The sequence below is a fragment of the Lissotriton vulgaris genome, chromosome 12, assembly GCF_964263255.1.
Source record: "Lissotriton vulgaris chromosome 12, aLisVul1.2, whole genome shotgun sequence".
NCBI lineage: Eukaryota > Metazoa > Chordata > Amphibia > Caudata > Salamandridae > Lissotriton > Lissotriton vulgaris.
In genome coordinates this window covers 411,499,858-411,644,036 of record NC_141700.1, presented here as the reverse complement: position 1 = coordinate 411,644,036, position 144,179 = coordinate 411,499,858, and the positions used below count along the sequence as shown (strand labels likewise).

At 45.8% G+C, this 144,179-nt stretch overlaps 1 protein-coding gene across 4 annotated transcripts; it reads left to right on the top strand.

Moving 5' to 3' along the window:
- Window positions 1-46,978: 46,978 nt before the first annotated feature.
- On the top strand, window positions 46,979-133,037 carry AKTIP (AKT interacting protein). 4 transcript variants are annotated; one of them, XM_086945180.1, is made up of 10 exons: window positions 46,979-47,130; window positions 70,594-70,707; window positions 81,716-81,924; window positions 95,881-95,945; window positions 96,030-96,130; window positions 97,840-97,928; window positions 102,352-102,450; window positions 119,106-119,213; window positions 130,730-130,790; window positions 132,134-133,037. In XM_086945180.1, the coding sequence occupies exons 2-10, from the start codon at window positions 70,666-70,668 to the stop codon at window positions 132,242-132,244; spliced, it is 885 nt and encodes a 294-aa protein (XP_086801306.1). In that variant the 5' UTR covers window positions 46,979-47,130; window positions 70,594-70,665; the 3' UTR covers window positions 132,245-133,037. The 4 variants fall into 4 exon arrangements, with proteins under 4 accessions (XP_086801306.1, XP_086801309.1, XP_086801308.1 ...); XM_086945182.1 differs by lacking the exon at window positions 46,979-47,130 and adding an exon at window positions 47,477-47,639; XM_086945181.1 differs by lacking the exon at window positions 46,979-47,130 and adding an exon at window positions 47,889-48,083.
- The last annotated feature ends 11,142 nt before the right edge of the window (window positions 133,038-144,179 follow it).

The following is a 144,179-nucleotide window of genomic DNA, read 5'->3' as shown; positions in this document are numbered from 1 at the left end:
CCTTGGTGGGCCAACCGAATCACCTCCTTCTGCAGACTCATAGGGATCACGAGTGTCGTGCCTCGCAGTACCACACCATGGGGCCCTTCGCTGAGCTCGCTCTGAGCTCTCCAGACTTGCTGTCTAAAAACCTGCTCCGCTGCGGTGAGAGAGCTAACTCCATCGAGGAAGTGTTTCCAGCTCCGATTGATCAGCGTGTTCTTCACCTTGCTGAGGCATTCGTCCAACTCCGTGGCTTTTCCTACATCCTACAGCATGAGGGCAATGTGACAGGCCTCTTGCGAGATCATACGCACAAACTCCTCGATCTCCTCAATCTCGTCTTGCACTGGAGCTGGCGGGGTAACCGTCGGGTGCCGCGACAGGAAGTCGGACGGATTGTCAGCTCCCGATCGGAGGTGAACCTCGAACCGATACGTTTGCAGTTGTATGGCCCACCTCTCTATCCGGGGAGGTGCGAGTCTTGCGGTCCCAGCGAACAATGGTACGAGTGGTTTGTGGTCCTTAAAGGTACAAATGGAAGTGCTGGCAGGCCCACTTTATTGCCAAGGCTTCGCGCTCGATCTGGGCGAAACACATTTCCGTGGAGGTCAGCGCTCGGCTAGCGTATGCAGTGGGCACCCACTCCCTGGATTCCGTTTCCTGCATGAGGACAGCTCCGAGGCCGACAGGGCTGGCATCAACGACCACCTCCGTGTGCCTGTTTGGGCGAAAGTAAGCCATGACCCTGTCATCGATGAGGGTACACTTGAAAGCCTGGAACACTGCGTCCTCTCTTGCTGACCATGACCATGCTTGACCTGCTTTGGTGAGGATCCGAAGGGGCTCGAATAGAGACGCTGGATTGGGAATGAACCGACCACAATAAGTGGCCATCCCCAAGAAGCTCCGGACCTCCGTCGCTGATGTTGGCCTTGGCGCTGAACGGATGGCATCAGCTTTCCATGGGTTGACCCGAAGTCCGTCCCTTGAGAAAATGTAGCCAAAGAAGTCTGAGGACTCTTGATAAAAGGAGCACTTGGCGCAGTGGAGGGTGAGCCCATGATCCGCCAGGCGCTGCAGAGTGGCCCTGAGGTGGACGTGGTGATCTTCGAGGGTCTTAGAGAAGACCAGAATGTCATCGCTCAAGTTGATGACGCCCGACAGCCCGGAGAGAGTCTCCCTTATGGCGTTCTGAAAAACTTCTGCCTCCGAAGAGACTCCGAAGCTGAGCCTCTTGTAATGGGGCAAACCCACGTGCATCGAAAATGAGGTGATATTGCGGCTGTCGGGATGTAACTCCAGTTGGTGGTATCCTGCGTGTAGATCTAACTTGATGAACCACCAGGCCTCGTTTAAGTCGGCGACTATGTCGTCCATCGTTGGCGTCAAATGGCGTTCTCACTTTATGGCCTTGTTAGGTAGGCACATGTAGACGCACAGTCGAATGGCACCTGGCTGTTTCGGTTTTGGGGTGACTACAAGGGGCGACACCCACGGTGTCGGGCCGGAGACCTTCTTGATGACTCTCAAGTCTTCCAGCTTTCGGTGCTCCTCCTCTACCTGTGGCCGTAGGTGGAATGGCACTCTCCTGTGTCTCAGTGCCGTCGACCTGACCGTGTGATCTACGTGCAGTTTGAAAGTTTTTCCTTTGAGGCGGCCCAGACCTTGGAAGAGCATGGGGAAGTCCTTCAGCATTTCCTCCGCGTGTAGTTCATGGACCTGGTTCGCGAAGAACACCAGCTGTAGGTCTTCTGCTGTGCGACAGCTGAGGAGGGTCCCCCTTTTGCCTTCCGTGACGTGGAATTGTGCCTTCATAGCCTGACCATTGCTAGCCACCTCAACTTCCATGACCCTGCGTAAGGGAAGCGGTTCGTCACTGTCGTAAGTGTAGATCTTTGCCCTGGACGGCACAAGTGGAGGGCGAGGCGATAATTTGTCATACTGAACACTGTCCATTACATTAACTAAGGCACCAGTGTCTATCAGGGCGTGAACTGGGGAACCTGCAACGGTGATATCACAAATGGGTAGCGTCGTCTCCTGGAGCCTTCTCTTCCAACAAACGATACGAAGAACACGTCATCGTCGTCATTGTCGAGATTGAACGCCGACCGGGCCGTATCACTGCAGGGCCCCGGGTCTTCAAGCGTCAGTTGACGCACACCCTGCGCAGGTCCGCGTGAGCCAGGATTGTTGCGTCGTCCGCCACTGCTATGGCACACTTTCGCGAAGTGGTTCATACTGCCGCATTGTGAGCACGTCTTCCCCTTGGCGGAGCATCTTCTTCCTGCAGGGGGATCCATGTCGCAGTTGCCGCACGTGGGGGCCTGTGGGGACCTGGCACCTCCTCTTGACTGCTGCGTTCGTCTGCGTATTACGTCGATCTTCTCTTCTTTGATCGCAGGTGCACGCGCCGCCACCGGGCGATTTAGGGCCGCCTCCATCTCATCTGCCCTTGTGTTGGACAGTTCATGAGACCTTGCGAGCACCAATATGTCATCAAGGGATATGAGAGGCTGTCGGAGTATGAGGCGCCTGAGCTGAACAGACCTGCAGCCTTGAATGAGTTGCGCACGAATCTCCAGTCTCTGGTCGGGTAGTTCACATGAGGCGGCGAGCTTCCTGTGGCGGACCTAGTAGGCGTCGACGGTCTCCGTATCCCCTTGCCGCGCCTGGCGCATTCGAAACCACTCGTAGTCCGGGTTGATCTGCGGATCAAAATGGTGATTCAGGGCAGCCACTGCTCCGGCGTAATCGTTATCGTCGGCCCCTGTCCGGTAGCGTCTCAAATAGGTCATAGAGCTCCGCTCCGCCATAGCACATGAGGAGCAACCTCTTCGCTTTCCCATCCGTCTCCCTGATGCCGATGAAATAGTGGTCGAGGCGACCAATCCAGGAGCGCCATCTCGCTGCAGCGGTGGATGGGTCCGAGAGTTCACTGAACGGCGGCAGTGGGGCGGCGATCCCGTGGCCAGGAGGGGCAGGCACGAGGGGTACGGCCTGGACCGGAGCAGGAGCCTGAGTGGCGCCCCCGGGAGCAGCAGGGTCAGTCATGTTCCACGGTTACGCAGGTCCACGGCAGGTGTGAGGGCGTCTTGTGTGCAGGAGCGTGCGGCCTTGTCCCCCAGGTAAGTTTGGACGAGTGGGCCCACGACAGCGGGGATCGCCTGAGGTGCGTGGGCTGACAGGCAAACTGTCTTCACACGTGGATTGGTGGGCGCAGGGCCCTGGGCCCGCCGGCAGGATGGTGCACCAGCTTTACTGCCCAGTGACTGCGCCAAGGTTCAGGCTTGACCCACAGCGTGGTGCGCAGCAGTGAGGAGCGGAATGGGCTCTCTTTTCCTCTTTTATTTTTCAGGGGAGCAGGCTCCTTCCAGCAGGAGCTGCAGGTGGGGCAGGCAGCCCAGGCCTTCACTATGGCCGAGATGTGGAGGGAGGGGCCCCAGGGGCAAGGCCTGGTGTTGCGCGGGTATGAGCACCGCACGGGTGGAGGCACGCAGCACGTAGGCCTTCAGCTCGCGTGGGCTGAGCCAGTCCCCCCGTGTGAGCGCGCAGCAGCCGGGTTGGGCGCCTCCTTCAGTGTGCCGGCCGCAAGCGGGGAGCAAGTAGCGGCCCAGCAGCGTGTGAGGACCGCGGCCATCGGCAGGAGCAGTGAGGGGCGGAAAGGAGCAGTGTACGCCCCCCACCTGCCGCCGCATGCAAAGCCTCACTTGAGCGCCGGTCCTGGCGCAGTGACAGACAGGTCCCAGCCGCATGCGGGGTGAGCAACCTCGGGGTGTCGGCGTCTTTCGGCAGCAGCACCAGACGGGTGCAGGTGGCAGGCGGGGTAGGCACCCGCGATCGTGGTCGGACAGCCACGGCTCGTGGCGGACACGAGGCTAAGAAGCCAAAGTGTGTCCGCGTGGCGTGGGACAGACCCGCCTCGTCGCTAGTGTCGTGACGAGAGTCATGCAGGGGCAGGGATGGCGTATGCCGCTAATTCGGGCCTACACTTATTATAATAATTGACACACATGCACTGGCTACTGTTCTGAGCCGAAGACCTTGAGCGGTCTTGTGCCCTTTTATTTATACCCCTGGACGACCCCGCCTTCGGGGTGTGTGTGCGTGCGTGTATGGACGGGCCGGGTGGCTCCGTCATTACACTCGGCTCAGACGCAATTTTTGTGTGTGTTCCCTTAAAAGTCCTTCTCCTTGGTTAATATTTCCTCTTGTGCAACCTTTTCTTGGACTGTACTGGTTGCTTAACCGATTCATTATGATCATCTGGGTTTGATACGCCATCAGCTGTGGAGCTTTCGTGCTCTCAGGGCCCTTTACTTCAATTGTGCAGAAGTTGAGGTAGTTAGGAGCTGAAATCTGAGCATCGACATTCTCCATTGTATCAGATCTCGTGATACTGTTAGAAACAGATTTATTTTTCTGCCTATTCTGGCCAGAGAACAGCCAATTTATCGAGTGTACAGAAAAGCTGGCTAATTCCTTGCCTTTTTCCTGAGTTTACCCTTCTTTCTGTTAAGATCTGTTCCTTTGATATTGTTTGCTCTACTCCCAGTAGCTGCTGGTATTGCAGAGCTCATTAAGAAAAACAAGGGAACCCGAAAATGGCTAGGGACCATGGGTAACAATTCTATTAGGAGGAACAAGGGTCCTTAGCAAACAGAGAATTCAGAAAACACAATACAATATAGACCACAATGGGTTTACTATATGGAACCAATGTACAGCCGGACATGGAGTTTTATTTAACAAATGTTAGGAATAGTGTGAGAAGTTGGCCTGATATGTGGTGTTTCCAATTCTGGAACCACCTTGTATCAGTCCAAACAATCCCTTATGGTGTCTGGTTGTAAGTCAACCTTATTAGACAAGCTATCCTAGGGGTAGCATGGACTAAGCAGCCTTAAAGGCTTAACTTAAGAGGTCGTGTTAAGCGAGCTGTTTTACCACATACAATCCTGTAAAACCAAATGAAAGGACACCACACAAGTATATATTATAAAAATATATGTGTTTATTTCAAAATTAATCCCCAGTACTCTTTATGAGCAAAGGGGCACAAGCGTTTAATCAAAAGCACAGTATAACATATAAAGTTGCACAATTATGGATGAGGGCGGGTGGCCACTCAAACCATATACTAATAAAATGGTATAAGAGATACCAATCGAACAGTGGTTAGGCCTAGGGCCTAGAGAATCGCTGGGAGCAGTCAGGACTAGCAATGCTGAAGTCGGGAGAAGCCCGCAGAATTCGGGTGCAGCACGTAAAGTGCAATGCAAAGTCAATGGTGCGTAAAAGTTACACAAAGTTAGTTTAAAGATACTTCCGCTGAACCTAGAGGAACAAAACTTAAGACACAGACCCTAGAGGTGTGTACCAACGTGGGCACACCGGCGTTGCAATGTTACCTCACCCACAGGAAGTGGGTGCACAGGGTCGAAGTGGCGTCGGGTTTTGACACGCAGGCTCTTGGTGCTTGGAGCTGAAGATGCTGCAGGCGATGGGAAGCAGAAGTGTCCGGTGTGATCCAAGGGTGGATCGAAGTCGAGATGAATCTGAAAGCAGAGGGGACAGAGTCTGGGTCATTCAGCAGTGACCAGGGTGGAACCAGGACGGAACCAGGCAATGTCGGGCGCAATCAGATGGTTGTCGAGAGGCTTCTCTCCGCTGTCACGTGGGCTCTGGGGCATCTGCGACGTCCAGGAGCAGGTCACGATCTGTCCCACGCAGGCTCTCGCCGCCAGCACCGTTGGCTTCAAGATTGCAGCAAACAGCACTTGGCAAAAGCAATCCACGCGGAACCGGGAGATTGCTTCTCACTCAGACCAGGAGGGTCAGAGCGGGGGCTCCTTTTCACAGGAGCTGGTGCAGATCTGGAGCAACCAGAAAAGCAAGTCGGTTTAAGGTTTTCGTCGGCACAGGGGCCACAAGCCAGCTGGCAAGTGACCGGGCCACCGCGTCGAGCCAACACGAGCAGAAGGGCCCCACGGAGCACTCGTCGAGTGTGGAGGGGGTAGCTTTGGTGCTAGTGTAGCTCAGGGTTGGGGCTTCTCAAACCCCGGTGTACAGCTTCGAGGGTCACTCGTGGGCCGCACGGTCAGCGTCTCGTGGCCTTTTCGAGATGGCGTGCCCCACGCTTCCGGTCGCCTCCACGGGTCTCAGCTCTGCAGGGACTGTGGATCGGCTGGAGGAAGCAGGCAAGCTTGATCTCGTCAATCTCTGTCGCTCGAGTTCCGGCGGGAACTGCAACAAAGCAAGGGTCGAGGTGCTGGATGGTACCTGTTTGCACAGGGTGGTCACTCCTTGACCACAAGGGAGATTCTTCAGTCTTCTACGTTGAGTAGGATGTCGAAGGGTCCAGAGTTTCATTTCTTATGTTTCTTCAGGATAATCTGAGTTGCATTGGTACTGCTCCCACTCTTATTCGAATCTGGTGGGCTGGACATCCTGCTAGGTCCCCTCCTATGGGTGGGACCCAGGAAGGGGGTGGATACACCCCTTTCCTTTGATCCAGGCCGCGCTGGGACTGGGGCTGGTGTGCCCCAGAACCGGTTTGGCCGGATTATGCAAGGGGCAGCCTTGTGCTCCCCAGGCAGTGTCTGGTTTCTTTGAAACCTCCCTGCTACAATCCACTATCTCCTGTCTGGGGTGGTTTGACACCGCCCTGCGACAGGAAACCCTTTGTCCAGGCCACCATCTGCCGAGTTTCGGTCAGCAGCAGGAGGCCAAACCTGTGTCTGTGGCAGAGGCATCCATTTTGTGAATCTGAGGCTCATTTAAAATCAACTGCGTTTCAGTAAAGTAACATGTCTTCTCCCTCTAGAAGGGTGGAATGCTACCCCCGACGCCAGAACTGGCGAGGGGGTAGTATTCCAATTCGTATGACACCTTACACGACATGTTTTGATAAAGCCAAACCAAAGTTGCTATATAACCGCGAGGATTATAAGGCACTTAATAGTATATGGTATGGCATTATCCCGGATCAGCTTAGGGAGTTGTTCCTGACAGATGCAGACAGGCTCAACTCATGCCAGAGCTCCATCTCACATAAAACCACACACTCTGCCCCCAGGATTGATAAGGCCTTCCATAGGAGTGACTCACAGGTTTATATGTGTCCAGATATAGGTTTAGATATAGGTATACTATATCTAAGCAAGGGGTGATAACACCCACTTGCCCCAGCTGAGTGATCAGCCAGTTGTGTCAATTTAAGAACCAGCCAGGGGTGGCAAAAGCTATGCTTCATCCCCTGGTAGGCCTTGGTGGCACCTATGCCTGGTACAGGGGCTGACAAGGAGTCCATTTCCAATTGTGCTATGTACCTATAGCACATGTATTACAAATTTAGAGAGAGAACAGCAGGATGGGGGTCTGATTAGCAGGCCCACAGCCTCAGTAAGTCGAAAACCAGTGAAGCAAAAAGCAAAAATTGGGGTGACCATAGGATAGCAGACCCTACTCTCCTACACAACCCCCCCCCCCCCGAAACACAGGGACATTAAACTTAACCTTGACCAGATAAGTCTTCATGTTCTAAGTGGAAGTACCTGGAGAGACCATCTGCATTACCATGGTCAGTCCCTGGGCGGTGCTCCACTGTAAAGTCCATCCCCTGTAGGGAAATGGACCACCTGAGCAGTTTGGGATTTTCACCCTTCATCTGATTTAGCCACAAGAGGGGCTTATGGTCTGTCTGATTTAGGAAGTGAGTACCAAACAAGTATGGCCTCAACTTCTTCAGGGCCCAAACCACAGCAAAGGCCTCCCTCTCAATAGCTGACCAACGTTTCTCCCTGGGGGTCAGCCTTCTGCTAATAAAAGCAATGGGCTGGTCTTGACCATCTTGATTAAGTTGTGAAAGCACAGCTCCCACCCCCAACTCAGAAGCATCTGTCTGTACAATGAACTGTTTGGAGTAGTCAGGACTCTTCAGGATAGGTGCAGAGCACATGGCCTTCTTCAGGTCATCAAATGCCTTTTGACAGCTAACTGTCCACTGAACCTTTTTGGGCATCTTCTTGGATGTCAAGTCATTCAATGGTGTCACAATGGACCCATAGTTCTTTACAAATTTTCTGTAATACCCAGTCAGGCCCAAGAAGGCTCTGACTTGTGTCTGGGTAGTTGGAGACGCCCAGTCCTGTATGGTCTGTATCTTGCTCTCCAATGGTTGAACCTGACCCTCGCCTACTAGGTGGCCCAGGTACACAGCCTTGCTCTGCCCTATTTGGCACTTGGTAGCCTTGATAGTCAGGCCTGCCTTTTGCAGGGCCTCCAGAACCTTCTTCAGGTGGATCAGGTGAACCTCTCAGGTGGAGCTAAAGACAGCAATATCATCTAGATATGCTGCGCAAAAGTCATCCAACCCAGCACGGACTTGATTCACCAACCTTTGGAAGGTGGCAGGTGCATTTTTCAAACCAAAGGGCATTACCACAAACTGATAATGTCCACTAGGGGTAGAAAATGCTGTTTTGGCTTTTGACTCTTCAGCTAGTCTGATCTGCCAGTAGCCAGCTGTCAAATCAAATGTGCTCAGAAACTTGGCAGAAGCCAATTTATCAATGAGCTCATCTGCTCTTGGAATGGGATGTGCATCTGTCCTAGTGACAGCATTGAGACCTCTGTAGTCCACACAAAACCTCATTTCTCTCTTTCCATCTTTGATATGAAGTTTTGGCACAAGGACCACTGGGCTAGCCCATGGGCTCTCTGATGGCTCAATCACTCCAAGCTCCAACATCTTTTGCACCTCAGCCTTTATACAATCCCTGACATGGTCAGGTTGCCTATAGATCTTATTCTTCACAGGCAGACTGTCACCAGTGTCCACCTCATGGGTGCACCAGTTAGTCTGGCTGGGTGTGAGTGAAAACATATGCCTGTGGGCCTGCAACACCTGTCTGCAGTCCACCTGTTGCTGCTCAGTGAGGCTGCCTGTCAAGGCTACACCATCATCAGGGTTCTGGGAAAGCAGGTCTGGGTGAGGGTCACTCTCTTCCTCCTGATCCCCATCTGTGGCCATGAGGAGACTCTTGTCCTCCCTGTCAACAAATGCTTTCAAACGGTTTACATGGAACACCCTGTGGGGGCTCCTACGGGTGCCAAAGTCAACCACATAGGTGACTTCTCCCTTTTTCTCAATGATAGGGTAGGGTCCAGTCCATTTGTCCTGGAGTGCTGCTGGGCCCACTGGGTCCAACACCCACACCCTCTGCCCTGGCTGGAACTCAACCAGAACAGCCTTTTGGTCATGCCAAGCTTTCTGTAATGCTTGACTGGCCTCAAGGTTTTTGGATGCTCTCTCCATGTATTCAGCCATCCTGGAGCGGAGACCAAGTACATAGTCCACAATATCTAGCTTAGGCTTTTTGAGAGGTAACTCCCATCCTTCCTTCACCAAACACAGTGGACCACTCACTGGGTGGCCAAACAAAAGTTCAAAAGGGCTGTAGCCAACCCCCTTCTGTGGGACCTCTCTGTAAGCAAAGAGCAAGCAGGGTAAAAGGATGCCCCATTTCCGCCTAAGCTTCTCTGGTAGACCTTTTATCATTCCCTTTAGGGTCTTGTTGAACCTTTCAAAAAGCCCATTCCACTGTGGATGGTAGGGCGTGGTAAACTTGTAGTTTACTCCACACTCTTTCCACATTGCTTTTAAGTATCCAGACATAAAGTTGGTACCTCTGTCTGAAAGAACCTCCTTTGGAAAGCCCACTCTTGAGAAAACTGCAATGAGGACTTTTGCCACCAAAGGTGCTGTGGTGGTCCTCAGGGGAATTGCCTCTGGGTACCTGGTGGCATGATCCACTACCACCAGTATAAATCTGTGCCCAGATGCTGTTTGAGGATCCATGGGACCCACAATATCTATTCCAACTCTTTCAAAGGGTACCCCCACCACAGATAGTGGTATCAGGGGGGCCTTTGATGTGCCACCTGACTTACCACTGGCTTGGCAAGTGACACAGGAGCGACAAAACTCCTTGACATTTTCTGACATGTGAGGCCAGTGAAAGTGAGGAACAAGCCTGTCCCAAGTCTTATTCTGGCCTAAGTGTCCTGCAAGGGGAATATCATGGGCCAAGGTGAGAAGGAAACCCCTAAACTTCAAAGGTATAACCAACCTCCTGGTGGCACCAGGCTTGGGGTCTCTAGCCTCTGAATAAAGGAGTCCATCATCCCAATAAACCTTATGGGCACCTTGAGCATTCCCTGCAGCCTCAGCAGCAGCTTGCTGTCTGAGGGGTTCAAGTGAAGGGCAATCTAATTGGGCCTGCCCCAGGTCTGCCCTTGAGGGTCCCCCTGTCCCCAGAAACTCAACCTGGTCAGGTTCAAGCTCCTCAGAGACAGTCTCCTCTTGGACTGCAGAATCAGTTTCCTGTGAAACCTGATCCTCAACCTGGGGCAAGTGGGAAGGCACAGGCTTAACCCTCTTGCTCCTTCTCTTGGGTTGTGGTTGGTCTAATGTTTCAAGATCCACCACTGGTTCAGGAAGGCACTTCTTAGCCTGAGACCTTGTCACTGCAAGGACATGAGCTGAAATCTCTAGCATTTCTGCATGAGTCCTGTACTCCACTTCTGACCAAACTGAGCTTTCAAGATCATTGCCTAACACACAGTCTACTGGGAGGTCTGCACTCACAACAACTTTCTTTATGCCATTTACCCCTCCCCAGGAGAAGTTCACAACAGCTACACTATGTGAAGTAGTGGAGTTGCTTGCATTGGTCACTAGGTAACTTTCACCTAGTTTAATCTAACCAGGGTCCACAAAGTCAGGTGTCACCATAGTGACACTGGCACAAGTGTCCCTGTAGGCCTGAGCCAGTTTCTCATTGATTAAGGGAGTCTGCCTATATTTGCCCAGGTTACTGGGGCTTACTGCAGTGGTCAAGGATAAGTCCACATCATATAGGAGAACTGCCTGTGTGGGGATTCTGACTAGGCCAGATTCCACCTCAGTACCCAAGGTTAACCCTACTAACCCCTTAGGTTGTGCACTACCACTGCTGACTGTACTAGGGGGTGCAGTTGCTTTAGGAGCTGCAGTGGCAGGAACTGGATTTTTCTTAGTGCATTCACTGCCCCAGTGTGAAACTGATTTGCAGGTATTACACCAAGGTTTCTTTGGGCCATCATTCTTCTTTTTCTTTTTGTCATTTTGGGAACCACCTCCTTATTACTAGTTTGGGGGCCTGAAGACTTCTGGTCCTTTTCTTTATCTTTCTGATTAACACCCTTCTGGTCTGTTTTCTTCTGGTCACCATGGTTCTGGGGTTTCTGCTTAATCCTTGTTCTGACCCATTTGTCCGCCTTCTTTCCCAATTTTTGGGGAAAGGTCAGATCAGAGTCAATAAGGTATTGATGCAACAGCTGGTTCTGACAGTTATTAAGGATCTGCTCTCTCATTATAAGATTGTACAATCCTGTATAGTCTGAGACTTTACTTCTCTGCAGCCAACCCTCCAAAGCCTTAGTGGCACAATCAACAAAATCAGTCCAGTCCTGAATCTGTGCTTTTTGGGTGTCTCTGAACAACAACCTGTATTGCTCAGTGGTTAGGCCAAACCCTTCAATAAGAGCACTCTTTGGGACAGAGTAGTTTTTGGCATCCTCAGGTCTAACTGTGAGGAGCCTATCCCTCCCTTTCTCAGAAAAGGAGTACCATAAAATTGCTGCCCACTGATCCTCAGGAAACTGCTGTACCATGCAGGCTCTCTCAAGAGCAGTCATCCATTTGTGGATGTCATCCCCTTCCTTGTAGGGGGGCACAATTTTTGTCAGGTTTCTATTATCATAGCTCCTGTCTTTATCTTTAGGAATTTTGCTGCCACCAGTGGCATCTAAGCCACACAATTTTCTTTCTCTTGCTAAAGCAAGTTTAGCTTGAGCCAAGGCTATCTCTTCCCTCTCTATTTGAAGTTGGACAGCCCTCATCCTGGCCCTATGCTCTTTCCTCTGGGGGGAAGTCATTCCCCTTTGAGATTCTCTTGAGACACTAGAAACATGAGAGTCCCCTGATGGAGATCTCACCCTCCTGTTGGCTGGGATTTATATGTACCTAAGGTACTTGATGTGATCTTTCAATTTGATAAAAAGATTGCAATGGTAAAACAAACAGCAAGCTCAAATCCGCACCGCTGCCACCAATGTGAGAAGTTGGCCTGATATGTGGTGTTTCCAATTCTGGAACCACCTTGTATCAGTCCAAACAATCCCTTATGGTGTCTGGTTGTAAGTCAACCTTATTAGACAAGCTATCCTAGGGGTAGCATGGACCAAGCAGCCTTAAAGACTTAACTTAAGAGGTTGTGTTAAGCGAGCTGTTTTACCACATACAATCCTGTAATACCAAATGAAAGGACACCACAAAAGTATATATTATAAAAATATATGTGTTTATTTCTAAATTAATCCCCAGTACTCTTTATGAGCAAAGGGGTACAAGCGTTAAATCAAAAGCACAGTATAACATATAAAGTTGCACAATTATGGATGAGGGCGGGTGGCCACTCAAACCATATACTAAAAAAATGGTATAAGAGATACCAATCGAACAGTGGTTAGGCCTAGGGCCTAGAGAATCGCTGGGAGCAGTCAGGACTAGCAATGCTGAAGTCGGGAGAAGCCCGCAGAATTCGGGTGCAGCACGTAAAGTGCGGCTTGCACCAATGCAAAGTCAATGGTGCGTAAAAGTTACACAAAGTTAGTTTAAAGATACTTCCGCTGAACCTAGAGGAACAAAACTTAAGACACAGACCCTAGAGGTGTGTACCAACGTGGGCACACCGGCGTTGGAATGTTACCTCACCCACAGGAAGTGGGTGCACAGGGTCGAAGTGGCGTTGGGTTTTGACACGCAGGCTCTTGGTGCTTGGAGCTGAAGATGCTGCAGGCGATGGGAAGCAGAAGTGTCCGGTGTGATCCAAGGGTGGATCGAAGTCGAGATGAATCTGAAAGCAGAGGGGACAGAGTCTGGGTCACTCAGCAGTGACCAGGGTGGAACCAGGACGGAACCAGGCAATGTCGGGCGCAATCAGATGGTTGTTGAGAGGCTTCTCTCCGCTGTCACATGGGCTCTGGGGCATCTGCGACGTTCAGGAGCAGGTCACGATCTGTCCCACGCAGGCTCTCGCCGTCAGCACCGTTGGCTTCAAGATTGCAGCAAACAGCACTTGGCAAAAGCAATCCACGCGGAACCGGGAGATTGCTTCTCACTCAGACCAGGAGGGTCAGAGCGGGGGTTCCTTTTCACAGGAGCTGGTGCAGATCTGGAGCAACCAGAAAAGCAAGTCGGTTTAAGGTTTTCGTCGGCACAGGGGCCACAAGCCAGCTGGCAAGTGACCGGGCCACCGCGTCGAGCCAACACGAGCAGAAGGGCCCCACGCAGCACTCGTCGAGTGTGGAGGGGGTAGCTTTGGTGCAAGTGTAGCTCAGGGTTGGGGCTTCTCAAACCCCGGTGTACAGCTTCGAGGGTCACTCGTGGGCTGCACGGTCAGCATCTCGTGGCCTTTTCAAGATGGCGTGCCCCACGCTTCCGGTCGCCTCCACGGGTCTCAGCTCTGCAGGGACTGTGGATCGGGCTGGAGGAAGGCAGGCAAGCTTGATCTCGTCGATCTCTGTTGCTCAAGTTCCGGCGGGAACTGCAACAAAGCAAGGGTCGAGGTGCTGGATGGTACCTGTTTGCACAGGGTGGTCACTCCTTGACCACAAGGGAGATTCTTCAGTCTTCTACGTTGAGTAGGATGTCGAAGGGTCCAGAGTTTCGTTTCTTATGTTTCTTCAGGATAATCTGAGTTGCATTGGTACTGCTCCCACTCTTATTCGAATCTGGTGGGCTGGACATCCTGCTAGGTCTCCTCCTATGGGTGGGACCCAGGAATGGGGGTGGATACACCCCTTTCCTTTGATCCAGGCCGCGCTGGGACTGGGGCTGGTGTGCCCCAGAACCGGTTTGGCCGGATTATGCAAGGGGCAGCCTTGTGCTCCCCAAGCAGTGTCTGGTTTCTTTGAAACCTCCCTGCTACAATCCACTATCTCCTGTCTGGGGTGGTTTGACACCGCCCTGCGACAGGAAACCCTTTGTCCAGGCCACCATCTGCCGAGTTTCGGTCAGCAGCAGGAGGCCAGACCCGTGTCTGTGGCAGAGGCATCCATTTTGTGGATCTGAGGCTCATTTAAAATCAACCGCGTTTCAGTAAAGTAACATGTCTTCTCCCTCTAGAAGCGTGGAATGCTACCCCCGTCGCCAGAACTGGCGAGAGGGTAGTATTCCAATTCGTATGACACCTTACACAACATGTTTTTATAAAGCCAAACCAAAGTTGCTATATAACCGCGAGGATTATAAGGCACTTAATAGTATATGGTATGGCATTATCCCGGATCAGCTTAGGGAGTTGTTCCCGACAGCTGCAGACGGGCTCAGCTCATGCCAGAGCTCCATCTCACATAAAACCACGCACTCTGCCTCCAGGATTGATAAGGCCTTCCATAGGAGTGACTCACAGGTTTATATGTGTCCAGATATAGGTTTAGATATAGGTATACTATATCTAAGCAAGGGGTGATTACACCCACTTGCCCCAGCTGAGTGATCAGCCAGTTGTGTCAATTTAAGAACTAGCCAGGGGTGGCAAAAGCTATGCTTCAGCCCCTGGTAGGCCTTGGTGGCACCTATCCCCTGAGCACCTATAGTGCATGGTACAGGGGCTGACAAGGAGTCCATTTCCAATTGTGGTATGTACCTATAGCACATGTATTACAAATTTAGAGAGAGAACAGCAGGCTGGGGGTCTGATTAGCAGGCCCACAGCCTCAGTAAGTCGAAAACCAGTGAAGCAAAACGCAAAGACTCTGAGCTTTGGTAACTCATATTAATTGTACACTACAGCGATTTTAACCAAAAATAGGTACCACAATAATTAGACACAATGGAAATTTGTGGTGCTATTTACAGGTGTCGACGTTTCGATCCCATGCTCATTAATAATCGGGATCATCATCAGGACTAAATCAAAACATTTGCCTGGTATAAACAATGTGAGCCAGCGGTGGTTTGCTGGCAGTTGTCATAATCAAAAGGGTGTGGGCGGGATGGCCAATATTGTTGCGCTGAAAATGATAACTTCCACTTACTTGGCAACATGTGCCGTAAAGATTCAATGGATGCGAAGGGTGTGTGACCCGTGCTTTTCTAAAAGTATGGAGAGTCCATGGGTCGGGCCATCTTTTCGCCTAAAGAGGCAGGCTAAATATCAAGGCTGGAACCAGCAACGATCTGCTGTCCTCGTCAGTAGCGCGATGGCATACGATGGCATACGTATTCTCAGACGTGAGTCCCATGCACTCGACACCACTGGATTCAAGCAAGCCGGGCTGAAGACGGCTGGAATGCCAGAAACCGGTCCTAGGAAGCTTGTTTCCGGTCAATGGAAGGCATGGCTTGGCAGTTCGGGCTGGACTGTTCCATGAGGCACAGGGTCAGACTGATTTGCATATGGCCATGTCTGAACTGGGGTGGTGTGGAGTGCAAAACAAACGATGGATTTAGGCCCAGATCTCTGTACTGGGGTGTATGACATTGTTCTGCATTCTGTCCATCAACTGTGGTTTTTGCTTTGGTGGGCTGCAGCACTGGATTGTGCCACCCATGCAAACAGCCCGTAAAGTGTAACTCTGGCCGGCCATTGCAGAGCCTGTGCGCAGCCTGGGGCTGCCATGTCGACTTGGCAAGTGCACACATTTGCAAGTCCCTAAACCTTCCCTTTTGTACATGTGAATCACCCCTAAGGTAGGCCCAAAGTACCCCCATGGGCAGGGTGCATTGTATGTGAAAGGTAGGATATGCCCTGGTATGTGTGGCATGTCCTGATAATGAATTAAAGCCTAATTCGTTTTTCACTATTGCAAGGCTACCTGTTCCCCATATGCCAGAGTGGGCAGTGTGATTACCACATCCTATAATCCTAAATGACCCAGGGAACATGGTAGAAATTCGAGTTTAGTATGAACTCAGAATGATAAAATACATCTTTTAGTGAAGTTGATTTTAACATTTTGTGTTTGAAAATACCACTTTTAGAAAGTAGGTATTTTCTGACCTAACCATCCAGCCTGCCTCTGCTTGTGTATTAACTGTCTGGTTTGTGAGTGACAGGGGCTGGAGGAGACTGCATGAAACAGGGTGAGTCAGCACAGGGCTGAATAGACCTATCTGCACATCGATGGGTGGTGTGAGTAGCACCTGGCTCTGAATGGGACTATGAATGGGACTATGCCTGCCTTCCACAATGCTTGCTCCACCTCCTGTGGTGCGTCTGAGTACCGTGGCCCACACTGACAAAGGAAGAAGGGCACACTGGGAGGATGCACCCAAAACTGGTTTGAACTAGGTCCAGGCCCCTCTGCCTTCAGTGGAAAAGGGAATTACTGGTATAAATATGGGGGCCCAGATCCCAAGACTTTAGAACTTGCTGGAATCAAGGAACCTGCCAAGAAGAAGCGCTTGAAGAGCTGCCAGGAGGAGTTCTGCCCCTTTGCTTGTGTTGTTGCTTTGTTGGGTTGGCCTGCAGCTGCTGCTTCTGCCTTGGGCAGTGAAAGGACTGGACTGAACTTTCTCTACGTGTGCTGAGTATCCCCAAGGGCCTGAAACCAAGCTGACCTCCTGTTAAGAAGTCTCAGGGACTGCAAAGACTTCACCAACCTCTGGGTACCGCTCCTGGAACCGCTGTTTCAGTTGCCACAGAGAAGAGGGAACCGCGACTGACACTTTCACCGACTCCGTTGCTGGCCTTGTGCCCTGAAGGCACTGCAGGCCGCACCGTCTCACCCTGGCCAGCAAGCCTTGGTCTCACCAACGCAGTCTGCATGATCATCACCGAGCCGCTGCCTGCACAGCATCGAGAGGACACCGCAGCCCGCACCGCCTCGCTTCACTTCGCTGGCCTGGTCTCACCGACACGATCGCCCCTGGCTCCACACCTGTGACCGCCTCATCACGCACAACTGTCCGGCTCCGCCAGCGCCAATTACCGCCAACTGGCTCTGTCACCTGCACCGCAACCTGCCAGCACCGCATCCAGCACCATCTCGCCCTGCACCGCAAGCCTTGGTCTCACCGTTGCCGTCTGGACAATCGTCACGAGCCGCTGCTCGCACTGCATCGAGAGGACACCACACCTTGCACCGCTTCCACTTTGCATCACAACCGCGACGGATTTCGAGACCGGCTTGCACCCCGTGTGAGCCGCACTAAGAAAGGTACTGTTAACGAGTCTGTTCACGCTGTTACTGGCCCGTACCAACGCGGTCAGCTGGAACTGTTTTCGGCATCATGGTAGGCTCAGACCGAGATACCGACTTTTACGAACTGTGTTTTCAACGTATTTTTACAATTTAAAGACATCTTGCGAATTAACTATTTCTAAAGTACCGTATTGTGGATTTTTATCGTATTTGGTCTTTTTTAAGAACATAAAAATATTGGATATTTTTCTAAACTGGTGTGGTATCCTTTTGTAGTGCTGTTGGTTATGTGCAAGCGCTTTACACACTGCCTCTAAGATAAGCCTGACTGCTCATGCCAAGCTACCAAGGGGGTGAGCAGGGGTTATTTTAGGAGTGTAACTCCCTTATCCTGACTATGAAGAAGGGTCCCTATTTGGACAAAGGTGCAATCCTTGCCAACCAGAGACCCCTATTTCTAACATTGATCTACTAAAATAGCCTCCATTTTGTGAACTTTGCCTTCCAGTACCTCAGTTCCCATGATGTATTTATCAATAAAGTTAACTTCGCCATTGGCTTGAATCTCCTCCATGTTATCAGCCAAGATTCCAGGCAAGCTTTCTCCTAAGATGTCACTGCCCCAGACTGCATTGACAACAAGACTGGGTGCTACTTTCTTGCAGAGAAACCAAAAGTAGCCTGTTATTAGCATAGGGGCAGTATTAGACACATTAGAGGGTACCAGGGGTTCGGTTGTAGGCTGTGGGATAGCCATAGGTGAAGCTGCTGTGGCTCTCTGCGAGATCTTTTTCCCCTTTGTTAGGGTCATAACTAGTTTGTTGTATATTCGCTGTCAGTGTCGCTGCACCACCTGCTTTCAGTTTCTACGCCTGCTCTTTATTGTCATTGCACCCGCCAGTATAAAGCTCAAGGATACCTTGCTGCACCCTTTGCCTGTCGTGCTGTTCCTGTGTTTAGCGCTGGAGGACTGTGATAGCGCTCTGAGTTCCTGCTAAAGCGCATCAGAAAGCGCTACTTTTCGCCGGACCCGCTCCGCGGGTCCCGCTTCATCTGGAGCAGCTCTTTGCTGGAATCGCCATCTGAAGTAAGGGCTTGAGGCACTCAGGGCTGCGAGCGCGCAGACTGCTGGACTCCAACTCCCAAGAGTCCCAGCAGCTGCCTCACCGAACACACCTGGTGACGCTCTCCCTCAAGGCCACGCCCCCTTCTTCCCTGCAAAAGGAGCCGGATCCTCAAACACCAGCGGATACCTTGCTGCACCCTTTGCCTGTCGTGCTGTTCCTGTGTTTAGCGCTGGAGGACTGTGATAGCGCTCTGAGCTCCTGCTAAAGCGCATCAGAAAGCGCTACTTTTCGCCGGACCCGCTCCGCGGGTCCCGCTTCATCTTGAGCAGCTCTTTGCTGGAATCGCCATCTGAAGTAAGGGCTTGAGGCACTCAGGGCTGCGAGCGCGCAGACTGCTGGACTCCAACTCCCAAGAGTCCCAGCAGCTGCCTCACCGAACACACCTGGTGACGCTCTCCCTCAAGGCCACGCCCCCTTCTTCCCTGCAAAAGGAGCCGGATCCTCAAACACCAGCGGATACCTTGCTGCACCCTTTGCCTGTCGTGCTGTTCCTGTGTTTAGCGCTGGAGGACTGTGATAGCGCTCTGAGTTCCTGCTAAAGCGCATCAGAAAGCGCTACTTTTCGCCGGACCCGCTCCGCGGGTCCCGCTTCATCTGGAGCAGCTCTTTGCTGGAATCGCCATCTGAAGTAAGGGCTTGAGGCACTCAGGGCTGCGAGCGCGCAGACTGCTGGACTCCAACTCCCAAGAGTCCCAGCAGCTGCCTCACCGAACACACCTGGTGACGCTCTCCCTCAAGGCCACGCCCCCTCCTAAGGTCAGTCTATAAATAGAATCTTTGATTCCCACTGCGCGGGAGCGCGCGGGTAGCGCCCGGGAGAAGCCCGGGACAAGGGCGGGCCCTCTGTGGCCCTCAGTGGCCGAGGTAGGCTGGGCCCGGTTATTTTCACCGTTTACTTCACGCCCTAAATGTGATTGATACTTTTTCCACCAGAAATACGCCGGACCATATGCGGAAGACGTCATTGCAAGTCTTCCTCCATTGACTTTATTATCGGGCGGCCTTTGCTGCATCTCCAGGACATTTATTATTATTGTGGTACATTGTTACATTTTATTCATTCATCCGGAGGTAATTTATTGTTGCTACTGAAATCTCCTGGCCACACTGTTGTTAATATGTCTAAGATACTTCGTTCTGGTAGGGCAGTGGGTGGTATGCCTAGTGCGAATAAGGAAACTAGTCGCACAAGAAATAAATCAGTAAATAATCCCCCCCTTAAGGGTCAATGCCATCTGTATGAACTTTGGGCTCTGCCCTCCCCTAAGAACGCTAATTTACCTCCTAAAAAAGATTCCGGCGCCCCATCTCAGGAGGTTCCGATGCAACCTAGTGCATGCCTGGAGACCTCTTCGTCGCAGCTTGCACTACAAATTCCTGTGCCCGTGGTGCCTTCTTCCCCTGTTCTCCTTGAAGGGAATGGGGAAAGTAAAGTCAATTTATCAGTACATGAGAGGGAATCTATGAATCTTCCTCCTATGTCTCAAACCACGTCGAAGGATAAGCTGGATGGTGAGCTATCAGTATTACTTATTGATCATGAACTTTGTGGCCGGTATGTAGATATAGAGAATAGGGGGTCCCTGGTCCCTAATAAATCCTCTGGGGGGGCTACCCCATCTGGTCTAATGCTGTATAGTAGTACCCCCTCACTGAATGCTCAGGATATGTCGGACTTGTTAGTCACTTCCGGGACCCCTGGCCTTAATCTTTCTGGCATCTGCCGTCCATTGGAAGCTTGTGAAAAACCCATCTCTGATTCCATGGTTGCGTTGGAACAATTACTAGCCTCTATTCTAACTCTTTTGGGGAAATTTGTTGGCAACTCGGATTGTATTTTGGAATCCGTTACCCAAATATTGAAGACTCTGCTACAAAAGTCATCGGTTTCTGGGAATGTTCCCCCCATGACCGAACAGGGTCGGACTGGGGGGGAAGGAAACGTGGCTTTAGTAGAGCTTGACACGAAAGCTGGGACATCGGTTTTGATGCCACATACGGCGGCTTCATCCTTAACGGCAGTGCCTAACTGTATAAATGACTCAATTTTAGTAATAACGGAGGAAAACAAATCCATTTCTGAACCTAAAGTGGCTCAAGACCTTTTTCCCATCTTCATGTCGGAAAATAAAATAAACTCTCCCGAGGTTAAAAACGAGGCTAAGGCAAAAAATGTGAAATCCAGAAGCAACAAGGGGAATAAAAGGAAACCAACTCGTAAATATAGGAAGAAAAGGCAGCGCCGGATAATTTTTCAAAACCCGGTCTCTGCACTGGAGAATGAAGTGATTGATTTGGAGCTATCTTCTACTTCTGGAAAGGCAGAGATTGATACTGAACAAAATATACCCATTAGTACCTTTTTCAAGGTAGAAAGTGATGTGTGTCCCCCAATGCCCCTGGAAACTACCTCTCAAAGGGGGGGCCTCCTTACCAGTCAGTCTCAACCACCAATGACTGAAGGAGCTATACAAAAGCCACCTGGGGCCCTTAACCCTTTGGCCTCTCCGTTCTGTGTAGTTTCGGGGGATGGAGATTGCCATTTCCCGGATCGCTCTTTAACAACTCTAAACATCCCACTTGAAACTCTTGTGTTAGACTTTCTACCCTTATTCGACGTTGACCTGCCTTTAAACAGAGCTTGGCTTCTTAAGCGCTTTAGTGAAATTAATAGTTTACATCATATCCAAACTAGGGATATTGAATTAGTCTCCCTGTTTGGTGAAGCCAATGTAAGAAGTATAAGGGTGAAATTTTATTCTCCTATTATTGTAAATTTGATACTTCAGCAAGCTGAAAACTTCCAACGTATAGGCATTGATATCCTCCCGATCTTTAACCCTGGAAATAAAATCTTGGAGTTTGGGGAGGTACCCAGAAGGGAGGGACACAATGTGGTAGCCTCCCCTCTTAGGGACCTAAAGATTTGGGTAGCAAAGGGAAAACGATTGGTATCACAAGTGAAGCCTCTTCCGCTGACTCTGAACCCCACAATGGAAGATGATAATAACCAGTGGAACTGGCTCCAAAGTGCCTTATCTACTAAATTTAAAGATGATCCAAGATTGTTTCAGCACCTTTAACACCCCACTAAATATTATCTCCTGGAATACCGCAGGGATTCACAGTAGCCCTGAGAAGTTTGAGTTGCTTTTCTCTCTAGGAGCAAATGTGATTTGCCTGCAGGAGACGTGGTGTATTGATATGCTGAAGGTTTCCAAGGATTACTATGTTCTGGAAGTTCCCGCCGTTCCCTCTAAGAAAGGCCATGCCAGGGGCGGGATTGCTTGCCTATTATCTAATAAAATACAGTGGAAATTTAGTCATTACATGGATCCTAGCAAATTGTTCCATGCTATAACCATTGACAATTTGTTTTATAATGGGATAAAATCCCCTGTGGTAATTTTGAATGTCTATATTCCTCCGGAAGAGTGTTTTAATGCGCTTTTAAAGCAGGTATTTTGTTATATTGACCTAATTAAAAATGTCCCATCCCCCCCGTTCATTCTGTTGGTAGGAGACCTGAATTGTAAAATATCTAATTTTAGCCTGAATTTATTTAGGAATAAACCTAAAGAAGAGGCGTATTTTGTTCCACAGGCACTCTTCCCTGATAAACTAGTGACAAATAAAAGAGGGAAGATCCTACTAAATGAATTAGAGGCCGTCGATGGACTGATATTAAATGGGAGATTTCCATCTGATGTGCCTGCAAAATTCACTCACAAGTCTCCGTTTGGGACCTCTATATTGGACTATGTTATCTCAGACTACGGTTTGTTTCCCCTTGTTCACGATATTAAGATAATATCTACTCCGTTGAGCGACCATAGTATATTGCTTGTTACTCTCTCCTTACAGCCTTTGACAATGGCACCTTGGTCTTTTAAGGGTAGTGACGTCGCTTTTCATGCCACCTCGGGGAGGTGCTATTGGAATCCCAAGGCCATTAATGGGGTACAGGATTTTTTAGACGAGACCCTATTAGTTTTAAATATGTGGCATGGGAATGAAATAGCATACTTTGAAAAATTTGTTGGTAATATCACTTCTTATGCCAAAAAAATTTTCCGACCAAGAAATAGGGCAGCAGTCCCGAGTATACTGCATTGCCTGAATAAGGAAATAAACAAACTGGTTCGCAAACAATATCTTGATAGGGTTATCGATCGGGGTAAAGAAATATCAAGGTTAAAAAGAAAGAGAAGCAGAGTCCAATTAAAATTAAAAAAAGAAAGGGAGGATAATGCATGGATTGATTTGAGGGAATCGGTGGTCCATGGCAGGATTAGAGATTTTTGGACAATAATTGGTAAAGGGTGTGGGTCTAGACTTGGCCCCTCGCCTATCCCTATAGCGGAAGAGGACTGGATATCTTATATTCAGGAACTCTATGCTGGGAATGGGTTTTCAAGTAATAATATTAACACCAGTGGTCGTTTAGGCAAAGATAATGACAATAGTGCTACTCCCTTGGGGCTCATTAACTACCCCGATGAGAAGGAAATCGAGATGGCGATAAGAAACATGCGGGCCTCTGGGGCAATGGGGCCCGATGAACTCCCCATGACGGTTCTGAATTCTGATCCTGTAAGGTGGAGTAAAATCCTGTTTCCCCTGTTTAAAGCATGCTTTATGACAAAAACAGTCCCTGATTCATGGAGGGGTAGTATCTTGGTCCCTATTTTTAAGAAGGGAGTTAGGGATAGCCCCAGTAATTATCGGCTTATTGCTCTCCTCGACTCCATCGGAAAAGTGTTCGCTAAATGTTTACTAAAAGCCCTCTCCGATTGGGTCGAGGAGAATAATATTCTGCCGCTAGAACAGACTGGATTCCGTAGGGACCACGGTACGTTAGACAACCTTACTGCCCTGCATGTGGTCACGGATAAGTATGTTCAGGTGAGAGGTGGGGTGGTGTATGCTGCCTTTATCGATTTCTCCACAGCGTTCGATAAAGTGGATCGTGGAACGCTGTGGAGAAAATTGTCAGCGCTTGGTCTGCCATCCCACCTATTGGAGCTGGTGCAGGCTCTACATACAGAGACCTGGTGCAGGGTGTTGATGGGAGGCGAAAGGGGTCTTTCAGATATAATTCCATCACTGAATGGCCTTAAGCAAGGTTGTTTGTTGGCCCCCCTTTTGTTTTCTCTGTATACGGTAGACCTACCTGCAGCCCTTTCCTCTAGTATAGGCATTGCCCCGGTGCTCGGGGGGTCCCCTATATTTTGCCTGATGTACGCCGACGATGTCCTCATTTTAGATTTATCCCCCAAAGGACTGGCAGATCGGCTAAATGCGCTCCATATGTTTGCGGTGGCGCATCAGATGAAGATCAACATCACTAAAAGTAAAGTTATGTGTATAGCTGGTAAGAAGAGGTGCCGCTCCGTTGATTTTGGTTGGTTTTTAGGAGGCCAAAAACTTGAGGTGGTAAAGTCCTATACTTTTTTGGGGAAAATTATCATGGCTAACTTGAGTGAGAAACTCCACATAGAACATTGCACACGCAAAGCTATTGCCCATGGCAAAGGTCTAAGCTCTCTTTACCATGCAACGGGGAAACGGCACTTTCCGATTTTATTGGAAGTGTACAGATCAAAAATCCCCGCTACAATACTGTATGGTATTGAACTTATCGATATGAAAAAGTGGGACTTTTGCCATAAGATAGAGGGTAAACTTCTAAGATCTCTCTCCTCCCTAAACAACGCGTGTCCCTTAGCGGCCTGCAGGCTGGATTTTGGACTCAGGAGTACCTGGGTACAGGGACTATCTGCCCTTGTTAGATGGGTGGCCTGCCTTGCAAGAGCTAAGGTAGGGACAATGAGAGCTATCCTCAAAAGTGAACTACTGGGTAATTTCAATGAGTTTTCTCAACTTGTGCGTAATTTTCGAAAAGCTGTAATCCTCCTCAAATTAGATGAATCTGCTTTGTTTTTGTATTCTTCTTTACAGTTAAAATTAGTCTTAAAAGCAGCTTCATGGGACTTGTGTTTCCAGACGGATAAAAAAGTAATTTGTGGAAAAAGAAAGGTAGAACATCTCCTTGATTCCTATCTGTGGAAACTCCCTCAGCCCTATGTAAGATGGAACCTACCACATGGTATCCGTAGATTTTGGTTTCTTTTACGCTATGATTTATTACCGTTAAACCGACTGTTATCTAAATGGAATGGCTCCTCTCCTCTGTGTAATTTTTGTAAAGTAAATATCCAGGACTGTATGCATGTGTTGCTGGTCTGCCCGGCGCTTCGAAAATTACGATGTAGATGGATAAAAGTAATCTGTTTGAATCTTGGCATTGTCACTTTGAACGATTTCCTGCTTGCACTTTATTCCCCCCCGAATGAAATGTTCTGTTCTTATATTTTTAACTTCTTTAAAGGGTTTTTAGCTATTTATTAATATGTCTATGGAGATGTACCTTGACTGTCCGATTTGTGTAGTTTTTTGATTCATATGTCAGTTCCGTATTTATCTGTGGATATTTTTTGTACTCTTCTTTGAGCAATGTAATGGTCGCGCTGAAACTGTTGTGTGTTATATCTTGTATATTTTATGTGGCCCTCTTTGAGAGCCAAAATCATAATAAATAAAATTGAAATTGAATTGAATATAAAGCTCAAGTTCTTGACGAGTTTCAAGCACAATGAATATGCAGAGAATGCGAAAGAATGCACAAGAAGAATAAGCGCCAAGGATTGGTGCCAAATGTTTGCTATGCCCCCCTATGGAAAAGAAAGTCCTGAGTCCCACCATAAGGAACCTAGGGGCACGCTGGGGTGCTTAATACACTGGTTATGGGAGTATTGTTCACTGCCGGTGCATGTTCACTGTATATCCAGAAATGCGTCCAGATTACTTTGACAGAGTTGGTAAATTGGTAGAGTTAATAGAAGAGTTAGAGATAGGGTTGATGGACGATGCGCAGTCTGAGGTGACCATTGTAGGGGGACCCCCAGAACACCAGTGGTAAATAATCTCAACAAAACTGGGGTCCAGTAGCTCCGGGATGCCATTGGGCCCCCTAAAAATGTCACCAGAGTGGCAAATGGCATGACTGGGGCAAAAGCAGGAGCCACTGTCAAGTCCGGGGCCATACCAGAATGTAAATTCATATCAAGTATGAAGACGCAAGAGAACATGTAAAAAGTCCCCCTGCAGCTATTTTCTATGCATAGTGATAACTTTCTTGAAGAGGCATTGTGCTGGCAGGGACAGAAAAAGTTCCCTAGCGCTAGACATAAAAGCAGATAGCCTGTTATAGAGAAGTGCCCCTAAAATAAACTCTTTTATCCAGCAGCACTAACACATTTCGTACAGACTACAAGTTTACTAGTTTTCTGTTAGCACTACTGTGGTAACACACAAACTCTTCGGAGAAGCACCAGATGCAATACTGCTTCCTCCCCCCACCCGTCCATTAGAAAGCCTCCAGCTATTAATTATTTACTTGTTCTCTTCTTGCTGTAGGTATCAGTGGGTACGTGGAATTGCTAATAGTTTTATTAACGAAACTGTTTCCTTCTTCAATGATCTGTGGCCACAATGAAGAACAAGGTTAATTTCTCAAAGACAGAATTCGCCTTCCGCTGCACAAGCAGGTAAGTTCTCGTTATAGCACTTCCGGCCACAAGCACATTCTTGTAGCTGTAACAAGAAAACACTGTGACTTGTAACTAGATATCACCGACAAATGGGAGGGAAGGAAGCATGCACTATAGGCTGCGGCGTCTTAGGTAGGAAAACATGATCTCATAATGTGTCAGGTGGTACTAAGGGAAATAATTATAGATTGAACCCAAAGAAATGTAAACTAAACATGTGCAGTGAATCGAATTAAAGAGAGATGATGGGTGCGCCCGAGTCTTTTATTCATCCTCAGTTCCACCCATTGCTAGTTCAGGTGCTTAAACTGCCGAAGTGTTGCATCAGTATAACCGGTTCAACAGAGGACAGCCCTTTCTGTCTTTATGTCTCAGGCTGTCCATGCAATAGCCAGAATATTGCAAGGGTCAAGTGCAATTAAATTGTGGGAAGGTAACATGTTTTCTTTCAAACACATCTCGATCTTAGTGTGGCTCTAGACAGAGACTAATTGACAACATCCTATTACTATAAACTGTTGTGATGCACCTTTTCCTTTTCTTTCTGCATTGCCTTATCGAGTTATGCTCACTTGAATCGGTATGAGCAGTGCTCTGATCACTGTTGCATGACACTAAAAGGCTTCCCAGGCAGAGCACCCTAGAATTCAACACTGTGGTATGTATGCAGGACTATACAGTTGCAAAACAAAAGAATGTTATCACAAGGAATTGCTCTGCCCGTGTGACAGACTACTCTCACCCATGATCCATCTTCTCCCTGGTCCAAAACTCACAATAACCCCAGCAGGACCCTTCCTCTCTGACTATTCCATGTTCATTTGTGAACACATCTTTTTCCTACAAATACGTAGTTGACCTATATCATGCTTTTACCTCTGACCACTTCTCGAGATCAGAAGCATGTATCTTCATGTAAAATGCTAAAGAAACGATTATATTGGCGGCCATGGTTTCTCTGCCACTGCTATGACAGAGGGTTAACAGTGTATGCAGCAAGACGGATGAGAACATCCAGGTCTGAAAAAAGATCTTATTTTATAAATATTCAACTACACACACACACACGCGCATGCACGCACACAAACACACACACACTCACACAAACACCTCTACCCCCCTAACCTACAGGCTATGATACATATCCCTTACTATAACAGCAACATCCAACAGTGTTCTTTATTTTCTGTGGTAGAGTATTTTTTGTTTTTGTACAACACTCAAGCAAATAGGTCCTGCTTCAGAGAGGTAGGCGCAAGGGGGGATTTCAGGTGAGGGGAAGAGGATTTGACCCAGAGTAAGCAAGAATGGTTGGACAGGTAATCAGGTGCAGATTGTCAATGAAGTTAGGTGCAACGCAACTCAGAATGGACAACAGAGTTCTTCCTTTTCTGGAATCTCATCAAACAACACAGCCTGACTTATAAGTGGTGTACAAAAGAGGCTAAAATAAGTTTTCTTTAAAAAAAATGTAACATATGCTTAGGGTGGACTTTGGGTCAGTCTGGTTAAAACTATTGGCTTTTTGTGTTCTTGTTCCAGACATTGTTACTCACATTTTATATTAGACTACTGGCAATTGGCTTATTCAACTCATTCTATCAGTTGTTTTTGTGCCCTTCCGCTGCCTATGGAGTCCTTGCGTTCTAGTCCATCAAGGACTATTTTTTTTCCTGCCTCTCCATCCCTCAACTCACTGCTTACTGACGCTTCCACCACTTTTTGACTCTCTCCAAATTTCCCAACGTTCTTGTCTTTTTTTATTAGGTCGAGCCTAGAGTCAGCAAGCATACGCTGCTCTGCGAGACTTGCTGTACTGGAGTATGGAATAGAAGCCCGCCCACTCTCTGCCCATATTTGTAATTGGCTTCTGTCTTTGTCCTTCGTAAATGCATGCTTCTTATTCAGTAATCAGCTTGTTAGTCCCTCCTTAGTACCACCTTGTCTTCATTTGTAACCTCCCATGGCTACTGGCCCTTTTACTTCGGTTGTCAAACTGTACGTGTTAATTCGTCTGTAAGCACTATTTCCTATATTGAGTTTTTCTTACTGTAGGCAGGACGTGCACTGCAGTTTTTCCTTGAATAAAGGTCTTTAGAACCAAATGTATATTTAGCGGCAGACAAATTGTCAAGGTAGGTACAAAAACTGTCACAGCTGTGCGTGCAGCAGTGCATACAGATAAAAATATGTTGGAGCTTTGAAACATTGTTCATTCCTGAATGTACATAAACGGGTCCCGTGGGATTTATTTTACTACGTGGATGTCACAGCAACTCTGCCTCGTCCACCTGTGACTCTGTTTGGGGAAGTGCCCATTCAATGCAGCTGTTTTTTGGGGTCTGCAAAGAAAGTAACTTTACTATCAATGCTCCAAACGCAATCTGGAGTTTCTTTCCACATATGCTGCTATGCTCCTTAATTTGCTGAAGGGTTCCTGTGCCTGCCCGGGCCCACTATCTGCTCAAAACGTCCCCGGCCAGGAGCTGAACATGGTCTCGCCGAACTCGCAGTACTCCCTCTAGATATGCAACATGGCGGCCTCTCTTTTCACGATAAGAAGAGATATGATGCGGGAACATTGAAGTCTGAAGTGTACTTAGCTGGAAAGTCACAGCTGACAGATACTTTAATATTTACGGTCCATATCTGGGCAGGCTGCCATCCCTTTGTGTTACTGTAGTTTTTTTTTAGGTTGACCCATTTTGCTCAATTCTGAATGACTGTAAATGTAGGATGTGTGGGAAACTCCTCAGACATCAGTTACACACAGCTGCAGATGGTAAACAGTTTTGTGTGATCTCAGGGCACAAGTCAGGGGTACACATGGGCAGACGGCATCTACCCACTCTTTTCACAGGGTTGACGCCGTCTCCCCTGCCAAGAAGTTGGGCTCCACAGAAATATGCTGAACTGGTACTGGTATAATTTTCAGACTCCTGGACACATTCAGCAGGGCCTGCACATTGTCTGCTTTTGTTCAGAACAGCAATGTGCAGGGGGTTAGGGGTTTCGTTATTTTAAATTCCAGCTGAGCCCAAAACAAAGGCCATATCAAGGGGCCATCAGGCCACCTTTGGATAGAGTATCCTGGCTGGGGGCTATCTGTAATCTCACACCTAACTGCAAATGCAAAGGAAGGGAAACAGGCACACATCTAAGGCTAGATGTATGTAGGTAACTGTTTGCAATTACCAAATAGCGAATTTTTGTGATTCACTATTTGGAAATCTAAACACTCATATACAAATGTATTATTACACATTTTGCGATTCCCAGTGGGTTGCGGATAGATCTACCTCATAAATATTAATGAGGAGCCCGTTCACAGAGGAGTAAGAGGCCGGACTTCAAGCCCCAGTGTTGCTGCGGTAGCAACCACCCACACCTGCATTCACACGCCCAGAGGCACAAATTTCAGCTGCATGGGGCCCCCGCTGTGCGAGACGCACACGGGCATATGCCTGGGTGAAGAACGGGCCAAGAGCGGGCCCGTCTGTGCCTGTTAGCGGCCAGAGGAGGTAGGGCCCAGCCAAATCTCTTGGTTCTCTAAGCAAGTTATTTGTTTCTCCAAACTTAAGGAGCTGGCTCGATACTAGACATCAATTGGCAACTAGAACAAGAAGAAGATCCCACAGTGAGTAACCATCTATTTAGCGCTGCAAAGTACCACGGCCACAGCTGCACGTTTCTGTTCTCCCTTGGCTTTTTAGTAAAATTGGGGAAAATGGGGAAAAGGAAAACTGTGCCTGCAACAATACCCACTGGCTCAAAGAGATCAACTATTGACTCCTTCTTAGTGAAAGCGGCGGGGACAATCTCAACGGAAATTGATCGGGCAGAGAGGAGGCTCTCTGTAGGATCAGTAAGACCTAGAGGCTCCCTCCTATTACTGTCTTGGGAAGCCTTACACCTGGCTGGTCCATGCGTGCAGGAGCTCACTCCTATACTGTCTAGGAAAGCCTTACACCCGGCTGATCCCTCTGTGCAGGAGCTTGATAGAGGGAATGCTCCAATAGACCTAGATGGACTCAGTGCCAATATCTCCCTTTCTGGCCCCAACAACAGTATGGTTACTCTGGATTCACCTGCTGGTAAGGACTAAGTGAAGCCCCCAGCCCGAAGCAGAAACGCAAGGCCAAAAAGTTTGAAGAAAGGCAAATTACCCAGGAGGGGCCTGGGATTGAACATGCAAGAATTGAAGGACATTGAGGAGTTTGGGGATCTTTTAACGCAAAAAATCATAGATACATTGACTAGTTTAATGACTCCATTTTGGGATAAAATTGTGAAACTCATGACTGACTCTAGAGATATACTTGACAAAGTGGAGAGTGTTCTCTTCATTATTTTTTTTTGATAATCAAGTTTATTTAAATTTTAAAGCACAAATTCATAATGGCATCACAGACAGGCAGAGTATCATACTGTACATACATGTGTAAAGCAACAAAGATCGGCGAATCAATTAGCAGGATAAATTCATACAGAGGGTTAACCCAGAAGAAAAGCAACACGTATCCACTTCTCAAGAGAGCAGGTTGAACCATTTGCCCCATATCTTTTGGAACAGTATGGGGCAGCCTGAACTTCGAAGAAGGGGGTCCTCCTGAGTCCCACACCAGTCCACCCCGTCTCCACTTCTGCACAGTGGGAGACTTGGCCTGGGACCACAGCTCTGCTATGTCCCGCTTCGCTACTGCCACCGCAGTCCAGAGGAAACACTTGTCGGCCCAAGAGCCGTCCAGGCCATTGAACACGCCTAGAATCAGGTGCAAAGGGTCGTGGGGAACAGTACACCCTAGGGTTTGTGAGAGCTCCAATTCCACACCCGCCCAGATTGGAGCAAGGGTCGGACACTGCCACACCATATGATAGAAATCTGCGGGGCATGGTTGCAACGCGCGCAGGTCGGGGAAGGGCGCAGTTGGGCTTTGTGTAAGCGCTCTGGCGTGAGATAAGCCCCATGCAAATAGTAAAGTTGGACTAAGCGCAGCTTCGACGAGGTCATCAGGGTCTTAGGGGCCATAAGTTCGTCCCTCCAATCTGCCTCCTCCAAGGGGCCCAGCCAACCCTCCCAACGGGCTCGCAACGCATCTAAGGCCACGGGGGTATTGTTCACAAGGGAACAGTATATCCGGGAGACCCCACCCATACCCAGATTCCCCATCATCCCCTCGGCCTCAAGGGAACTAAACTCAGGAAGGGAGGAGGGAGAGGGCAGGTGCACCCCCAGGGCGTGCCTGAGCTGCAGGTATTTGTAAAACTGGGAGGGGTGGAGAGAGTAGCGCTGCTGCAGGCTTGCAAAAGTTTTGATATGGTCCCCCTCCCAAACATCCCCATGAAGCGAGATTCCTATGCGGTCACATCGGTGGAAGTCCCGGAGAAATAAGGCATCCTGCAGCTATGTGCCACACCACAGGGGGGTCTACCTGGTAAGTGTCCAATCCCACCACGCCTGGAGGACTGACCGAGTGATGGGGGCAGGTCTCGCGGCACGGGGTTCCATACAAGTAAGCCTGGAGCCGCGGGAAGTCCATCTCCTGAAGTTCCACTTGGTACGCAGGGTCAGACCACCCGCCTGTGAACCAGTCGTGAACCACGATAGGTTTTGTGGCAAGGTAATAGAGATGAAGGTTGGTGACTCCCATACCTCCGTCATAAGGAGGTATTCGGCAGTGTGCCAAGGACATCCGCTATCTCCCGCCCCCGTTCTCTTCATTATTAATAAAGTTTCCACTGCCCTAACCCCACAGGCCCAAGCCACATGTATCGAGATGCCCCTCCCAGATCACTTGGGTATTGGACAGTCTCATATCTATATTTCCATAGGAGCGGGAGCAACAAGCCTGAATATTCCATCCTGTTACCCAAGTCGATCATAAGCAGCAAGTTATTACTAACCAGCGTCCCCGTCATGTGCCCCTGTAGTAGTAATTGGAGGCGCATGCCTCTGTTAACACCCCTTTTTTACTTGGCATTAACCTTCCCCAAGATAGCTGTCCTTATACTTATAGGGCTTAACCCCTAAACCAGGAGACTACGGGCCAACTAATTAATAAAGTCTCTCACTGGTTAGGTAAACACACCAGATATAACATGACAGATTATGGGCACATCTTGATGGCGAGGAGGATTTTCTGGATAGGGCCCTCCAGGAAGTCCTTTGAGGGAAACTGTGTGATCTTTAATTTTAGATACCCAGAACTGGTACGTAACATCTTGCGGCATTCCTCCCAGCCGTATTTTCTTCAATCTTGTATTAAACGATTATCACTGGGCTTATTCTATAGACCTTCTCATATCATCATAAATAATGACGATCTTTTTGCCAGCGGTGGGTAATATTGTGCTATGGGTGGGTTGCATGCATCCTCTAACCGCTACACCCCCTTGGCAGACCTTAACGATCTAGATTGCCTCACAGATGATGTCATTAGATGGCCATCGATCTATCTCTTTCCAGGGTCTCCCCACAGGTTACGGCACACACTAAGGTTCCCTCCCACATAAATGTTGATCGTTTAACCAGTAGGCTTCCAACCCAAGTGGCCATAAACCAGTCTGCAGGTCCTATAACCCCTCTTTTAAGCGATAATCAGGGTAATGGGAAAGATCAAAACCTCGTCTCATGGAACATGGCTGGCTACCTGTAAAGTTTGCAGATGCAGGGTGGATCCTGTTAATTAGATATTTTAATATTATTTGCCTTTAGGAAACATGGGAAGTTGAGAACAAATTCTTTCCCAAGGGTTTTATGAACTTTTTCCACCCGGCGGTGGGCTCTAGAACAGGCAGAGTGAGTGGTGGCCTAATTATTTTGTAGCGCTTGATCACTGTGGGTCCGTGAACCCACTGAAGTGGGACTCCAAAGTGCTCCAGTGCCTCAAATTAGTTGTGGGAAAATCTTAATTTTTATAATGCTAAAAGGGGAAAGCATACGCCCTCAAACCTCTCAGCCTTCAGTGGCGCCCCTGATGCGTTTCGGGGAGAGGGCTTCTCTCAATGCAATTTAATCATAGCTGGGGATTTTTTTGCCACCTCTGCCCTGATTCACTACAACATCAGCATAGCTTACAAACATGCACTATCATGGAGGGAATGCATATGGAGCACTCCCGAGATGGGCCCAAATTCAATAGTCTTTTACACCTTTATAATCTAGTTCTTACTCTAGATAAGAAGTCGGACCCTTCCAAATCATATATCTCCCAACCTGTAAAGGCAGATGTTGTGCAATGGTTATCAACTATATTTTTGTCTCTGCTTCGCTGGGAGGGTCCCTACTTTCTTTTAAGATTTTGCATAGTCCATATAGTGATCACAACCCCTTGATGCTAGTGCTCGAAGAGGTGAGTAATCAGCCGGTGCACTTTAGTACACCTGCAGGCCTTTTATCCTTAACCGACCAGGTTAGATGCCTACGCTGGTCACAGTAAGACCCTACAGCTTTTAATTACTCTCTTTTCACAAATCAACAACAGGAGATCCAAACCTGCCTAGATCTATTAACCTCTGATGAAGAAATTATTAAGTGATGTATTTCCATTGCCCAGACAATGGCTAGTTTGTTACCAGTTCCCGCAGTTGTTCCTACCTCGGATTATCCGAGATGGTTCGAAGCCAAGTGTTCTTGGGACCTCCGCCTCCTGGAGAGGGCTTTGAAACAGATCCCCTGAGACAAAGTTTAGGTGGCAATTATAAGGGGGTCCTAAAGGAACAGAGAAGAATGTTACAAAGGCTGGCATGGGATGAGTTAACTCAAGCAAGTGAGCAGCGGGACAGTACTCGCTTTTGGAAAGTCATAAATAGACCTTGCTATTCAGAACCATTAAGACCCTCATTATGTCATCATATCACCCTGGAACAATGGAACACCTTCTTTGAAGGAGTTTATAACTTCGGACAAGGCGAGAGAACCATTAATGAGATGGTTCATTGACCGACTGTTACTCCTGACATTTTCTCCTTGGATGAAGTATGGTTGGGCATTGAGGGGTTGTCCCAGAATAAAGCCCCAGGACCCAATGGGGTCCCTCCTGACTTTTTCCGGGACAAGATTGATGTATGGTCCCCGGTGTTCACTAGGGTGTTAAACGCAGCAGCAAAGAACAGGATGCCACCTTCATGATCAACTGCTACCGTCGTCCTGATGTTTAAGAAAGGAGACAATGATAACCCCCATTGCTACAGGCCCATATCCCTAATTGATTCCACAGTTAAAGTTTTGAGTCCGGTCTTACTAAATAGGCTCTCTGATTGTGCTGACACAAATAGAATTATCTCTGAGGTGCAGTATGGTTTCCGAACGGGAAAATCAACTACAGAGCAATGTCTAAACCTCTACCTTTTAGTTTCTAAGTATACGGTTGCCAACCCTGGCGCCCTTTCTTGGGGATTCCTGGACCTTACTTGTGAATTTGATCGGGTGAATCTTAAGAAATTGTGGGCTCTATTTGATTCTTTGGGGATCGATCCCGTTATTGTAAGCCTATTAATGACCCTTCATGCCCATACTACAGTTGCAGTTAGACACTATCATAGGGTGGGGCTCACTGATTATTTTAATTGCACTAGGAGGATTTATCAAGGGTGTATTTTGCCCCCTTTTTATTTCCCAATATATATTAACAGTTTAGTGTCACGGTTCACTCCCTGTGCTCTCGTTTCACCACCAGGGGGGCAAATTGTGAGGCTTTCCAGTATTCTAATATGCTTCCAGACACTCCCCTTTATGCATATCCTGACTTCCGGGCATTTGGACATCATTTAGGAATTGACATCCATTCCCAATCCATACCGGGTTTTGTGGAAGCCAGTCTGCTCATGCTGGAAACTCCATTACCTATAATACCCTGCTCACTGCTTTGTCTCCACCCATGCAGGACAAGGGTGGGTGGAAGAATTCAGCTCACCTGTGGCTGGCTGCTGCTAGCCTGCTCACACCTGATGTGCATGAATACTGTGAGCTCTTTTAAGGCCCAGCTCCCTTCAGCTCAGTGTTGGTCATTGTAGCTGTTTTCCGGTGAGACTGATCCTTGTTGCTTGAGCTTTTGATATTCCTTGATTCCTGAGCTATAGTTAATCCTGGTTCCTTGATTCCTGAGCTATAGCTATTCCTTGTGCCTGAATTATCACTGCCTGCAGTGCTATCTTGTTTCCTGAGCTATAGTTCTTCTTTGATCCTGTTCCTGGGCTTCAGTTATTTCTTCTTCCTGATTTGCACTGCTTTCATTGCTCTCTTGACTCCTTGTTTCCTGAGCTGTAGCTATTTCCTGTTTCCTTGTACCAGTACTGCTTGTAGTGTTAGTAATTTCATTGTTCCTGAACTAGCACTGCCTGCAGTGCTGTCTTGACTCCTGAAGCTTTAGTAATTCCCTGTTCCAGAACCAGCACTACCTGCAGTGCTACCTTGACTTCTGAGCCTTAGCTCAATTCTTGTTCCTGACCCAGCACCACCTTCTATGCTACTTTACCTTCTTGATTCCATGATTCTAGTATACCCTTGTAGCCTCCCCTTCTGTATATCCTTTCCCAGTTCCTGCCTTTCTTCCCATTTCCTTGATTCCAGTTCTAATTTGCTGTCTTTCTATTCTACTGTCTTGCTTCTGTTACCGTGTGTTTGTTACCTGCTTTCTGCCAAGTGTGCCCTATGATTTCCTTTCTTTCCTGTTAAGCACTCCTCCTTGCTAGCTCCTTGTCTATTGTGCTTGTGTTTAGTTCTTCCCCTTTGCTGTGACTGCCTTGTGTGTTCCTGTTTGATAGCCAGGATCCATGGTAGTGTTTCTTGTTCACTGTAAGTATTGTCATTGAGTAACATTTATAACATCACCATAGGTATAAGCTCGACAGACTCTGCCTTTGCATACATATCCTATATGTGGGTATTTTCAGTCAGAATCTGTAACCGCAATTGTGGGTGAGGAACTTACTGAGCTTCAGTCTTACCATGTAGAGCTCCTGAGTGCTTTACCCCACATTCCCTTTATTGTTAATGTTGTATTATATATATGTCTTGCACGTCCGTCCTAGGTGTAGTTAGTCTGAACGCTAAATTGCCTTGTGAGTGCCCTTCGTTTCTGAGTCTTAGCCATCTTGCATAGGCTTCCCCTTTGGATCCCTTTTTCTCCTCTGAATCCTTGTGTGATCCTGGGCAGCCCTATAATGCTTTCTGTGCACAGTACGTTTTCGTCCCAGTCCTTGCTCAAGTCGCTGACTGTGTCCCCGACTTAGTCCCGGACAGTATTCAAAAAGTGGGATCATGCTGTTCCTCTAGTGTCAGGGTTTCAGAGTCAGAAAAGAACTACCTGTAATGGGAGACAAAAATGTTGGTATCATTCAGGCTAATATTGTATGCAACTAACGTAGACACTGTCTGTGGTGACTCTGACATCTGTTTTTTACTCCTGTAAAGTGAACGCAAATGCGTTTGAGGACATCTAAAAACAGCAACGCTAAAAACAAGTGGTGAGTCCCCACAGTGAGCTATTGTGATTTATTTACCCTCTGGAAAATAAGTAGTGTAGCAGAAATACATTGGTCTGGACTCGCCCAATTCAGTAGAGTCCCCAGGCATCAACAGTACCCGGTGGATCGCGCATAAGGCTTTGCTCCTATGTGTGCTAGACTAAACCGGAAAAAATACAAATAAAAATAGAGGCAGGTAACTCCAACATTACTAAGTTTGTTGCGTCGAATGTTTCCAGAACACAACTACTGTAGTGCGTGGAACATCCCCAGCGTCCTTTTATTTCATGCAATCTTTGTTAAAGTGCCCCTACCAAAAGGAGCCCGTTGGGTATTGCACTACTGACCCAACATATGGATTCCCAACCCCCCAGCCGGGGCACGGTGGGTTCCGGTCTTTTCTGACTCTGCAACCCTGACACTAGAGGAACAGCATAATCCCACTTTTTGAATACTTACACTGGGCCTCTTTATGCTGGACCTCCCACTCCTTTGAGAGTGGAAAAAGCCCCCTGTCACTCTATTTTGTATACATAGTCCCGGACAGTCCCTGACATGTAGAAGCCACCCTGACATAGTTACAGAGTGATTGCCCTTGAGTAGGCAGGAAAGCAGTTCCAGAATTACTTTATGCCGATGATGGAGTATTGATGGCACGCACACCCATGGGCCTACAGGCCCTGATTAATGGATTTGTTTCCTATATGAACAGGTTAGACTTGTCGGACAACTTCACAAAATCGTACATTTTGGAAGTTGGCCTTCGGGCGACCGTTCTAAGACATTTAAGGCAAGAGCCTACACTCTAGCAAAGCTCCCGGCCTTCCCTTATTTGGGAATTTTATTTGATTAAAAATTGAACTGGAAACATTTGATGGAGGGGAAGTTAGGAGACATGAATAAATCCACAGGAGCCATTGCTACCTAAACCCATAGAATAGGCACCTGGTCTCCGGGGGTGATTTAAAAGCTTTATCAGTCCTTTTGCATTTCTAAGGTCTTGTACGGAAGCGAGGTCTGGGGTTCTATTGTGACTAATAAACTAGATTGCAAAAAATAAGTTCCTGAAATTAATATTGAGGTTCCCCAGGGCATCCCTTCATTTTCCAAACACGAAGAATTCGGAGTTAACTATTTAGCCAACCTGGGGGCAGTAAAGCTTCTGATATGTTGGGTGAAGATCTGGTCTAATAATGAGGCAGAATTTAACTGTGTGATCATTTCAGATTGCCTATCATTAGACCATGCACTCAAAATCCCTTGGTTAAGGTACTTATAGTCTTTCATGGCCCTAGGCAGGGCAGATATTTTCCTCAAACATGACTCAGTGTAGACCTAGGATCTGTTCATAGTTAAGGAGCTATTTGTTTAAACATGCCACTGCTCAACGTGAAAATATTGAGCTTATCAAACCAGCTGTGAGAGGGCATGTTTTAAAATCAGTCCAGGGTATGGAGAATTATTTTTCGATTTTAACAAGCGCTTTTTAATAACCTGATTTAGATTTAATACGCTCCATCACCTTTTGGTTTCCACGGCTGGCTTGCATTACAGGAAGAGGAGCAAGGCCCCTGTGGCTGTAACAATGGGTCTTCACAGGATACCCTACATTTTGTCCTCCTATGTAAATATTTATCACCCCAGGAGACTATCTTAGGCTCCTTTTAAAAGTTATGAGATTTAGACAAGCCTGTATTGCCTTAATGCATCTGCAGCTTTTGCCCAATGACTACACGCTCTTTGCAGTCACAAATTTCTTAAGAGCAGCACTCAGATCCATAAATTCTAGATGTTTTCGAAGGCTGCTTAGACTTTCTGATTTTGCACGATATTTGAATCAATTTAACTGTAAAATTGAAATGTTTTATTTTTTTGTATCTTGTATGGTTGTAATCCCTTCCGAATAAAGTTTATTTAATAATAATGAGGTAGATCTCGGTTTGCGGTCCACTGCGAATCACAAAAATCACTAGGATGGTGGCCGGCAGTGGCAGCAGACCACGATGTCTGTGATGGCTTTCCAATACTGCATTTTTTTAATGCAGTCCGTTTTCCTTAAAGGAAAATGGGATGTGTATCAAAAAGAAACATGAAAAGTTTCCTATCGTTTCGTAAGAGTAGGCAGTGGTACATGGACCACTATGTGATCTCAAAATGTTTTTACAAACATTTACAAAGGGGAAGGGGTTACTTGGGGGGCCTCTTACCATTTGTGAATGGGTTACCACCAACTTGAAGTTGGTGGTAAATTGTGAATGTTTTGCAACTGCATTTTGGTCACAAAACATTTATACATGCCACTGCAATTTGTTATTAGGAAGAAATGCCTTTCTAATACCAAATTACAAACCCAAACTGCAATGTGGTAACCGGTTACTGAATCGCAATTGGGCATTTGTACATTTAAAAAAGTATTTTTGTGTTAGCAAATGGCCCAATTTTGCAATTCAGGCAATTTGCAATCATAAAGATTTGTACATCTGGCCCCTAGTTATTACTTCACCAGTACTTAAGAGAGGCATGGTTTTGAATTTGTTCAGTCCCTGTATATAGTACAAATGTATGCACTGTCAAATTGTCATATGAGTTGATCTGTCCTCGTATTTACACAAATAATAATTTAAATACCACTATTTAAATGTATTTATTTTAGAGTGATACTCCTCCCAATCAAGCGTGTTGGCGCACTTTACCTCACAGATATACATTGACAATAAATCATATGAGTGTAAATCAATTTACAGGATGTGATACATAAGACAATCAGGGTTACAAGGTTATGGAGTCACATGTCCTTTCCGTCATAGCTCACTGTGCTATGATAGAAGGATTACAATTTATGAACTGCAAGTAACAAAAGGATCTGTGTTAAAAGCAGTAAAATTCTGTCCTCTGCGTGTAACATGATGTGCTTTGCAGGAGACATATTAACTCTTATGCTACTTTGATTCAAAACTGGGACTAGACAAAACACACATCTCTACAGCAAGTGTATTAACCTCCAGAGTTATCTCACCCTTATTATTTTTCCCTGATATTTACTGTGTGCTCTATCTATACAGCACATGCCTGAAACGCATAAGATATTTTAAAATGCAGCCTTTGCAACCAATTAAGTAGAACACTGCCACATTTCTCCTTGTTGCCAATTTATTTATAGTAGTTTAAAAAAAAAATTATTAGTTGAGACCCAGATTTTACGCCTGGGCTGCGCCACTCTTTTGGCACGACTCTGATGCAAAATCTCATTTGAAATATATTGTAATACGCTCAAATGTACTCATAATAGACCTGCTTAGTATCACTTTGTGTGAGGTCATGGGTAGTCATGCCACGTGAGATGTCACATGATTTGATGTTACTTACATACTGTCTACCTCTTTTAGTACCCTCACTACTTTTTTTGTTTTTTGTTCAAGCTAGACAGTACAGCTATCTCTTTGAAACCTGCTGTAATCATTATGTGTGAATCCAGTCCATCCCCTTTTTACCATTGCTTTTGAGTTGTCTGTCATTGTCCTTTCAAAATCCCTGCTTCTAGTGGACAGTCCTGCCTCCCTGTCCCTCCTTTCTCTTTTGTTCCTCCCACAGAGCAGGGATTTAGTACTGTCTCATTTTGCTATTGTTCTTGATATGTTCTTTGGGGGACTATTTTTTTCTTGGTTTCCTGCATTCAGCTTTGGCGCCATAGCTCCTACATTTAACTATTGCATTTCTTCCTCTCACCTCCTCTTACTGCCACAGTTTGTGTTCGTTCTGCCTCTGTCGTACCTCCCACTCAATTTGTATTTTTTTTTGTTCAGCCTTTTTGCAAATTTCTTTGTTGACCGGGGAAAATCAGCATTTAGTTTTTTTTTTGGGGTAAAGTGTTTGGTTGGATTTAGGCTTCCTTTTAGGGGATGTTGGCCTTGTCTCTTATTTCAGAAGTTTACTCTCATGAAGTATTGCCACGAGGCGCACAGTGGGGCTGCTGGGTGGGTAGCACGCCTTGATACGACAGCTCTCCTCTCCATGCCTAACTTTGTAATTTCCGTGTGGAAACCTGTCTTACCCGAAGCTTTCAGAAGGCGCTCATGTGGGGAAAATGTTCCATCTGTAAAAGTGCCTCCAGGGTGTGCAAATATTATCAAATATTCGTAGTCTACTTAAGCAACAGCAATCCATCTGTTATAAGCAAACAAGAGCAGGGACGATGGTTTCTATTTCTAAACAGATTCCTGTCAAAGATACAGATTATAATTCCAGCACATACAACTATAAGATTACCTTTCAGAAATGGCCATTGCCTATTGCTTTGCCCTTTCCTGTTTGTGTCCTTCATCTGTCTCTCTGATCACCACTGATGGAGTGGTGTGGCTCACTGGTTAGAGGCAGCAGACCCGGAGAGGTCGGCCCGAGACCAGGGTTTGATTCCCGACGCGGCAGGGTCTCGGGCCATGGTCAGTTGACTCGATAATTCTCACCTCGGTGCCTACTCCAACCATGGGTCCCACTCAGCAACTCTGGGCAATAGCTTGGCCCCATCAGCACTGGGGATGCTGGTCTTCACCTTGGAGATGCCCAGGAGGGACCATCTCACAGGGAAAGCCAGTATGGGTTCCCCAGCGGTATACAGCGCCGGGACGCCCCTTTGCTGGGGCAGCTGTGCGCTTTACAAGTATACGGCACATAGGAAGCTAGGTATTCTGGCCAGGCAGTTGATGTATGAGCATTTCCTGTTGCAAGTAGCGACCAGAGTGGCAGCAGCAACACAGCAACAACTGTGGTGAGTATGCATGTGTGTGTGTGTGAGGTAATGTATTTAGCGTGAGTAAATCCTGTGCCTCATGGCGACTAGCTGGTTTGTCTTTTTTAAAAGACAGAGATCACTGTGTTCAAGGTTATTTATTGCAAAGTTTTCAAGTGAAGAAGACAGCCATGTTTTAACACCTTCAATGCTAAAGGTATTCTCCCCCGGTGCTGCATTCCCTGATTTACCATTGTTCATGACTAGCTCAGCTCGTCATGAGCACAGCTCAACCGTGCCTCATGACGAGCTGTGCTCGTCGGCTCGTCATGAGCATCGAAGGGGTTAAATAGTTCCAGTGTGCTGGTTCCCTGCAGCACTTCTGTACATGGTGTCCCTTTCTTACCATTTACAAGTAGCTGCATGAGGTGCTCGACACTCCTGCCAGTCCAGGCTTTTTTAGCCAACACCACTTTCCACATTGGGGTGTCTGAGGCCATGCAAGCTGTGTCAGAGGAAAACGCTGTATGTCCATGTTACTTCCCTTTCAACCCATCCTACAGTCTCTTCAACCCCTCTTCTGCCCCATTAGCTCCCTGTCCTCCTCTGATAGTCTACTAACCTTCCAACCACAACGTCCCGGAAAGGAAATTAAAACTTTCACTGACACATTAATGGGGCTACTCACGAGAAACAAAAAAAAGTGTTTCACAGCAGATTCGCAACCTGCAACTCAGCCCTCTGCTTTACCAACTGAGCTATTGTAGGTGCTGAAGGCGACCTTCTGCCTCATCTTTCATCTCATTCCAGCACAGGCTCACTGCTAGTTTGGAAGTATTTCCCCTCTGACATGCACACAGTGTTCACTGAGCACACACTGAGAGCTACAGAGTAGTGTTCGGCTGTTTCCAGGCGCAATAAATACCAGCAGTTACTGAAAATTTAAACCTGGGTAAGGTCTGCACAAAATCGGGTAGACAGACTTGTAGAACTGAAATACTGACAACCTCGTCCATTTAGAGTAGCCACATTAGTAAATGAAACAAAATTATCCCTCAAGAAATTGTGATATCCCTGAACCATTGACTACCAGGGGTGAAGTCAGGGCTGCTGACGAGTAATCGGACTGGAACATTCTTTTTGAGCGGTATTTTAATGGAGATGCTATCTAAACTGTGAAGTGTGTACTTTTAGTCATTAAACAAGCAATTGGAATGCAATAGCTCACGCATTTGTGAGTTTGAGCTCATGGCAATGGAAATGACAAGGCCTTTTATTTATGTGTTTTGAAAATCTGCAAGCAATGTATCTTTGGTTTATTTACAATGTAGACACTTTGTTTGGCTTCAAGGCTACATATAGGACATAAACATATTAATGAATAAATGCCCCCCAGGGCCCGCCACACACGGGCACGCAGCGGGCCCACCAAGAAACATTTATAACAAAAAATATGGCAGCCAGGGCCTGCTGCGTGCCCCGTGTGCGGAGGGCCCCAAAATAGTGCCCCCAGGGCACGCCGCACACTGGGCAAGCGGCGGGCACCACAGAAGCAGCAGCTTACCTGGGCTGCCGACGATTCGCAATACGATGCTCCACAGCAGCCAGGTGAGTCACCTCAGCCTCAGATTTCGCTGGCACTTTTGTTAAAATCGTGGCATTTTTACAAAAGTGGTGAATTCGCAGCAAACCACGTAATCGCGAAATCCTGGAGGGTCTGATTGCAGCGCTGTGATTGGTCAAGGGAGCTTGGGAGCCCGGGTGCTTTCTGCTGCTGGCCTCCAGGCAGGAGGAAGACAAGAAGATGCAGAGGATCGGAGGAGAGTCGCAACACCGGCCGTAGTCAGGTAAGTGTTTTTAAGATGTGTTTATCCTTTTCATTTCCCTGACCTAATCTCCCCCCCATTCCCCCCCCCCCAACCCCACCACCCGAGTCCTGTTACAGCCGCTACTGGTTATAATTTTTGTGGCCAAACTGTTTGGGGATCAATTTCAGAACAAGGTTGACACTTTCTTTATGAAATGAAATGAAAAAGAAATTTCTAAAGCGCACTGCGGCCAAGCGGCTTCCTGGCGCTGAGGAGCACATCAGAATCTACCGAGGGTCCCAGGAGAGGTTAGCCGGTGAATGCCTGAAGAAAAAGAAAAGTTTTAAGGGCTTTACGAAAGTGAGAAAAAATGGGGATAGAGCGAATGGAGAGAGGGAGATTATTCCAAATCTGGGGGGCCAATACAGAAAATCGGGTGCCCCCGGTTCGGGATTTACGGAAACGGGGGACGTGAAGGAGGGAAAGAGAAGAAGAGCGGAGAGATTGACTGGGGGCGTGGGAGGAGATAAGAGAGTTGATGAAAAGCGGGGCAGAACGAGCATGCGCCCGGAAAGCCAGACAGGCTAATTTGAACCGGGACCTGAAGATAACCGGGAGCCAATGAAGGGATTTGAGGGCCGGGGTGATGTGAGAGGATTTGGGGAGACGAAGGATAAGACGGGCTGCCTGGTTTTGGATGGCCTGGAGACGACGATTTTCGTAGGCAGGAATGCCAACGTACAGGCCATTGCCATAATCCAGGCGGGATGTAATGAGGGCCGTGATAATGGTTTTAAGGGCGTCAACAGAAAAGAACCGGGAGATCTTGCGAATGAGGCGGAGGGAGGAAAAACAAGAAGACACAACGGAGATGATTTGGGCGTGGATGGACAGATCATTGCTGATCTTGATGCCCAGAGTCCGGACTGAGGAGACAGGAGAGGGGGGGGACCAAAGGAAAGGGACCAGTGAGCAGAAGACCAGGGATTAAACGAGCCGCCAGTGAGGACGAGCTCTGTTTTATCGGGATTGAGCTTCAAATGGTTGAAGCTCATCCACTGAGAAATGAAAACAAGGGTAGAGCAAAACTTAGGAAGAGAGTCAGCTGGGGAGGAAAGATCAAAGACGAGCTGGAGGTCGTCTGCGTAGTTGTACACAGAGACCCCCAGCTCGAGAAGAGAGGAGATGAGGGGGCGAATGTAGAGATTAAAGAGAAGAGGGGAAAGGGAAGAACCTTGAGGGACCCCACAGGTGACCGGGAGTGGGGGAGCAGAAAAATCAGAGAGGTGGACCGCCTGTGATCTGCCCTGAAGAAAGGACGCGATCCAGGAGAAGGCAGTGCCTTGGATGCCCGCTGCGCTGACACGGTCGAGAAGGATGGCATGATCGACCGTGTCAAACGCAGCGGACAAGTCCAAAAGGACCAAGGCCTGAGGGAGGTTGCTATCGGCCTTGCCCTTAAGTTCATCCAGGACCGCGAGGACCACTCCCTCAGTGGAGTGGCCAGGACGAAAACCCGCCTGGTGGGAGGCCAAGAGATGATTCTCCTCAATGTAGGTTGAAAGGCAGGATGTCACGTAGCTTTCAAGAATCTTTCCTAGATAGGGGAGGAGGGAAATCGGCCTGAAGTTGGATGGAAGGGAGGGGTCAAGGCCCGCCTTTTTCAAAATAGGAAAAACAATAGCAGATTTAAAGGAAGGGGGAACACAGCCCGAGACCAGAGAGGTGTTGAGAAAAGTGAGAGGGGGGGTAGGGCAACTAGTAAAAAAAGAGTTCTAAGGATCCGTGCAGGGGCACAATCTGCAGGAGAACCGACTTGACCTTAACGAGCAGGTCAAGGAAGAGCTCAGAAGAAATAGGTTCAAAATGATCCAGAACAGAGGGAGATAGATAAGAATGGTCAGACAGAGCAGGTTGGGACACAGTGGGAATGTTGGCCTTAATGGTGATGATTTTATTGATGAAATAATCGTTCAAAGAGTGACAGAGGGATTGAGAAGGAGCAGGGGAAAGACAGGCACGATCAGAGGTAGCAAGACTATGGACTAGTGAGAAGATCTCGCGTGACTTGTTGGCCGAAAGGGCCACTCGCTCCGTAAAATATTTGGATTTGGCCGCTAAGATGGCTGAATGGTGAAAAGACCTATTTGCAATCCAGAAAAGTAATTTCTTTTACTAACTTTCAAGAAGGCAATCACGCCGAGCAGCTACATGCCTCACAGTGCAACAGTGATGTGCAATGAGGGGCCTCATCCAGTCTCTTGTGGGATTTCTTACACTATATAGTTCCTCCAGGATTGCTTTTCCCTAGGACTTGCATAGTTCACTTTGAGAAATGATTGGACGTCTAATAGGACCCTCAGAGTCCTTGACCTTCTGCAAATAATGGGTTGGTGGCAACGTATGTGAATCTTTCAATTGCTGAACCTCCCTTGAGGGCAAAGTGTAGCCCCAAATTCACCAGTGTAACCTCCCAGCAGTTGCTACATTTGTGCATTTCATTCACAATGCTTAGGAAGCACTTGGTACTTGGCCTAGTATATGTTTCTATTTGCATCCAATGTTTGGCAAAGGAAAGTTCTTTGGTGCAAGTGGATAGCCTGATGTGCATAAAGTTATACATCTTTGACGAGGGGGGAGCTTTGATTTGAATTAATATAACTTGGCTCAACGGCGAAGAATGTGGATACCAGCTACTCTTTACAATCCATGTGTCTGTGTATATGTGTCTGTGTATATGTGTCTGTGTATATGTGTCTGTGTATATGTGTCTGTGTATATGTGTCTATGTGTATATGTGTCTATGTGTATATGTGTCTGTGTGTTCTGGAATTTTGGAATATCTTCCAGAATGGAATCCTCGTTGCCACCATTTTTCAAGTACAGCTTAAAACAATGTTCTAGACTGTACTATTACCGCACTGTATGATATTTACTCACGCACTAGTTATAATTTCTTGCTACTCTCTTTAAGTACTTTAATATCCAATAGGGGTTGTAGCTTGATACAAATGTAATACTATATGCACATTTAGTAGCATACCAAGAGCAATGTTATGATTTATTACTGTAAAATCGCGGCATTTTTACAAAAGTGCCGATTTCGCAGGCACTTTTGGAAAAATCGCGGAATCCTAGAGGGTCTGAGTAGAAGTACAAAGTGCACGTTTACGCACTGCTGGCAGGTTTTCAAAACACATAAATAAAAGGCATTGTCATTTATAATGCCAATAGCTCAAACACTCGCAAATTATAGACCTATTGCATTGCAAAATCTTGTTTAGGACTTATGCCCCGCTGCCCGCATGATCAAAAGTTTGCTGCCACGAAAGGACCGAACATATTGCCTTACCTGTACGCATGAGCAGTAACATACTAAATTATTATGACCAATTGTGAAATCTTTTTATACAGAAACTTAAAACAATAACAGTACCGAGCAAGCACCAAGCTGAGCATGTACCAAAGCTGGGCATGTACCGTACGCTAGAATTATAGGAAATATCAGTGTAAAGCGGCCTCTTTGCAACATCAATCCAATATTTATTATTACTTTTCCTGGCTTAAATACATGTTCCAATTTTTCTAAACTCCGTATATGATTTGAGTTGTAATCTATACGTTAGGGTGAACTAATGACAGCTAAAAATAAGGCACAAGATGCTCTATTAGAAAACCGCCTATTCTTGACAGCAAACCAGGTGTTCGCGCTCTGCACTACGTATAGTCCGTCTCCATGGTAGCCATATGCGCACCTTCTTTGACAGATGACTTCGCTGACAGTAATAAATCACTTCTCTAGTAAATTTCCCCAATTTACTGCACTGGTTGGATTAAGATGCTAGTGTTTCTCCGGGCGACCTAAAACTGATTCTCCTCCTCACACCCTTTTCAGTCCAGCGCCAGTACAAATTGAGATTAGTCACTGGTGTAGTGCCCCGTCACTCAGATTTGAGTGACACATTGTTGACCAATCAGAGTACGTGGGCGGTGGCCCCTGGGAAAGGATATCCGTTGCTAGGGGCGGTGGCTCCACTAAGGCACTACCCTGGTAGGCGATGAAGGCTGGCGACTGTAGCAGATGATCAGAAGCTGGCGTTGACAACGTGTTGTTTGAGTAATAGAGAAGCCAGGACATGAGCCGGCGGCGGGTGAGTATTGCTTTGGACCTGCCCGACCCTGTCATGCTCGCAAAAATCCAGGAAGTGGTAATCTCTCCGTAAATTCCCCTTAGGACAGTTTTCTCTTCCCCTAACTTGGACAACGACCACCTGGGCTCTTAAATAGTCGCGTTTTGGTTTGGAACAATGTCACTCTTAGCCCTACTTTTATCCTAGTGTATAGCCACAACCCTTTTGACAGCTATGGGCTGAACCCCAAGCCCCCCTCCCGGTCCCGCCTCCTTTCTTCTGATTAAACCAATCAACGAACGTTTGTGCCTTGTCCCGCCTCTTGCCTGTGAATCCTAAAAGAGCTTGTTAGAGCGGCTTAGAGTCTGTATCGACAGTGAGGACGGACTATCGATTATATGGTGGTATTTCTTGCAAACGTGAGATGTGTCCGTCCAAGAAATGTATCGCTTTGGAGTAAAGGAGTTTAACCTGGACTAATAACAGCGTGCTTCCACGGGGCGCACGCGTGATATAAAGAGAACGTATAGGTACATCTGCGAAAAACGTATTTTGTCGTAATTATATTTTGCCATGACATCTTGATTATGTCTAGTGTTAGAGTGTGTGTTTTTTTTGTCTTTTTTTTTCATGTAATGTTCTCGAAGAACAAAGTAAGTGTTTTCCTTGTCGAGGAGACATGTACTGCAGCCTTTCCAAGATGGTGGGCTGGTTGTTCACTTAACAATTAGCTCTTTACGTTTGTCCGTTTTCTATTTTGTGTACTATTTGTGGTCCCTGTAATATCTCCAATGGCAGATGGGGTTAAGAAGGGTGCTAGACGGTCTGGGTGTATATTTGCTTACTTAAGCAGGACTGCTTTCCCTGTCACTGAAAGGATAAGTGAATGCTTATAAACTGTAAAGCGCGCCATGATGTACAGCGGTGTACAGTGTTCTGGTGCGTTTTGGCGACAGAGCTGTCATGTTTAAAAGGTAGGAGTGGGAGGAGCTGTTGTCAGAGCAATGGATTTCTGGAGCTCGACAGTGTGACTAGTCCATATATTTTCGTGAATTCTTATCCTTAACATGGTTACATTAGTTAGTTTTCCCTCCTCCTTCCTCTCCCAACACCTCCGAAGCAGGCTTTCAGACCGCTTAACGTCTGTACCAGGGTATCACTGACTTTTTTTTTATGTCTGTGCTACTTGATGTGTTGTTGTGGTGTCTGTTTTTTTCTATTTGTTTTTTTTAATCTATTGCGATAGGAAGACACATATTCTTTGCATTCATCGTGGCTGCTGTAGTAAGAAAAATATAACTTGTTTACCTCGTGGCTGTTGGTATGACGACCAATGCTTACTTGAACTACTTGTTCCTAGATTGTAAGAAAACTAATTCCTACAACTCTCGTGCCAGTATCCGAACGACCCATTCCTTACGCTTTTAAACATAACATTTTTGAGCCCACCGTATTATTCAGGCACTTGCTACTCACTGTCTTTACCAAAATTTATTTAAAAAAAAGGCTCCATTACACGTGATTTGAGCCTATTCTCTGTGAGCTCCTGAACGTCTCTGAGTAAAATGCTTTCCTCCCAGGCTGAACATGTTGTTCCCTTGTAACTCCTAATATAATGCTGTAAACTATTGTCGGTCTAGTTTTTTTTTATGTAGGCAAACAGTTGATAGTATCGGCTCGTACCTCCCAAGTTTCCCACTTAAGTTTTGCTGTTTATCCTATTTGTTGTGTGTTCAGTAGAACATCTTATAAATGTGGCATAGTACAATGACGCTACTTCGCTTATCGCAAATTTGTTAAGTGGACTTCATATAGCTCAACAGATCACCCCACAGGGATTTTTCGGCGATGCATTACAAACCATGTAAGGTGAGGACGGAAACGGGAGCTTAAAATAGGCAAGTTTTAGAAAGTTTTTTTGACGTAGGCAATTTCAGAACAGTCGCAAATGTGCTGGAGTTTATTCCAGTATTGGGGGCCAAGGTAGATAGAGTGGCTGCCGAGTTTGACTGTACAAATACGTTGGGAGCTCAAGTTTCTTGTAGGATAACGGTGACGTTTGTTTTTGGAGATAAGCAGGTCCTTTACCTGAGAGGGATTTATGTACCAGACATAATAGCTTAAAGATGTAGCTCTTTCTGATTGGGAGCCAGTGAAGGGATCTGAAGGTGGGCTATGAGGGAGTGCAGGGAGGTAGTTTACAATCAAGGCATACTTCTGTGTACTGGACTACCTGAAGTTATGATAGAGGGTCTCATTTGTTCCAACCAAAAGGGTGTTTCTGTAATCCAGGTGGCTGACTACCAACGCCTGCATGAGTTTTCCTAGTATGCAAGAGAAGCCATTGAAAGGCCTTAAGCATTTGCATAGTTCTAAAACAGGCCCGCATGTGGACTCAACCTGCTTTTATCTAGAAGTTATGGTCTCTCAGGCTGCATAGGCTTCTTTACAACCTTTTTAGGTTGTGGGGCAACACACAGTTCAGGTGGCCACCAATAGTCTGTCCTGAAGGAATAAGTATTGCCAAACAAAGATTTCACGGTTTTTGCTGCAAGCAGTTTTAAGACACCCAGGAGGGAATTTTCGGCACGCAGTCTGAGTTTAGTTTTTATACATTTGGGGTTAGGACCCTTTGATATGTATAGCTGCATGCCGTCTGCATATGAGATGATCTCCAGACTGCCGGATCTTACGACTCTAGTCGAAGGGGTGATCTCTGTACTGGGGTGAATGTATGACATTGTTCTGCATTCTGTCCATCAATTGTTGTTTTTGCATTTGTCACCCCGAGTGGGAAGGGTATGCTCAGACGTGAGTCCCTTGCTCTCCACACCACTGGAGTCAAGCTATCCTGGCTGAAGACGGCTGATAGCCAGAAACCGGTCCTAGGATGCTTGAATCCGGCCCAGGAAATACACATGGCTTGGCAGTTCGGGCTGGACTGTTCCCATGAGGCACAGGGTCAAGGCTGATTTGCATATGGCCATGTCTTAACTGGGGTGGTGTGGAGTGCAAAAAAAGATGGATTTAGGCCCAGATCTCTGTACTGGGGTGAATGTATGACATTGTTCTGCATTCTGTCCATCAATTGTTGTTTTTGAGTTTAGTTTTTATACATTCGGGGTTAGGACCCTTTGCCATGTATAGCTGCATGCCGTCTGCATATGAGATGATCTGCAGGATCTTACGACTCTAGTCGAAGGGGTGTTGTGTATATTATATATTAAAAAGTGTTGGGCTCAAGGATGAGTCCGGTGGTACCCCCCTGTCTAACGACCTTACACGTGATTTAAATTGTCCTAAGTTTACTGACTGTGCACAATCATTGAGAAAGCTATGAAGCCATCCCAGTGCTTTGGCAGTGATGTCAATCTCCGTTAGTCTCTGGACCATGATAGTGTGAGATGGCATCAAAGGCAGTGTACAGATACAGTAGTACTAGCGTGGCTGGGAAGCCATCATCAAGGGAGAGTATGATGTCATCTAAGACCGCTATTAGAGCGTTTCTGTACCATTAGAGGCTCTGAAGCCGGTCTGGGAAAAGTCTAGGTTGGAATTAACCTAAGTAGCTCGATAGTTGATTTACTAGACATTCTAGATTTTTACTGAGATATGGAAGATGCGAAATGGGGCTGTAATTGGTAGGTTATAGAGGATTTGCATTGTTTTTTGAGAATTGGCATCACCTGTCCAGTTGTCCAGGCCTGAGGTACATTTGCAGTGTTCAAAGAAAGATTGAACAATGTTGTGATGTCTGGGAGCAAGGTGTTATCTAGAGACATCATATTATGAGGAAGGGCTGGGTCCTAGAGAGATCCTGATTTTGCTCATAGTTTTAAGAACAGGTTGTGGGGTAACGGGTTCAAAGTATTCCAGAGAACACAAGAGGTGTGCAGTAAGGGGGTAGTGACAGCAGGGGAATCGGTGGAGAGGGGAAGGGGAGGACAGAGGGTAAGATTCCTTTTTATGGTTGGGATTATTTTCTTCAAAATGGTCAGTTAGTGTATTGGAAAGCTCCTAAGAGGCCGGTACTAGTGAGGTGTCCATTTTAATCTGTGATAATGCAATACAGGTGTTGGTTATAGAGCTGGGTTTCGTTTAATACTTGATTAGTCATACCTTAAGCATGCAGGAGTTGCATTCCAATATATTATTTATAATGGAGCTGGATAAGTAGGTTAATAATTCATTTGTACCAGAGCATCTAGGTAAAGTAGAAAGGTTGAAGTTTCTCTCTAGGTTTATAACAAGCCATTTATTTATCAAGCTATGAAATTGCTGGACTGCGTAACAATTGTTTTTGTTACTGCAGTTATCTTTTTCCCGGGGGTAAAACATGTCTGTGGGGTCAGTGACTAAGTAGAATAAGTCTCTTGCAGTATTTGTGGAGCTTATAACCTTACTCTTGAAAGCTGGAGTCTGGAATTGTCGCTTTACTGATGAGTTTTGTTTTTTGGGGATGAATGCATTACATCAGATCCTAATACAATTTATTTTAACTTCTATTACCTGGATTTCATGTATATAATCTACTTAGGGTTATGGACAGATCTCTGAGGTAGTGCAAAAGTATATTTTATTCCAATGATCTGGTAAAGGCTTGGAAAAAGAGATTTGTCTAGCAGGGCACCAAAATTACTGAGGATAAGCCCCTAGTGTTGGCAGGGAAATCTGCCTACAAAACAGCGTCTTAAAAATTCAAGTGTTACTTGGTAAAGACAGTATACAGTAACCTTAATACATGTGTAGAGCTGAAAACAGTGGTTGCAAGAGCTGCATGGGGATATTGCACTTTTCAGTGAACAGTATAGATGCTGTTCATTCTGTCCATTTGTTCCTTTGCTTTTGTCGCCCTAAGTGGGAAGGGTATGCCCAGACATGGGTCCCATACTCACTGCACCACTGGATTCAAACTAGCCTGGGTGATGCCCCGAAACTGGTCCCAGGATGTGTTTTTCCGGTCCAGGGACAACCTGGCTTGGCAGTTCCGGCCGGACTGCCCATATGACTGGGGTGGTGTGGTGGGCAAAAGAACAACTGATTAAAAGCTGGTCCTTGTGACCTGGGGGTGAATGTTCGCATTGTTCAGCTTTCCGACCATCATTTGTTCCCTTAGCCTTTTGGTCTTCAGCATTAAGCTTTTTGGTAGAGAAAGGTGGTGTTGAAGTTGTCCAAATTTTCCAGACTACAGTTGGAACCAGATGCTGATATCCACAAGTTGTTCAATGTAGTTTTTACTTTCCTTTTTTTTTATTGGTCTGGGCAAATATGTAACCTTAAAACCTTGCTTAAAAGTAGGGAGAGGATGTAGCCTTACGGCTTGAGCGGTTGATGTTGAAGCTGGGGAACCAGGTTCGAGTCTCTGCAATGACGCTCAACATCCTATGATTATGGGCAAATCACTTAATCTCCCAGTGCCTGAAAAAAATGAATGTGTAACAAAACTGGTGCTATGTAAAGCGCTCTGATACCAGATATCTTCGGGTCTAGTTTGCGGTGTATATAAAAAATACTAAAAAAAAAGTTCATGGTGTGAGTTTCACTTAGGAATTTTGTCAATGCAGTATTAAATTTCCTTGTTAATGACCACTTTCCCAATACTGCATCAAAAGAATGTTGTAAGTTAATTTGTCAGTGATATACCATATGATATAAAAATAGACCTAATAAAGCCTTCCATATGTGATATAATTATGCATTTTACAATATCCTAATCCAATAATAAACACTTAAAACTTGTAGAACGCTTGAATACACCAACAGTGCTCCAAGCATATGCAGCAAAAGCAATGGGAGATCACCCCCTCACCAAAAGTATGTTCACTATACTCCATAACACCAACATAATTATTGCACATGCCTGTTGCACATTTCTCAAGGCTAAAGTGTGCAGGGCACACTCCTTAAAGAATATATTCTCTACATTAACATATAAAATTATTATACTCCACAGCTATGCAATTTTCAACATAACTTATTGTCTTCTCTGAGATGTAATTTGCTTTAGTCACCCTACATTCTGGCTGATTGGCCACACTGCCCATATATAAGCACAGAACTAAAAATGAATTTATAATCTGACTTGGAACAAAGTTCTAGTGCATCCAGTTTCAATCTCTTGTTAGAAGACTTAAGGAGAGGGTGTAGCCAGCATTTATGGATTTTACATAATTTTGTCCAAAGTATGCCATCTTTCCAACTAAAGTACAGCCACAATATTCTTCCCCTTTTTAAGCCTGCTACATCTCGCTAGGCGTGGTCTAGTAGAGAATATCCCCATTCCAAATTTAATGTGCGTGTGTGTGTGTGGGTGTAATATATATATATATATATATATATATATATATATATATATATATATATATATAGCGCACCTATCACTCCAAGGAGTATCTTGGCGCTCAACAACCAGATGACAAGGTTGAGGGAAAGAGATCAACTCGATGGAGAATGCTTTACACCAATGTTCTGCAGGCCACATCTGTAAGAGGAAAACACCCACGTTTTTAAAGCTTTCCTAAACTGAGTTTCGTGGGACAATGACCTGCGGTAAGGTGGAAGATTATTCCAAGCCCTAGCACCCAGGACGAAGAGATTTTCCTCCTTTGGTAGCCAGTCTGAATCTGGGGATTATTAGTAGGTTCTGACTAGCAGACCTCAGGCAACGGGTGGGATGGTACCGTTTAAAACTGTTACACAGATATTTGGGCCCTTGCTGTTGAAAGGCTCTAAATGTGATCAGCAAGATCTTAAATAGGATCCTTTTGCCAATTGGTAGCCAATGCAGCGCTTTAAGTGCAGCTGACGAAGATGACTTACGGGGCCAGCGTAGCACCAGCCGGGCAGCAGCATGTTGGACCATCTGTAGCCTATGGAGTACAGACTGATTGACTCCAGCATATAGGCTGTTACACTAATCCAGCCTCGAAGTTAATAAGGCAACTGCGACTGATTTTCTGGCTGACTGAGGAAGCAGGTCAAAAAACTTCCTCCGAGATTTAATTATGTGGAAACACATACCAGCTACGGCCACCGCTTGCTGTTTAAAGCGCAGTTGGTCATCAAATTTAATGCCAAGGTTTCGAGCAGACAAGATGGTATCAGGGGGGGCTTCAGCACCGTCCGGCCACCAGTTTTTCGGGGGAAAACAGATTTTGATTTCCGTAAGGCAAGATCTCCGTCTTGCCGGAATTGCATTTGAGGTGGTTCTCAGTCATCCATTTAAATGTGGCTGTTGGCCATTTTTTCAGGTTTTCCTCCGCCCCAGGCAGTTCCCCATCCAGTACCAGGATAAGCTGAGTGTCATCTGCATATGATATTGTACTAATATGAAATGATGCAATTGGCTCAATCAGGGGTACCATGTATAGAGTAAAGAGGACAGGGCTTAACCTCGTGCCCTGAGGGACCCCAGAGCTGATGACCTTAGCTTCTGACTGGAATTTGCACAAAACTGTAATTTGGCGTCTGTTGTTTAGAAAGTTCCTAAGCCAACCCAAGACTGTCCCTCCTATTCCTGCGGCCACCAACCGGTCCACTAAGATGTTATGTGAAACCGTGTCGAAGGCTGCCGACAGATCTAATAAAATCAGGACAGCCTTCTTTCCCTGGTCTATAGCCATTCAAAGGGTCTCTGCTGTGAACAGCAGGGCAGATTCTGTAGAGTGTTTCGACCGAAACCCTGACTGGTTGGGATGTAGGATGTTGTTCTCCTCCAGAAAGCTTGTAAGTTGACTGTTAACGAACTTTTCCACCAGTTTGAACAGCAATGGGAGCAGGGATATAGGCCGCATGTTAGAGAGGGTCGTTGGGTCAGCTAGGGCCTTTTTGTGGAGGGACTTAACTGCTGCGAGCTTCCATTCACTGGGGATTTCTGCTGTGGCTAGCGATGAATTTATAATGCTGTAAATGGTGGGATTAACAACCTCCACCAATGCCTGCAAAACCATAGGGGGGAATGGGTCAAAAGGAGATCCAGATTTACTGGCCAGAATGGCTTTAGAGGTCTCCTCAAGGGAGACAGGCGCAAATGATTCGAGGCAGGGGATCCTCATTACTGTCTTAACTCCTTCAACCTGTTCTAGGCTTTCTGGAGAAGATGTCGGGGGAAAGGTCTTCACAATATCGAGGATCTTATTTTCAAAGTAATCCGCAATCAGATTGCAAAGGTTTTGAGATGGAGGAATCTCTTGTGACAGGGCCGATGGGTTAGTGAAATCCTTTACTATTTTAAAGATTTCTTTTTGTCCAGAGCCCGCCGTGGATATAGCCTGTAGGTAGTAGGCTTTCTTAGCTAGTTTAATCCCTGCATGATGATGCCTTCTGGCTGATTTTATAGATATTACGAGCAGCCCACTCGTATTTCCTACGCCATCTCCGCTCAAGTGCTCTCACTTCTCCCAGCTCTAACTTCAGGGCAGGCGAGAACCATGGGGCATTCCTTTTGCCCTTAATGGCAGCTGAGTTTTTCCTACCAGCTGGTCCTAATAAAGCGCCAGCCGTACCTATCCAGTCACAGAATTTCTGATTGTCTATTGAAGTATTGCCTGTTAAAGCAGGCGTGGCTTCTTTTAACATTCCTATCAGATCTGGTCTGCTAGAAAATTTCTTCCAGTTAGGTTTGTACGTGTTGTCAGATCTTCTCTTTTTCATGGTGTCAGCTGAGACGTAGTTATTTAGTGCAATATCAAAAGAGATGAAAAAGTGGTCGGGGCAAATTTGAGGGCGCGGCGATTTAACCATCAACCTAGCCGAATTGGAGCAAATACAGTCCAGCAAGTGTCCAGCTACATGGGTCGGTTCTCAGTTTCGGAGAGTAAGACCAAGAATGTCAATGATATCTGTAAAGCCACTCACTCCTGGCTCTTTGGGGGAGTCTAAGTGCAGGTTTAGGTCTCCTAACACCATAAAGTGTGAGTATCTGAGCACCAAATCGCTCAGTGCATCTCCCACAGTTTCAAGGAACTCAGGAGGAGAGCCAGGGGGACGGTAAATGAGGGCGCCGGAAAAGGTGAAAGAATCATGGATACTTAAGCAAAAGGCTAAAGCTTCAGCACCTTTAATGACCGCTAATTCGTGGGTGGAGCATTTAAGTGAGTTACGATAAATTATGGCCAGCCCTCCTCGTTGTTCACTCCTATCCAGGCGCTGTATCCGATAATTATGAGGAAGAGCTATAGCTAAATTAGGATTGGACCAAGGTCTTAACCAAGTTTCCGTGACCAAGAGCCAGTCCAGATTGGTCTCAACTATCAAGTCGTTTATATTCTGGGTGTTTCTACAAAGTGATCGGGCATTAATGAGTCCTCCTCGCAGCACAGGATTGTGAGAGGGAACTTCCGGGACAGGCTCTGGAGTAAGGTTACACTCCCCACAGCACACGGGTCCATACCAGTTGTCCGGGGTTACAGCCCCATGACAGTGCGTAGGAGTCGTATTATAGGAGTATAGTAATTCCCTGGACATACCTATGAGAGCCTTACGAGAGTCATGAAGCTGCACAGAGTCCCCCGCCTCGAGCGCCACCGTAGCGCTGACGGGCAGGACTCTGGCTTGACTCCGGCGCGAGTCGGGCGCGCCCGCTGAGCGTCACCGCTGCGTGTATGCAGAGTAGGTTTAAATAGGGCTCACCTGGCCGCCTGAGCACTAGAGCGCTCAGCGTGATGTCACAGGCAGACCTCCCCAACTACACCCAAGACGGCGGCTACACAAGGATTCACCGGTCAACTCGGCCCGCTAAAAGAGCGGTGGGGGCACAATTGTAGTGCAAGTGTGTGGGCAATGGTCCTGATAAGGTAGGGAATCAATTAAACAATATTAAACAGTTTACAAAATATATATTATAGAGTGTTTTAGTTCTGGTTAACTTTGGTCCAGATTATTTTCAAATCCCATGTAAGACCTAAAAGCAAGATAAGTTGTTTGGGCGTGTCTTTGAGATCCTTCTGTCTAGTGTAAAATACTGGTAGTGTGCTTTCTTGATTTCTGCATTGTCTGAGCCGACTATGCTTGGTTCTTTCTAGAGGTCCCCTAGCTGCATACCTTTCTTTATGTGCCAACTAGCTAGCGCTGTCCATACACCCCACATTTTCACCTCCAACACGGATTTTAGATACACTACTATGTTTGAGTTTCCTTGCATTTTTAGCCCATACAGCATTGGCACCATTGTAGCCAGATTTGATAGTGGCAATACGTAACTCCAGGAAAGGTGGCAATATGGGTTTCCTTGGGCCTAACTTCAGAAAGGACCTCAGGAAGTTATTTTCTATTTGGAATTGGCTTGGGTTGCTATGGCCCAACAATTCAGCTCCATATAGAGCAGCAGCCACCATGTTATGTGTATAGATTGGGAGTATTATGCTTAGACTGACAGCCTGCTTTCTGTTGAAATGTAAACACATTATCGCTGTCCTTGAGGTTTGCTGTAAAGTGGTACTTGCTTATCTGTCCTTTCTAAATGGTTTTTCAAAACGTGTAACTAGATAGTCCTAATCAGGAACACATTCTATTTTTTTTCACCCCATACCGTCAGTTTTCTCTTTAAGGGAGAGGAGACACTCATTAACATAATCTTTCTTGATGTCCAAATCCTTCATTCTGAAATACCCTGAAAATCTATCCAGTAATTTGTGCTATTTGTTTATTGTCCTGGATAATAAAACCGTGAACAGAAGTCCCTTTTAACTAACTATAATTGGGACGTCAAGAGCTGTCTCAAACAGGTATTCCACTGCATTTAAAAGTAAACCTAAAAGGACTGGGGCTAATACGTAGCCCTGCTTTATTACTTTTTAAATTCGAAAAAATAGGCTACACTCTCCATATGTCCCATAATGGACTTTAACCATGTAGCAAGTGTGTAGACCCACTATAGCATGCAGGACTGTATTATCAATCCTTAATGCTTGGAGAATATGCAACATTTCTTACTATTGACGAGATCAATTGATGACTTTAGGTCAATGAAGGTAAGATACAATGTGATCTTTTGCTACTGTATACTTGTAACTAAACATACAGTTGAACAACTTGGCCAGCTGTTCTTGTCCGCGACCAAGTGCCAGCTTGCACCTCAGTCCAAGCATTCTTGGCATCCACACAGCCCTAGATTCGATTTAGTAAAACTACTCCAGTATCGTTCATTGCCCCATCTAATAACTATATTGGCCAATGGTTCAATGGGTTGCCACAACTACCTTTCTTATATAGTGATATGATCTCCAAACGCAGTGAAGGTGGTATATTCTTTACATGAGTGTTACTAACTCTTTTGAGATAATCAGACCTAATCTTTGGGTTTGCCTGGTAAAGATCGATTTGGGCTAGGTCAGGGCCAGGTGCCTTGTTCAGTTTCACATCTTGGAGTGCTCTTTCCACCTTTGGCATCAAACTGTTCAGTGGGAAGCGTTTTCTTTCCAACTGTGTTATATTGAATTTTTGGCATGCTAGTAACCCAGCACCAGTTCAACACTCCAAAGTAACACCCCCACCCTTTCTCCATCAACCCCTCCCCAAACAGGGTATTGGAGTCTGTCAAAACACAAACTTTAGACTCTGTCCTACACTTGGAGAGCAAGGGAATAAGTAGCTGAAAGAAGTAAATACAGGCTCCCAGCCAAGCTTGTCCAAACCACCTTATTGCCTTAGTTTCAACGAAGTTAATATTCTGCCTGCCGACATGTAGTGCACCAGCGGACCCAACTCTGCTTTCTATTTCGCCTTCGGAACGTTCAAGTACCAGTTTAATTTCTATATTCACTGCCAGCAGTGTCTATAACTGACTAGTCCAGTCCTGCTGTCTTCCATCTACGGGCCAGTCATTGTTTGTCCGCAAGAATCATGTTCATAGCTATTCTCCAATCAGTTGATAATGATTTTATCTCGGTAGGCCGAATACCCAATATAACAGCTGGGTCTTCTTGGATCAGGTTCTTCTTTTGTGACTCAAGACGTCCTTCCAAAGCCTAGTTGAACTATGGCAAGCTCCCCATTTGCACTACATTCTTTTCATTTCACAATTTTTCAAGCGGAGACGTCTGCATACATCTGTTTCGATTTCAAGGCATTGGTATGCCATAACATCATATGTTTATAAAGGCTCTGTTTGGACTGTTACATAATCGATGACTGTCCTCCCACAAACTCTTCCACTGACCAGAGGTAAGTTTAGCCTTTAACTGCCTTTGCCACCCATTCATATAAGGTTAGCAAACGTTTGCACCCTCATCTACCAGGGCAGCATAAATATTGGTGATCAACCCTTTCAGTGAAGCATATGTGGCAAATAACTGCTCCCCTGCTGGGTCTACATGGTGACTTGGTTTCCTGGGTGCATCGCCCAATGCCTTAGTTGAATGTATTGAAGTCGGCCCCCCTCCATACCGTAAATTCTTTTTTACACACATCAGAGGATTTAATCACCCACCCGAACAAGTCACTGAGCATTCTACAGCCCCATCTGACCATCTCCTAAATTCTCGCTTGTTTCACTCTGGGGTAAAACCCGCATTACCAAAAAGGGCTGTGTTGGGGAATGGGAAATATGTAAGAGTCTGCCTTTTTGTGACCATAGCCCACATTTCAAGAATTGATAACATTATCTCTGAAACGTAGCCTACTGACGGTCTCGCATGTATCAGCGCCCATTGGACCGCCCATGGGGCCTGGCCCATAACCACTGCTTCAATGTGGATCCAGTGTCTTTCTGTCTCCTAAACCACACAAACAATTCTAAGTTAGGCTGAATGAAAATAGTTTATATGCTGCAGACCCAGTCCACCCAGCATCCTGTTAGATCTTGGTACACTCATTGACATGTGTGCATGTTGGCCTGAAAGTGTCAGCAACTGATTGGAAAGTTTTCAAGTCTCTTCCTGGTATTTTGACCAGCAGTACCTGAAAAGCATACAATACTCAGTAGGATATTTAATTTGATTGCTGCTACTCTGCCCAACCACAAGATGTAGAGGTTAGGCCGTCTACGTAGGTCTTGGGTGAGGCTATGGAAGAGTCTAGGATAATTTGCCTGGTAGTCAGGAATTTAAGGGTGATGTAAATTCCCAGTTATTTAATTTCCACCTCAGCCCAATGGAAAAGTGATACCCTAGAAATGTGTTCCTTCACGCTATGCTCACACCGAAAATTTCTAATTTGATAAGGTTAACCTTCAAACCTTACCTGCTGTATAAATCAATAATATGGGAATAATGCTAATGGAGTCCAATTAAATCAGCAGGATGTCCTCTGCAAATAGATGTATTTTATGTTTGTCCCCACTGAAGAACATTCCCTACATGAAGAATTGTTGGCGAATGCAGGCAGCCAAGGGCTTAACCGCCAGTATAAAAAGGGGTGGCAGTGGGCATCCTTGTCGCATTCCCCTATATATGTACATTTTTTATTTTAACACCATTGACCAGTATATTGGCTGTAGGGTAATGGTGGTTGTCTCAGATCCAAGCCAGTATTCGGAGACCTAGGCCCACTGCCGTTGGCATTCACTGAAAAAACAACCATCCGCCTCGATCAAACACCTTTTCTGCATCGAGCGACCGTATTGCCATTTGAATTTTCTTGTAGTCTGCCTTTGCTATCAGATGTAGCACCCAGCTAATATCAGCTGCTTGGCAGCATGGGATGAACCCCAACTGATCTGGATGAATAAGGTATGGGAGGTTGAAAGTCTATTTGTTCGGATTTTAGTGAAGATGTTTGCATTAAGCAGTGGAATTTATCTGCATGGGGCACGCTGATCTTGCAGTTTACCTGCTTTGTGAATGAGCGTAATATTTGCGTAGGAATTTGTGGGGATACCCTGCTTGTGTGTATGAACGGTCTAGAGGTTCACTAATTTAGGAACTAGGTCAGATTCAAAGTGTTTATAAAAATTGTTGGTCAGCCCCTCTTGGAGGAAGGGGTGGGGGAGAAATACCATAGCCTCCCTCCATTCGCCTTAAGTTAGTGGGCCTACCTAGATATTTCTCCCATGTCTCCTACACGTGGACCAAATGCTTCTGGTAAATTAGTCACAAGGTGTCTGTAAATATGTGAAATTGAGGTCCATCAGCTCCTCTGTTAAGACCCTCTCCTTCATTGTATTGTATATAAAGGGGGTAACCCATATATACTACCTGACCTGGGTCAATAAGTACAATATCAAACAAGCATTTACAATGCAATGGTTTTGCCTTTGTTAAAGTTAGAGCTATTGGCATTGCTCTTGACATTATTTTTATTTGTTTTTATTTTAACATAAATAAATGGCATTGTCATTTACAATAGCAGGACAGGGAAGGGGGGGGCGAGGAGAGACTAAGGGGAGCTGCGGGCTCAGGGAAGGGGGGGCGAGGAGAGACGAAGGAGAGCTGCGGGCTCAGGGAAGGGGGGGCGAGGAGAGACGTAGGGGAGCTGCGGGCTCTTGTTGTAATGCTTGCATGGATGAGTTGGTGGATGCATGGATGGGTGTATGGATAGATGTGTGTATATATACAGCCAATCCCTCAACAATTTATGCAATCCACCAACCCATCCAACCAACAACCCATCCATCCATGCATCATGCATACATCCATCCATCATGCATCCATCCACCCATCATGCATCCATCCACCCACTGCGTCCCACTCTGACCCCTCTAAATATAACTCATTTTTTCTGTATATAGAGATGACTGTATTCACTAGTATATGCAGTAGACCTTTCTACTCTAACATTCCTATGTGACTCTTGCAGTACATCTATTCATATCCCTTCCATAGGAGGTTAAAGCCTAAAAGAATCAGATACAGGTGACTGAGAGGGGCCACAGCCCCAATTTAACCAGTTCCACCAGGGCAGCACCCACAGAACCAATAAGTTCTGTGGGGAGCGGCATGAAATGTAACACGGCTGAGTTCCAATTAGTTTTCAAAACCCCCCTAAGAATCCAACTTCAAACAGTTGGAATTACATCGTCCCGAGAAAAGTTACATTAAGTTACATAAAAAAATAAACTGCTGGAGGCTTTCACAACTACTGCGCCGGAGCTGCCGCCTTCCTTGCTACAGTAACTACCTCATACAAAAGTCCTTCACATAAAGAGACTTCAATTCTGACATGCGAGACTAGTCTAGTTCCCCTCCTCCCCTATGCCTACAGCCACCAAACGTATGAACTGCAAGCCTACCGTAGACTGACTGCCTCTAGGCAAACTTTGATTAAATAAGTAATTTCTTGATATACACGACCGAACACGTTAGTGCTTAAAAAAAATTAAAATGACCCAAAGTCCTCTCTGTATCTCTAACAAAAGCAGATCAGGTGAGTCTTGTGTGTGTTTTTTAAAAGCAGGTGTCTGGGGCAATCTACGGAATTATAAATTGTGAGCCAAATCAGACTGCAGGGCTAAATTAACCACAATGCCATCAAACCATTAGCAACCTAGCGTAAATTAATTTACCAATCCTAATCAAATAATCTGGCGAGTCGTGAAGCATTACCTGCGAATATATTTTCGATTAGGAGATCTTTAAACTCAGTGACTGAAGCAGAGTTATCTGCCCCAACACCTGAGCCCTCTTAATGCTTAGGGGAGCCGTACTAACGCTTTTAATGAGTTCTCCTTCACAGCCAACAACTCGTACATCTCTCTTCTGATCGCTCTACACAGCGGTATTGATGTGTGCGTTTTGTTACCCACCGACATTGCACCGTCAATATAATTTAAGAGGGAGCACTGGATGAGCCAGGTACATAAAAAGCGACAGCTCAGCAAAACCCCTTTCGCCCCTCCTCCCGGCGAACAGAGTTTGGCTCGGCTTACAGAGTCGACACAGAGACCAGCTGGCACCAGAGACAGAGCAGAACTGTAGGAAAACAACATTTTACGCGAATGTGGCCCAATACAAAAGCGAAATGCCTCAACTGCTTGAATCGGACAATTTGTATTTCACCCCTCCCCTCCAAGAAAAAAAAAATAGAAGACTATGTACGAAAGCTTGTCATATGGTACAAACCAGAGGGTCTTACAAGTATGCAGTTATGCAGTGTGGATATTTCAAGAAGTTATTTATATTTATTTTACACCTCATCATTGGCAAATTGCAATGGAGCCCCTCTCACGAACATGCCAGATCGAAAAACCAGCTCACAACCATTTTATGTATCAAGGACCACTCCTGAAAGGACAAAAGTAGTGATGACCTGAACCCCTATTTCCAGGTTGAGTGTTCTATCTGACACTGAATGTTCTAGTCTATGCCTAATGTTTGTCCCCTGTAACGTACACGCCAAAGTACTTAAATCACTCAGTCAGGGTCTGTAGGTCTCATTCCAATAGTGAGCGGGGGGGCATTTAATGTTGTATACAGCAGATTTAAATTAGTTAATAGTCCACCAAGAGAATCTCTTGAAGATTTGAATAATTTTTGGTACCCTTGGCCCGACACCTGCGGGTACTCCAGGAGGATCAGGACTTAATCTGCATAGAGCACATGGGCGTCCGCAGAAATGTTTCCAGGGGGGGGGCAAACTTTTAACTTCCTCACTCGCCTTCAAGGCACTTTTAATGCAGACGGCCCATTGTCATTCTTTAAGTGATGATCAGCAGCAGAGAGAATGACAATGGGCCCGTCCACAGTCTGCTCGAGGTCGGGGAGGGGCTGCTGCAGCCTCTAGAGTTCAAAGAGAAGTGCGAGAGGCCCCAAGTGAGAGAACATTTAAACTCCTGGGGCTTCTCGCAGGGGGACAGCCTGCTGTAATCTTGAACATTACGGACCAAAAGGAATGGGACCGCTGACCCAGGGGGGGTCAAGCGCACCCCCTTGCCCTCCCCTGCGGACGCCCATGATAGAGCACCACCCTTTGTCATCCAACCCAAAGTCCACTGAAATCCTTTAACAAAGGCATAAATCTGTAACCAAGCTTCCAGGGATTCAATAGCAAATGCAAAGAGTGAAAGCGAGAGTTGACACTTCTAATGGGTGCTTTGCGACACCTGAAAAGTGTGGGACAATGTGCATCCTATTCTGCCCCTCACAGGCATGTCCCCATAAAAGGTGCATATAGTTAATGAATCTGCCAACTCAATCAAACGCCTTATGAAAGTCAGCCAACAGGCTACAGGGGGCCCACGCATTCTTGTCGGCCAGAGCTTAGTGTTCTAAACACATCTCATGTTATGTCTTGTAGCTCATTGGGGCATGAAGCTCAACTGATCTAGATGTATTATGGAGCCAACATTTCATGAACTAATTTGCAAGCACTTTTGCCCCGATCTTAACTTCCACGGTAAGAAGTGAAATGAGGCAAAACAAGGAGCAACGATCTGTCGGCTTGAGCTGTGTGGAATATGGACTAATGAATAACAAATATCTCTGCTAACCACAGATCTAGAGGGAGCACGACCTTCAATCAGTTTCCTTTGATCCATTCTCTCTGAGGGCACATATTTCTCTGGACTAGACCAAACGTGTTAACCCTCTGAGGGGTTATACATTAAGAAGTCAGTGGTACCAGTCTCATGACTGACATCCACGAGACTTCGTTTGTGTCCTACATCAATTTGCTGCAGTTTGCAATTCCGTTTGTATTATCTCCAGATTGGGAGACACTCTTGGTCTTACCTATTTTAAGCGATTAGTTAGATAATAGGATTTAGTGTAGCCAGCCATAAAACTGTAAACTCAATGTTTCCTGCAAACAAGATCTCCTACAGTTACTAACAAACATTAGTTTATCTCCATCAAACTGTCTATATTCCAACCACGCAATATTTCATGATAAGATTAATTCATTAGTGTTAGTCTCTCCCCATGATGTGCCCCCCCCCTCCACGCTTGTGGGTTCTCATCAGAGTGGCAACAATTCATTTAAGTTCAGTCCTAGCCATCTTGGGCAAATCCTTTATCTTTGCTAAGGATGATGCTAATCGTGCCCATTTTAAACCAACATCTTTTTTTCGACATCTGCACGATCTTTTCTTCAGTAGTTTATCCTTCCTTTAGAACACCCCCCCCCCCCTTATTTTCTCAGCAGTTTTTGTACACTTTGGTGTCCCCCATGGGAGTTTCAGGTGCTGTAAATTGATTGCTAAGGAGTGAGTTAAAGCGGGAGCTGAGTGCCCACTAATCTGGAATAGGCAGGATGGAAGAAAATGTAAGTTTTTAATCACAAATATTCTTATGTTGATTTCCCAGATGGCTTTAATTTTTTGTTTGGTGTATTGGAGAGGTGGCTGTGTGGTTGTCCTGTTTGGTTGGGGTCCATCCCCATCAGAGCAATTACGGAGCACTCTGCCTCTTCCTACAACCGGAACACCCATAATCTTGAAACCCTTTCTTTCTTGTCCTCTTTAGCATTTTTTTCTCCTATTTTTCTGACTACTAAACTGTGATCCACTTGTCTATTATTCTTGGGTGTTTTAGTATATAGGTACAAAGGCCATAAAGCGGCACTTTTGGTCTTATTCTGGCCTATGATCTGATCTAAATAATTAACTTTTTCGGAATCCACTTGCTCAAGAAAGGCCAGATGACTCCTGTTTGTCCTGCATTTTGACCTATACTAACAGCCTGTACCATGTAATTTTACCCAAACCCTTATAGATGAATGGAAAATCATAGTTGAGGCCATTTCAATTAGAATTTAAAACAAGAATGCAACGCCTGACTCAGCCGAGGTTTGACGGTTCTCATATTTAAATGGTTGTTTTGGGGGTCTGGCTGAACGGTCGAGGATATATTTTTACCCACTTAAAAACGAAATTGCAGTTTCTTTTGTTGTCCTTTCTTTAGCATAGATTGACATTTTTGAGAAACCAATATTAGAAGTCACACATTTCACATTACCTTTTTTAAAATGTTGCATGTTGGCAGAGTGGGGAATGCCTAGATAATTCTAGTTTTATATGAAAGTCTTTTGTTTACTTAACTCAGTCTGTCACAACTAAGGCTAGTGTCTGTCTCAAACAATTCTTAGCCATTGAGGTTGTTCTTGTGAAACTATGCTACCATTGGAGACTTGCGAATTTTGGCACACTACCTGCTTTGTTATGAAATTAGCAAGGGGTGGTCCTGTTTTTCTTTCGAAAGGGTGGCTGGGAAGCCGTTAATTTAACACTAGGATTTTGAACTTAAACTAATTTGCCCTAGGGAGACATTTCCACTGTGTTCTCCCATAGCCAATGAAGGGGGAGTAGGATTACTTATCAGATAATTTGAAGCTTTCCATGAGAGATTACATTCTTGCCCCCAGAGTTAGCTTAATTCCACTATTTCAGCTGAAGAAAAATGAACGTCTATCCACAATAACGCAGGGCACTGTGGATAGAAGGAAGGAACTTTTAATTTCTGTCAGACAGCAAAGCTTAACCTAAGGCAGCAAGTAAGACCCTTGTTTTGTAAAGTGGGATAAGGTCCTCTGTAGTTTCTGTACACTTCTTAGTCCTAGCCTGAAAGTACAATGTGCAGTAGTTGGATTAATGGCAAATGTTTGGTAGGAAAAGCAAGTTGTGTACATGTCCTGATATTAAACTTATGTGCGATGACCACGACTTGGATTAAGTCTTTAAATTTTATATATATATATATATATATATATATATATATATATATATATATATATATATATATAATATTTTGAGTTACAAAATGACTTGTGTGATGCCTGTTTTTTGCTAGCTGTTGGAGCTAACCTGTGTTCTTTTGGGATATAGGTAGCAAACAGTCAGTTCTCATGGTGTCTTAACTAGTTCTCAAACTGCACTTTTGGCCCTTGGGCCTTTCAACCATGTCCCAGCTGTGTTATTCTGACCACTCTCAAAGTTGTGCAGTTTGTATTGATTTTGCTTGTGAAAGTGGGTTATCCATGCACATATCTTAGTCCGTTATGTTGCAGAAGTTGCACAACATGGGCCACATACAAGTCCACTTTAGTTATTAAACAGTTGAGGCATTGAATTCCTGTTGTACCAATGCCAAGATGATTGCGAACTACCGGTGATGAGCCCTCATTTGAAAAAGATTGTCATGGAGTACTGAAAGTTATAATCTAAGTACTCTAAAGATGTTATCTGGTGATTGCGGTTCTTTAGATTACCTACTGATAATAGAGTTCTTGTGGGTGTAAAGGGAAGCTAAATCTAAATCCGAAGTTTCCTATCTACCGAATCCTATGGTAGCACGACCAAATCACAATGGCCAGCCTTAACTTTTCTATCCTAAATCTCTGCACATTAAATACAAAAGTATTTTACAGAGAGCTTGGTACAATGGGAAAGAAAAGTAGATTGCAGATAAAATAAGGAAATGCACATTAGATAAAGTAATGCAGAAGCAATCCTAAATAAGGAAAAGCACATTAAATAAAGGAATGCAGAAGCAATCCTAAATTTTCATAGACTTGCAGGACTAGTAATTCGAATGATCGCCAAGCAGTGTCAATTGTATTTTTCCAACCAAGCTGGAGCAGCTTTCACAGGATCTCTTATTACACTGATGGGTTGAGAGCAGGGCTTCAACTTTAGACCAGTACACAATGGCAGATATTTGCACAGGGGCACATTAATTTGACTGTACTTGTTGGGTATCATCCACTTTCAATTTTGTTTTTAATTAGTGAGCCAGGTTACACTGCATCACATGATTCAAAACTAGAGTGCTGCTAAGACCACCTTATTCTAAAATTACCTAAGTTATTTTTATTTTGCAGAGTAAACTGTTATGATGCTATGAATTTGTTTTTTATTATTTGGGATTATATACTTATTGTCGAACTGGAATAACACCTGACTTCATCCGTCTTTGAGCTTTTGCACCTAGGTTCATTGTGTTTGTATAAAATGGCATTTGTGAATGACAAACATAGGTAGAAAGAAATTAAACACTGAAGGGCCTGTTGGTATGACTGGCTCATTCATAATGAGGTAGGTTACAAGTTTATTGTGTGTGGTGGATTTGTTTTTAATGAGATGTCTTAAGTTTCTTTCCGAGTTGCAAGAGTGGCAGAATAGTTCGAATGTCATTGGGAATGCTGCAGATCATGTGCACATAAAAGGCTTAATCCTTGGCTTTGTCTTCCTACATTCCTTTGTTTCCATTTTTGTGATGTCCTCACTCTTAGCAAGCACCGTCGACATGAGGTGATCATTTTCTCAAAAAACAAAGACCCCTTGAAGATTTTGAAAGCCTAAGGGGTAGGCAGTGTGGTTTCCTTTTTGCCTGCAAAAGGCTGTGGTAGGTGGCAGACCCCACAATTACAATTGAGATTGTAAGAAGCTTCTATTTAATATTTGGGTTAGCATTATGACGCTGAGTTGATGAGTAGAATCACACATGATTCATAAACCCTCATTGAAATGAAGTTTCGTTTGACCTGGACCTTGGAAATATTGGTTGACTAAGTTTCTTCCTCTCTTGAATACGGTGCGCACTTGTTAGAATTCTGTTGTAGAGCAAATGAAAATTCCCTTGAACAGCACTATATAAATTATGGCAGAAGCAATCCAGGCCTAAATAACAAATTCATAAACGAAAGAACAAATAAAAATTTTGTAAAAAAAGAAAATTACAATTTATGTATACATACAAGAATAAAATTCACGTTGAGGTATTACATTACACACCAATAAGACATACAATTAAAAAACCATATCCACACAAATGTATAAAAGTTATATCATTCAATTATGACCCGCATAATTGGCACAAGAGAAGACCGAAACAGTAAGAAATTAGAAATTATGGAATACTCCAAGTATATGCAGACTCCTAGATTATCACATAGATGTCGTGTATGCAAAGATCAATATATCTACAACGATGAGGAAGTCATGAATTATACAAATTTAGGAAAGCGTTGACGCGTTTCGGTGGAATTCCTTGATTCTTGACACCTTATTCAAGACTATATGCAATGTTTGTCAAAACCAGGGGGTCATACAGTTTCCCCTAATATATGCTACAAGCACGTTGTGTCCAGAGTCGCATTTCTTTGTTGTCACGGTTTAACAAGATGCACGAGGTCAGAGCTTATAGCCCGAAATACAATCTTTAGATTGGTCAAGGTTTTTTTTCTATTTTTCTCTTATCTTGTAATCTTACGAGTGAAACATGACACCCTCCACCTTTTATAGGATGATTAACATCTTCTCCTGATTGGGATGTAGCCCTGTATTCGGGTTATAGTTGTTACAAAGGTAAAGAAATGACGAGCTAAAGCTTCGGCTCCTTGGAAACGGTGTTGGAGGCACAGCTCATTCGAGTCTGTAGTTCTCAACCGCGTGAGTGGACCCCTGGTAAATAGTCTTGGCGCCGAAATTTCTCTTGTGCTTGGCGTTACCCATGGGTAATGCCACGCACAAGAGAAATTTCGGCGCCAAGACTACTTGCTACGAGCTGTGCCTCCAACACCGTTTCTAAGGAGCCAAAGCTTTAGCTCGTCATTTCTGACCAATCTAAAGATTGTATTTCGGGCTAGAAGCTCTGACCTCGTGCATCTTGTTAAACCGTGACAACAAAGAAATGCGACTCTGGACACAGCGTGTTAATAGCATATATTAGGGGAAACTGTATGACCCCCTGGTTTTGACAGACATTGTATGTAGTCTTGAAAAAGGTGGAAAGAATCAATGAATTCCACCGAAACGCGTCAACGCTTTCCTAAATTTGTATAATTCATGACTTCCTCATCGTTGTAGATATATTGATCTTTGCATACCCGACATCGATGTGATAATCTAGGAGTCTGAATATACTTGTAGTATTGCACAATTTCTCATGTCTTACTGTTTCTGTCTTTTCTTGTGCCAATTATGCGGGTCATAATTGAATGATATAACTTTTATACATTTGTGTGGATATGGTTTTTTTAATTATGTCTTATTGGTGTGTAATGTAATAACTCAATGTGAATTTTATTCTTGTATGTATACATAATAAACTGTAATTTTCCTTTTTTTACAAAAATGTTATGTTCTTTCGTTTATGAATTTTTGTTATTTAGGCCTTGATTGCTTCTGCCATATTTTATATAGTGCTGTTCAAGGGAATTTTCATTTCTCTGGTTGTGTAACCCTACTTTCCTTGATTAGTTTAAGGGGTACCTCTCTTTTTGTATTCAGAATTCTGTTGTAGTCATCCATAGAATGGAGTTGGCCGTTTGTTAGACTTTGCAGTGCTGGCAAATAAAGCTGTTTAGTCTCACTAGATGGCTGTTCTGCAGAGTTGACATTGGAGTTTCTTTTCAATTGTGAAATTCTGTACATTTGTGTTGAATGGCAAATACTTCACAATGTCTTTCCAGTTTAGAGGAAAACTTGTGCAGCAAAACAAAGATCTGCTGTTAGAAGTGAATGGAATTTTCTGTCTCTGAAAAGATTGAAGGAGAAATGTTACGGTCCCCTTACTACCTCTCGAAGTAGTACTATGAATAGGAAAAAATTATCTACAGTGGAGTTAAAGTAATAGGTGTGATGTATTTTGCTTTCTTTCCATTACCTTTTTTTAGAATAAGTGGACCTGAGAAGCTGGCAGAAGCGTGGGTAGGGAAAAATCTTTTTCCAAGCTGGGAGAGCAAGTAATGAACCCTTTCTGGAGCATGTCTACAGGATCTGTCCGCAAGGTGGGTTTTCAGTGAAATAACTATGGCATCAAACTGTATCACCTTCACAGAAAATCATTTACCATTCCGCAACAAATTCTGTCACAAGCTCGCAAAACAGGATTTGGGTTTCAGTTTTACTTGCACCCTTATTGCCTCATGAGACGAAGAGCAGTGCAGCTGATAGCCTAATGCACACCAAAAATGACCCAGATGTTTCTGTCAATGGTATAATTTTGTTTTTAAGTAAACATAAAACCTATTTGTGGCAGAAGCTTTTTATGTGTGTGCTCTATTTGGGACGTTTATGCAAGACACTGCAGTTACTGCAATCTGCAGACCTTTTTAAAATGTAATTGATTAAAAAAAACTCAAAAAAAAGTCTCATTGCAACTTAAATATCCGAGGCAGTTTTTCAGTACTGTGTAAAAGTACTCTCTGAGGTGAAATTCTCATGGTTCACAAGCAATCACTTCTCCATGACGTACTATGCAAGACCTCTTCCATTAGACCAAGTTTTCCGACTTTTAATATTTTCTGTTTGTATTAAAACGTTGTTACTTGCAGAGACGACTGTTGTGTTGAAATCTGCTAGCTATTGCTCCAAGAATCTACATTTCTTCTGAGGAAATGTAATTGCTGTGGGTTAGGGTTAGGTGCAGCAATGGTATAGGTCCCGTTGCATGTGGTGGAAGAGGGAAGCAACATTGACTCACCGTTTTTGGGATGAGCCAGAAGGGCTCTGTGTGTTCTGGTTGCGTAGTGTGTATGAGTGGAGTAGCTACGTAGGGGGTGGAAAATGTTATTTCGCCAACATGATCCTCTCCTGCAATAGTTCCTGAATCTGCTTACATGATTGAGGCCCTATCAATGCTTATGTATGATGGTTTCCCTCACTGTGCATCTGTATACCATACCAGGGCATGAGTACACATCTGTACAAGTTTACGCCAAACCCATCTACAGATCAGTGTAATTATAATGTATGCGGAGGGTTTTTAAGTAATTCAGGCAAAAAAGGCACACTGCTCTATCCGCGGTAGGGTTATAAGATGGTGTGTATGGTGCCACTAGGCAAGGGGATAATTCCCTAAAACCCCTATGTGTGTGTGTAAGGAATCCCTACAGAGTCCATAGCAACAAGTCCCGGGCACACGTAGGCAAGGTGTCAATCAAATGAGATTTCATGAGTTCCACACATGGAAGTCTCAAAGTTCAATCCTCTGTAAATTCTTGTTTATTCAAAGCAACACACAAAACCAGTCGACACGTGTTTAGTCACCAATGGGAGTTATACCGCGACTTCCTCAGGGCTGGGAAAGATGCAAACAATACTGTCACCATTTGAAGACCGTAATAAATTACACACTCCGGTCAGGTAAGTGTCTAAAGCAGAGTGACTCTCACCTATAAGTGGGGGATTTAGACATAGCAGATCAATAGATTGTATATACATGTCTGTGACATTTATGACAACCTGTATTACTTTGCGAACCTTATTTATTTTTTCTCTTATTGTGGCCCATAGAGTGCGAAATACTGGAATGAAATTCTAAGTCACAAATGTGTATAGATGTTTGACACACACTAGATACATTCTTACTCTTGATATTTACCCCTGACCGCTATGTGCGCATCGACTGGGGGACTCATAAGACATGATTACCTTTGACCTTTTATGCTTGCCTCAACTTCGTAGATTAGCTGACTAGAAAAGTAGCAATGTTTGTCTTAGTATCACAAATATTCCCGAATATGTGGCTTTTTAACAATAGATGTGTTCGCTGTCCGGATATCTCTTCCCAACCGAAATTGTTCTTTATTGTTGCAGCATGATCAGACGTGCCCATAATACAGTGTCTTTTTTTTCCTACTGACTATGCGTCTGCCCCGGCACCTTGCACTTGCGAAATAAATGTGCTTATTATACTCCGGTTTTGACAGACTGAGTAGTCGAGTACTATAGTCTGGCTATTCATAATTTCAGTTACTTTCGTGTATGTTAACTTGCATCATTCTCAGTAAGAACGATCGTTTGTTGAGGCACAGGGACTGTATGTTCAATACAGTTTTTTTCTTTTCCCTTCAAACACGGTGAAGTTACTTCTCTAGTGTTCCTTTAGGCATTACGTATAAATCAACTTACGGGTTCAGCTTTTGCCGAGACCCGGACACTGCCCTACTGCGATTTGCTGTTTCAACAATAGAGCACACCCGCTTCTAGGTAAGATTTGTGTCCCAGTAGATTAGTGTATTAACCCTCTGGACACCACTTTGGGTCCATTACGATGTCCTGGTCATTTTCAGCTGAAAACGAAGTCTCCTTTTTACCTCAGAACTATGGATCACCCTCCATTTCAATCACAGCAGCTAACTGCTTCCAACGCTTCAGCCGTCCTTCATGATATCTCTAGCACAGAACCTCAGCGTATCCGCAATCTAAACCCACTGCGTACATTGACAAGAGTTTTTTTTTCTCTATTTTAGTTCTCCAAATACGAGGGATCTCCACAACAATTGAGTGATATTAACCCAACTTACTTTCCCGCATATTATTTTCGATTACCTTAGACAATCGTGTGTGTGTGTGTGTGTGTAGTTTTCACCATATCAGCGCTTTGTCATCCCCACGCAATGTTTTCCAGTATAAGGCACAAGGAACTGCATTCTGGGACCGATAGTCGTTACACTAGATACGACTTCCTTAGAGACATTTGTGTTAGGCATTTGGGCCGATGGGGGTGGAGCAAAGCTGGAATAATCAGAAGAGGCGGGACACTATGTTAATATATCTTGCCGCCACCTGATGCACCTACACCCGTGGCGCTGATGAAGGCTAACCCTTAGCCGAAATGCATTCGCCCTGACAGCGGGTGTGTACTGCTTTCCTACCTGCTGCAGTTGAATAAAGGCTGTTCTCACTTGTTCCCCTGCTGTGGCCTCTTCACTTTCGGCGGTGGCAGAGGTGATGGATCGTACATTTCAGCGCGGATTCCAGTACCGCGCAAAGAGGCTTCCGTCTCACTAAAGTTGGCTCTGAAATTACTGGTTGCTGTTTCGGCAGCGTTTGGATTCGGTCCGGGGTGCCGGGATTTATCAAAGCTCACCTTCTGGTCATGTGGAAATTATGGCTGAGTTGAAGTCATTTGGCTTCACGTTGGTGAGGTTCAGCATGTCTGACTTGCCCCCACTCAATGGACATTTTGTACACGAAGGGAGAGACGGTTGGGGACCGGAGGGGACGGCATGGTCTTCGGCAAACAGGTGCGGAAACAGTTTTCACCATATCAGCGCTTTGTCATCCCCACGCAACGTTTTCCAGTATAAGGCACTAGGAACTACATTCTGGGACCGGTAGTCGTTACACTAAATACGACTTCCTTAGAGACATTTGCGTTAGGCATTTGTGCCGATGGGGGTGGAGCAAAGCTGGAATAATCAGAAGAGGCGGGACACTATGTTAATAAATCTTGCCGCCACCTGATGCACCTACACCCGTGGCGCTGATGAAGGCTAACACTTAGCTGAAATGCATTCGCCCTGACAGCGGGTGTGTACTGCTTTCCTACCTGCTGCAGTTGATTAAAGGCTGTTCTCACTTGTTGCCCTGCTGTGGCCTCTTCACTTTTGGCGGTGGCAGAGGTGATGGATCATATATATATATATATATATATATATATATATATATATATATTATACACAAACTGTGGGATAAGCAAAATATAACATCAAATTTTGGTCCCAGAGAGAACCGTGACAGTATAACTTAAGTCTACAGTAATATGGAGAGACCCTATATAGTCTGCACAGTCTTTCTGCCCTCAAGGTTCTGTGATATATATATCACAGAACCTTGACGGCAGAAAGACTGTGCGGACTATATAGGGTCTCTCCATATTACTGTAGACTTAAGTTATACTGTCACGGTTCTCTCTGGGACCAAAATTTGATGTTATATTTTCCCTATCCCACAGTTTGTATGTATATATATATATATATATATATATTACACACACTTGTGGGTTTTTCACACTATTAAACATTAAGCAACATAGACTAGTGATTTCCACACCAAGAGTTTGGTGAGCGGTTCGTCATTAGATAAGTGCTTGGAACTGAGGGGACTTTACTGACCATGCTTAGTGTATAACTATAGTCACTTATACACCACATTCTCTTCAATCCGTACGAGGGCGGCATTATGTGCTAACTATTTCTTTTGAAGAACACGGATATTGTTGTTTGATAATTGGGATCATCTTTGACCAGACGGGTTGGAATTATCACCGGCAGAGCAGTAAATGCTCGTCTATCTTTGACAGTTATTCCTAGTTCTTTTGCCCCTACCTATAGATGCTGATATATTTGCTATAAACCTTTTTACTCTTTCAGTTTCTACGGTACCATCACCACTTTCTTTAAGGTACTTACACCCATTCAGCTGGCCTAAGTTCTCTGGAAATAACTTTCATGGTTGTATAATTTCTATTTTATTCTCTTTCACACCTTAAGGCTCTTAGGTTCTGGTGACTAGGGAGACGTTCACAAATAGTGCGAGGCGCATCTTCCCCTTTATATGGTTTATCTTGGATGAATTCACAATGTCACTAAATTTTATTGTAAGACACTCTGTAGACACACAATTTGTGCATGATTGACTTCCATTTTGTTTGTGTTTTTCCTTCCTGTTACTCAAAATCATTGTGAGTCATGTGTGATATTTGGCTACAATTGGCATTATAAGGGTTTCCACTTATAGGTGAGTCACTCTGCTTTAGACACTTAACTGACCGGTGTGTGTAATTTATTACTGTCTTCAAATGGTGACAGTATTGTTTGTATCTTTCCCAGCCCTGAGGAAGTCGCGGGATAACTCCCATTGGCAACGAAATACAGGTCGGCTGGTTTCGTGTGTTGCTTTGAATAAACAACAAGAATTTACAGAGGATTGAACTTTGAGACTTTTATGTTTGGATTTTTTTATGAACTTTCATTTGATTGACACCTTGCCTATGTGTGCCGGGGACTTGTTGCTACAGTTCAGTGTATGCTTGCCTTTTGGGTAATTCCATACTAGGATACTCTATATCTAAGCAAACTTTAACCATTGCTTTAGCTCGCTTCAGAGTTGCTACACTAATACACTCCAGGCTGTTATTGCAACTCTACTTTCTAAGCAGATGTGTGGAGGGGAACTCTGACCTCTGCAGAACATGCCATTGATACTAGTGGCAATCATCTCTTGGGACCAAATTTAGCTTTTTGCATTTTAATTGCATAATCTCAAATGCTGAATAAAGTTTATTTAGTCAAACTTAATTTTCCTGGTAACACAATTTACTCCTATCAGACACGGTTGGCTGACAAATCCATATTCTAGTTCTGAAGAGACCTACTCTGAATCCCTCACGTTAAAAAAATCTAAATCTCCTCCGTACTGTTGACCCTATACTGACCTTCACTGTTTTGATGACTTACACTGTCGGACTTCTTAACAGCTGCCTCGTTCTGACTTAAAGTAAATATAACCCACTGTCCCATACCCTTCTCTCTTAAATTACTCTGTATCAAACGGCCTTGCACCACCCCCTTCCTCCAGATTAACATCACCCACAACTAACCGGGAAACGAGGGAACCCTGGAACTGTCCAATATTGTCCTGGTTCTTGTGGAACCAGCGTTCTAAATGGTCTCTACAGTTTACACTTAAGTGCAGTGAATTGTCTACACAATTTGCAATGTGCTGCATAAATATTTGAACAGAAGTTTAGGATTTAAAGCCCAAATACCTCTTAGAATTGTATTTTTCCCCTCTCACTATATGGTCAGTGATCAAAGGGCTTTGCTGCAGTCCTGTTCCATTTATTGCCTTAATGCATGACAAAATTGTGTTTCTGGGCAAATCTCTATCGCCCTGCATAACTTAAATATGGGTAGAGCAACTGAGTCTAATGTTGAAGTTGTTTGCTTACTAAATGTGTGCGTGCTGGACTCTGTTGGTGCTGTATAGAGCTGCACTCTACAAAACGTATCCCAGTGGTTTAATATTGGAAAGCTCTTCATGTAACTGGGCTAGTTTCATTGCAGCATAGTGTACAATGCAGCAACCAGAGCCTGAAAATGGTAGCTGCAAAGGTTGTCATCCCTGCCATAATGTACTACATATAAGGGCTGCCGGCAACGGGGCCCTGCTGCTATTAACATTTTCGAACAAATTACAGAATTACGCCACATTGTAACAAATATAAATGGTCGCTGTATAGTGCTTAGTTTATCCTGGAAGTCGGGTCCATACGATCTTAAATGCATAAAGCCTAAACTCTTTACTCTGCAAGTGCATGTAGCACTATACTCATGAAAAATTCCATGTGCTACAGGAAGAATCTACTGATGTGGTTCTTCTGCCTGGAGCGTATCTGGCCTTCCTTAAGGAGCTGCATTTCAAGGCTATTTGTCCCCTTAATGAATGGACCGAAAGACAATGTGCATTGCTCTAGGAAAGTGTTAAATTATATTAACCTTGCCCTATAAAGCACCTACCTTCTTTCTCTATACACCATCAATGGCTCTACCAACCGCTTGAATCTGCTGCGCCATACGCTCATGTAATATGAGGTCTGGGGTAGTTATGCTTCGATTAATTTAATTGGCGGAAATGACTGAATCTGTAGATTACATTGATCGGTCATTTTTGTAGTTCTGGTGTACTTCACCTGGAGAACCTGCCTCAAAAATAAGGGTGGATATTATTCCATGTTCAATGGCACGCAAACTGTTAAATGGTTAACCAGTTGTCTATATAGCAGTATATTGCAGTTGAACAGACTTTTAAAAAAATGTTATTTTGTGATTATTATGAAGGTGAATGTGGAGCAATAACATTAGACTCCACTTATACAAGTTGCATATCAGAAGGACACTTGGACACCTGATCAAGATGCCCAGCTCTAATTTTAAAAGTTTAAACCGATCATGATTTCTACATGCTAAGATTTTACAATAGAGACAGAGACAATCTACTTGACATAGACAGAAAGAAAACAAACCAGGCCAAAGACAGGATTGTGTTTGTGAGCCAATATTCTGGCCTTAGTAACAAAATTAAAAATATAGTCAATCGTAATTGGAAGATCATCAATAATGGCCAAACTGTACCGATACCTAAACCGCTGTTTTCATTCAGGCGGAACAAAACAATCAGAAATGCCCTAGTAAAAACATACAAAAAAACGGCTAGTAATGTACAAACAACCCTGACTGACAACAAAAAAGCAATAGGCAACCACAAGTGCGGCTCATGCTCAATCTGCCCCAATTGCACTTCAACTAAGAGATTGATTTTCAATGGGAAAACACTAACTCCCAAAAGTTTAAATAATTGCAGGAGCAAAAATATAGTTTATTTGCTCGTTTGCCCCTGTGGCCTGGGCTACGTAGGGGAAACAGGGAGGGAGCTCAGAGTGAGATTATTGGAGCACAGATCGTCAATTAAAAACAAAAAAGAAAATGCGCCCCTCACACCATTATCAAAAGGAGAATCATGACTGCAATGAGTTCACTTGGTTCATCCTAGAGAAAATAAGTGTTAATAGGAGAGGAGGAAACCTAGATGCCATCAGGCAAACATGTGAACAATGGTACATGTGTTTTCTAGGCACTGTAGAAAATGGTCTTAACTCAAAAGAGTGGATGAAACTCGTAGCTAGCAATTGACAAACTGTATTAGGCCCAAACCCTATAATGTAGCTAAACAACAAACAAATTTAAATAACAATATGCTGAAAAAATTAATAGTAGCTTGAATGACAATCAAAACGGTAACATGGTTTTAAGAAGGATTTTCTATACAAAATTTCAATGCTATTGCAGTATTAGGCGCATTCAAACTTGGTGAAAACATCGTGAGTAATTCATAGTATGACACTCAATGTTTGTTGCCACAATTATGCTTAACTAAACGCCAAAACGAGGCGTTGGTTCGAACTGAAAACTAGGCTTGGCATTGACAAACAACAATGAATGTAAATGAGGCGTGAAACGCATGGAAAACGAAAACGAGGCCTGAAACGCATAGTTGGCAAAACACGGAAACTCCAATGAAACCGAACGCGGCCACAAATCATGAAAAACAGCTGAACTAAAGGAAATTGGCCAATCAAACAATTGAACATGGTATAAAACGGTAGAATAACAGGTGGAGGAACCAGAGTCCTTCCCGTAAGAATAGAGGATTCTTCGACAAACGCTGGTCTGGTGTGGAGACGCTGAGGCGGTAACGCGCAACCGGTAAGAAACACTGTAGGCAACGTAGTCTCTCTCGTTTGTAACGAGCACCCTTTGAAATCATGGGCGGCATGATTATCAACTAATCTAGCCCCTTTGTCTTAATCTAATCCCATTTAGGTAACAATACACTGTTCCAGGGCCTTGAGTATCCACCCCTTGAAAACGCATCAACTTGCGACACAAGGTGGGTCCCGTGTAAACACTTCAGGGTAATCTATACTAATGCCAAACAGCGTTGCAAGAAGGTGTCCATTATGTGTTTATCTTTTTAAGATAAAACTGAGCACAGAGAGTAACGTTTTTAAGAAGCTGGCACCGTGTAGGAGTGGAAAGCTAAAAGACACCAACATTTTGGAAAAAAGCATTATTTCAACAGGTAATCTAAAAAAGAACACGTAAACAAGATGTCAGTGAGGCAGTGTATGAAACAGAATGGAACAATGAATGATAAAAATAAAAAATTCCTTTCCATATAGATTTTGATCCTGCACGACCGCACATGACCCTTTAACAGTGGTATATGAGGAAGCAATAGAAAAGAAGATACCAGATACTCTGGTAACAACGGGGTTACAAACCGACAGAACGCATTTACATAGAGAGGCTAAAACTCTGTTAGTAGGAATCTTTCTCTGCAATACAAATTCTGAGAAACTACAAACTATTTTTCAGATCAGCCTAAAACCTTATGATATGGAGTTCGAACATTCAGAAGAACTTCGCAAATAACATGAGATAAAGGTAATCACTAATATAGAATAAAATAATGAATCTCCAAGGGTAGGAAGTGGGTGAGTTCAGTCGTAATATTCTGAATATAAATGAAATTGTCTTATCTCCCAATGGCCTTTATGTAGAAGGGTTCTTTTTTTGGCGCTATACAAATATAACTTCAAAAGCACACATGGTATTATTGGACATGTGGACCTCTGAAAGCAGTATAGATAAAAAAATGAGGTTAATCATGTGCTAGGAAATTTTATGTTATTTAAGACCAGAGACAATTGAGTATGCCTCTAACTTTCAGACTTAAGAAATGTTTAAAAATACAAAGATGTATAACTAATAGAAATGATGCTATTTCAAGAACCATGGACTGTGTATTAGATGTGATATGTAATGGGAGTCCAAAATATGTCTCAATCAAGCATTGCAATTCTGCGAATTCAGCGTTATATATGAATCAACAGAGCTGATATAGAGATAGAACTACGCATGGTGTACCTAACGTAACAAGCATTGAGGGCTTAAGAAATGTTAAAATTAAGTAATGTAAATCTACGAATATAGTAAAAGATACTGATTGCAGTATGTTTACCCACAGGACATTTTAAACCACAAGGCAACCACCCAGTGCCATTTATCAAGAGAGACCATAAAAGCAGTCTTGAAAAAGATGGCATAAAATTGATATAAAAGCCATTGAAACGCGTCAACGCCACACAAATCGAACAATCAAGCTTTTCCTGTATACCGCAAGAATTAAATGTGCCCAGGATTGGTTGTTTGAACTTTGGATACTCGATGTGCTAAGACTCAATGACAAATTAGATTGTCTTTTGTTTGTCTCTCCCCCTCGTTGTGTTTTTATAATTGATTGATTAATTGTATGACATTGTCTCTTTTTTTAAGATTGGTATCTTATGTTTATAACACTTGTGTGACTTAGAACTGTGATAATTTTAGTAGCACATACCTATAGAATGTGAATTTGTTTTTATTATGTATTTCTCATGTTTTTAACACAAAGAATACATTTGGTATAATTTTTATACACCGGTTTTGTTATACTTGTCCAACGTGAATGTCCAATATTAACATTTGGGCACGATTAGCTAGTAATCGTGCCAAGGGAAACTTTTTTACTTTACTGTTAAGTACCCTATTCCCCTGGTGCAGGGGGTCTCTCTCTGTTAAATTCAACATGTGGAGAATGTTGGGCAACAGGGGAAGAGGACTGATATTATTTGTGACATTAGGATGGTGTTCCTGTTGGGTGTGATGTAGTGCTCCTTGTGTGGTGTGGTCTAGGAGTGTACCTCGTTAATGAGGGTTGTTACATCAAACTTGCTTGCAGTAGGACAGAGTAAGGGATTTTGTATGGCAAAAGTCTTGCACTCCTTCCTCTTATTTCTTAGATGTCTCAAGGTTTTTGCTGCGTAGATAAATATTGAAACTGTTTTCCTTACAGCTTTTTGAGGTCCATGTCATGAGTTGGAATCACTTTTGGAAACGATTAAGGTCTTTAAAAATATACATGCTGTGTAGCTGGTGGCCACATGCTACCACATATGGTACATGAAGTGATTGATACCGTGGCTTGGTATACATTGTTACTTAGATGTAAAATATATTATGTCTTAGTTTTGTGTCCTTCTTTGCATTTATCTATGTGACTGCATTCCTACTGACTTAGGACTACCTCATGTTCGCATTTCACAGCTTTGTGTGTATGTACAAATGCCATTCTCCTTCCTTGTTTTCAAGCAATTATTCTGTGCGTAGGTCTACTCCTGTGACATTTGTAACTCAACCCGTCATGGGAATGCATGTGCTGGGAGCTAGCAACCACAGACCGGAAGCACTAGGCTAAATTCAAAGGCAATATTACTATAAACCAACTACTACTATTTATCTGCTTTTTATCCCTGCCCCTCATTATGTAAATTAATATGTAATCGTACCGTGCACTAGAACTCCTACTCTTAAAGGTGACCTTCATATTCTTTTTTTGCATTCTTAGAGATCTGATAATGAAGAGAAAGGGGTGACCGGAGATCAGAAAGTCAGTCCTCCATATACGTCTTCAACGAAGAAGCAGCTTCCGTCTATACCTAAGAATGCGGTGCCTATAACCAAGCCCATTTCTCCAGCCACTCCAGTGCAGTCTACAAATGGAACCCATGCCTCCTACGGACCCTTCTACTTGGAGTACTCCCTCCTCGCTGAATTGTATGTTTTATTTGTTGGCTTACAGCTATTGCTAGTCAAAGTGAATTTATTTTTCCAACTATGCTAATGCCCTTATTAAATGTTATGTTCTATTCTGGATGAACGTCTGATTCTAGAATTCACCATATGTTTATTTCAGGTTCGGTATGCATCGTCCCTCATAGTATGACTTCACAATTTACACCAAGTATACTTGGAATTTTCGTAAATAGCACATTTTCATAGCGACAGCAAAGCTGTTGTGGTTCTTGCTTCAAATATACTCCTAAGAGGTGGTATGTGTTACAATGCAGAACGTTAATGGGTGCTAACTGGAGGTAGTGTCTGGCTTTTGAAGGATTTTAATTCTATTGTAAATGTTCTTTCAGTTTGGCACCTGATACTGCAGTGGGTTGTGTGCATGTTATAGCACATTAGGTGAACTCACGATTATGAATGCACTGTAAATATTTTAAATGCATGCAAGAATATTTCTTATGGGTGATGTGATGTACAGATATTGACATTTAAGAGATGTATTGACTTATTTATGGTACATGCCTAGATCAAAAGTCAATAAACCAGCTCTTCTATAGTTTAGCACTTTCTTTTGACTGAATACTCCTCTACTCCAAATGACATTAAACCCGTCGTAAGTATAAATCTTTTTGTAAAATTCCTTTACATGACATGGCTAGTATAGTTGCAAGGCTGAGCTTAGCTTGCGGACTTGGTAGCCAATAACATTTTGAATTTGGTTGATCTCGACTTAATTTAAATAGTTATTACATTTCTTGTTCAAATCCCCATGGTTACTCTTGCTGTCTCTGGCCCAGTCAGTCGCCTTCTGAATTGGTAGCTCAAGTATATAAAAAATATGTTCAGCTTTCCTAAAATAAATTGTGATTTGACTCTATTCAGTATCTCAAAGCCCTGACTTTTCTTGTAAACTTTATGACCTTTGTTTGGGTTTCCAAAATAGTAGTGGGTGACCTTTAATTTGCTAGATATGCTTGGTAATACAATATGTGACTGCAATAATCTTTAAAACATTGGGGCCTAGTACCTAAAACGTTCTGCAATTGTCTTTACTATGCTATAGATGTAAGCTGAATGAGGCAATGTGCAGAAGGAATTTTATAGACACATCAACCACAGAAAATAAGTCTGAATCATTTGTAGACTGCCAATACAGCGCTGTGAGTGTATACCTAAAATCTTTCAAATTCCAAAATTTGGAAGCTGGGAATATCTGTGCCTTGGTGGAGTGGTTTGGCTGTGATCTTATGACTGTTCAGTGATATGCGATTGTATCTTGATTATGCAATCAAATCGCTTTTCTGCGATTTCGATTGTTACTGTTCACACTAGTAAAACAATTTATTTAAAAAGAAATCCTTCCAAAATTAATGGGTATTCTTAGTTTGATGACCAGAGATGTGATGGGTGGGAGCAATGAGATGCGTGCACACTGAATTTAGTTACTTCAATTTACAAGTGAGACCTCAACATCAGGCACTCCTTTTCTCATAGAGTACAAGAAGAAATCGAACGATCTCACAGTTAGTACATTTGGGGTATGCTAATTGCATGCACTGTTATCTCCGCAGAGGATTTATTATAGGGAAAACGCTAATATTTTTGACCCCTGTATCATGTCATTACTTTATTTGTTCTCAATAGCCAGTCTGTCTATGGTTCAGCAAAGGTAGCAGAATGGGCTAATGAAGATTTACAAGTTTTTCGGGTCCATATCCTTAGAATGCATGTGCTGGAACCATTCACTCTTCTCACTATTCATAGTTTTTTTGTCTTGCTTAATGCCACATTTGCACAGGAAGGTTTAATTGGCCCTTGCCAATTTGCAGTATTTTGCAGGCCAAGAGAAACATATTCTGCCTTCCAAATCAAAACCGATACATTATCACAAACCAATGATATTCAAATTAGTCTTTAACTTCGCCAGTCCAATGCGCTAGGTCAATATTTCACAGGAATTGCAACTGTTTTTCTTTCATAAGCAGAAGTAGTCGCACTAGTCCAAAACATTCAGTGTGCGTATAGAAAAATAGTTGAGATAAGGGTCCCACTTTTGAAGTGCAAAGTTAATTGGACCAGATCCTAAGAATGTCAGGAGAAATTGGTGTTCAAAACTGATATTGATTTGTGAAATGAAATTAAAATGGGTCTTATAAAGCGCACGTAGCATCCTGTAGGCGTCCAAGCGCTAAGACTAGAGTAGTTGTCTAGCAGGGCATGGGGCCGGGGGGAGCTAGTTGTGAGACAGATGATATCAATTGCTTAAGACACTGGGCCGAGGAGGGGTCTACTTGTTAAACAATAACGTTTTCAATTGCTTTCGAAAGGAAGTCTATTTTGGATTGGACCTCAGGTGGAAGGGAGAGTGTTCCATAACTTAGCCACATTAAGGGAAAAGGAACGGCCTCCTATTCTTGTTCTTCTGAACTTGGGCATCACGGCCAAAAAGGCATTGGCCGAGCGCAGTTGTCTGCTAGGCTGGTACTGAGTGATTAGGGGGGGCATTGATTACCGGGCCAGTTTCCCAAAATGCCTGGTGTGCAATACATAGGGACTTGAAACGAATTCTGTCCTTAACAGGAAGCCAGTGCAGGCTTATTAGTCCTGTTTGGCAGACTGTCTGCAATGAATTTGCAGTAAAGTGCGGACCGCACAGTTTTGAATGACTTGTAACTTTCGCAAAGTTGAGTCGGGGGCTCCCAAGTACAGAGCGTTACCAAAATCCAAACGAGATTGTATCAAGCCCTGTATCACCATTTGCCTGGCTTCGAAGGGTAGCAAAGGGAGGATCTTCCTGATGATTCAAAGAAGGCCGAAATAGGTAGCCGATAGCTCGGTTGCCTGACAATCAAATTTCAGGGACCTGTCTAGCCAAATACCCCAAACTTTTGATGGCATCCTTGGCTACTGGAGGCGAGCCTAGACCGGAAGGCCAGATTGAGTCAATTGAGGCTGGAGCCGATCGGCCCAGCAGCATGAGCTCCGTCTTGTCCCCATTAAGTTTGAGACCGGACTGGGTCATCCAGCCTTTTACCTTTTCCAGACATCCCGCTAGGTCCACCCTGATTGCAGAACAATCTTCCTGTGCCAAAGAGACCACCAGCTGAGTATCGTCAGCATAGGTAACTATCTTAATACCATATGGTCGGACGATCTCAGCCAGCGGTCTCATATAGACGTTAAATAACGTCTGGCTCGGGGAGGAGCCCTGTGGCACTCCACAGCCCAGGGATTTGCTAGAGGATATGGTGTTTCCTTCAAAAACCTGAAAGATTCCGTCGCTCAGGAAGGATTTGAGCCATTCCAGCGCTCTGCCCATTATTCCGATGTCACGGAGACGCTGCACTAAGATTTTATGGTTTACTGTATCAAAAGCAGTGCTGAGATCGAGGAGGATGACTGCCACTGATCCTCCCCGATCCAAGATTGCTCTGGTTTCCTCCGGGCCTCCCAACAGAGCGGATTCCGTTCCATGCTTGGGACGTAAGCCAGTCTGCGAGGGGTCAAGCAGCTGGTTGTTCTCAAGAAAACTTGTTAGGAGACCATTTAAATATTTCTCTAGAATTTTACTAGCGCAGGGAAATGGGGCGATAGTTATAGAAATTATTGATGTACAAATTGGGTTTTTTCACCAGTGCCCGCACCATAGCCTGTTTCCACTCGGGAGGAACTATGCTGGTGGAGATTGAAGCATTAACTACCTCCAGCATAGTGGGTAGGATGGTTCGAGTAACCGCAACCATGGTGCCTGGGGCGCAGGATCCCTAGGGGTCCTGATTTCACTTGCGTCCTCAAAATAGCGTGTGAATCTGGTTTTAGCAAAGGAAACTCCTCTAACGAAGGTGATAGACTAACCATGACAGCCTGCTTAGAAGTTGACGTGCTGTCCACAGGGATGTTTAAGTCAGTATTCGGAAATGAGGAGTAGATGAGATCAATTTTTTGGGAAAAAATCTGCAAGATCGTCACAGCGAGCTTGTGAATTATCATGATTCAAAGGGGGCTGAGGAAGTTTAGTGAGGCTTTTCACGATCTGGTAGATCTCTTTAGAGTTGGAACTAGCTTCCGAGATTTTTTGTGTATAATACATTGCTTGTACCCTCTATATCTCCTTTTTGTACTCTCCGATAACTTCTCTACAAATAGTTTTATCCAGCTCGGCGTATTCCAGGCGCTATTTTCTTTCTAGTCTTTTGCACTGGCATTTTTTCTCCCGGAGCTCAGCCGAGTACCAGGGAGCAGAGGTTCTGGATCTTTTTAGGGTAGTTCTTTTTATAGGCAATATAATGTTCAGAGATTTAGTTATCCAATTGTTAAACTTGCCATTGGCTACCAAAGGATCATCATTAATTAATGGTTTTGTAGTTTCCAACTAGTTGACCCACTTATCCAGTGGGAGTTTTGACCAGTTCCGTGCTTCCCGTAACCCTGGTGTCGTTGCAGGGGGTATGTAAGTGTTAAAGGTAAGGGGGACTAACCAATGGTATGTCCAAGGGAGCGCAGTCGGGGATTCAGCCTTCAGATTGAGGCAGTTACTAAACACTGGGTCTAGTAGATGGCCTTTAACATGTGTAGGTAATAAAACAAGCTGAGCCATCTGTAATGCAGATAGATCCGTAATTAGCTCTTGAGCAATATGATCTGTGGTGTCATCAAAATGGATGTTCAAATCACCTAACAACAAAGTTGGAGGGGGAGGTGGCTAGAATCGCAACAGCTGATGGCAGAGATGTGTGGAAAGGTCCTGGGTGGCGATAAATTAATGCTCCAGAGAAGCTGATGTTTGGCGAGAATTCTAGGCAAAAAGACATACTTTCGCAGTCTAGGAAAGGATTAGGGGAACAACTGCAAGTGTAGTGGTCTCTGAATACAATAGCCAAGCCGCCACCCTTTCCATGGGGGCGATCTAACCTAGTTATTTGGTAGCCCTGCGACAGGGCATGAATTACCTCAGGTTCCGAGTACGAGGTAAGCCACGTTTCGGTGAGAAATACTACGTCAGGGTTTAGCTTGAAGGCTGACTAGTCAGCCTTCGATAACGTCGACCACAAACTACTCATAAATGAACTCTGAGAAAGGATTTGAGTAAACCTCATCGGTCTGTATAGATTGATTTGTGGACCTCATCTAAGACTTTCAGGAAGGCGGTCTCTGTGCTGCATCCTTTTCTGAAGCCCGATTGAGAATCCAGAAGGTTGTCTGTCAATGTGTTGGTTAAGTTAGAGGAGGACACACCTTTTCAGGATTTTGGCTAAGAAGGGGAGATTGGAGACTGGCCTGAAGTTATTTGGATTGTTTGGGTCCAGCCCATTTTTTTGTTTAGTCATGGCATGGCTCTGGTTCTCAGGGAGCTATTTATAATCTTAGTCCAGAGAGGGGCTAGGGCGAGGTTGAGCTTTTTAGACAGTTGGGCAGGAATAGGGTCAGCTATGTGTGAGGAGGGTTTGGACCTGATAATCATTTCAATGAAAAAAATGAACACCCTGAACACCCTGCCAAAATGAATACCCAATGGTCCTCCAAAGGATCCAGTTCTGTTAAAGAAGGAGCAACATTACCAGGTATCGGAACCAGAGATTCAAATTATACTTTTTATGAAAAATATATAATTTATTGATTTTTAAACTCCTATTTATGATAAGACAATCATGGATTGGATATTTAGAAATTTATAAAAACAATCAGTGTAAATTTTCATATCAAGTCAGGAAAGAAACCTCATCATACAGTTCAGTGTTCCAGACACTCCGGGGCACTTTAGGGGGACTCAACAGACACTCACACCTTCAATGGGATCATTCAGACTCATACACATTCAAACCGTTCAACCAGGTGAATTTCACAGGGTCTGCAACAAAGAGATGGACTTATGGTTGCATGGGCCAGGGTGCAACAGTGGGAGGGCTAATTGGATGGTATAGTGTTGCCGTCCTTGGTGGTAGCGCCGACGCGTGTTTCGGTGTAAGGCACCTTCGTCAGGGCAGACGTATGTGGCCGGGGAGGGGAACACACAGGCTGTAATTCACGGGGCTTCAAAGTGTTCAGGTTTAGAAGGATCCGTATTTTTCACATGGGGTAGATAAAGTCTTCAGTAGAAGGGAAGTTCTATTTTCCTTTCCTTTCCTTCTAGTGACAGTAGGAGATGCACAGTGATACAATTCCTTCCCCAGGGGTTCTGGTTTGCTGTAACAACGAATCAAGAGTCTCAATCATGAACTTCTGGCACTTGATATGGGTAGGCCACGTCTAATCGTCAAAAGAAAGCAGGGAAAGATGATTCATGGCTATCTCTTCCTTCCAGGAGATGCCACAGAGACACGTCCCTGATCAATGCGGGGGAGCGATGGCCGCGTCTGGATAGCAATCGGTAACTCGAAGGTGGGGCCTTTAATCCATACCCCTTCTCACTCGAAAGACTGATTACGGAAAGGGTGGATTCCTGATTAGAAAATAAATCCAGGCGCTCCGCATCTGTTGTAGGCGTCGTAATCGCTGGAATGACGTTGCGGCAGCTACTTGGACGCCGCCCTTGCGCGCTGACATCAGTTCTCTCCTTTTCTGCGCCAGCAAGTGCAGATCCAGTGGGAACGGTACCCCAGTCAAATTTTTTTTTTACTGAGTTTTCCTGGGATTTTTGTTTCTTTTTTGAGTCTAGAGACTCCTGGTGATGTAGGGATTCCCAGTTTCAAATCTTGCGAAGTTTGTCCCCGCATGATGTCGGTGGCGGACCCGCACGTGTCTCTACTGCCTGGGGTCGACCGATCCCACGTCGTGCCCAGACTACTGGGCCATGGCTCCGAGAACTTTGCGGCAGCTGCTTGAGGCCCGGTTGTCTGCTCCGTGCTATTCAAGCTCCCGATCCTGTGGGAGGTCTAAAGTCCTGTCAGGGAGCTGCCACCATCATTTGATGAAGTCTTCGCACTCTGGGTCCGGTAAGACTGAGCACAAGAAGTCGAAAAAGCGCTGTCGCTCTTCGTGTATCCTTTCAGCGACATGGTTGAGGGTGGGTGGCTGAGGGTGCGGGTGGGGCCGCCCCCACTGCTCCAGAGGAGCCTACGCACTTGCCGACGACCTACCTTCTTTCCCGGGTCAGTCTGCGACTCCAGCCCAGCTGCAGGACTTCCTGTCCGCCATTGCTCGCCTATTTGGCCTATCTGGCCCCGCGGCATGCCTTCGGGCCTGTGGGAACGACTGGGGGTCCTCACCTTGTAAATGGCCCCGGCGTCATCTGCTTTGGCGCTGCGAGACCCCAATAGATCCTTGCATGGATCCCAACCAACATCTGTTGACCTCGTACGACCTCAGACGTCTACAGCACTGGCGTCTGGTGGCTCCCTGGCCGATGTTGTCCCCGACTTCCACCCTGACATGGAGACGGTGCCAAACCGGTGTCTGTCGACGCTGATGGGGAATTTCTGTCCATTTTTCCATCCTCCTCATCCTTTTTCTTCCTGCCCAGCAGGTTATGGAGGACTCTGAGGGGTGTGAAGACCCTCTCGCTGCCCAATTCAAGTTTGACCCGGACTTGTCAGAGGATTTGGAGGATGCAGGTGGACTGGATTTTTCCCAAGAACCTGGCACACTGTCTCCTTCTACCGTGGCTACGGAGGAGGGTGGTACTTATTCAGTGGTTTTGCGTAGGGCAGCCGAGGCTCTCCACCTCGAGCTCCCTACTGTGGCCGTCACGATTAACCTCCTGACAGAAGTGATTCGGCCGGCGGCTTCCTCTGCGGAGCCGCGGCTGCCCTTTAATGACACACTTTTGGGTGTTCTTTTGGGCACCTGGTCGAGGCCCAACACTGGCTCCTGTAGATAGGAACGTGGCCCGATCCAAACACCCTACCCCTGAGAGCTTGGTTGTTCCAAGCCTCTGCGTCCCTGAGCGCATTCCCTTCCGCACCTCCGGACAGGGGATCCAAGAAACTTTAGCAGTTTGGGAAGATTTTCTCTTCCGCCAGTTCAGGGTTGCGGTCTGTGAACACTGCATGCCTCTTGGGCAGTTATTCCCACTCACTGTTGGAAACGGTGGCACAGGTGCTGCCTCAGTGTCCTGAGGAAACCCGGACCGTGCTCTCCCCAGCTATTGCTGAAGGGAGGGATGCAGCCAAGTTCACGATTCGTTGTGGCCTTCACACCGCCGACTCACTGGGCAGAACAATTTCACAACAGTGGCGTTTTGTAGCCACGCATGGCTGTAGACTACTGGCTTCTCTGGGGATGTCCAGAATACTCTCATGGACATGTTCTTTAATGCCATTTACCTTTTTGGCAACAAGCCAGATAGTGCATTGGAGTGTTTTAAGAACTTGCGGGCTACGGCCAAGTTCCTGGACCTTTCAGCCATGCGCCTTCCTTCGGCTTCTGCTTTTCGCTCCTTTCGTGGCCACGGAGGGGGCACCCAAACAAGCTTGTTTCAGAGCCACAGGCCTGTGCAGCAACAGTCTCAGCGCAGCTGCGGACGTGGGACCCTCCGAGGTGGGGCCAGTCCGCCACCACTGCCTCCAAACCTTCCTAGTCCGGTGTTTCAGGCCCATCATTCACCAGTGGGCGGCACGATTCGCCATCACCTCTCCCACTGGCGCACCATCATTTCAGACAGGTGGGTTATGCAGATAGTCTAAAGGGGCTACTCCCTCCCCTTCAATACTACCCCTCCAGCCATGCCACCTCAGTTCATGTCTGGAAATCACTTGACACTTCTCCAGCAGGAAGTTGTGGCCCTCTTGGCTAAGGGGGCCATTGAGCGCGTTCCGAAGCCTGAAGTAAATGTAAATTGTTACTTGTATAGTGCACTACTCGCCCGCAAGTGTCTCAAGGCGCTTGTACGAATACCGCTGTGGGACCCATCCTGGCTTTCCCTGTGAGGCGTCCACTCCTGGGCACCCCCAAGATGGAGGCCAGGCATCCTTAGCGTTGTGGGGGCCGTTGTGGAGATTAAGCAAGCTATTGCCCAGAGTTGCAGAGTGGGACTCCATGATTAAAATAGGCACCGCGGCGAGATTTATCAGGTCTGTGGAATTTTTGAGCCCAAGACCTGCCGAGGCGGGGAATTGAACCCTGGTCCCGGGCTAGACCTCTGCATCAGGGTCTGCCGCTCTAACCATTGAGCCACACTTCTCCACAAGTGGGTCGTGTTTGTAACCACTACTGCCTAGGGCCAAAGGACAAGGGCCTGCGTCCTATCTTAGACCTTCAAAACGTCAATCGCTTCCTCTGGAAGGAGAAGTTAAAGAGGCTCACACTTGTTCAGGTCTTGTCTGCCCTCGACCCGCATGACTGGATGGTAGCGTTGGACTTGCAAGACGCTTACTTTCATATCCCTATCCTGCCGGCCCACCGGCGTTACCTGCGCTTCACAGTAGGCCACGAAAGTGATGGCGGTGGTTGCAGCCCATCTGCGCAGATCAGGGGTTTCAGTCTTCGCCTATCTCGATGACTCGTTGTTGAAGGAGGCTCGCCCCAGGCAGTCTACTCCCACCTCCAGACTATGGCTGGCCTCCTGCATTTACTGGGGTTCTCCATCAACGTGCCGAAGTCACATCTGATTCCCTCTCAGAAGCTCCTCTTTATCGGAGCGGTTCTGGACACGGTGCAGTTTTAGATTTATCCTCACGAACAGCGAGTCCGGGACATTTGTGCTATGATTCCGAACTTTGGGCCATTGTCCTGGGTATCGGTCAGGATGACCTTGAGGCTGCTGGGCCTCATGACCTCCTGCATCCTGCTGACCAATTATGCCAGATGGCATATGAGTGCTCTGCAGGGGGACCTGAAGTTCCAGTGGGCGCAGCATCAGGGGAACCTGTCCCAGTATGTCCAGAACTCAGAGGGCACTGCACAACAATTGCAGTGGTGGCTCACGAACCAGCATTGGGACAGTGGCAGATCACACTCCCTTCCCCAACTGGAGCACACAGTGGTGACAGATGCGTCCCTCCTGGGATAGGGCGGCCACATAGGAGAGGTGGAGATGAGATGCCTCTGGTATCTGGTGGAGTCCAGGCTCCAGATCAACCTTCTTGAGCTTCAGGTGATCCTACTTGCACTGAAGGCATTCCTTCCCTCTGTCAAGGGTAGAGTAGTGCAGTTGTTCAGACAACAACACCGCCATGTGGTACTGCAACAAGCAAGGCGGGGTGGGGTTGTGGACCCTATGTCGGGAGGCCCTACGTCTCTGGACATGGCTGGAACATCAAAGGCATTCCCTTGGTTCAACACTTGGCAGGTTCTTTGAACGCCAGGGCGGACAAACTCAGCTGCAGGTGCATGATGGATCACGAATTGAGTCTTCACTAGAAGGTAGTGCAAGGTCTCTTTCAACAGTGGGGAGAGCCTTGGTTAGATCTATTTGCCACTGAAGAGCACGTGCAATGTCGTCCGTTCTGTGCGTTGGAATTTCCAATGCGGCACACGCTCTGCAACGTGAGTTGCAGTCTGTTGATGCCTTTCCTCCTATACCACTTCGAACCACAGTGCTGAAGATCAGGTGTTACCAGGCCCAAGTCCATCTTGTTGCCCCAGACTGGGCTCGAAGAGTTTGGTATCATGAGCTACTCAGTATAAGTGTGGATCCCCTGATCCGAATGCCTCTTCAGGAGGATCTTCTGTCGCACCAGCAGGGGACAGTCCTCCACCGGAACCTGTCCAGCCACCACCTCCTTGTGTGGAGATTGAGCGGCAACAGTTGATTCCATTTGACTTGCCTTCTGAAGTCTGTGATCTCATTCTGGCAGCCAGGCGTCCCTCCACTAAATCGGTATACACCTGCAGGTGGAACACATTTGTGCCATTTTAGAAGTCCTTTTGTTCCTGCTTTCTTTGGCCCGGCAGGGCTCTGCTCTGGGCACTATTAGGGGCTACCTTTCTGCAATTTCAGCCTTTCTCAGGCTCCCTGATCAGCCCTCCTTTCAAGTCACCCGTCTTCAGTAGATTTCTCAAAGACATTACTCAGCTTTTCCCTCCTGTTCCTTTTGTGATGCAGCAGTGGGACTTAAATCTGGTTCTTGCTTAATGTGCGCTCCCTTTCAGCTGCTTTACAACTGTCCTCTTCGTTTATTGACTTTGAAGACTGCTTTCCTGGTTGCCATCACCTCAGCTAGGAGTGAGTGAGCTCCAGGCTCTTTGCTGTAAATCTTGTTTTCTGTCTGTTCATCCGGACAAAGTTGTGCTCCACGCTCGTCCTTATGATTTTCCAAATGGTGTTACTGCCTTCCATATCGGGTAAACTATCACCCTGCCCACTTTCTTTCTGCACCCTTCGAGAGAGGAAGAGGGACCCCACCGTCCGGATGCAAAACGTGCGCACTCATTTTACCTGAATCGCACACCATTCCAGGTGGATGACCAGCTTTGTTGGCTACGTAGGCGCCAAGAAAGGCCGAGCTGTACACAAGAGAACAATATTGCGCTGGGTCGCCTTGTGTATAAAAGCCTATTATTCTCCCGCTAAAATGTAGGTAAATCAGAATGTCAGCGAGTGTATTTACACCTCCTTTCTGGAAAGGTTGGGTATTCCTAAGTTGGAACAGGCAGCTGTTGAAGAGCTGGATGAACAGTTAACGCTTGAGAAGCTCAGATTGGTGCTTAATCTCCACAAGCCAAGATGCTAGGCGGTGATGGGTTCCCGCCTGAATTTTATCAGGGGTTTTCAGCCACATTAACACTACCTCCTGGAGGTCTTTATGGAGGTTTCAGACCTAGGTGTTTTACTATCTACAATGTGTGATGCGTGGCCTGTGCTCCTCAAACCAGGGGTTGATAATGCAGATCCTACAATATATAGACTTCTCATTATGATGAACGTAGACATGAAAATACTTAGTAAAACACTTACTTAATGTTAGTTTAACACCACATATACCACGCTTGGTTCATGAGGACCAGTGCCGTTTTTCATTTTGGGTAGGGACACCGTCCTGCACCTTAGACGTCTGACGCACGTCTTACATGAGATAGAATATCTCAACAAAGAACTTGTGCTGGTGTCGCTTGATCTGGTAAAGGCCTTCAAGAGTGTGAACTGGGGTTATTTATTCCAAGTACAGCAGATTATGGGTTTCGGCCCTAAATACTGAGGGTTGGGCACTTGGCATGGGAACTCGTCAGGGGTGCCCGCTCTCCCCTCTTCTGTTCGCATTGGCGATTGAACCGTTAGCTATTTGGGGACTACACGTCTGGACATACAGGTGGTTGAGGTACAACATGTAATTTCCTTTATGTTGCATATGTATTTTATTTCTCAGGGTAACATTACCGCCGCTTCTACAACCCCAGATTTCGGAAATAGCCCTTAATATTACCACTTACCTCTGTAGTTACCACGCATAAATAGTTTACCGGTTTTGGGACTGCGTTGGGAATTAAAGCTGTTTGGGAATTAGAGTTGCACACTCTAGCACCCAGCAGCTCCACTTAAATATGGAGAGAGGGTCCTGGAGTCCTTGCGGACCTCAGTAACGTTCTGGAATACACTGCCCCTTTCCTTAATGGGTCGGATGGCTATTGCAAAAATTGTGCTGCTTCAGCGATGTCTCTGTACTGCAGAACTCGCTCTGTCCCATTCCACACACTATATTTAACAACTTGACTCTCACTTAAACGTACTCCTTTGGGCTGGTTACCGTAGCAGGGTTGCTTTAACAAAACGGCATGAGTATGGGGGTTTGGAGGTCCCACGCCTAGATTTAGATTACAATGCCCCACATGTAATGTAAGTATTTTTGGAGGCTTTCCTTGTATCTTTTGAATTTCAAGCAGCCCGATTGAAGACGTTTTTCTATTCCAAAGAAAACCTAGTGTTTGTTTTGTTTTTTAGACACTTCAGATCTTTTTACATAAAGTTTACATTTTCCCATGAATTGACCCATTGTTTTGTTAGCCTTGAAGTATCGTGGACGCAGCCATCCTCCTACATATACTAGTTCCTTTGTGGAGAGGTGCTTTACACATTTTGTCAGCTTTGTGAAGCTTGTAAACTGACAAATTGAAGTCCAGATTGTAGTGGAGAAGGGAAAATTGCTGCACGTTGGAAGTTACCCTCCCCACTTGCATTGTATAACGCAAATATTTTGTGCACCCGGTTTACAATTGCTATTGTTGCAATGTGTTGCAGTACCGAGTTAATAGCCTGTAAGGGTTTTCAGCTTTATGTCTTTCCGGGATTCACAAGCAACCCCTTCAGCCTTTATCAGTTGCTAAAGTGGTTTACCATTCGGAGGCGTGAGGGCTCATGTGAATCAGTGATGTGATAGCAGAAACGCACAGTTCTCTTGGAACAGGTCTTTCGGGCTGTTCCCAAAAACCTTCTGGGCAAACTAAGTTGGTTGAAATATGAAAAGCATTTGATCTGCAAAACAAGTACTGGATAGAGGTGAATCCTGTTGCTTCAATGAAGCATGGCTAAATGCTTTAACAGTTAGTTGTTCAGTCCATACGAATTCACATTTTAGACTGTTGTATTGCCACCATAACTCAATCGTGAAACCACTCCTGTTTAAAAGCAAATCCTGTGCCGCACAATTCTCTTACCTTAATTACCCCTGAGACAATATCAACACCGCATTTCTTAACCTTTTAAAATCGAATTTCTATGTAATATAAACATTCGAAAGCGGTATATACTGTGAAAGCTAACTAAACACTCTTCTCTTATAAAGCAATGGAGTTTATAAAGTTGTAGTTTTCCCATAACTGGTTTACAGCACCTAGTTAATGTTGGATGACTTTGATTTCTCTCCTCCCTAACGACTTGGCATCCTTTCAATAATCACTTTGAAATGGTACCAACATCTGGATTATTAGTGAAGCATTGGTTTGTCGATGGAGCAACTTTTGAAGAGTCATTGACCTAATGTGTTGTACAGTGGCACTCTATTTGTAGCCTTTAAAAGAACAAGTTTGTATTTGACTGACATTTTTGTTTCACACTTCTACCTGTAGCACGTTGGTCGTTAAGCAAAAATTACCTGGGGTCTACATTCAGCCATCGCATCGTTCTGCATTAAGTAAGGCGCTCTATTATATTTAAAAATTACTTTACGTTTATTTACTGCATGATTACAATTTTAAGGGTGCCTTCTCTGTTTCAGTGTGGTTTGGAGTTATATTTATACGGCACGGTCTTTACCAAGATGGAGTCTTCAAGTTTACAGTTTATATTCCTGATAACTACCCAGATGGAGAATGTCCAGTAAGTAGCAGTTAAAGTTTGACTTCTAATCCTCTTTTCAGTGTAATGTGAGAACCCTATAAAACTCGCAGGTCTCGCAACCCTCTGAACATCTATTTATATAAGAAAATGCCTGATGTGCTATGGACCGATTAGTGAGGAGATTATCATTAGAAACTAGAGCTACCCTGCAGAACAAAAAAGCAGTAGTTCATGGCCTTTATGTACTCAAACATTTGTAATTCAATGCTATAATATGATAAACTGTATCCACTGAGTGAAGATTTTCTATTCTGTACCACCCTTCCCGTATATATTAAAAGCAAAATGAGATTGCAGATCTAGAAGAATGGCTAAATCAGTAAATGTAATTTATGAACAAGTGCAGCTATTTCAGCTAACTAGAAGATGGTTAGCAGGTTACATGAAAATGAGCAGGTTTTGGTAAACACTTTAAAAGAATGGGTAGACTTGGATATCTTGTAGTTTTAAGGTGGCTGCTCCAAAAGTTTGAGGATTTAAACAAACTATCTTGCTCTTATTGTAAAAAAGCATTGCAATATCTGTAGCGAGCAAGATCAAAATATGTGCAGTAAGTGGTTAGTAAGGTCCTCAAAGAGTAGGGCAATTTGCATGGTGAATTATTCTACAGATAATTGTAATACAGCTAATGCGAACTTAAGAGGCAGAAGATCATTGCAGAATGTTAAGATATAGTTTGATTGAGGTTAATGGTATTGGTTTTTGGTATGAGCTTATTCTGCTTTCAAAGTTATGCTAGTCAAGTTTGAAGCATGGCTTGTGTGTTTTGGTAAGTTCACCCCACCCTCCTGGAAATGGAAATACATCATATGGAACATTTCATAAACCTATAAGCACAGTCCAGTTGTTTTTGGTAGTGAGTAGGCCTTTTTACAAGAAAATTAAAGTATCTTATGAAAAATCGGTTGAAATGCCACTTTTGTGTTGCCTGTATGATGTCCTGCCATCTAGGTGATTTCTTTAAACGTGGGCTTTTCAGAAAGGTTCCCTGTGTCTGCTAAAACCATATATGTTGGTAAACCTCATTTGCTAAAGGAAAGTGAGTGGGAGATGTTTGTGCACTGCTCTGTGTACTTTAGTGATTTTGAAGTAGTCTAAAGGTAGATGGATGTTCCTGTGATTGTATTAGTCATTCACCAGCACTAGAGTTTGTCTCCTTTAATCGTGTAAGAATAGATTCCAAAATGAAACCATTTCGAGTTAAAACGAGCAATCCTAAGCAATACACACGTAAACCAAAATATTTACTATGGATATAAGTTATTCTAGCCTGTAGCTGAATGTTTTTGTTTTTATAAAATGTAAGGTGCTGCTATGGTAGTGCTCATATCCTCTAATTAGATTTCGAAATTAATCATCCATATGTAACCATGTCACCAGGATAACCTTAACAAACCATTCTTGAGAGAGGAAATTAAAGTTCTAAATCCATCGCCTTTAAATTAAAGTTTGCTTATTAGTTCCTAAATGTATTTGGGGGTATTGTGGTAAGACTGGAGCATGACCACATTCTCCTCTTGAGAGCCTGTGAAACAGTTAACAAGAAAACAAATGTTGCTTGGGTACTTGCACAGATGGGTGGGAGTGCCGTTAAGACCTAAATAGGATTCATGTTTTTTAATTTTGACTTATGGAAGTGCATTGTAACTGTTGCAGCTTATTAATTTCAGTGTTTGTTTTAAATCTAGCGCTTAGTGTTCGATATACCAGTCTTCCACCCGCTAGTCGATCCTGTTTCAGGGGAACTGGATGTGAAAAGAGCCTTTACAAAATGGAGGTTAGTTCCTTGTATAAAAGTTTTAGCTAATTGGTAAGTCAATATCATGTTTTCTGGTAAATTAGCTTAATTACCACATCATTCCTTTCCATCCCAGATGCCACCATATGAAAAGTGCCATTTTGAAAGTCTGTTAATACTTGTAAGTACTGCTCAGTGACGGTTCCCTTCACCATTTTCACATTGTGATACTAAACTGTACTTAAGAGTATTTACTCTTTGGGACAGTCTTTTTGCACCCAAAATTATTTAGATGCAAGTACTGACTGACGAGGAAGTGGGGAATATGTCCAAAATCCATTCCCCAACCATGTACAAAATTTGTTTTGTAAAAGTAATATCAACTGAGGTGGTGTACTCTGTTCTTGTTCAGATTGTTACTGTCTTTTATTCGCATTACCAATTTTTCTATCTTTGTCATTGAAAGACAGCTGAAAACTTACTGAATGGTTTTGTACCTTGTCCTGTAACCCTCCTCTCCCTTTGGGCTCTAGCTCTATTTTCAAAAGGAGGCTAACATTTTTTTGCAGTAGCAACACCCCCTTTTCTCAGGCTAGATATGTTTTTATTACTTATGAAACATTGTAACCTGGAAACCAGTGTTCAAACTTTTGGTAGCTTGCCTAGATGACATTAAATTCCTGACATTTCCCACAAATCCTCACTCTCCATTCTGCCATTTGACACTCTAGGTTTGAACAAGAATATCTTCCTAATTCACTAACTATTGGTCACCACCCACCAACTCTGGAAGCATGAGTAGATTGCTGGCTTCCTCTGTTGGTCGTCCTTTGATTGAAGGCCTATAGTTTTCCTTACTAACTCTAGTAAGGACAAAGTAATGGAATGTTATGGGTCGCCTTCATTGGAATTTAGAAAGGTTGCACCAAAGCATGCTTTTATTCCCTTACCTGCCTGGCTAGGAGTACTTCTTTGCCTACTATTCTGAAGGTTGGGCAGGGGTACCAGGATTGGCAAATCTGCACAAACTTTCTTTAGTGTATCCCACTTGTGACTTCAGCTACCAAAGTTTACCTTTTGTATATAGATTCCCAAGCAATCCTACATCACTATGTAGTTTCGAACTTTGCATGTTGGCAAGTTTTGTTTTGGGCAGTTGTGCAATGGCACTTGTGTTCTGAAGGTAGTTGGCACAACTAATGGCTCTGAGGGCAGGGTTAAAGAGTTAGATCTGCTTAGCTTCTCTCTAGATGTGTTTATTATGCTTTAGATGTAGATTTGTAGAAACAAATTAAGTGAACCTAAGCACACCTAAAGTGAAACTATGACCATTCTTTTTTTAATGCGTGTAAGAATAGTGGGTGTGGGTGAATGATCAGTTACTTTCGACTTCGGCTTGGATCTTGAGCACCAACCTTTTACATACTACTTTGTGTATGTTTAGAAAACTGCTGTGCCACACCATTTCACCCTTGTACCTCTTGTAATATTAGCACTCATCCCTGCATGTCTTGAGGCCAATTGCTTTACTGGGTTTTACATCCACGTCAATGCTGTTTTAGAACTAGAACTAATCCACTTTATTCAACAATCTAACTGTTTTGAATTAGGTTTCTTGAACGCTCAGGTTTTTTTAATGATGTCCCCGTTGTGAAAAAAACACATACTGCAAATGTTCTGACCTTTTAACCTTTGTCCCAGATATTTAAGGTAATGTCTCAAACATGGATGTATTTCTGGAATAGCAAATTGGAGGGGGTTGTGCTTTTTCGACTGAATGTTGATCTTGATCTATTTGCTTTCTACCAAATTGGTAGAAGTGCCATTCTAATGCAATCCCTCAAAGTACAAGAGTTGAACTGAGGATGATATCCTGTCTATCTGTGGAAATGTGTTCAATCACTTCATAGGATCCTATTTGTCTAGGTGCTAGTGCCCCACCTAATTTCCTCTGCTGCTAAGAGGTGGTACTATGCTTTAGGATCTGTTACTTCAAGACTGTTACAAAAAGAAAAGAGGATGGCTGCAGAAGGCAGGATAGTCTGCCAAAGCTCAGACTGCTATTAGTGAGCCAACTAGTCTGCCCTCTCTGGTCACTACATCTGAATTCTAGTACTATTTTGTGGAGCTACTGCCTAAAGAGAAAAGTTAAAGACTTACACAAAGTTGTCGAAGATTTGATCACTTTTGACCACCAAAGCACACAACTGACCGTTCGGCCCACAGCTAAATCTACATTACTTTCTATTAAGTTTGCCTGACCCAGTTTAGTATCTAGGATTCCTCAAGTGCAGCTCATCTAGGATCAAACTCTTACAGGGTCGGTCTTTTCCATTTACTTTGCATGTAGAGTCCAAAGTAACTACCTTTTGAAATCTGTGGACCTGAAAAAAGGATTCCCCAAAGTCCAGTTCAAGATAGCCAACAGTGATATTTGAAAACTGGCAGCGGCCATATTGATCATGTGTACAGCAGAAATGTTTTCAGTGCAAAAATGCTCTAGTACTGGAAAGTGGTGAACCCACCCTAAAAACATATCGACCGCTTGCCACCAACAACCGTTATCTCATTGGGAGGGTTTTAATTTGGTACAGTGGCAAAAATGAAAAGACAATCCATACTCCCTGTTTGTCATGGTTACAGAATGTGATTCCACTCTTTTCAATCCAACATAACTATTTAGCATGTCCATCAATTGTCAGTATCAAAATATTAGTGCCAAAAGACCTAGCCAAAATTACACCTAGTAGGTATGTTCAGCCTTTCCCAGTGGTGGTTGGGGGTGGGGGATGCTGCTTCGTTACTGCACTGAAAATGGAATGTATTCCACCGTCCCTTGGTGATTTTGTAAGACATGCCACCTGTAGTCACCCACCCTCACATCTGCACCAGGAAGAGAATGTGATTAATTGGAGGGCGGTTGCTGAGCATCGGAACTTTCTGGTGAATGAAAACTGTCTCCCAGTGAGTTAATTGCCAAGACGTTCCCTTCATGGACTTGGTGAGTGACTGTCACCCAAAAGAAAATTGAGTGCACCGGGTGAAGTGAACTGTATAATTGAGATTAAAATGTACTCCTTGGAAGAATCAATTGAGGACGTAATGGGCATGACTTCTGTGCCCGAAGTATGGAGGGAATCTAAATACTGTTTTGGGGAGTTATCCTTTTAGGCATTCAGTAATGTTACACTAAATATTTGAGCCAAATCTACTAAAATTGGTGGTTGGTCGAGCGCATACTGCAGAAGGTTATTTTGGAGGCCGAAGTGGCACCCCCAGTGGTAATACAGCAGACTGTTAGACTGCCTTCCTAGAGAAAGATTGAATTTGGATAATTTGCAGGCTGATACTGGCCAGCTTGATTTCGTAACTAACACTGGCAGCACAAAATCTGACATTTGGCTGAGTTGTTCCAAATTTTGTGTTTTCTATGCAGCACCTCAGGCAAAATAGACAGAAGCTACAGGGCTTAAAGGAGATGCTGTCCCCTAGGGTGAACAAAGCGATACAAAAGGGGATGATGGACGGAGCGTTTGAGCAAATCAAACACTCACCCCCAGTCAACTGATCTCTGTTTAATCCATCACCATTCTTTAGCTCACTCAGCCACCCCAGTTCAGACATAGCCATATGCAAATCAGTCTGAACCTGTGCCTCATGGGAACAGTCCAGCCCGAACTGTCAAGCCATGTCTTCCCTGGACCGGAAACAAGCATCCTGGGACCGGTTTCGGATTCATAATCCTCATCAGCCAGGCTATCTTGAATCCAGTGGCCAAGTGAGCAAGGGACTCGCGTCTGAGCATACCCTGCCAATTTAGGGCAAACAAAGCGATACAAAAGGGGGGTGGGCCCCTCTCTGGTTTCCTACAAAGTTGAGAACCCATGATGATTTGGCCATTTCCAAATTTTGAATCGGCTTGGGAGTACTCATTAATGAGGAAACTTTATGCACAGCAACCTGAGGGAGCATGAGCCGCAGTGGCTAGTATGCCAGACACATACAATGGTTATGCAGTCTGGGGAGTGATTGGGTAGGTTTGTGTATAAAGCTTTTAAATTACAGTTGTATAAGGTAGCGAACAGGGGAATCCTGGACAGTGTTGAGATGTTTGTCATCAGAGTATTTGTAGCTGTGTTGCATACCAAATCGGAGTGCCATCTGTTTTCTCTTCCTTTTCATGCTATTGCTTGTTTATTAATAAAAACAAGTTAAAGGAGCAATTGCGGGGTGTTGGACACTGCTATAAGAGGGGCTCCCGAGTCGGTAGCACGGATGTCATTGCTTGAATGTTTTTTCTTTCTCTCTGTGTACTCCTTCAATAAAGTACTTTGAAATAAAAAAAACAAGTTAAAGTTCTAATTTTGTGGATGATGGAAGTGAAATCTTGAGGTGTGATTGTGGGGGCTTCAGTAGGTTTGGATTGACTAAAATCAGAAGCCTTTCATTTCATTACTTTCAGGCGGAACCATAATCACATATGGCAGGTACTAATGTATGCTCGAAGAGTCTTCTACAAGATTGACACAGTCGGTCCCTTAAATCCAGAAGCTGCAGTACTGTAAGTTTATTTTCTTCCTCTCCATGCCAGATTATGCATTTTGAGTGGTTTCCTTTAGTTGTGTTTTGCAGGTATATTTTGCAGTCTGAACGTAAGCGTGATCTAAAACTAAATTAGTGAATGAGCAGTACCTAAACCAGCACCAGATGTTGTGAATGTGCAGAAGAATTGAGCTTCTATGAAGGGGAAGAAATCAACACGTTTATGCTTATTCCATTTTAGAAACCTGTTCTGTATTTCATTTGTATGGGCACCTGAAGTCTACTAGGGTTCATACTGTAGCATGTTTTCTTCAGCCTCTATATAGAGCGCCTTGCTGCTCTAAGAACCGATAAAACCAACTAAATTTACAGCCAACAGACCCCTCTGATTGAAAGTCATCTGTCATCCAATGCATCAAGCACTGCCTGCATCTGGGTGTCCAGTGCCCCCCTCCAAGCCCAAACCCACTACAACAGCATTTTGGTTTGCAAGAACAAAGTACAAAATAGTACAAACCTCGCTCCATAATACCAATGTTGACTGCTTCAAACCCGACATTTGCTCTGAATGCCAAGTCATTATGTTTTACCCTGGGCATCAACCTCATTTACTTAGAAAATCTTTCCAAAAACTGCCTCTCTTCCAAAGAACGTAGAACAGTTTATTCAAGTAAGGGACTGTACAACTGCTGTTCAAGCCCTTGTACTCTCATCTGCATGTTGGTACCTCCCTGCTCCATCGCCCCCATACTCCACATTTGCCACATCACATCCATGGCCTGAAAGAAAATAACTGCATCACCACATCCTGATGGAACACCATTGGCCTCCCTTGCTGCCCCACATTTTGTTCAAGACCAGATTTATCATTTACAAAGACATTACAACCAGAACCCCTGCTTACCTTGAAGATCAGGTCACCATCTCTAGTTACTCTTGAGACCCCCACATCTAGGATACCGTGAGGCTAGACACTAAGTTGAAAACTATTAAACAATAATCTATGAATCCAGTATCTGGAACAACATCTTCGTATCAGTCAGGACTTTCCCCAAATCTTCTCAAATTTTGGTAAAGAATTGAAGACTCTTTGGAAAAACCTGTACCACGGTGCAGTAAGAGTTCATTTCTGATCCCATCATCCAACTGCCTCATCATTTACCCTGTGGATCACTACACTGCCTTTTGGCTAGGTTTGGGTTATACAGATACCACATAGTGAATGTTCTACAGGTCTATCTCAATACTGGTCTAATTTCCTACACGTTTAATAAAAATGCATTGTCAGTTTTTGTTTTTCTAAATGCTTCATTATAGGTTTCCCTTAAACTGGGTGGTAATATGTACCAGGTATTTTTTTCATTCTAATACTGGGACCGTACGAGGTTTAGGCCTGAAATGAGGAGATAATGTGTGGCACAAACTCTGCTCTGAGAAGATCTGTATTAGTTCAGTACGGAGAGAAGCTTCGCCCCCTCCCCCACCCTTATTTTTCATTGGCTTGGGTGTTTGTCCTTTGTAAATGCTGGCTTCTAATTCCTTATGAGGCTTGTTAGTCCCTCTTTAGTACAGCCATGTCTTCATATGTATCTTCCCATGGCTACTGGCCCCTTTACTTGGCTGTTACACTGGGTGTGTACTATTTCCTTTAGTTTCTCCATTCGCGCAGCTTTGTCAGTGCCTTCTCCTCTCCCATTCCTGCCCACCCTCACGTTGTCTGTGACTTCTCTCCCTCCCACCCCCACCCCGCCCACCCTCCCGTTGTCCATGATGACAAGTTGCCATCCATTTGCAATGCAATAGGTCTAGCGTAAACCTATTGCATTGCAAATGCTTGTTGTTTTTGGAGATGGGTGCACAGTAGGGAGATCCTGTAGAAGGCTGTCACTGATGCTAGCCACCCTTCTCTGGTGATCTGGTACACCCCACATGCCTGATATTCAAACTAATGAGCAGAGACACCTTCCTCCGCACTTTTATAAATACCATGTGTCACAGTAACTGGGTGTGTCACCCGCTGCAGGCGCCACGCGCACACCCATACAGAGTAGGTGGCTTTGTGTGGAGGCTGAGCCTGGCCCATAAGAAACAAGGATGCAGACCTCTTGTCCGGCGTTCCCTCAAGACAGCGGTAACTGCACAGAATAAGGGAGCGGGGAGGGGACAGTAGTTTGTGGAGGATTGTGTATTTCCAAATAAGGCTGGCTAGCTTTGATTTCAGCTCTTAATTCTTTCCTACGCTTCTTGTCACTGCATCTCACTCTTGAGATTTTCTGTTTTCCTTTTTTTCCTCTCCCATGCTTTTCTCTTAAATTTCGCTAAATCAAAGTTTAATGTCGAAAACCAAGTTCTAGCAGGGCACAAGTCCTGTAAATTATTAACATAGGCAATTTGCAATTTTATAATATGAGTTGTATGACAGGAAGGGATGTTAAAGTCCTATCTTATCCTCACATTAATGGGAATGCATCTATTTCAGTCTGAGCTGGGGTACTGTAGTGTTTGCTATTCATGATGAAATGAACTTAAGTAAATGTAAACAATGTGTACATATCTAGATCTGGTTGCAAAGAGTTTTTTTTTGGGTGTTCAAACTGCTTTATTGCATCTTTCATTCAGTACACAGCTTCTTCGCCTACAACCCTGGGGCCGGCAGCATATCCGTTGTGGCGATAGTGAGGTATTTAACAGTGTGACACGGCCTCAAATACCGACAACCCGGAGGTCCGGTGGCGTTTAGCATTAATCTACGTTACATTTTATGTACCTGATGCAAGTTATATCTGACATGACATTACAGTAGAACAATTTTTAGTTTCTCGCATATAAACATACTCAACCTTTCTGTAACTATACAGGGATCACTGCATCACAACATTCTCACTCCTACTGTTTTTTGCGTATGTTGTTGTGTATTCCTGCCATGGTGTTTCCCCACACTAATTGGCCTATCTAACACTCTTCAGTGTTCTCTGCCTCTGGTGATGGCCTCCCCTTTAGATATTCAATCAGGTACATCCAGTAATCTTTGGGTCTAGAGCCTGCAGGCAGCTCCTCCTCATAGGTATTTAACGTGTCTTTACACTATGTGAGATCTGCCAACCAGTTCTTTTTGGGATATTTTCTGCTGTTCCAGTGGAGCGAAACTCTACGCTTAGCCATTAATAGCGCTATCACACAGTACTTACGCTTTTTCGCTCGTAAATTCGGGACCAGGCCTAGTAGGCACACTTTTACTGAGCAATCTATGGGCATGCCCAACATTACGCCTAGTGCGTCTGTCACTTCTCTCCAATAGTAGGCTATTTTAGGGCAGTCCCATGCTAGATGCACAAAATCAGCATCTTCCATTCTACATCTCTTGCATCTAGAGTGTGCACTCAGTCCGTATCTATGCAATGTGAGTGGTGTGTAGTACATTTGATGCAAGTACTTGTAGTGAATTACTCTTTGCTTACCATTCGGAGTAAGCATATCCGTTAGCATACATGCTGTAGACCATTCTTCTGGGGTTAGTGGCTCAACCATGGCGTTATTCCATTTAAGTCTCATTTTGTCAGTACCCTTCGCAATGTCTTCTTGCAACCTGGCGTACAGTCTAGATACTATATGTGCCGCTGTGGGTGTAGTTAATAGATATTGTAATGAGAGCAGTTGCTTAGGTTCTTCAGGATACACAGTGTACAGTTCTTTCATTGCCCTCTGTAGTCGGTAATAAGTGAAAGTGAATAATAACGTCGGATTGCTAATATAACTCAATGCATCTAGTGTCTTGAACCGCCCTTCTTTATAAAGATCACCCATTTTATCTATTCCTGCCAGTTGTAAAAATTCCATACCTACTGTTTCTTGCGTTACCGATGGCTCCGGATGATGTGCCAAAGGTAAGTCAGGCGCGTACAATGGGAGCTTTCATGCCTTTTTGCCCATCAGGTACCATGCCGTGTTGGTGGTGTCTATTGTATTTATGTCCCATGCGTGTAGTGGCGGACGTTTGTGTGGCAGTATTGCTGACAATGGAATGGGGTGGGCATCTCCCGTTTCAATTGCTACGTGGGACATGAATGGTATCTCATGATACCAGTAGAACGTAAATTGCGCTTGTGCGCACCGGTAATATAGATAGAGATCCGGTACCTTGAAACCACCCTGTGCATAAGGTAGCGTTAGTGTTTGAAGTTCTAGTCTAGCTTGTTTTCCAGCCCAGACGAGGTTCAGTACCAGTTTATTGATATTTCGGAAGACTTCTGTCGGTGGTTTGATTTACCATTTTTACTATGGCAGTTCTATCTGCTAATGAAAGTGGCAATTTGTTCCATCTGTTTATTTTCTCCTCCAATTCTGATATGACCCTCCCATAATTTGTACGAATGACCAGTTCAGGGTCACGGTGATACCAGATGCCCAAGTATCTCGTGGGTTCTTCCTGCCATTCCAGCGGGTAATCCAATGTGAATGGGGTGGTGCTGTCTGATGGCACCAGTATTTGAGACTTGGCCCAGTTGATTTGCAGACCAGAGTGCTGGCCAAATTAAATGTATTCCCTCATTAGGGGGTTGAGGTTTTGGGCAGGGTCTTTCACATATAGCACCATATCGTCCAGATATAGATATATGTGCAGGGGTCTTGTTGGAAACTGGAGCGCCGAGTAATGGTGATGTTGTTTGATTTTGCACGCTAAAGGCTCCAGCACCAACGCGAACAGTAGAGGGGACAGGGGGCAGCCCTGTCTAGTCCCTCTACCTATCGCTATGGGGTCCGAAACATAACCATTCACCCTTATCCTTGCTGACAGGTCCGTATATAGCATTGAGATCCATTGTGTAAACATTATCGGAAAGCCCATGCGTCTCAACACTGCATGCAAATGCTCCCATTCAATTGTATCGAAGGCCTTCACGGCGTCCAGTAGGATCGCCGCAGCTTTGGTTTCTGGTGTTAAGTAATGGGAGAGTGCAAACAGCGTTCTTGTATTATGCGTCGTTGACCTTTCAGGTATAAATCCTGACTGATCTGGTCTAATCAGTGATGGCATTAGGGGCTTAAGACGTGTGGCCAGCAAACAGGCCAGTATTTTGGCGTCTACGTTAATAAGTGATAATGGCCTATACGAGTCACATATTTCTGGGTCTTTCCCAGGTTTAAGTAGTGTTATTAGCATCGCTTCTCGAAGAGACGCCGGGAGGATTTGCTTCTCATGTGCTTCCCCATACATTTCCACCAAGTGTGGGGCCAATTGGTCTACAAATGCCTTGTAAAACTCGCCAGTGAAGCCATCAGGCCCTGGTGCTTTGCCGTTTGGGAGAGTTTTAATGATCTCGTTCACCTCCTCAACCGTGATCGGGCTGGACAAATATGCTCTATGACCACCTGACAGCCATGCTATTTCGACATCCGCCATGTAATCTAGTATGGTGTTGGGTGACGTGCATAGGTTCGATTTATATAGTTGGCCATAAGTCTTTCGGAATTCTTCCAATATCCCTCTCATGTCATACCTGTTAGTTCCCGTGGTGTCACGTATTGTATGAATGTGCTGTGGGGCATGACCTGTACATATCTTGCGAGCTAGCGCCCTTCCAGGCCTACCACCTTCTCCATACGCTCTGGCTATACCCCGCTTCGATACATATTGAAGTTCTGCATTTGCATATTCCTGATGCTCAGTCAGTAGCTGTTTGATATCCCCCAGTATGACAGTGTCTTGTGTGCGTTCGTATCGATGTTCCAGTTCACTCAATTTTGACTCTCTAGTTCGTATTTGTTGCCTAATGTCTTTCAGTATCCCCGCTGTTGTACTGATACTTTCCCCTTATCGTAGCTTTAAATGCTTCCCACAATACCCCTTTGTCTTCAGTCGTTGGAGCGTTGAGGTCAAAGTATTCCACTATGGCTTTGTGTATGGTTTCTGTGTATGTTGTATCAAGTAGCGCTGTTGCATTGAATCGCCAGGCGAAGGGCGGTGGTATGTAATTAGGCAGTTGTAGTGACAGTAATACTGGGCTGTGGTCTGAGAGTGTGCGTGATAGATGCTTAACATCGTTTGTCCATAAAGATACATCACCTGACCCTAACCAGTAGTCAAGTCTCAACCAACTATTATGCGCAGCCGAGACGTGTGTGGCTGCTGAATGTCCTGGATTACGAGTTCTCCAAATGTCTTTTGTGTAATTCTTCTATAGCATCTAGCAACTCTGCTCGCCCCCATTTGTGTGTTTCTATTGTGTTAGGTGATCTGTCCAACCCATCTCGCAATACTATATTGAAATCGCTACCCCACACCAGGTGTGGTGTGTTTAGATCGGAAATAGTGTGCCATAGTTTAGTGAAAAAACTGGGGTCATCTGTGTTTGGCCCTTAAGTGTTTATTAAAGCTACAGACTGGTGTCTAAGTAGACCTAGCACTATGACATATCTACCTTTCGGATCTTTGAGCACCCTTGATACTCGAAAATTAATACCCTTTCATATTAGAATGCTTACACCTCGTGCGCATGATGAGTAATTGGAGCTATGCACAGATTCCGCCCATTTACTTCCTATGGTTGCCTGTGTATGCGCTGCAATGTGCGTTTCCTGGAGGAAACCAATATCTATCTTGTGTCTAGTAAGGTATGCAAATATTAGACAAATTTTCTTGGGGTGATTCATACCTCTGACGTTCCAGGTGAGAAGATTTAGGCTAGCTTCTTTTATGACTTCAGTGTGTGTCCTGGTTACATCTTGTTTGCTCGGCGCTGTGTACCATATGTAGTTTGCGCTTTGACCTCTTATCAGTTACAAGGAAATCTACCATCTCATACAGATAACGTAATTCGGAGTTTGCAATGTTTCTCAGATACAGTGATTTGTAATGAACATCCCCAACTGTTTCTCTACTCCCCCCACCCACTTCAGCAACCCAATCCTGCCAAAGCCAAAACCCCAAACAGGTTAAACTATAAAACCAACATGCGTCGGGGGACACCCATGTAGGGGGTCCACCGGGTGCACACTTCTCCACCCACATTGTGGATGTGGACGGGTAGACTGTCCCAACAATCAGAACGTGATCGTAGTGCTAGTAATTCATGGTCCACTCTGGCACTGTCGTTATTCTGTGTTATGTATCATGGCCCTGACTTTTGCCATCCGGGTCCGCTCTGTACACACTCCCAGAGTGCCGGCACTAATCCCATTACATTTCTGCGCTGCTGTGTCAGGAAGGTCACGCTCAGCTGCTACGCAGCCCTCCAGCTGTACACATCTAGTTATGACCAAATGCTTGCCTAGTAGCAAAGTGCAGTGTTCACGAATCTGGGCCACACAGGCCGCCCTGTCCGCCAGCGTCCCAAAATAGTTCCATTAACCGTGTAGAACTCCATTATTTGCGCACATTTCTACCTACTGTGTTTATGCGGACGGGTATCCTGTTACAATTAACAGAACGTGCACATAGTGCTGCATGTGGGTGCACCTACAATTCTACTTCGCTGATCTGCAGAGCACAACATCTTGAGGCTGCCAGTAGTTCAACTTTAATTGCCATTGACATTAGGGAGTCTGCACGCCTCTTTGTCTGTGCTAAAGTAGTGCCAGTATAGGGTATCTTCTTGTCTGCCCATGAACCTGATGTAGTCGATATATCTGCCATGTTATTGGCACGCGTTTTTACATCAAAGTGGTCTCAGGGCCTTGTATCATTATCTGTCTAGTTCACTTAGTATTCCAACAGCCTACAGTGTAGATGGCCCTCTTTTTCGGCTGTCTTGCAAATGTTTGAGCTCTGCTCCAGCTGGTCACAACGTTCAGGGCCTGATCATTGCCTCTGCATACCGCTTACAGTTTATAAGGTGGCACCCGATCAGCCATAGGAACCATACTATAAAAAATATTCATGCGCCGCCTGTGGCGTGGGGAGGACCGTGGAATGTCCTGCATGAGTCACCTTTAATTTTGCCGGGTAGAGCATAGAGTATTCTACTCCCAGGTCCCGCAGTTTCTTCTTCGCTGGTTGGAACTCTTTACGGGCCATTTGGACAGCCATGGTATGGTGCGGGTAGAACGCAAGTTTATTTCCCTGGTGTGTGATGTCTCCCTTCTCCCGAGCTCGCCTGAGGACCACATCCCTGTCTCTATAGTTCAGTAGACGGCCTATGATGATTCGTGGGGTGGGCCCTGGCTTCGGACGTGGCGCAAGGGATCGCTGAGCACGTTCCACCAGAAATACCGATGAAAATTCCTCAGCTCCAAACAATTCTTTGAGGAGGACCTCTACATATTCCATTTTTCCCGTGTTTGTTGATTCCGGAAGGCCTGCTATGCAAATATTGTTGCGTCGGGTTCTCGCTTCCAAATCCTCCGCCTTGTTGCGCAAAGTATCTAGTGCCTTCTCCATCTTGGCGCAGTTCTTGGTGCTGGAGACATCTTCAACTGCCAATATTCTTGTTTCCGCTTCCACAAGCCGTTCTCCATGTTTGTCAATTTTTGCAGCCATATGATCAACACGCTGTGTTAATGTGTCCAGCTTTCCATTCATTTCTTGCAGGCTGCATTGTATGGCCCGTAGCACACCCTCCACGCCTGTGCCCTCGTCAGTGTCATTGTCCCCTTCTGCCTCAGACACACTTAGTTCCCTTACTCAGCTTCTTTGCCTCAAATTGCAATTTTGTTTGTTGCTTTTCTGGCTTGCCCATCTTGCTTGCCTGTCTTGGTGTGCCGCAGCTCAAGCGCAGGACGGCGTGAACAGCGTGTCCCCTTCTGGTCACCGTGGTCATCCGGCGTGAACAGGAGTACCGGGCCCAGAGTCACTGGGCGCATAACCGCATGCCGTGTTGCCGCAGCCAGCATACATACGAAATTCAGTTAACAACGTTATTTCACTTCCCAGTGTTGGGTATGCTAGGTAATACCTTGTGTGTCAGATTAGTCCCATTACATTCCTGTTTCATAGCGCCTCCTCAATTGTATTAGTGGCGTGTTTAGGTGGCCGCAACGCATCTCTCCGTGTTTTCTATCGGATGCCGTCATATCACTGCATTGGCTGTCTGCCGCTGCATTAAGTGCAACACAGCCACGCCAGATGAGCGATCGCCCTCTGTGCCCCTCTTCCTCTAAGGAGCTGCCCTAACTCGTGAGCAGTCCCAGGACAAGACGCCACCAGTGACCAGCACGCATTGAATTCGTAAGCTGCAAACCACACATCCTTGTATGGTTTTTTCACTGTATTCACTAAGAACAACCCCGTCCTGATGACGATCCCGAATCAAGGGGATCGAAACGCCGTCGACCACACAGTGTGAATCAAATGACGCATATGACACTTTCAGCTTTCTTCAAGAAAATAATTGTCTCAAGTGATTGTAACTTGTCGATTTTAATTGAAGCTGCAATTGATGTATATATCACCATCTATGCGCCACCAATGCTGTTTTTAAGCACTTGCACTTCACTGAAACTGTATATAGCACCTTGCACCAAGTGCCACTGGGTTGTCATAAGATCTAATCTTTACAGTGCTGTTGAAAACTGTAAACATATGTTGAATACCCTTGTTCTTGGTAAATAATACCACCGTTCCTCTAAAATCTTTTTGACTCCTTGTTTTCTGTTCTCAGTAATGCCTTTAGGCATGCACAATTGAAATTGTCTCTTAATAATACCTGTTGGGAATTGTTTTTGTTTATATATGTCATATCACTGCAGGCGTCCTAATCGACTCGCTGACTAGTGCTTCACTAGGCCTCCTCCTTCGCAGTTCGCGTGTGCGAGCTGTTGTGTGCTAGCCGTACCTTCACCCGTCTGCTCTGCTTAGATCTGCAGCCGGTGCCTCTGGGGACTGATAATACGTTGCAGAGCCATGGCAAGGAGTGTTGTCTTCACTGACAGAAATCGGAGCGTGCATATGTATTTGTGCAGCGGTAGCTACCGCCGGATCGCGCCTCTAGTCTGTGTGCGTTTCAGCGCGGCCGCCATCTTGTGTGTAAGCAGCGCTCCGTGGAACGCATTTGTCACTGTACTCACAGGTCTCTGTCATTGCCGATCTAAGGAGGTGATTCCCTGTCGCAGCTTCTCCAGTCCTCTGCGGGTCATGTGCAAGCCTTCGTTTGCCCTTCCCAGCGTCTCTGGAGGTTTTTACCGATCTGGTATTAGTCCTCGGGCGCCGCCATTTGGAGCTTCGAACGCGGCAACACCGTTTAGCCCCGTAATTTCGGAAGCACGTGGGGAACAGCAATACAGTGGCCAGCAGGTTAATATTTAGGAAACAGCCAAGTCTTGACACTTTTCCTAAAGGGAAGGAGTTCTTTCGTTCGACGGATGTCTAGGGGCATACTATTCCAGAGTTTAGCAGCCGCAACTTTGAAAGATCTGCCTCCTGTCCAAGCTTTTTTAAATCTCGGCACTTTTACAAGGCATGCCGTTGTAGAGCGAAGTGCTCTGGTTGGAGAGTACCAATGAAACATGGCTTGCAGAGAGCTGGGCCCAAGTCCATGCAAGGCCTTGAAAACAAGACAGAGGGATTTAAAGGCCACTCGTTGTTTCAACGGGAGCCAGTGGAGTTCGGTCATCGCTGCTGTGGCAGAAGATCTCCTCGGCCAACCAAGGGCCAGTTTAGCAGCGGCAGATTGTACTCTTTGAAGTCTGTCCAACAGGAAGGCCGGAGACTCTAGTAGCAGCGCATTACAATAGTCAAGGCGACTTAGAATAGTGCACCTGACTATTAACGCTCGGGCCTGTAAGGGGAGTAGTGGCAGGATCTTACGTAGGGATCGAATGAGGGCCGAACAGGTGGACACTGTTTTCGCAACCTGGGCTTCCATGCTGAGTTTGTTATTCATCATAACCCCTAGGTTGCGAACAGCGGCGACCGGCTGGGGTTTTTCCGAGGATTCTGGGGGCCAAAAATCCATCGGGAAAGGGCGAGGGATCCGGCTTCCGGCACAGAACAAGACCTCCGTTTTGGAGGCATTAAACTGCAGTGAGTTGTTGTGTAGCCAGCCAGCCGTGTCTCGCAGACAGTCATGAAAGGATTCCAGAGGAATCGATTCCTCACCCTCCCAAGAGAGGATGAGTTGAGTGTCGTCTGCGTAGTTGATAGCCTTCAGCCGGTAAGATTTTATCATCGTGATCAATGGTTTGAGATACACGTTAAATAAAATCGGGCTGATGGACGAGCCCTGAGGCACCCCATGAGATACCGGGGAGAAGACTGATTGGAACGGAGGAAGGGATACAGCCTGCTTCCTATCCCGCAGGAAGGAACGAAACCAATGCAAGGCAGTACCACCCACCCCGGCTTCCCCCAGCCTCTCCAATAGAATCCCATGATTAACCGTGTCGAATGCGGCAGACAGGTCCAGCAGAATCAGAGCTACTGCCTGACCCCTGTCTGCACGCAATTGAAGGTCCTCCATAGCAGTGAGTAGGGCTGTTTCGGTGCCATGGGCTGGGCGGAAACCGAATTGTACTTCGTCCAGGAATTGATGCTGCTCCAAATGTTTGGAGAGACATGAGCTCACCCAACGCTCAGCGATTTTTGCAGGGAATGGTAGCAAGGAGATGGGTCTGTAATTCTGTAGGCACTCCGGATTTAGGGAGGGCTTTTTTAAAAGTGGCGAAACAAGAGCCTGCTTCCAAGAAGCAGGAACTGTGCCACTGCACAGAGATTGATTACAGATCCTGCAGAGAGTAGGAAAGAGTTCCTCTCCGGAGGTCTTCCAGATTTTATGGGGGATAGGGTCCAGAGGAGATCCAGATGATATACCGCGAGCCAGTCTGTCGAAGTCCGCCTCAGTAATAGGGGGGAGCTCCAACAGACAGTCTGCAGGCTGCCATCCTGGGTTCCCCGCTCCGATGTCTATAATACCTTCCCCAGAGTGAGGGGGACAGACCAGAGTTGGGGAAGTACTCAAGCTGCGAATAATGGTTTCAATCTTTTCATTGAAAAACAGAGCTAGATTATCGCAGAGGGCCTGTGTGGGAAGGGTCGATTTTTTTTTTTGAGCAGTCAGGGTGGGTAAGACTGTTCAGAATCTGGAAAATGCTTTTGGAGCTATTAGCGGCTGTGCATATTGTTGAGCAAAAATAATCAGATTTAGATTTTGGATCAAGGCTTTATATTCAGAGTTTAATTTTCCAGAGCAGTTTGCTGGCTTCAGTGTAACCCTGTCTCCATTTACTTTCCGCCTGTTTGCAGGCAAGTTTTAGAGCCTTTAGAGAGTCATTGAACCACGGGGACGACACTCTGCCCTTATGCCTGCCTTTTTTTAGTGGAGCAAGAGAGTCAACCCTCGTGGTTATCCTGAGATACAAAGCCTTGTAATTGTCATCGACTTGACGATCCGGGGAGAAGCTGTCATCCACTTTGAACACAGCCTCAGTAGTTCTCAACCTTTCAAGAACTTTCCAGTCTCTGTACATAAATTCAGAGGTGGTGCCATGTGCCTGAAATCTAGCCCCCTTACTATTAATATGAAATTTAAGAAGGGAATGATCAGTCCAACCCATGGGCAAGATTTCATCCAGGTGTACTAGCTGTGGGACCGAAAAGATAAGGTCAAGCCGATGCCCTGCTCTATGGGTGGATTCCTTGACTAATTGCTGAAGACCCTCCCTTTCACAAGAGATCAGAAGATTATGCAGCCCAGTATCTAAGGTGCCATTCGGCCAAAGGTTAAAATCGCCTAAGATAATCAGTTTGTTGTGGGAGGTCGCCATGTTGGAGAAGGTATTAAATAGCGATTGTTGCTGCTGGGTGCTAAAGGCCCCGGGAGGTCTATAACAGATAATCACCGTAAAGATCGGCCCTGTGTGACTGTTAATGGAGAGGCCAAGCAACTCAGTCCCAACAACCAAGTCCATATCAAGAATATTGATATTCCAAGAGGCTCTATAGATAAAAGTGTTTCAAAAGTGTTGCCCAAATGAAGTCAATAAAAATCTGTAACCAGTTAGACAAAAGTAGGGGTATTCACAAACTGTTTTGTAGTACTACAAAATGCTATTCACAAACCAGTGTGCAGTGTTTAGACCTCCGCCTCTCCTATCTTTTTCTGTGAAGTGATCTCTTCCCTAGTACGGAGTTTCTGCCCACATAAGTATACATTTTAGTAGTAAATGTGGGAGGAACAGAGGAGTGGCTGGGGAATAGTTACTACTAAAGGTGATGGGGAATAGGGAGGAGCAAGTAGTGTTTGGGGGGTGGGGACGTCTACCTCCCGATTAAGACTAACCCCATTCCTATTCACAAACTGCACTTCTAAAATTACTACAGCCATAAAGGGACCACAATTGGTAACTTAGTGCTGGAGCATGCCCAGCATCAAACATGGCCAACCATTGGCATAACAACACCCTTCTATATAAATGAATTGAGCCAGGCACTAAAACCACATACGAAATACTGGAAAACAAGATTCTAATAATTTGAATAGCAAAAAATATAAATATGATTTAATGTTAAAAATATAAAAAATAGTACATATTTGTTGGGACATAAGTCCTCTGCCTGGTAATGGGCATGCACCCCTACCCTGAGTGCCCTACCGTACTGATGTCTAGATCCTTAATTCTGATTGTTGTTGTCATAGGCATACGTGTATCATGTGTGCATTGGCATAGTCCTGTCTTACGGATTGCAGTCTCGTTGAACCGGGAGGGGCATCCACGCGCTTCCCTCATAGTAGTGGACGGCTACTATCTTAACCAGGAATTATGCAGCAGAAGTAAGGCCGTAGCAGCGGATTGCGTAGTGATCAGTAGTAGTGAATGGGTCCTTTTTAGGGCGAGCCTGGGCAGCGCATGTGCTGCTCTGTGAGGCATACTGTAATAAAGTATGGACTTGAAGCTCTGCCCACTCATTGCCCATATTTTTCTTTGGCTTGTGTCATTGTTGTGAGAAAGTACCCTCTTTCCTTATGGTTGCCCCCACTTTTTGTCGAAGTGCTTTGACTGAGTGTGCCCTGGGCTTCTGCCAACCAAGTAACAGGGCCTATTTTCCCTAAAACTGCATTGAAAACAAAACCCAATTGGCATCTCTGGCCACAGGTCTGCCCCTGGTAAATGGTACCCAGGGCACTGCGACCAGGGAAGACCTTGACGGGCTGCAGCACTAATTGTGCCACACTTAGAGGCCTTGTACCATTACACTCACACACTGGCTTAGAAGGCTGCGTATTTTGGTGAGGAACAAAGTGAAGAGTCACCATGGTACACATCCCTGTGTGCCATGCCTACTACCCACTGCCCTGGCATAGATTGGTCGCCCCTCTAGCTGGGTGCACTATACCAGTGGTGAGGGGACCGGTGCATGAGCCCTTTACCCCTACAGTGTATTTTACATTCTTAGACATTGGAAGTGCAGTGCTACCATTAAGAGTATATGATGCTGGGAGTCTGTCATTACAAGTCCACAGCACCATAATGGCTACACTGAAAGCTGAAGTTTGTTATGAACTTTCTCAGCACATTAAACCCACACTGTTGCCAGTGTGGGATTTAATGAAAAATGCACACAGAAGGCCTTAGAGATGCCCCCTGAAAAACGACCTACCCCTAGTGTCCAGGCTGAGTGGCTGCTTTCAGCTGCCACCTCCAGACATGTTTCTGGACCCCTGGGTCAAGAGCCTGCTGCTCTCAGGGGCCTGAAACAATGCACATCCTGGGACGAGGTGCCATGCCTCCTCCCCCAGGATGAGCAGGGTCCACGAAAGGGAAGCTTCAAAGGCTTGCCACCTTTCTGAGCTACCCCAGGGCACTTGATGCTTTCAGCAACTGGTCCCCACTCGTTCTAAATCACTTTGGACAGGAGAACCAGCGGGAAATACATGAGGACGAGATGTGTGCCCACTTCGGCCAACTCCACTCCTCGGGTGGGGAAGGCAAGGTGAAGCACAATTCTGTCCTGCCTTCTTGCAGATGGGGGTGACCTAGCCAACCAGGGAAAGGCTTATTTCCCCCCCCCCCCCCCCCCCCCCCCCCCACTGGAGGGAGGCATAATAGGGGGTGTACCCACCCCAGGGAAGGGACCCATTGGTCCCAACCTTTTTATCTACCTGCAACGCCCCTAAATCTAGTATTTAGGGGCACCCCTGAACCTTGCTTCCTCAGACAAACCAGAAGAAAAAAAGCAGGACCGAACAGCTGTGCCGAAGCTAACAAGGAGGACGCCTACTGACTTGGCCCCAGCCCTACTGGCCTGTCCCCACATCGTCCCCACATCGAACCTGCAGAAGCAAAACCCTGGTGTGTCCAGCAGCCTCAAGAACCCAGAGGACCTGCTTTCAAAACAAGACTCTCCTGTGAACCAAAACAAGACTGTCTCCCTTGAACACTGGATATGTTCACCAACAGACTCCAGCTCTAGCAGGATCTGTGAGTCTGCACCAGACTCCCCTGGCCCAACACAAAGAGGAGGTCTCCCCGGCGATCCTGACCCGAGATACGGCGACCCCTGACCCGCCTCAAGCCTCCAGCCAACACCTGCAGCTTGAAACCTGGAGCTGGTAAGAAGTTCCGACCGTAAAAGGTAAACCCTGCAGCGGACTCCCCCAGCCTTGAGTGGCCCGACCGACTGTGCCTAACCAACCCCCAGCATCCCAACTTACCTCTCCAAGTGGTGGAGGCACCCATAAGACCTTCGTCCCCAACCCTGCAGTGTGTTTGCAAATCAGAGACTCCCCATTGAAAGCTACATGGCTCTCGACGCCAAAACCGCACTATGCACCCTGCCGCCCCAGTGCCGCTGAGGGTGCCCCTTTTGTGCTTGCTCAAACGCCCATTTGCCCTGAGCTTAAGTCCAGGGGCTTTGCTCCCACAACCCAGTGGCCTGCTTGTCAGCAACCACCAACCGGAGGACCCCTATCCCCCTTTGGAAAACATTGGGCCTCAGCACCCGGCTGCCTTCAGGCCGCTAATGGTGAAACAATAGCGTGTCCTTGACCCTGGGTGACCCCCGAGTCTAACCCCAGAATACCAACACCCACAAAAAAGTACTTGCCTGTTAACCGATAACACTTTTTCCTCCATAGGATAACCAACTGTTTCTCTATGAAAAGTTTCTAAGTGTGGAGTTGGAAAATCTATGAACCTTTAAAACTGTAACTAAATAACAAAAACGCTTTTCCTTACCTGTTCACAGGAAATGTCCCAGTGCTTTATCCAGGTATACTGAACTGTGTAAGAAAAGTAATCTGTTAAGTAATCTACTTGACATTATACGAAAAAGCCTGTACAAAGTATTTGTACAGCATATCAAAAGCATTGCACTACCAGTAACTCAACTGTAATCCAAGTGCATAAACAATTCAAACTGCATTACTACTGTAAAGTATGTAATGCTTACCTGTGCCAGGCTTTCTTGGTTCTAGAAAATAAAATAACTAAAAGATTATAAAATATGCACCTGGTTTAGAATACACTTTTCATGCTTCGTGTGAGATCTTGTGTTTCAATTTGGTGCGAACCTGCTGTTAAACTTCCATACTTGCATCCAAGAATACAAAGGGAAGGCATACTATAAGCTGGAAAGCTGGAAACCTGGATTGCAACTCAAACTATTTTCACATGGATCGCTGTGTGCTTTCATATGCCTTATAGAGCACATTTAAGCATGGGCCAGTTGGGGTGATGATGCAATTGATGTGTATCGTTGGGGCTTTAACAATTGTAATTTATCTGCTTTTGTTTATGTTTTAGTTATGAAAAGGACGTTCAACTTTTTAAAAGCAAAGTGGTGGACAGTGTTAAGCTATGCAACAGCCACTTGTTTGATCAGCCAAAAATACAAGATCCCTATGCAATTAGGTGAGTAAGATGTACAATATTGATCTTTCAAACCTTTTGTTGCAGCGATTGGGTTTTATTTACATTTAATATGCTAGTTATAAATGGTCTGAATATTTCATATATATAGTAGCCTATGTTGTAACTTAGCTGCCATGTTCTCACAAATATCTGCGGTCTCCTCCCTCTGTCTAGGCAAAGCCTGCGTTTTTACTTACGGCTCCTGCATGGGTTAAGTTTTTGCTGTGTGGAGCGTTGCTACACAGAAATGTTTGCAATAACACCATAATCACCTGTTAAGCACACATGTAGTTTATTCCTTGCCCCTTTCCTTAGATTCTTTTGTAAGTGGCTTAATTTACTTCCACTCCCTGGGCGCTGCAGTAAAAATCTATATTCCCATCACACTGGAGCATCAACCCTGCTTTGTTTCAGTTGGTAAACAATTGATTGAGAACTATTTCTTTAGGTAAAGAATATATCTGTCATTGTGGTAGTTGATTATCTTATCAAAAACTGGGTAGATCAGTGTTTGCACTGGGATTAGCAGATTACTGCCATGAGCAGGTGTCTCCTCACGCTGGTGGGCAGTGCGAGGAAAGTTGCACTGCTCAGGTGTGAGCAATCTTAATTTGTCAGTTCACTTGACCACTAGAAATAAAATAAATGGCCCATTAGGATGGATATTTACAACTACCGGCTCTTTTCTTTGGTTCCTCCCAGTCATCACACTAGATCTTGAAACTTTCAATAGCTCAGTCTACAACAGTGTAGTATAATGTTGCAGTATTGTACCAGTACGGCTAGACCAATACATTTCACAGTAGCTCTGTCAGGTATACGGCCCACCACACATACTTCTAGGGAATTATGTACTTGGTAATCTTCTCCCAATAAAGTCTCAAACCTGAACAGGACCAGAGCATGAGGGGAAGATCAGTACCTAGGGTAAGTAGACCGTGCACATGGGTACAGATCCTCCAAAGTTTATATGGTGTAAGATAAGCTCTATTTAAGATATAGAATCAAATCCATTTAAATTACATTTTGAGGGGGGGGGGGGGGTGCATGTCATTATGAGGAAAACAGCCTGTTTTCTTACGACGTGGATCATCTACTTTTTTTTTAGAACGCATGGTCATTTACTGTACATACCTTTACAACGATAATCGTTGTAAAGTCATGCGTGGTAAAAGACGATGCGTTTAAAAAAAAAAATGCGTAGTAATGATTTCCGTGGTAATGCATGCGTTGTAATGGTATCGTGAAGTAAAATGGCTGTTTATCATACACCAATTTTATCAAGTGTCTAGAATCTCCCATTATTTGTAACATTTGTATCCATGCATCCCTGAGAGGTTCAGTCGGTTTTGTTCAACATAATACATTTAATGCTCTTTTAATCTGTAGATGTGTTGGGACTTGGCCTTAGGAAGAATACTGAGGAGCTTATGAAATAAAAATTGTGCTTTGCTCAAATGAGAGGAAAAACACTGATTATGAAGAACACCCATTAGGAAGATCAAATGTACTTGATCAATGCTCCAGGAAGGAGCAAGCCCAAGAAAGAAAGGGAAGCATACTGGACTTCAACAATTAAACAATTGCATAGGAGTGTGACAACAAACAACTTGTGGTATGCTGTGGCTGGTTTGTAAGCACACAACATTGTAAAGGATCTCTCGCAGCATAGCTCGAGCAGTGTATGCGAGACCGAATAAGGACGTCATCCGTAAAGGGATTCCCCCCAGTGGGCGCCCATTCAGTGCAGTCAAGCAGCCAAGGGCTATACCACGATTTAAAAAAAAAAAAAGCAGAGAAGGGACATCCCTGACGTGTGCCCCTGCGAATGAAGCCGGGTTTTGAAACTCCTGAGCCTGTTTTCACTCTGGCAGTGAACATAGCTGCACAGTCCAAACTGTAGCAGGGTTTTGTGCATATAACTCCAGTTCAAGAGTCCAATACATTCTCTGGGTCCAGTGAGATCTCTCTATACACACTTAATGCCCAAGGTCTGTCCATGTCACACGGTCAATCCCTTCTCCTATTGACTGGCCACATGGCAGTGATAGCTTGCTATCAAGCCTCTGGTGGAGTAGGGCCTGGATAGATGCCCAGAAGCACAAGGGTTGAATGATCACTAGAGGAGAGCATGTATCTTTGGATCTATTGCTCTACATCCAATACCCCAGATGGTCAGTCTTCTAAGCTCTGAAAAAACTGAACTTATTCCTGATATTAAAGGTTGATCCATCCAAGCCATTTGCTTACCCAATTTGTTATAGAATTTCACTCCTGGTGTGAGCCTCTTTTCTGCCTTCACATAGGATTTTACCAACTATTCACAGGAGAAATGTAGAACCATAAGGTCTCTATCTTACTTTTGGTGATTATTACCTCTTATTACTTTCCTGTTATGTCATGCATGGGAGCTAGACCATGGTCCTCTGAGGAGGGGCAAAATGCACTTGAGTGCAGTAATTAGGACTTCATTCTGTATATCCTGATGAGAAAATCTGCTTAGAATAAATAAAACCCATGGGGTGGTGGAGGTGTTAGTGCATACAGCTTGACTGTGTCTTGGGCTCTCCGATATGAAGACCAATAGATACATAAATCTTTTCTACATATGAGCATCATTGTGGTTAGGAGACCGCAATAAAGTGATGATATATCACACCATAGATCTCGAAGAGCTAAATGGATGATTGTATGTCCCTGGTAATACTGATGTCTATAAACATAGATTGTCCACAGAAATACCACATAACCTGGGAGATTGAAAACATTGTATTGGTTTTGTAATTTGAGGGGCCAAAGCTGCGGTTGTCTGACTAGCTTGGGGCTGTATGACTGTTTTATTTGTGGAAGATTATCATTCTTCATAATGGTATTTAGAGTGCAGGATGCTGAAAGACCGACTTTTCTGAATATTCAGTATTCCTCTGTGAATGTACGTTTCCATGACCATCTAGTTGAGATACTTGTATAGTGTGTGGCAGATCATCAGGTCTTGACTTGGAGACCTACTAACTCTAGATCTGGCCCTGAGATTGCGGAAGCCGGATGGCAGGAACAAATGCCGATTATGCAACTACCACTGGGAATCCAGTGAACCTATAACATGTGCCTGTGCTCCTGACAGAGCGTAAATATTGGCTCAAATCAATCTTCCTAATAAGAACCTGTATGAGCATTGATCTAGACTCTGCTAGTCTCTGATCTTAGCCTAACCACTCACTTTGTCAAATTTTTCTCTTGCGCAGCAAAGACTAAAACACTAAACGGAAGCCTTCTCCTGAATTTTGGGTATAAGATCACTACTAAACTAAACTGGCCTTTGGCCCCCTGACCCATATGAACTGGTGCCTACATAAGCAGCTTCATAGGTTTAGCACTCGTGTACTATCAAAGAGGTCCCCACGTCCTTGTATGTAATGGCTTCATTAAGTGTTAGCCATATTCCTTTGTTTGTAGTTTTAATCCAATTATTTTTTATTTTAATGTATACTGACTTGGTTTTAACCAATCTTTTTGATACATTTTGGGCCCCATGAGCTGCATTGACATGAACTTTTGCACTATTTTTTTTTTTTATTTCTTTTTATAAAGATATAATAAACAATGAAACGAAAGATAACCAATGCATTGGGAAGGCATCAACGTTATTTCTGCAGTGCTCGGAGCAGAGGAAGTCTCGCAAACAAACTATGTTACACAGAATGAAATTAAATGTAGAATCACGGGGAGTCCTGAGTGTCCAAATCAGACCGCCCGGCCGGGGGAGCACAAATGTCGCCACGGTAATCATTCTACGGCCCCCCAAACCTTAATCCACTTTTCAGGGCAGCCCCTTGCCACATACACCGCATGCTCTCTGAACATACACCAGTCCAAATCTTGGACCCATTTGGTGCGCTGTGGCGATTGAGTGGCTCCCTAGAGCTGTGCTATATTGCGCTTCGCAATCATACAGGCCAGAGTAACCCATTGCTTTAAGTATTGGTTAAGGTCCGTGGGTTCTATATGTTCAAAAGACATCTGCGCGCTTCCAGTCGCACCTCACAGCCCAGGACCTCCTTCAGCGTATCATGAGTGGCGTGCCAATAACTCTGAACACTATCGCAGTGCCACAGTATGTGCATAAACATCGCAATCCCTCCACAGCCTCTCTTGCATACACCATTCGTACTCCATCCTCACCAGACCTGGACCCGTAACATACGATCTATGTAGAATCTTTAATTGCACCAGGCGCAATCTCATCTGTATCGCCACCACCCAAGGGGAGGACACAGCCTCAACCCAGTCCTCATCGTCCATCTCCAATCCATCAGCAACCCACGCCTCCCTAAGAGGCCCCAAGGGGTCTTCCATGTGATTGATCAATTTTCGATAGATCAAGGAGATAGTTTTCTCTAGTATATGCCCATCCAACACTCTATCTTCAAGAGGGGAGGCCTCAGTGAGGGCGTCTCCCGGTAACACATGGGAGAGGAGGGCATGCCTGACCTGCAGGTAGTGAAACCACTCATTACTATGGAGGTGATGTCTCTGCTGGAGCGCCTCAAAGGACAGTACTTCCCCTTTCCCCCAAACATCCTTAATCTGACCAATACCAATCAACTCCCACTTGTCAAATCCTTTGGTGGTCCACAGATTACCCAATTTGGTGGATCTAAAGAGCGGGGTCGCGAGAGTCAGTCTCCCTTCCCATCCCAGACTCCTGTTAGCTGCATGCCAAACCTTCACCGCATGCGAAGTGGGACCCGCAAGCGAGAATCGTCCCGGTCGATTATACAAGGCCCAAAGGAAATCTTCCCCGGGCGACTGACTACGATCCATAGCGTACCCAGGGTCACCGGGCAAGCCATATACTATCTGGTTAATAGCCGCTAGCTGGGAGGCCCAATAATATTTCTTCAAATCGGGAAGCCTGATACCTCCATCATACCAGGCCAAAGTAGTATAGGCGATGCGGGGTCCACCATCCCATATAAGTCGCCTCTGAAGGGCCTCTATCTCCTTGAAATATTTAGCGGGCACGGGTCCATAGCATTTTGGAGGGCATATAGAAACAGAGGAAGCGCTAACATTTTAAATAATACCGCTCTGCCCAGGAGAGACCGAGGCAATGCTTTCCAACGCTCAACATCAGTACGTAATCTAACCAGCGGGGGCAACCGGTTCTCTACGTATCTTGACCTGGCGTCCAAGGCAATATAAATTCCCAGATACACAAAGCCTGTTGTAGCAATTTGAAGAGGGCAGGTCTATGGAATCACCGGCGGGTCTCCCGACAAAACTAACAAAACAGACTTCGCCCAGTTAATAGCAAAGCCCGAGTATTCACCAAACACTCGAAGAATGTCAAGGAAGACAAGCAACGAAGACCTAAGCGAAGTGAGATAGAGAAGCACGTCGTCTGCATAAAGCGAAATCTTATCTTCCCACTCTGGGGACCATCGCAGCCCACGCACCGATCTATCCCATCTGACCCAAGCCGCCAACGGCTCCAGCGCCAACGCAAACAGGAGGGGCGATAGAGGACATCCCTGCCGTGTCCCTCTCTCCAGTGCAAAATCATCAGATTGACAATTGTTAACCACGACACGAGCCAATGGGGCAGAGTATAGCAGGCGCACCCATCCTACAAACTCAGGCCCGAAACACAGCTTCTTACACCGCGAATAGGTACGACCATACAACCCGATCAAAGGCCATGGTGGCGTCTAAGGACACCAACACAGCAGGTTGCAACAAATCACTGGCCCTACCTAGCACTCCGTGTAAACGCCAAAGATTCAACGCGGTGTTGCGACGCGGCATAAAGCCCGACTGATCTGGGTGTATCAAAGTGGAAATCACCTTGACCAACCTGATCGCCAGTATTTTGGCTAAAATCTTGGGTTCCACGTTGAGCAACAAGATGGGTCTATAGGAAGCGGGGGAGGTTCGGGGCTTACCTGACTTGTGGATAACGATATTCGCAATCTGCTGATCGTAGGGGAGGCAACCAGACTCTTTACTTTTAATAAACATGGCTTTAATAAAAGGCGCAATTTTATAAGCATTCAATTTATAAAGCTCAATCGGAATGCCAATAGGGCCCGTCGCCTTCCCAGAGTTAATGCTCTTGATGGCTCCCGCTATTTCGTCATCAGTAATATCAGAGTCCATAAATTTCCGATCTTCCTCCGACAAACTAGGCATAATATTATCTCTGATCATCTCAGCTTGCTCTGCGCCAGTATATACGTCTGAGGATGCATAAACACCCTTATAGAGGCAACCAAAGGAATCCTCGATCAGCTGAGGGTGCGTGAGAGCCTCGGGACCGTCACTCTCAAGCTCCGGCACCAACCGAGAGGCACGCTCCAGCCACGCTATGAGCTTGCCAGCCCTATCACCATGCTCATAAATCCTACTCTGGACATCATTGTGCTGCGTCACCGCCGATTCCCTAGACAGCCTATGGTACTCGTCCTGCTTGAGGTGTAACTGATGCTGATTCTCAACAGAAGCACCACTAGCAACCTGCTCTTCCAAATCGATAACCTCCACTTCAACTGTATTGATCTCCGCCAAACGCCTCCTTTTCTTACCCGCAATGAGACAAGGCCTCACCACGTAGAACAACTTTATAAGCCTCCTATAGCGTCTGCGCGGAGTCCAGTGACCTGATTATGCTGAAAATACTGTTCTGAAGCCCTGCATATCTCCTTTCTAATGACTGGGTCACGAAGGTGCCAGGCGTTAATAGGCGCAACTCTACCCACCGTGGGCTGTCCCATCTTAACTCTAACCCAAACCGCGGAGTGATCGGAGACACCCCTACCCAAATGACGTGCCCCCCTGATTGTCTGCCATATCCGCTGGCAACAGAACATAGTTGAGCCGCGACATGGAGCCATGTGCCGCCGACAGAGGAGTATAGCTCCGTAAGGCAGGATTCAAAAGACGCCACACATCGACCAAAACCAAGAATTCGGGGAGCCTCTGACACGATGGAGGAAGCGATCTCGGCGGGGTACGATCTAAACTACCATCAACCACGGCGTTAAAGTCACCGCCCAGAACTAGGAGACCAAGTGGGAGCGTGAGAAAAACCTTGGCAAGATCCTTAAAGGTGTCAGATTGGAGGCCCGGGGGAACATAGAGAGAAAGGTTACGACTTTACCCCCCATCCTCCCAGAGACACCCACATATCTGCCCCGCTGATCGGACCACGTATCCTGAACTTCTAATGGTAAGGCCTTCTTCACCAAGATTTCAACTCCCCTGGAGCCTGTCGTGAACCCCGCATGTGCGATCAGTTTATATCCACCTCTGTGAAGGGCCATACAACGGTTACCCACAAGATGCGTCTCCTGGAGATGTACCACATCCGGTGAATGACGCCTAATAAGCTGACTAACCAACCCTCTCTTGATTTTGTCTCCCAAACCATTCACGTTCCAACTCAACACCCGGATCCCCGATCCATGATTAGAGCAAGACATTCACTCCACTCCATGTGCGCACATTCACATCTGCAACACCCAATGCATTTCAAAACTAAACTGAAACCACAAAGAAACAAACTCCGACCAACACCCCCACCCACCACCACGCACCCCTGCATCAGGACAACACCCCAACTCGCAGTGTGCCTGTCGCCCCGCCCAACAATGGTAACTAAAAGTAGGAAGAGGAGGCGCCTGCCGCATAGCTCCAAACCCATTCCCCCCTACGAATCATGAGGCTCAGGGGTTAGAGGCGGCAGACCCGGAAGCTCAGATCGGTCCTGGACCAGGGTTCAATTCCCCGCCTCGGCGGGTCTTGGGCTCAAAAAAATTCCACGGACTCGATAATTCTCGTTCCGGTGCCTACTCGACTCACGGGTTCACACTCTGCGACTCTGGGCAATAGCTTGCTTAATCTCCGCTACGGCCCCTCGCGGCGGGATGCCTGGCTTTCACCTTGTGGATACCCTGCTGGGGTTATCTCACAGGGTAATACCAGGACGGGTTCCCAAGGCAAGCGCCTTGATGCCTTCGGGTGATACGTGCGCTATATAAATCGCAATACATGTCCAGGGAACAAACATAATAGCCCAAAGCAGTACTGTTACACAATACGAAAGGGATATATCCACCCCCCGTGTCCAATAATCAAGTAAATCGATCATTGCGGAAGTCTATCATTCCGGGCCCTGCCGCTCATCCTCAGCCTCTTGTCGCCGGTCTTCGGCACCATCCGTCATCAAAGTGTCCAACCATTCCAATGCCACCTCCGTATTATCAAAGAACCAGGTCTTCCCATTCGCTTCGACTCGCAGCTTAGCTGGATATAGCATAGAGTATTTCATTTCTTTGTCTCTCATCCTCCGCTTGACTTGGAGGAAACTACGCAAGCTGTGCAGAGGATGCGTCAAAGTCCGGAAAGAAGGACACAGTGGTATTTTCGTACTGCAGCGGGCCGTCCGTCCGCGAGGCCTGGAGTATGACATCCCAGTCACGATAATTTAGGACCCTCGCAATCAAGGGTCTAGCAGGTGCCCCCATTTTCGGCGGCCCGCCTGGGACCCTATGCGCCCTCTCCACTGTGAAAAACTTGCTGAGTCCTTTAGGCTTCAAGTGGTTAAGAATCAAGTCTTCCACAAATAGATCAGGCGCACGATCTTCTGCCTTTTCCGGCACTCCTAGGATGCGAACGTTGTTGCGCCGATTGCGGCCCTCATAGTCATCAAGCAGCCGTCTGGTCTCCTCTCGTGCAGCGTGCAAGGCCCGGACCTCTCTCTGTACTTCCGCGACGTCGTCCACCAGGCTAGTTGTTTTAATGTCTAGGGGCTTCACTTTTTCACTAGTCTTGGCATGATCCGTGCGCAAAAGGTTAACGTCAATCTTAACAGAGTCCAATTTTGTATCAAGCGCATCCATTCTAGTCCCCAATGAAGCCTCAATCCTAGTGACGACATCCATTATGTCTTTCAGAGAAGGCTTGGAGCCACCACTTGGGGATGGAGGTCCGGTCGCAGGGTGCTGCCTCTGGTCACTCGGAGATGCCTTGGGCAACGTATACCAGTCCAGTTTATTGGACTGATCAGCTCTCTGTGCTCTCCCACCTTTAGAGGGAGGTTTCTCGATCTCAGATCTCGCCGCCATGGAGGGTGATCAGGAAGACCTCAAGCAACCGGGCGATGTCGCACAAATTAACACCACTGGCAACACTTCCCTCTTCCTCCTCACTCCGGGATCAAAACCAAAGCAGACGATTAGTACAGAGAGGCCCCCCTCAAAACGCCTGGTCGTTGGGGATAATTCCTGGTAGCAGTTCCAGGAGGAGGCACCACTTCCGGTCGACACAGCCGTTGTTGTCGCATTAGTGTCCGGCCACGATTGTCACAACAATCCGCGGCTCCGGCGACAGGAGGGCCCAAAACTACAGACGACGATTCGGGAGGGTAGAATTGCACCTTTCAAGCCGCAATTTCACCAGGGCACAGCAATACTATTCTCCCATTGAATGCGGTCCTCCGGTCACAGGATAATTGACAGGATAGACAATCGGAGGAACGGGTCTTACGGAGCTACACGATCACGCGGCCATCTTGGTCCCGTGCTAGGCTCCTCCCTCCTTTTGCACTATTTTTAATGTTTCTTTTGTATGCAATGGTTTTTAGTAACTGCATGTATTTAAGTGTTGGGTGTTATAAAATGGCAATAAAAAAATTTTAGTAAAGGAAATATGTCTAATGTTCCTGCACTAGCAAGTCCCCGTCCTTTGTAGCTCTCTATCTTGGTCTCTTTATAAGGAAGCAAAATACATAACCACTTAAAGAACCAGGCCTTTTGCCAAGTCTTTGGCTAGGATTCCACTGCCAGGTTGCATAGGCACCATACAAATAAAACATGCTGTCAAATGCCAACTATTGCTCATTTTGTCATGGAAAAGATTACTTCTTTCCTGTAGTTGAGATTTGCAGATTATCTATCTAGTTGTTGGTTCATAAATTTACAAGGCACTAATGCTTACACTTTTGAATCCATACCAGACACCCATGGTAATGATTGTGCGTTGATACTCCTGTTTGTCCCATCCTAAAGGAGATTTGGGGGGGGGGGGGGGGGGGGGGGAGAAATACATTTGCTATTCTATTTCATAGTCGTGGACATCAGCGGGGATACAGTGATTCATAAAGAAAATGTACTAAATTGTAATCCTAATTGTCCCTCATGGGAGAGGTTGCCAGACTTATTTTATTTTAATAAAGCACGCTGTTAAATATACATATCTGATACACTTATTAAAATATCCTTTACACTGTACAGATAAAGTATTTCACAATGCCCGCAACATCCATAGTTGCTGATGGAGTTAAATCTATTTTAAAAATGAAGGATATAAAAACACACAATGCATAGTTAAACAAAAAAAGAAGAAAAACAGTCTTCAACCCAATAAATGAATTTATGTAAAGGACTTGTATATTTTAAAAAAGTAATTAGCCATCATTTGCACCAATTGCCACCCTAAGACCACCCGACTTGATCGAAGAAGGGCATTTCCTTTAGATGGATTAATGAACGGGCTTATATTTTATGGTGTTTGATGAACTCCTATAATCACAGGACAGATCCGCTGAAGACTTCGCTCTCAAACGCTATCAAGACTCAAATTTCCCAAACATGTAGATTTTACTAATTTTCTTCCTCCGATCTGGTTATCCCAGAAGGCACTAGCATCAATAAAAAAACTGTTTTTATATTTTTATTGGGTTGAATAAATATCCCTACTAGAACATTGGATAATATCAGAAGACCGATCTTGAAATGCTTGAGGCTGTTATAACCCTTAATATTAAAGGTAGTGGAGGGTCTGATATTTAACCCCTTCGATGCTCATGACGAGCTCAGCTCGTCATGAGGCACAGTGGAGCTGAGCTGATGACGAGCTGAGCTCGTCATGCACTATGGGCTCTACAACAATTCAGCACCGGAGGAAAATATCTCTAGCAGCCAAGGTGTTAACACGTACATCCCAAGCGACCAACCCAGCATCAGTCTAACAGCTTGTAACATTGAGCCTGGGATAGAGCTTTTTTTTATTACCATCCCTTTTGCTTTGTGATAGGTTAGTCAATCATCCAGCCTTAAAATGTCACAGCCATATATTCTTGATCCACTTTTACCAGAAGTTGGTTTTAAGCGCATGCTAGATAAAAAGCCCCCCTATGTTTTGTCATAGCGCAATAATGCTGTCACCGTGATGGAGATCTTCAACGTAGTTTCCTTCATTGAGAAATCTTGGAGAGAAGTAAGACCCAAAAAGTGATATTCCTCAACTAGCTCCAACACCACTTAAACAGATGCTGTTGCCCTAATTTTAAAGATTTAATTAGCTAATGTTTTAAGAAACTCCTGATGGGGAATTAGTATTAAAGTAATTTACCCTCCTCTTTCAGACTTCTACCTAAAGTATTATGTACATTTGTGAATGTGTTTAGAGTGCGTGTTTTAATTACAATTTTGTGAGTTTTATTTTTCATTCTGTAGTTTTTCTCCCTGGAACCCAAGTCTACATGATGAAGCTAGAGAAAAGATGCTGTCTCACAAGGTACAGTATGTATTTCCCATTCTAATCATTAGTACACTATGCATACTGTACACCTAATCTACTGTTTCATAGCAACATTTTCTTTGTTACTAAATTTGAAAGTTGATGGAGTGAGTCAGAGGGGTAAAGATAAATAACTTTGCAGATTTCTTATGGAAAAGATCTTCAGTTGGCTTTCACATCTTAAGCTTGCTTTTCAAGGTCTGACAAACTATAATCCCCAGTGCTTAATTAGTGTAAACATTTATTTTTAAAGTGTAAGGGCCTACGTCCAGAGGTCTACAGCTTGCACTACCCATTGCTCTTGCCAGCACTGCCAATGTCCGTACCTACACCCCTACTGAACACCGCACTCTTAAGTGCGACAATCTAGATTATTCCAGGCACCCAACATAATAAGGATGCCTTGGGCAACAGATATCAGTCCTTTTTAATTTATATTAAATAAAAAAACAACTGTTATATCCATTTCTAAATTTGATAACACCACCAAGTGACACGGTCATAAGTGCAGTATTTGAGAATTAAGTTCTGATGCTGAGCAGAGCACCAGAAACCCCTGGTTCAAATTAAGCACTGAATTGGCCCCCTAATAGACATCCACATCAACTTTAGTTGAAGACTTACTACTGTCCAACACCCTCGCATACCACCTTTTTAATGAGAAAGTGGGCCTTACACACAACTTGTTCACCTCGTTAGTTTTGTACATTCCATATTCATGTTTTGCCAAGTGACTTCAAAATCGAGATTTAAAGGTAAGAGTCTAGTATAATTTCTGCTCTCCACCTAGCATGCAAAACTAAACTTCAAACACACCCATAATTCTTAAGTTGAAGCTGTATCTGCTCAAACTCGGTATAAGCTAAACAAAATCAGTAGTTGCAAGCATGGAAGTGCTTTTTGAATCCATCTTCTCAGTCTTTCAGACAATCCTTTCCTTCTTAAACTACATGGAAATGGGCAATCTCCAGACCAAACCTCCTAAACACAGCGTTTAAAAGAAAACTGGTTACTTAATCCGTGCCTAACGCTTGTTTGTAGTTTAACAATAATACCTACCATACAAAGGCTTAACACCAACACATTGGAAATGCTACAAAGAAATCATTCTTTTAGTGCAGTTAACTTGTGATTAGCCAGAGTTGGCAATGGGTAGGATTACTTGCTTCCATCTGATAAGACGAACATTTACAATGACTTCTTTGTTTTGTGTTCTTGACCCATTGCTTGTACCCACTCAACTCTTAGAAAAACATGTTAAATTCAAACTTCTTCAACAGTAGTTAATTTTCAATTTGATTTGCATATTGAATAGTCACTTGTTTTTGTCCACTTTGTAGAAGAAGCCAGATGATCAGCAAAGTAAAGGTTTGCATGTATCTGGACTCTCCTGGGTGAAACCTGGGTCGGTGCAACCTTTCAGCAAAGAGGAGAAACCCCTGCAGTCTTAACTCTGATGCACAGCACTTCCTAGCCAACGGGCACGAGGACAATAGGATGTGGTGGGGAAACGCTGCTACATGGTTTACTCTATGCCTTTTGGATTTGTACAAATCTCTAACTTAATTATGACCATGACTGTAAAATCAGATTTACAACCTGCTGAAATAGATGATTGACTACATTTCAGTTTTTACTGATGTAATCCTATGCGTTCATATGGACTGTCAGCAGTTCTTCATTATACTTTGCAATAGCTGTATGCTGATTTCTTGGACCTTGCACACTTCTGTAATGAGATGTGTGGGCTCTATTTTACTTGGTTGGGGCTTTGGGAAATGAAATACTAGAAATGAAGCATGATTGGCTTGACTGGTGTGACAGATTTTTTTGCTACACTACATATTGTATAGAAAGTCAGAACAATATTTGTTTTTAAATGGCTTGTTTCAGCTTTGTAAATATATTTAGGATATATTATTGTAAATAACTTGTTAAATAACCTCCACGTCAAAGACTTTATCTGGGAAGGGATGCGGAGAGGACCATCCTCTGTCTGCACCTCAGAAAATGGATTTGTCATTTAAGCGCACATTGGTCTGATCACATTGTGATAACTGGGACAACTATTCTGAGCTTTGTCATGACGTTTTCCTTAAAAAATAATCATTAATCTAATTTTCTTAGATTTCGGTTTTGTGGGGGATTCCTTTGCAGATTAATTACTATGAAATGCAGTCCTTCACGGTGACTAATGTGTTTTTAATTGACATGTTTTGAAAGATAATAAAATAAATTGAACTTCATATGTGTTCTTGCTTTATCACAGGAGGATTCCTTAGCAATGTATCTTCAAGGCATCAAACTTTCAAGTTAGCACAGCATGTTTTCCAAATGTTTAAAATGAAACCTGCCTCTTTTCTATGTCCTGACTGCTACTACCCAATGACTGGTGATTCAGTGTGTTAACGTTTAAATTATTCCTGTTGCTTCTAGTAGCTCTACCGCCTATCCTTGTTGGTTTCGTTTTCTTTCTTGATTACTTACTACTTCCCAGCTCACTTCCATTGCATTTTATTTAATAATTTTATACTGCTCCGACGCATGACTTGTTCACTTTGTCGTTTTTATACGTGCCATATTCTTGTTTTGCCAAGTAAAGGCAGGCACAATTCAAGTCGGCATGAAAGAATCTAAAACGACCTCAAACGCATTCTCCACTCTTAAGTTGAAGCTGTATCTGTTCTGAAATTCAGCATTAGCTAAATAAAATCGGGAATTACATTTGGGGGGGGGGGGGGGGGGGAAGTTCTTTTTGAATCCATCTTCTCAGTCTTCTAGACAATCTATTGCTTCTCAAACAAGGTAGAAAAGGGTGCTATTCAGACCAAACCTCCTAAACGGAACCACTTTTAAAAGACAATTGGTTACTTAATCAGTCCCTAACCCTTGTTTAGAGTTTCACACCAATTCCTACCATGCAAAATTCTGACACCAGCACATAGGAAATTCCACAAAGCAAACCTTCTTTTAATGCAGTTAACTGTTGTGATTAGCCAGGATGGGCAATTGGCAGGATTACTTGCTTCCATCTGATAAAACTGATGTTTCCAATTACTTCATTTTTTTTTTCTTAATATAAATACAGGCTGATGTTTGTTTTGATAATTTGTGTTGTAGTAACAGATTTCACAAAACGTCTGAAGGCGCACACCAGACTGGTCAACAAAGGAAAGCTTAAACCAAAGCTTGTTCTGAAGCAGGGTTTTCGAAATTGTGCAGTAGTAGGGAGTCTAGGATGTCTGTTGATTGAAAAAATTCTAGATGGTTACACTTGAGACCCCAAATATTTTGACTAACAAACTTCCTGTTTCCTTTTTTAAAAGCATCTTTGAATAGAGGAAGGAACATATAGGCCCTAGGTTGGAGAGGAAACTCATCTGATCAGGTGGGAGGGCCACATTTTGCAGTGTTTGTGAAGAAGAGTTCTCCTCAACTAGGAGCAAGGATTTTTTTAAGGATCATTCTTTTGTATTTGTGGCAAAACGAATTGGAAATCAGCCTTTTAGTCGGGTTCCGGAGGAGTTATTTATTAATTGGGTAGACCATTGACACTTTTTTTTATTCATTCATTCAACTGTTTTACTATTTATTTGCATAATCAAACAAATGAGACCGTGTGATAAACAAAGTAACAGTTTGTGCATAAACAGGGAGTCGATATCACAAACCAAGTTGAGTGTCTGATAAAGTTGTGCCTCATCCCAGCTGCATGGCCATTTATGCTTCTCCTACATATTTGCCAGGAGCACATAAGTTTTCTCAGCTCTGCCAACTCTTGCTGCCACACCAGCAAGCCAATGTCTGTGTACGTTGGTAGAAGCAAAGGGGCGGAGCGAAAACCTCTTCCTAGACATGCAGCCAGCAGAGACACCACGTCGGTCCAAAGCTCAGTATCACCAAGCAATTATGTTTCCTCCCTTTTGTGCTTAGGGAAGTTTGCTGGTATTATTTTAACTTTCACAAAGACCTAGTTCTAATGGTCTGCCAATGTGGGAGGGAGGGAGGGAGGGAGGGAGGGAGGGGGGGGGGGGGGTTGGGTTGATGAATGCAGTGGAAATTTTGTCAAGAATAGGATAGAGCGAAACGTTACTCGCCTGCCCAGATAATCCTAGAGTTGTCAGGGATTAGATTTAGTTGAGTGTATACATTTCACCAGAAAGCGGGATTGACTGTTGTGGCTACAAAGCAGAAAAAAAATGCTGAGTTTTTCATTGTTAATGGCTAAGTTTTTATATATGATGCAGCTCCCCAGCTTATCATTTAAGCGTATAGTTGGAAACTCCATTTTCTTTCTTCCCAACCGCTGGAGAGCAGGCTACATTGCTTAAATGTGTTTCTGAGAGATGATAGGTGTGATATCAACCTCTGTTTCATGAAGTAGGATAATATCACCATGTAGTTGATGTAAGTAGTTAATGATTTTTGTCTTTAACATTTTATGATGCTAACCATCCAATTAAAGGTATTGTGTTTGTGTTCTGCTTAGTGAATATAATCAATATGTAGTAAGGAATTTATGGCCACTGAATAGACTATATAGCGGTGTTAGTGTGATGCTGCTTATTTGGATGAAAATACAGTTGTGGTTTGAGTCTAATAGGTCTCTACGTTAGGGGCAGTCATCCCGAGTAAGCACCCTACTGGTAATTTCTTATAATGTATTTTTTTTTTGTTCAAATCTGTTTTTATTGTGAACACAGCGATAAGCCTACAACCCCTTTCCGGAGCCGGCCGCGCATAGAAGAGCCAGTGGGTAGAACTAGACAGGGGAGATGGAGTCATTAACACAGCGCCCTGCCTACAACCCCCGGGGGGGGGGGGGGGCGGCCGCGTGGCTTAGGGGGGAGCATAGCAAGAGGCGGACATAAGCTGGCAATGCGTCGTTGCGTGGGGTAGGCACGCATGTGAGGAACAGCAATGGTGTCACATTTTCAACAGGCCCAACAGGGACCTAACTGCCCCAAAGAGGGGTGGAAGCCAGAGTGGCAAGTAGGAAGGAAGTAAAGTCAGGAAAGGAGCTAGCAGTGACAAGATGAAGAGGAGGTAAAGGGGGCGCACCCGTGGTCACAAACAAGGAGTGCAAAGCACAAAGCGGCGCTGGGACTAGCGGTCAAAAGTCTAGTCTGCTGGGGTCGGCAGGGATGAGGGCGTCGAACAATTGCAGAGCGCGGAGTCTGGGAGGCATGTGGCGGGCATAGCTAACCGAGCACAAGAGGCGCACCAGGGGTTCCCACACTGCCTTGAAGCGCACCCCCCTGAATTGTATCCGCGCTGTGAGTAGTTCCATAGTCAGGACCTGCCAGAGGCGCACAAACCAGGATGCTATCGGCGGCGCCTCTGCTCGCTTCCAGTATAGGGCAATGAGCTGTTTGGCAGCACCTAACATGTGAAGGGTGAGAATCCAGTCGCTGCGCGTAAGGGCCCTAAGTGTGGGGGGTCGGATGCCCAGTAGGAGTGTGCAAATCTCTTCAGGGAGGGGGAAACCCAAGACCTTCTTGATGTGACTGAGGACTTCCTTCCAAAAGACAGCGAGGGCAGGGCAGGACCACCAGATGTGTATGAAGTCGCCAGTCGCAGTGCCACACCTCCAGCACAACGGCGAGGAAGCGGGGAACATTTTGCTGAGTCGCAGGGGGGTGTAGTACCATTGCGTCAGCATTTTGTAAGCGTTTTCCCTTTGCGGGATGCTGCGGTAGGTTTTGGGGATGTCGTTCCAAAGCCGAGTCCATTGAGAGGGCGTGATGTCAGCGCCCGTCGCCGATTGCCACTGTTTCTGATAGGGGTGTGCAGGTGGGGCGGTGGGGTGTTGCAAGATGTTGTATATCTGGGAGATGAGCCGTTTCAGCCCCCCGAGGGATCGTGCCAGGTTCTCAAAGGGGGTATATGGCCTAGTAGCAGCTTGGTACATGTCCTCCCCCGAGGTCCAGTGGCGCAGCTGTGTGTATTGTAAGTGGGCGGTGGGGGGGAGCCTAAATTCCTCCCTGCAGTCTAGCCATGTTTTAGGCGATCCGCCAAGAAAAAGGTCTCCCGCAACTCTGCAGTCGCCTTGCGTCCAGCTCTCAAAAGCTCGGGTCCGGGCGGCTGGGGGGGAAGTGTGGGTTACCCGCAATGGGAGTATGCGGAGAGGGAAACGTAGTGAGACCCTTGGCTACTGCCACCCTGTCCCATACCTCAAGAACCGTCCTCGAGGGGACCGCAAGATATGCACTTCTAGAGCGCGCCACTCGCGGGAGCCAAGGCAGGTCCCATATGGTGCGCCCCGTGACCGATCGGTCCATGTGGAACCAGTGCTTGTCGCTTTCGCGTGCACCCCATTCGATCACGTACCGGAGGTGTGACGCCCAATAGTAGTGGAGGAGATTCGGGCAGGCAAGACCGCCCCTGTCTCTCGGTTCCATCAGGACTTTCTGCGAGAACCGGGGTTTTTTGCCCCCCCATATGAAGGACGTGAGGTCGCGTTGAAGGTTTCTGATGCAGTGGATCGGGATCGGGGTGGGAAGGCACTGGAAGACATACAGAATGCGGGGAAGGACGGACATCTTGACAGCGTTGAGCCGCCCCAGCCAGGAGACCATCAAGGGTTTCCATTTCCGCAGGTCAGCCAGGACTTCCTTGCGGCAAGAGGCCCAATTCCTCGAGGACCACGAGTCAAGATGGGGCGCGAGATCCAGGCCCAGGTATTGAATGTGGCTGTCTGCCCAGCGATAGGGCGTGACCCCCTGCAGGAAAGAGATCTCCTCGCCGGGGATGGTAAGGTTAAGTGCCCAAGACTTATCATGATTGATTTTAAGGCCGGACGCTTGTTCGAACAGGGAGAGGGCTTCGTGCACCGCTGGGAAGGAGACCCGAGGGTTCGTAAGAGTAAGAATCAGGTCGTCGGCGAAGAGCGCTACCTTATTCATGCGCCCTCCATGGGGGACACCATGAATATCGGGGGTACGCCTAATCAGCTCCGCCAGTGGCTCCACCGCAAGGGCGAACAAGAGCGGCGACAGTGGGCACCCCTGTCTCGTACCCCTGTGGACCGAAAGTGGCGATGTCAATTGGCCATTGACCCGAATCCGGGCATGCGGTCCCAGGTAGGGGGCCATGCACCTGGAGATCATAATAGGGCCAAGACCTAGTCTCTGGAGGACCGCCCGGAGGAAGGTCCAATCGATCCGGTCGAAGGCTTTTTCTGCGTCCAGCAAGAGGAGACAGGCCGGTATTTTCCAATGGTGCACCTTTCCCACCAAGTGCGCCAGCCTGCGGACATTGTCAGCTCCCTGGCGGTCTCGGATAAATCCCACCTGGTCCGGGTTCACCAGGCCCGGCATGTGTGGGTCAAGACGTTTGGCCAAAACCTTGGTATAAATCTTTAGATCAGTGTTAAGGAGGGCGATGGGGCGGTAGGAGGCGCACAGGTCCGGGTCTTTCCCAGGTTTGGGGATCAGGGCTATTTCCGCCAGACCCATGTCAGGGGAGGGGCCGACGGTGTCAGAAAAGGAGCTGTATAGTCGCAGCAGATGCGGGCGGAGTTGGGTCAAGAACAGACGATAGAAGGCCAACGGTAGGCCGTCTGGCCCCGGGGTTTTCCCCACGGGGAGATCCTTAACAGCCTCCGTTATTTCCTCCTCCTGTAAGGGGCTCTCCAGCGAGGCCGCACACGCCGGGGACAGGGTAGACCCCCCCGTAGTCTGCGAGGACGGCCTCACGGGCCTCCGGGGAGGTGGGTTCCTCGGCATATAGGGAGGAGTAGTAAGCAACAAAGGCGGCCTGCTTGGCCTTCTCAGAGGTGGCGCAAGTGCCGTCCTGCTGCTTGACGTTGGCGATGTGGGCTCTAGCGGTGCGTGCCCGCAGCCTGCCGGCCAGTAGGCGGCCAACCTTGTCCCCAACCTCGTAGTACCGTTGCTTGAGTGCTAGCAGGGAGTGTTCCGCCTTGTTGGTGCGCAGGGTGCGGAGTTGCCCCCGTAGGTTAGCTAGAGCTCTCTTCGACGCCCGCGAGGGGGAAGTCCGGTCCCGGGCCTCCGCAAGCTTGATTTCGCTAGCCAGGTCGGTTTCCATCTTGGACTCCGCCCTCCTCCGCGCCGCCGCCAGGGAGGTGATGTGACCCCGAATGGTGGCCTTGAAGGCGTCCCAGACCGTCTGAAACGGCAGTTCGGGGGTGTCGTTAACGGCGAAATACGAGTCTATGGCGTCACGGATGCTGGCGACGTCGTCCGGGTCCCGAAGGATCCTCGGGGGGAGCGTCCAACGGCGTTCACGAGCGGCTTGGGACAAGGGGTCCTGCAGTAGGAGCTCCACGTGAGCGTGGTGTGACAGGGAGATGTCGGAGATAGCAGAAGCCAAGGAGTCTCGGGCCACCTCAAGGGAGGCGAAGAGATAGTCGATTCGGGAGTATGTCCTATGTGAGTGCGAGTAGAAGGAGTAGTCCCGGGTCCCCGGATTGTGGTAACGCCACACATCCACAAGTCCCAGGTCCTTTAGCTGCGATTTAAGAGTGGAAGACATTGCACCCGCTCCATTAAAGGGGGCTCCCGCCCGATCTAGCTCGGGGTCCCAAACAAGATTGAAGTCGCCGCCCAGGATCACATTACTATCGCCCGACGGAAACTGCTCCCGCAGGAGTGTCTGGAGGTATTTGTCCTGCGACTGGTTGGGAGCATAGACACACCCAAGCGTGAACTGCGCACGGCCCAGCTGCACCGTGGCTCGGAGGAAGCGCCCGTCAGCACTTTTGAAAGGTTTCACGGATCCCCGCCTAATGCCAGCCCTGCATAGGATTGCCACCCCCGCTGTCTTGGTGTCAGAGGATGCCCAGAATTGTGTAGGGTATCTAGGGTGGGCCATGCGTTTGGTGTCTCCCCTGAGAAGATGCGTCTCCTGAAGGAGGATAATGTCAGGGGCGTGATGTAGGAGGTAGCGCCATACCTGCTGCCGCTTGTTGGGGGAGTTGAGCCCTTTGACGTTAAGAGATAGGACTTTCAAGGGTGTAGGGATGTTCGCTGTCATAGCATTAAGGGGGAGTGAAGTCGCGCATAACCCAGTGTAGCAGACCCTCCCGTCGACAATACAGCGGCAGCCGCTTCTCGCCCCCAGCGCGGTAGCCCCCGCAGAACCCACCCCTCCACCCCACCGCAGGCGCGAAAGGGGTAGTATAAAAGTGAAGTAGGAAGAGAAAGGCGAGAAAAAAGAAGAAAGGCACAAAAAAGAGGTCGAACCAAAACAGGCCAACAGGGCCAGCATACAATGTCCCAGGTACCGAACATCCTCTACCCGAGGGTTTGGATGAATCCAGGAATGTCACTTCCTACAGGACAAGGGGAGGAAGTGGAGATCTGGGCAAGTAGAGTGGAATTAAATCGTCTCAGAGCCCGTCCACCCCGCTGCTCAGAGATAGTCCGGGGGTGTGTCAGGCTGCAGGGCCACTCGGTCCGTTTAGGCGCCAGTGGGGCGCAGGGGCTCTGCGGTGAAGTCCATGACCTGAGGGAGGCAAAGGGCGTCGCCTTCACCACGAACATTGGGGACAGGCCTTCATGGAGCAGGGAGACACGCTGAAGTGTCTAGAAGGTGAGCGTGTGTACGGGGCAGCTGGAGTCACAGTGGCAACGCTCAGTGGGCATCCGGAGTCGAGGGACGATCCCCACCCTCAGATCCTGAAGCAGGGGGCTGGGAGGCTCGCTCCTCGCGGTCGCCCTCGAGGGAGCGGATGTGGGCAATGATGTCCTGCTTAGTTTGCGAGGTAGAGAGTGCGTCCACCGGGGGGGAACGCCGTCGTCTGCGCACAGTGGACCATTCAGAGCGTGGAGGAGCCTTCTCCGAGGGGGGAGGACGCGTCGGGCTATGATCTGGTGACTCCGGCATGTCCAGCAGTTGTGCCGCCTCTCGGTAGGATCTAAGTGATCTGCGCTTGCCTTCCCACCTGAAGATGAGTGCAAAGGGATGCCCCCACTGGTAAGAGATGTTGAGGGTCCGGAGCTTCTCTGTGATCGGGCGGAAGACTCGCCGTCTGTGGAGTGTGGTGGGGGCCAGGTCCTGGAAGATCTGAATCTTGTGGCCCTCGTAGCGCAGGTCCGGGTTATCCCTAGCCGCCTTCAAGATGGCCTCCTTCTCGGTGAAGTAGTGGAGCCTGGTGACGATGTCGGGCAGGAGACCCGCTTTTCCCCCCGCTCCGAAGACACGGTGTGCGCGGTCCAGGCGCGGTGGGGGGGCATCCTCTTCGCCCCACACCGCTTGCAAGAGTAGAGCCACATAGGCCATGGTATTAGTCCCCTCTTCTCCGAGTGGCACACCCCGTATGCGGAGGTTGTTGCGGCGTCCCCTGTTTTCCAAATCTTCCTGCTTGATCTGGAGCTGGATATGTTGTTCCTCGAGGGTCGCCACTCTCCGCCAAATCTGTTCTAGGTCCTCCGTGCGGGAGTCGACCGTTCTTTCCAGACCGTCGACGCGTTCGCCAAGGTCGGTGACTTCCTTGCGCATTTCTTTGACGCAGGTGTGGACCTCCGTCCTGAGGGACCCAATTTCAGTCTTCAGATCGGCCATAAAGGAGGTCATGAAGGCCTGTGTCACCGGTGGGGAGTCGGGTGGCGGTGGGGGCTTCCCCCCTGACGATGTCGATGATCCACCGGAGGGTGATGGCGAGCCCGCCTTACCCCACATAGAGGCTACCGACGCCCCTCTGGTCGTCGTGGGTGTGGGGTCTGGTTTATTCCCTTTGCCGCGGGTCATGGTCCACGTGGGCCGCACTCAAGTAGGGGAGGGCCAGGCCTTGGAGGGGCCGCCGGAGCTAGGGTGGGCAGCGCACCCGAGAAGGTGGGGCAGCGCGGAGGCAGGAGAGGTAGCAGAGAGGTGAGGACTGTAGAAGGGCCACAGCAGGCCGGGCCGGCGTCCGCGGGCGGGCGGCCTCTCGCAGTCTCGTGGTGTGGCTCAGTACCCCGGCGCCGCCCTGGTCAGGGCCTCCTCTCAGCGTCGTGCCCAGCCGGTCCCACCGCAGCCGGCAGCAGGGTCACCCAGTCCGGGGTCCGCCAGGCGCGGTAGGGTCGGGTCTTGGCGGCAAGGTGGCCAGGGGTCGGTTGCTGCAAGGCCGGGGCCCACCAGGGCTCAAGGGTCGTTAATGCACCGTGGTCAGCAGCGCGCCAGTCGCAGTCCACGTGTCCAGGGCGGCTGGGGGTGCTCAGGCTGGGTCCGTCGGCTCGTGGGGGTCGACCCACCGTCAGAGGTGGGGAGTGGCGGGGAGAGTAAGCGTCGGGCCCCCTCGGGGGATGGCAGGCAGGGGGGGCAGCGCGTGCAGCTCACCGTCTGGGCCCAGGACGGGCGATGGAGTCCCGACCAGGACTCGGGGGCCGCCGGCAGTTCCACAGGCCTGGGCCAGGTTGGGTCCGTCGGTGTGCGGAGGTCAACCCACCGTCAGAGGTGGGGAGTGGCGGGGAGAGCAAGCGTCGGGCCCCCTCGGGAGATGGCAGGTAGGGGGGGCAGCGCGTTCAGCTCACCGTCTGGGCCCAGGACGGGCGATGGAGTCCCGACCAAGACTCGGGGCCGCCGGCAGTTCTACTGGTCCGGGCCTAGTTTTCCCGCCGAGACCGGGGGCTCAGGTAGGAGCGGCGTCCGGGCCGCCGCTGCGCCTCTCGCTGGTGGCAGCCCGGCAGTCCGGCAGTCCGGCTCAAGCAGCTCCGGCGGCGGTAGGCTGGGTCCGCTGCTCCCGCACGGCCACAGGTGAGGCCAGGAGTGCTCCGGTGTCCCCTCCGGGCCGCAGTGTCGGTCCCCTCCCCAGGGGCTCGTCCCGGCACCACAGCAGCAGCCCCAGGGCAAGATGGCGGTCAGTGACCGTTGGTGCAAGTCCCGCTGGCTGGCGGTGTGGCTGCGGGGGCTTCCGCGGCCGCGTCTCTCCGTCTACGAGGGGCACCAGCAGGGACCTTGATGAGTGGGGGTCCCCCGGAGTGATCACCCCCCTGAGGACTATGCTGAAGCAGGCGAATTAAGCAGCGGGGCGGCGGAGCTCAAGTGAGACACGTCTGCTCACATCGCCGCCGTAGCCACGCCCCTCTATAATGTATTTTTACCTCCAATATCCCAATACATCATCCAATATAAATTAACCACCTTATTACAGAAGTAGAATATGTGGTAACAGTACGAAGTAAAAAAAAAAAAAAAGTAGAATTACCCAAAACAAACCTACATTTCCCACCTCTTAAGCACACCCCGCCCCCACCCCAATGTATGTAACACACATGGCAAAAAGTTGAACACTTCTGCCCCCCTTCCCCATCCCCCTGGGCAACAGGTTTGTCAGAGAGCAGCTGTAACATGGCATTGATGGACAACAGTGATAAAACTGCCAAGGTTAAATGTACAAACAAATAATTTGTGTAATGTTTCATAATTGCCAAGCAAATTAACACATAAAGGTCAACCACACATAATAATAATAAAGCATGTCTCTTTCATATATGCATAGCAGTTTATGAATTTAGGTGATGTCACTATGAATACCACATTACTACTATTTTAGATTTGTAATTGCCATTCTCATAATATATTAAAACCTGTGTGTGACTGATCAATAGTCATACTTTCATACAAGGTTTTTTTTTTTTAATTTTTGGAAAACCTTTATTAGTAATTAAATCAGTTACACTCAAAGCAATGCAGAACATCATAATCTGCCATCGGAACGGGATCAGTCAAAACAAAGCAATTAGTCCATGGCAGTGCAAGGCTCCGCTCTGCAAATACTCAGTTGCAACCCATGAAAAACCCCTTACCAGAGAGTAACAGGAATAAATAAGGTTTTGTTTAAAATAAAGAAAAAGGGCAGGATCTGTGGCATTACACTTAAGACAGAACAAATCAAGGGATGTTCGAGAGTCAGGATGTTCATAGTCCAGGAGTACTGTCGGTAAGACATCATTATTCCAATACAGTATCAGGATAGTCAAAATGCAAGCAGTTCTCCCACCGACCAGTTCCTAACCACGGTGGCAAAGCAATCAAAATCACCCTCATTGATCAAAATAAGAAGAGCATGCGGAGGACTATCTCCACTGAGATCCCAAATAAGAGGAAGAAAGGGGAGAAAGTAAAGTCAGCCATAAGCAACAGAAATAAGGAAGGCCATAGAAACAAAAAAGAAACCAAAGAAAACCACAACCCCCATCCCCCCACCCTGCACCCCGGCATGTGGCTACGGCCTACCCCCCTAGCAGCGTGCCTGTCGCCCATTATGAACCCGAAATATAGACAAGAGAATAAGAGAAATAAGGAGAAAGGGAATAACACACCAAAGGTAAGAAGAAAGGAGGAAAAGAAGAATAAACAGCCCACGATAGGGAAGGAAATATGAGGGAGATTCCCGGTATGGGAACCCCGACCCCCCCCCCCCCCCCCAGGTCACACAACGATTCA

What these genes read in the sequence shown, in the direction of transcription:
- AKTIP (XM_086945180.1), top strand. Translation starts at nt 70,666, where the DNA reads ATGAACCCTTTCTGGAGCATGTCTACAGGATCTGTCCGCAAG. An exon ending in CAAGATCCCTATGCAATTAG is followed by an intron (nt 119,214 to 130,729) that starts GTGAGTAAGATG and finishes TTCATTCTGTAG; the next exon opens with TTTTTCTCCCTGGAACCCAA. An exon ending in AAAAGATGCTGTCTCACAAG is followed by an intron (nt 130,791 to 132,133) that starts GTACAGTATGTA and finishes TCCACTTTGTAG; the next exon opens with AAGAAGCCAGATGATCAGCA.